Here is a 144179-nt window from a genome sequence, read left to right on the forward strand (position 1 = left end):
TCTAGGCGTATGCCAAAATGGCTTGTGCAGACATTGAGGGATAGTAAGTTGGTAGCTCCTTTACCTAGCAGAACTCGTGCAGGTTCTCATCATGTAGATTATTCTCATGTGGATCATGTTCTCATTTCTACTTTATGTAATGAGGAGGAACCTGTTTCCTTTGAGGAAGCACATGATGATGATCATTGGATGCATGCTATGCAGGATGAGTATAACTCTATACTCAAGAATGACACCTGGTATTTGATAGATCTACCTCATGGTAAGAGAAGGCCATTGGTACTAAGTGGGTTTACAAGTTAAAACGCAAAGCGTATGGTAGCATTGATCGCTACAAGGCCAGACTTGTTGCAAAGGGATATGCCCAACAAAAGGGCATTGATTATGATGAGACCTTTGCACCCACATCTCGTATGACTACCATTAGGTGTCTCATTGCTTTGGCAGCACATCATGGGTGGAATGTACATCAATTGGACATTAATACTGCATTCTTGAAAGGTAATTTACATGAGGAGGTGTATGTATCGCAACCTCTTGGTTTTGTTGTGAAAGGAGAAGAGTCTAAAGTATGTAGGTTGAAAAAGGCTCTTTATGGCCTTAAGCAGGCTCCTAGAGCATGGTATGAGAAGATTCATACATACTTGGTTGCAAATGATTTTTGCAGCAATCCAACAGAGAGTACCCTCTATGTGAAGGAGTAAGGACACATTTTTGGTCATCATTCTATACGTTGATGACATGCTCCCCATGGGACCCGATATAGATCAGATTTCAGTCTTTAAGGCTGATTTGTAGTCATCATTTGAGATGTCAGATTTGGGGCCGTTGCATTACTATTTGGGGATTCAGTTTATGTAGCGCAATGATGACATCATTATGCTGCAGTCTAAATATATACAGAAGCTATTGAAGAAGTTTAATCTTGAAGACTATAAACTTGTGGCTACACTTATGGAGATAGGTACTTGACTTAGTCTTCAAGATGCAAGAGACTCTTTTGATGTTAGTTTGTATTAGCAGTAGGCTGTTGGATCCCTTCTTTATATATGCAACACGAGGCCAGATATACAGTATATGCGGTCTCATAGTTGAGCAGATTTATGCATAGCCCAGGTACGAAACATTGGCAGGCTGTTAAGCGGGTCTTTTGATATTTATAAGGCACTCAGTATTTTTGGATTGTTTTATCCAAAAGGGGGTGAGTCACAAGTTTTATTATTCAATTCCAGAATGGGTCTACATGTGGGTAAGCTTAAGTTGAGGTGGGTCGGACCTTACAGATATCCGTAAAATTTGGTACGTGCACATTTGAGCTAATATCACTAGATAGTGTAAAACTACCAAAGCCAATTAATGGCTTCATATATAAAACCCTATTTTAGTAAATTTCCATATTCGATGCACCATTTATGTCACACACTTAAATAACATGTGTTTGGATCCACGTAGTGTGCATGCACTGGGTAATGTGCAAGGCCGTTGGGTCATTGATATTGCATCATAGGACAACATGTACCTTATTTCTTTTAGCCACCCTATCGCCTTGTTTTGTGTGCTCCTTGAATCCATGATTTGGTGTGCCTAGAATTTTCACGCATTGTCGTGACCTTTCTCAGGGACAAGTATACTTACACAAACACATTTTACATTCTCGGTAAGTGCTTCCACAAAGTTCATTGCCTTCTCGCTCTCTGTTTTTCTCCTCACATAGCTTAAAGCTCTCTGCGAAGGTATGATGGAATTTTAGAAGTTGAGAATAATAGTTTCAGTCACACCTGATTAGAGAAGGTAGGGTTGCTATAGTTTGCTTCCCTTTCATGGAACCCTCAAACCATCAGCCTAAATGTACAAAAACAGTTGCAAGAAGTGTAATGGTAAAGATGGCCACACGGGGATCTCACCTATTCAGTGTTGAATACATGGCTAAGGTGTTTCATTTTCTATTAAAGGGAGCCATGAATGTTTCATCGTTCACAAAAGAGGACACAAAGTTCTACTTTAGCTCTAAAGGGTCTTGCAAGGAGTACAAACTCAACAATCACAAAGAAGCTTAAGACTGGTTGCACATTTGATTTCTTATCTATATGCATCTACTAGTAAGCTCACTTACATGTCAAAAAGGGCACTGGAATTATATCTATATGCATCTACTAGTAAGCCTATTACATGGACACATGTTTTGTTTAATCAGCTACTACAAGTAGAGCTTATGAGTATAGGCCCTCACTCAAAGACAAAGATTGGTCAGTATCTACACTTCGTCCCTATTAGGTAATCTGAACTATTGTATAGATCCCTCACTACAAGAAAAGCGAGAAAAAGTAGTGTTTTATGTTACATTGTTATAAGCGCCGCTTAGCAGCACTACGGTAAAACTACGAGTATAACCACCGCTAAGTGGTGCTATATAAATGTCGGTATAATCACCAGTATAAACGTCGCTTAGCACTGCTGTTAAAAAATAGATTGTGAAACTTGTGTGAAAATTAAAACATAAAACAAATCAAAGTCCAATAAACTTATCAAACATCCAAATATTTTTGAAATACAATAATAAAATCACCAAATCATTACAAACCGATCAATATGTACATAGATTATGATGATATATATATTTAATTAGTACTATCATCAATTCTATCTTGCAATAAATCCATGCATGCCAATTGGTTTATCTCTAAGTCCATCATTTTGATGGCTCCTATATCAATACAAAGTTCTATTCCACTACTTGAAGAAGATGTAAAGGTATTATCATCATGGTTATGACACATAGGCTCATTGATTTCATTTGATGAAACCAAAGGTAGTAGATCTTCATTTGTATTGTGTTCCTCAAATTCTGAATGGATTTGTTCCATTTCTTGGTCCTCATGGTGCTCATATTGATTGTTAGTTGCATCTTCCATTGATGGTCTATCACGCATGTCTTCTTCAACATCTTGATCTTGAAATAGATCGAGGAGTGACTTGTATTACATACCACTAATTAGGATATCTTTGGTTCGGATGAAAGTTGAGATCATGAAACACAACCTAAAAAGAACAACCACAAAATATTTATAAGAAAATATATTCAATGCCTTCCTTTTATCTATTGATTCATCAAAATTGAAAATCAAGTACAAACTTGTTCATAATGTTGTGGTAGAACGTGTGTGCCTTTTGAATCTTGCCATAATTAAGTTGAGTCAATTGCAAAAAATCCGCTTAGATGCTTGTTGACGATTGGTTGAGTACCTCTATATACCACTTCGAACCACTTAACATCAAAGATGAACGCTTTGAAAGTCTAAATCTAATCTCCAAGATGTCTTAAATTGTTCCACAATATTTAAGTTTCTCCACTAGAATGTTATTCTCTCTTCTACTACCTTAATTATTTTGGTCAAAGCTTGCCATTACACCACAATCATATGTGATTCTCTCGGATGGATTCCACATGTTGAGAGTGCAAAAATGTCGACCTTCTGACCACATGCATTATACACCTTATACTGCAACCAAATTAAAAATCTTAAATATACCTTATATGTAAGCAATTTAGTATTCAACATTATATATCTTAGCAAAACACAATACATGTTAGTTAAATATTAAAACATCTTTACTTACATGGTACTCGCATCCCCTTGCATACTCTCCCCGTCTTCTCTTATAATCTCCTCCCCCGTCCTTTCGGCTTGCTTTAGGGAATCTCTAAGCCATTCAATATTGTAATACTTTGGAAGAGCCTTTAGGTTGGGTGGGTATGACATGTGCCTTTTTGTTGATCTCTTAAATGCTCTTCTCTCCTCTATCCTCTTTCTTGCATCTTCATATTTCTCAATCCACTTTTCCATCACAAAAGTGTTAAGAAGATAAAATGTAATGACCTTTTTGTGCATGGACTCGTCCATCTTTAGAATGCATCCTTTTCCATGTGACACATGTGACACCATTCATTCATCCTCATTGTTATGCATGAATCTTGGCATAGACGGATCTATTTGTTTCAACTATTTTGAGATGTATACAAGGGATTCTTGCATCAACCAACCCTTTTCCATGCTTCCTTCTGGCCTTGCTCTCTGTCTCACAAATCCCTTCAAGGTTTTCATGAAGCATTCAAGAAATGAACATTCACTGGCTATGAACAACACCACATATAGCCACCTCATCTGCCAAATGTACTAGAAGGTGCAATTGAGTTGTGTGTATGATTCTTGGAAAGCTTTCTTCAATCATACACAATACCTCAATTGACTTAACTTGATTCTTCTCATCGATGGAATTTTGATGAATCTCCTTTGACACTATCCACCTATTCAATAAAGGAAGAAATGATAAATCAAATAAATTTAAATAAATTTAAAAGCTATATGTTATCCTAAAAGCACAAATCTATAGTTTTGACTAGATCTCACCTTGCCAATCCACTTAATCTATAGATGTCATTCCGAGCTTTCTCTTCTATACACCCACCAATTGATATTGGAAGTATGAACTAGTGTAATCAATTTTTGAAAACAATAAAAGATTAGCATAGAGTCCACACATCATAAACATGAAAGTGTCCAAAAATAGATATCGTTATGTACATACCTACTTCATCTCATGCCAATCATGTGATTTGAGACCATACAATTAATGCTCACCCTTCTTCTTTGTTATCCTGCTTCATCTTGTGACAATCACGTGATTTGAGACCATAGAATCGATGCTCACCCTTCTTCTTTGTTATTGTAAATGCACCCTTCTTCTTTGTTATTGTAAATGCACCCTTTAATGAGTGAATTACATCGGTTGGTGTACGAAAAGATGAAATTTGATTGTTGACATTCTTTTCCTCTTGCCTTGTCAACCTCAATGGCATCTTTGGTAAAACCACCTTGTCATTGACTACCCTTGTCCATGCCCTTTCCATGCGTCTGATATTCTTTAGGTTATCCCTTATTGCATTAGTTTCTTTTTTACCAATTAGATGGTCCCAAATCATTGATGCCACATTTTAAAAATGTGCATTGGATCTAAAAGATGATTTATTCTTAACTCTATCCAATATGGTAGACGATAGAAGATTGAGTACCTTTTCATGCCCGCATGGTGGGTGTTGTGATGGGAGTCACCCTCCATCTCTTGTCCCACTCTCCATCTCTCCATCTTTCCTCCAATGGCATTGTAGGAGGCGAATGCCACATGGCTTCCCAATCTGCACCTCTCATCACAATCGGAGAAGCCTCTGATGGAGCATAATTAAGGTGGTTTGGAGGAAGAAATCTATGATATTCATCATGCACCACTTTCTTTAGTGTATGAGCTTGTTTGGATAAAAGTGATGGTCCACAAATTAGACATGTATTATATCCTAAAGTTGTGAGACCTACCAAAATGGCATGTAAAAGTGATGGTCCACAAATTAGACATGTATTATATCCTAAAGTTGTGAGACCTACCAAAGTTGTGAGACCTACCAAAATGGCATGTAAGAATTGAAAGTTATTAGACATTACAATACATCAATCATAAATGGAAGTTATTTATGCGTAGATAACAATCGATTTATTTAGTGACATACATGAGTACTCCGTATAGCCTAGAAAAGCATGCATAGTCCACATAAAGATACCCTTGACCATCACATTACGACATGAAATTGGACGAGAAACATCATGCACCCTTATGCCTCTCCATAATTGCTCGAGCTCATCAATAAGGGCTCAAGGTATACATCCATATTCTTTACCTTGTGCTTCCCGGGCATAAGAAGTGCAAGTATCACATGACCCTTCTTGATGGAAATCCACGGAGGAATATTGTAATTCACAACAACAATGGGCCATGTGGACCATGATTTAGACAATCTCCAAATGGGTTCACCCCATCCCTACCCAATCCAAGTCGTAAATTACGGGACTCATCTTTGAACTTTGGCCACTCATCCTCAATGTGATCCCAAGCTGGGGAGTCGGCGAGAATCCTCATCATGCCATTGGTTGAACGATGATTCACATGCTATGACATTAACTCACTAATGGATTGACAAACATATGTTGAATGCGAGGTGTAATAGGAAAGTGCCTCAATACCTTTTGGAGAATTTTTGCTGCACGCTATAAATCCTTCCTGTAATAATCCTCTCCATAAATTGGACATTGTATGACATTGGCAAAGGCACTCCTAAATAGTACACAATTATTACGGCATATATAAATTCGAGTGTAATCAATACCAAGCTTGGAAAGTATTTTTTGAGCATCACTTCTTGTTGGGGGAATCAAATTGTTTGTTGGGAGCATCTTCTTTAATAATTGGAGTAGACTATTCACACTATTATCGCTCAATCCATATGTTATTTGCAAGTTTAGGATTTTCAAGCATGCCTATAAAGTTGAGTACTTTCAACATCATACAATGGTGTATTAGCTTCCTTGTGTAACACATCCTCTCTGTTATATTTTTAAAGTTAGTTGTCTCTTCCTCACCCTCGCTTTGAAAAAAGTGAGTGATCATCTCCTCCATGACATCCTCTTCCTCTATCTCATGTGGAGGCAATCTTGGCTCTTTCAAATATAATGAATATGCTCCACTTTTGAAGTGCTCCTTATGATGCTTGTACTCCTTCCTTAAGTTTTTCCCAATGGCAGAATAATGAGGTATATTGTGTGTTAAAATATACAAGTGAATAGGGTGTGTACGGAAACAAGCCCTTAGCAAGAGGCTGTAAAAGAGAATCTGTAAATGTGAGAGAACCTGTGAAAAGGTGAGAAGAATCTATTGGGAGAGAATAAAGGGTAGCATGAGGAGATTTAGGAGGTGTGGAGATATTCTGGGAGAGGTGGAGAGAATCAAGCAAAAGAGGTGGAGTGAATCAAGGAGAAATCAGTGGGATTAGATGCTTGGATGTAAACTCTATAAATTGAGGCATTGGCCTAATGAGAATTTGTTGGTTTTTGATTATCCATGCTTACATTAAGCTATCAGTAATCACGTATTAATTATCATCTAATCTCTTATTAATGATGTTGATTCTAGCATATGATCCACCATAGCTCATCACATTGCTATAATTTTAACATGGTATCAGAGCTTAGCCTAGAATCCATCAAGTTTATAAGCCCATTATATCTAACTAATTAGGATTAGTAGATGATTAGGAAATAATCACTTTTTTAGTTATTTTCAAGTAGCCCACTACTGTACCCCTAGCCAGTGGAGGGGCTTAATCTCCCTCCAGGAGTAACATTAGCTCAAGCCCTTCTAGGCATGCATAGCTATCTCACTTGCGCTCTAGCCAAGCAAATCGGCGCAGCAAACCACCTTCTACAGCTCAGGAAAATCGCGATTCTGCAGGCGCATTCTTTTTGAAGAAAATTTGATATTTCTGCTGCTCCAGATCAAATTGCTCTAATTCCTCTTGGCCCTAGGGGTTTTCAAGGGTGCTCTACAAGCTGGTGAAGTCAGAATTTGATTTGATCAAGCCTACAGTGAGATCAAAGCTCTTCATCAAATCTGGGGTGACTTTGGTAAAACAGAGATTAAGCATTCAATGTTTGGTCAAATCTTATGTTTCTTGGCTTAATCATCTACTAGACTAATTGCTATTGATGGCCTTAAAAGCATTTGAGCTCATTTGAACTCTAAGGCCTCAGATCTGGGGTCCCCGCATACTCTGTTTTTTGCACACAAAACAGAGGATTAATTTGCTAATCAATGATTAATCAGTACTAATCACTATTTTTGGTACAATTGGAGGTTCAAATTATTTGATACAAATCCCTATAACTTTAGATTACAATTCGGAGATGGTTTGATACTCCAACCATTCCGTACAAATTGGTTACCCTTGATTTATTAATTCCTGGTAAAATTATGCTGATAAATTTGTGGTAATCATCATTTTACATTTACCCCTTGGTTAATGCCTGAAAATCATACTCAAATTCAAGATAGTGCATAGAGCTTTATGCACAAAGCTTAATGCATGCTTTAAGGTTATGAGGAGTGGAGCCTGCGGCTTAATTTGACTTATGCATAGATCTCTATGCATGCTTTAAGCTCTATGCATAAAGCTTTATACATAGAGCATAATAAATTTAGCTTTAAGCATATGTGTAAAGGCTTGCGCATAAAGATCTATGCATGCTTAAAGCTTATGCAGTAAGCCTTACGTATAGATCTTAAAGTATGCATAAAGCTTTAAGCATACAAGAGATAATTCTCTTTTTTTCTTGTAAATGTGTTACTAATCACTTTTTTTAATTTTATATTTTGTAGGTCTTGCACTAATCCTCTCCTTCGGCTTGATAAAATAAAGAGGCAAGCTCTCTTATTCATGTATTCTCATTAATGAAAGCTCTATGTTTATTACACCCTTGGGTGTCGGGTTTAGGTTTAGCTTAGTGCATAAAGCTTATGCCTAAGCTTCATGCATAATCATCTTATGCATAAAGCTCTATGCTTAAGGCTTTATGCATAGAGCTTATATATGCATGCTTTAAGCTCTATTTATAAGTCTTATGCATTAAGCTCTATGCATAAAGCATAGATCTCTATGCATGCAAAAGGCTTTATGCATAGAGCTTAATGCACGCCCGCATAAGGCTTTATACACAGAGTTTTATGCATAGAGATTATATGCATGCTTTAAGCTCTATGTATAAGCCTTATGCATAGAGCTCTATGCATAAAGCATAGAGCTTAATGCACGCATAAGGCTTTATGCACATAGCTTTATGCATAGAGCTTATGCATAGAGCTCTATGCATAGAGCTTATGCACAAAGCCTTAATGTATAAGGCTTTATGCATAGAGCTTAATGCATGTATAAAGCCTTATGCATCAAATCCAATGCTTTTATTCTTCTAATTTATATTTATTGCACCCTTGGGTACCGGGGTTTTAATTTTTATATGCATTAAGCTTATGCCTAAGCTTAGTGCATAAAGCTTATGCCTAAGCTTCATATAAAAGCATGCATAAGGCTTTAAGCATATGCATAAACCTTTATGCATGCCTAAGCTTATGTATAAAGCATAGAGCTAATGCATGCACAAAGCTTTATGCATACCTAAGCTTATACATAAAGCATAGAGCTTATGCATGCATAGAGCTTTAAGCTTAAAACTTATGCATACCTAAGCTTATGCATAAAGCTTATACATAAAGCATAGAGCTTATGCATGCATAGAGCTTTAAGCTTAAAACTTATGCATAGAGCTTAATGCAAGCTTTAAGCTTATGCATTAAAGCTCAATGCATAAATGTGCAAATGGTTTTTAATGTCGCTTTTTGATGGATTATAATACGGTGGTCCTTTTTGTTATTAGCCTCAAATTAGGTGCACTTCGATCGTCACGCTAGAATATAGCATCTTTCACATTCCCTTGTTTTTTGTGGTGGGTAGTGTCATTTATTGGATTAAATGCTATTATTTTTAACTAGAATTGAATTTTGTGTTGGCATGTGCATGTTTGGAAAGTGATGCTATTCTATTCTATTTGGAGGTTGTTTGGTAAGTTTTGCTCAACTTTTCCCTACGCTCAGAAACACTCGCTCAGGAAATATATTCCTCCCCACCTCCAATCTAGACAGATTGTTCTTGTTGGCAACCATAAAAATACCTTATGCAAGATTTGGTAAAAAGTGGATAACAGTTACCTTTATTTTGTTTAAACTGTTCTGCAGGAGTTCTAGTCGCAAACGAGTTGCATGTGTAACCATGAAGTGGTCTTCATTCGCCCCTTCTTTTTCAGTTCCTTTCTCCACCTCTCCTGCTTCCTTTGTTTCTTTCATGGATTTTGAGAAGCACCTTTATTTGAAGACTTAGAAGAGCGACTTGGATTTCTTCAAGGAGGAGCCCAATCATCATCTTCTTCTTCTTGCACTATTTTCCTCCTCTTCTTTGTACTTGTTATGTCTTGGCTTACTTGTTTGGCAGGTGTGCTCTTTATGCGTTGTGCATGCTTTAGGTATGGGGTTTCCTTTGATGTGTTTGGATCAATCTAAACACATCGACATATACAAGACAAATTACTCTCAATAGTAAAACCTCAAAAAAGAGATTATATGTAATGTGAGGATATCACCATCTTTGAGGGGATAAGGAAGAAGTACTTCTCCCACTTCGACATCTTCAATTGACACGCCAACATGTGCAAGCGAAAAACGAATTCCATGGACGGTATCCACAGTGGGGTTTACATACAACACGGTCCCAGTAGATACTTTCGTACCGTTGAACATTAAGAACACCCATGTCCCTCTTTTGAGTTGGGGAGACGCCATGTAGAAAAGTGGACAAGCGAGAGAGAGAGAGAGAGAGAGAGAGAGAGAGAGAGAGAGAGAGAGAGAGAGAGAGAGAGAGAGAGAGAGAGAGAGAGAGAGAGAGAGAGAGAGAGAGAGAGAAGTAAGAGATTTAGCACAAGAAAGAAAGAGACCAAGAAGAAATAAATCAAGGAAGAGAAGATATAAATAAAGAAAAAGATATGAATAGAGAAAAAGATATAAATAGAGAGAAAGATAAAAATAGAAAAAAGAGGTTTAAAAAAATATTTAGGGTTTTGGATAAAAAGAGACAAGAAAGAGAACTGAACTAAGAAGAAAAAAAGAAGAGAGAAAGAGAAAAAGAGAGCAAGGGAGACGTTAGAGAGATAAGGGAGACATAAAGAGAGAGAGAGGGAAGAGGCGTTATGGAACAGAGAGGAGGGGAGGCATTTGAGAAGAGAGAGAGAGAGAGAGAGAGAGAGAGAGAGAGAGAGAGAGAGAGAAGCGGTGGTCCTAAGTGTGCGGGGAGGGACCCCTCACTAAGGGCGACAGCTCTTAGTGGGGGGACAACTCTATAAGGACGACATTGCCCTTAGTCGGGAGATGCCTCACTAAGAGAGACGTTACCCTCACTAAGGGTGATGGTGTCCCCCCACTAAGGGCAACGTCGCCCTTAGTGAGGGGACCCTCCCCTGCACACTTAGAGCGATCGCATCTCTCTCTCTCTCTCTCCACGTCGCCCTTAGTGAGGGGGACCCTCCACTAAGGGCTACCTTGTTGAAAAAGTAGAATTAGTTTTTTGGTTTTATTTAAAATTTAAAAAGTTTTTTTATTTAAAAAGTAGAAATAAAATTTTAAAGGTTTATTTATTTATTTTTGCCCTTATAAAAATAACAATTTGAGGTGAGAGAGAAAGATATTGACTGGTGAGAGAGGACAAGGAAAAATGAGAGGAGAAAGAGGAGGGGGAGGGGGGGAGAGAGAGAGAAGACACCTCACCTAGAGAGGGAAGAGGAGGCTTACAGTAGCAAGTGTGATTTTTATAGTAAGTTGATGTATTTAGAAGATAGTAAGTTGATGTATTTAGAAGATAGTTGCATCTAAACAAAAAGAGGAGGCTTCACATAACATCCATTAAAAGTGATCGTAAATAAAAAAGGAGATGCCGTTAAAATTTCATATATAAAATGGAATAATCATCCAAAAATTATGATTTTAATTACAACAGTATGACACCACGTACAAATTACATGTAGTAGCTAAACAAATAATTATTTATTTATTTATGAGAGTTAGTTATGTAAGTATTTATTATTAAAAATAAATTCTAGATTTTGTATATTAATGACACTATTTATAATGATTGAAGAATGTTATTATGTTTGTCAGAAATATATTTTTTTAAATGAATATATATTTTTTAAAATTTATTCTAATATGTATAGATTTAGTAGTTAAAATTCAAATTCGTTTTCATTAGTTTGTTGTGTGCTTGGTGAGTTCATTTTGTGAGATACAGTGCTTGGCAAATATAGATCTCTTTTTCTCCTATCTTCTTTTAGTATGTAATTTTCTTTATTGATATGGAGAACACAATTTTTCACATTTTTGTATAGGAGATTTGCAGAGTGATCCTATTGTTAGAACTGTGCAAGAGCATTTTTACATTACAAAACCTAATGATTTTGATAGACTGTTATGCCCTCATTTTAATTTAAAGGTTTTTGCAATCAAACCACAAGATGATGGTGTAGATCATCTTATATCTATCCAGTTAGCTAGACCCAATGGAAAGGAACCATGTTACATCTTTGATAAAGATATAACAACAGAATACCTTGTTGTTCAAATAATAGGAGAGTTAAGCAACACTATAGTAAGCACACCAAAGCAAGTCATTATTGATCTTACAATAGAAGATTCTCCTACAGGTACACCACTTCAGAAGAGTGTGGTCAAATACTTATTGTCTGAGGAATCTCATGCAGGTGTTATTCGTAGAACAACGTTATTAGCAAGCACACATATTGAGAAGGTAGAAGACATTCCTCAAATCTATAATGGCAATGTGGCTTTTGAGTCACCGAATGTACATGATCCTTCAGCCTCTCCAATGCAAGGAATGGAGCAAGCACATGATGGCCATTATTGGGGGTGAAACCCAGAGAGTCACATGAAGTTCCCGAAGTAGTATGAAAGAGATCATGTGGAGGCTTATTTGAGTACACTTATGCCTTGTGTGGAAGCAGAACTATACAACATCATAGATTGGTAAGCTTATTATCTTGGCTCAATTTTAGTATTTTTTTAATTATTCTTGTTAACTTAAGTTTACATAGTTTGTTAAGTCGTCCAATTCTCTTGGTAGATTCAGGAGGATGGTACGTGCTTCTAGGATCAATGGTTCAGTACAAGGTGTAGAGTTCAGTATCATAGAATTGAAGAGACAATGCGCTTTTGAGTTCTTCCATTTATGGTAGTCATTTTCCTAGTCAAGCTTTGGATGAGTCAAAGCGATGTTACATGTTTAAAATGTCAACCATAGGGCCCGCATTGGGTTTAGATCTAGTGAACCGTATGCGCCAAATAGAAGATGATGATTTGAGGAGGGCTTATGTTTGTTTTGATCACGTCAAGCGTATGCAGGGACGGATAACAATGGCTGCACATGTATATGATCCAAGGTACAGTTTGGTCTTGTAAAATTCTTCAAAATTTTGAACTTGTTTTCAGCTTTCCAACTGTCATATGATTGCATGTAGCTTTCAAGAGCTCATGAAAATTGCGACTTGTGAAATGAAAGAGGAGGACATAGTGGCACAAGTTCTTTTTTGGGAAATGATTAACAATGTTGTCGTGCGAAAAGGCTTTTCCAAACCAGATTTTTTTTGGCTTCATTGGCTGATGAGGTTGAAGCCAACTAGAGGGCAATTAGGATAGTCTATAATAATGGACCAGATAATATATTGGAAGGTCGTAGTATTCGTGTCTTTCTCATTAGGAACAAAGCTTGAACATCCATACAATACAATATGTAGTCAAGAATTTCTAGGAAGAGCACAAGTGACTATGTCGTCTCAGTGGCATTGAGCATTGAGTGAAGAAGAGGCACTCTTGAAATAAGAACACATTAGATCATGGTGGATGAATGGTAAAGTCGTAGTGATGCAAACTTACCAGCTAGGATTGTTGACTTAGTTGGTGGCATGCGAGATATCCCCATTGGAGGAAGCACCTTGTAGGGGTAAGTATTACTTTCTTGGATTTGAAAACAACTCGCTTGCATTTGGAATCTAAATTTTTAAATTAGATTTTTTTATAGAATGTGGTTGGAGCTTACAACTTTGATTCTCATCAATTAATCTTTTGTTATAGGAGGTGGATGATGTCACTTTATTACACATGCTAACCACCAATGAAACATGCAAGTTGGTTAGCAGGAGAGGGTTTCAAGGGAACCATCTCTTTATATGATACTGTTGTTTTAGATCTCGCTAATGCCCTCTTATAATCCACAAAGAAGCATGCATTCATGTAAGGTAAATATCACGGAGCAAGCCTTACAATAACAAAGTTGATGTGGAGAAGGCCAGAACATCAAAAGCTCCAAGTTGATCAACCACCAGTAGATTGGTGGTGGAAGCAGTGAGTGGCACTCCAATGCATGTACAAACCAAACTATATTCATGATAACATTACAGGTAGCTAGCATCGAAAACACACAATTATAAATCTTGAGGAAGATAATTCATCACATCATCTAGAGAATGTCACAAAAAACCAACCACACAAGAAATAAGGTAGGAGATTAAATTTTCCACCCATTATTCCTTCAGCTCTATAGAAGGTGGTCACAATGAAGAGGGATTAGCAACTAAATCAGAGGTGTAGGAAATTTTGGAGAATGACATACATGACTCAATGTAGGCTATACATCAAACACCTCTGCATAGCAAGGTCACTTGCCCAAGGATGGTTAGGGGGCCAAGATGGCAAGTGTAAGAAGAGCATCAAGAACTGTGGGGAAGGTGTTTCGGCTCCATCTTTCTATGGTATGATAGAGTGGTGAAGGGGACAAAGGCATCAGTTCATGTGGTTTTGCAATAGCCACGTGGATCATACTTGGAGAGTATGTAATACCCTCTGTCAATCACCTACTAGACCCCCAGTTGTATGGCCAATTGGACGAGGTGGTACAAACCTTACTGTGGATGAGATTCGAGCATTGGAAGCTGGTGGATTTGTGTTTCAAAAGGGACTACGCCAAGAAGCAAATGATGTAGCCCACCATCAGTCAACAAAGTACGTAGGTGGCATATCGGATGGTAGCCAAGAGTTGAGCATTTTTTTTTCATGACATACTCGCTCTTCCCCAAAAAAGTAAGAAAAGATACCTTCATTATTGGGGTGTAGGATTTTGAGAGAAGATGCCTTTATTATTGACATTAAAAAAGAAGAAAGATACATTTCTTGTAGTGCAAAAGTAGAGTATACCTCTCCCACTACTATAAATATATAGACAACCTCCATATAGCTTTGTTAACCACCATTTAGCTTAGTCTTCTTAGTAGAGCACATCACCCACAACCCTCGTTCATATTATTTGTAATGGCCTCATCAAATATTAGCATTGCAGTTGTTGCTACACATATCTCTTGGGAGGCCACCAATGCGGAGGTCAAGCAAAAGACCGTAGATGGTGCACATGCATGGAAAGCTCTCACATCCTTACCACTTCTCCTGGTACTGATGATGATATTTCTCTAGTGCATTTGCTTACTTTTTTGTGCCTTCACCCCGGAGGATAAGCGACGCCCATAGAAGTAAAGATGGTAGTGAGAATAATAGTTATAATAGAAGAGTTAATATGTGAATGAACTTGGTTTTATTTCCAATTGAAAGTAGTAACCTCGATCCTCCTGAGGATGTAATGTTGTCATGTTGTTCTCTCTCTCACTCCCTCTCCCTCTCCCTCTCCCTGTCAAATAATTATGGCATTACTCTCTTTCCCTCTCTCTCTAAAATAATTATGTCATTACTCTCTTTCCCTCTCTCTCCCACTCTCTATGCTCCTCTCTCTCTTGATGGTGAGGGAGAGAGAAAGAGAGTTTATGCATAGGAAGAGTGAGGGAGAGGGCAAGGAAGGAGAGACGGAAGAGGGTGGGATAAGGGGAGAGAGAGAGGGAGAAAGAAAGAACAAGGTTGGGAGAAGGAGAGAGGGAAGAGGGTGGGAGAGGGAGGAGTAGATTGAGAGGGAGAGAGGAAGGGACAAGGTTGGGAGAGATAGAGATTGAGAGGGAGGGTGGGAGAGAGATTGAGAGGGAGGGTGTAAGAGAGATAGAGGGAGAAAGAGTGAGAGGGAGAGAGAGATAAAGGGAAGGAGAGATTATACACAAAGGGAAGAGCAGAGGAGAGATTATGCTTAGGGAGGGAGAGGGAGAGGGAGAGGGGGATGGAGAGATTATGCAAAAGAGGGAGAGATAGAGAGAAGAGGAGAGGAGAGATGGTGCATAGGGAGGGAGAGGGAGAGAAACACCGGGTTCTTGGTCACAACTTCCACTTGGATGCATATGGCACGGCTCCCTAGGTTATGATGGACACCATACCCCTAACCTTGTAAAGATCTCCTTAACAAGACAAGCCCTCTCTATATAGAACTCATGAAGCCTTCAGGGTTCATAGAGAGGATGGAATTCCAGTCCTTGCAGACACACTTGAGAGAGGCATGGCCCTAGGTTATGATGGACACCATAACCCTAACCTTGTAAAGATCTCCTCATAACGATACTGTATGAGTTCAAATATAAGGCATAAATCTATGCTTGACAAGATTAGAATCCACCCCTTTAGATTAAAAGGCTGGCACGAGCTACCACTAGTTCATAATAATGATACTGTATGAGTTCAAATATAAGGCATAAATCTATGCTTGACAAGATTAGAATCCACCCCTTTAGATTAAAAGGCTGGCACGACCTACCACTAGTGTAGGTCCCATTTCATGAGAAGTAACCTAAAGCTATGTTATATATATATATATATATATATATATATTTGTGTGAACAAGCAAATGAATACCCCCTTGAGAGAGGTCACAACTTCCACTTGGATGCATATGGCACGGCCCCCTAGGTTATGATGGACACCATACCCCTAACCTTGTAAAGATCTCCTTAACAAGACAAGCCCTCTCTATATAGAACTCATGAAGCCTTCAGGGTTCATAGAGAGGATGGAATTACAGTCGTTGCAGACACACTTGAGAGAGGCATGGCCCTAGGTTATGATGGACACCATAACCCTAACCTTGTAAAGATCTCCTCAGCAAGATAAGCCTTCTCTATATAGAACTCATGAAGCCTTCAGGGTTCATAGAGAGGATGGAATTCCAGTCCTTGCAAACACACTTACATAAGAGCTTGCACGTGATGATGGAGAGGGTTCATAGAGAGGATGGAATTCCAGTCCTTGCAAACACACTTACATAAGAGCTTGCACGTGATGAGGGCAAGAGAGTCATATTCTCTCTATCAACTCATATGGAGTAAAGAACTCAAAGAGTGTCCTACACTAAGGTCTTCTGCTATAACCATATCTTTGTGGGCGTTGTCAAAACAAGAACATGCTACACCTTTGAGGGAAAAAAACATAGGGCTATTGAGAGAGATTTAGAAACTCGTCAAATTGTATAAGAGAGGGATCATGAGAACTTGGTATTGGTACTATGTACAACCTAGTTTCACATGTGGAGGAAAGCAAAACCTATGTAAAAATTTAGGCTTACTTATCCTAAAATTTAGAAAGGTAAAGAAACATACATGGAGGATGGTGTGTACATATAACCTAAAAGCAAAACGAGGATTGAAGGTGGTAGTCTCATGAGATGAGCCTTTGCACTGTCTCTGATGTTTCGCATGTGAATTCTTTGCCTTTCTCTTCAATAGAGATAGAAAGCTAGTAGTAGTCGAGGTGCACAAGTTTGGAGAGGGGGATGGGGGTCTAGAGATGGCTAGGGGAGTCATTGGGCATTACTAATTTTATATAGTTTATAAATAGTTTTTACTAGTTGGAACTTAGAATATATCTAGATTCTAAATAGTAAAAATAATTTTAATTAATACATCAAACAATATATAAGTTAAATAATAAAAAATTATTAAGGATATTGATTACCCTTAATCTTTAAATTATGTTTGTATATATTTTGAGAACTTTTTCACAAGGTCATATTTTTGTCTATCCTTATTTTCAAAAATTCTAACAAAAATACTCTTTACACCCTCTAATAAATTGATTGGTCCCTATTTATGCCTTGAAAAATACACCAAAGGATGGTTTTTTTCTTACAATATGCTTGAATACATGATGGCGAAGACAACAACATAACCATTCTTTTATTAGCCTAAGTAGGGACATATTTATTTTTTAATGCAAGCTCTAACCAGTGTCAAAAATAAATTTTTCTCCTAACTAGTGAGAAAAAGGATGACCTTCAAGCTCAACCTGTTTTTATTGAAAAAAGCACTGGATTTATGGCTTAAATTTTTTAAAGATTTGAAGATTTAAATTCAAGGTTGGCAAAATTACATACAATTTCCTCAATTACACTAAAGGACCTTCAATGCTTAAACCCTAGAAGCAAGTCGCCAATTTTTAGTTATCCATGTCTAAGACTTAAGTAGCCCAAGGCCCACCAATCAACATCGATAATTACCACACAAAAATTAATTAGCATGCTATTCATATGCCTTGATTTATAGGATGCAGCCATCAACTACACTTACAATATGTGGCAAAGTAAAGAATGGTATGTAAGGACATATGAATAAAACATCAAGCAATAATATATTCTTTGTAAGCATAATTGGCTTTTTATCAGCTCAAATTTATGCGTTCCTGTTTGTTTCTATGTGTGTTGGGGCATTTTATGTGCATTCTCTAACAGCATATGTGATATAAAACCTTGGGTATAGAAAGGAAACTAGATCCAACACTCTTACCTTCTTATGATAGCTCTATGATCACCAATGAATCCAAAGATCTTCTGGAGGACATGGTGTCTAGAGATAGATGGTACTACCTAGCCATTAACTTCTTATTTTTCCTTGAGCCAAGTACAATATAATTAAAGTATGAACTTTGCAATTAACTAATTGTAATTATGCAATACCTTGACTTTTTTCAAAGTTAATAGTGTCAATGTGGACTATGCTGGTACTTAGCACAAGGGTCTAAAGCTCGTGCAATAAAACGGGTACAAATACTAGTACACTTGCATGAGCAACGCATTTCAGATGAAGTATGTAAGCTACAAGGTGCCATTTGACATGATGTAGTAGTCACTATAATGGGTAGCATGACAAGATTCACCTCAAAGAACAAGGAAATGTGACTTACAAAACTTGTGTCTTCACCTATTGTATTTAAAGAAATATGCAAAAGAAAGATGTGACCACACTCAAGGTCTTAGCTGCTTTGTAAAAACAAGGATACATAATGACTTAAATAAGAACAATATAATAAGCAAAAGGCGTTTAATTAACACTGTCTTAGAATATAATTTACATATTGCCTTGCCTATGTTGCATGAATTTAACCTAAATTCTATTGATTCACCACCAAAGATAATCATGGATTAAATGAATATCTAGAATTTGATTTGCAAATATAGCTGCATTCTTAAGCAAAATCTCAAGCAACTTTATCAGTACCTTATAATCAAATTTCAAGAAAATTATCTTTACACCAAAAAATCATTTCACACTGCTTAACACATTAAACAATTTTTTTATTTTTGCTTAATACTAGTCTTGTACCTTGTACCTGAGCCACGAAAGTAGCTTCAATCATAAAAACAACTTCAAGAATTTTGAAGAAATAAAAAGGCAAATCAACTTGAACCTCCATGGAACTACTTGAGAATGCTTGGTTAGCATGGATATACCTACGGTAGATGCTTTGAGGAAAAAACATGTACCTAGTAAATTTGTAATTTTTAAAATTACTAAAAATAACATAAAAATGCTATAATAGCCTTATCTTTTAGCACATGTATATAAAAAAGTGTCTTCATTTGATGGAAGGTACTTGTCAATTGCTTAAATATATTATACTTTTTGTATTGCATGTGTAGTGCGCTTGAAAATTTTCATAACATTTTCAAAGTACATTTTAAAAATTAAAACTTTTTAAAACAAAAATCCCTAAATGATAACCTTCCAAATATTATATGTTTTTGACTTTATTTCAACTAACATCTTGTGTTGAGAGCATTTCTAGTAGAAATTTCTTTGAAACAACATACTCAAAGAGAAATGAACAAAAGTCTCTAAAAGCCTCAAAAGTGGATTTCTTTCTATAATACTTGTGTTAATATTCATGGACGATATGTTGAGAAAACGTATTAGAACTACAAAGATGATTTACCTATGCAAAAGGGGAGGAGCAAGAACATGCTAAACACACACATTGTTTTGGGTTGCTCAAAATGTTAACTTTGACCCTAATGTCTCCATTTCTCATGGCTGTCACAAGAAAAGTGGCATATAAAATAAGAGGAGTGTCACCCCATTTGGCTTTACACCTACCTTTAGAAAAGAACTAGCCTTTCTTTGTTAAATGCAAAATATTTCTATGCATTATTATTAAGCATATATAAAGACAACTTAGAATAGTCATTGTTGATGGAATACCTTTAGTGGAATAAAGAATCTTTGACTTCACTGATTACACAATCACTTTGGAGGGCTTGATGTCATCACCTACTATGGATATTTTTACCAAGCTATATCTAAACTTGGCAAATGGATTTTCTATATGATAAACAAATGCATTCAATTCCATAATGGAGAAAATGTTTTAAGCTTACATAGCCAATGAGATAGATAATATCAAATTCATCAAGGTTCAGGCTTGGAGAACTCACAAGAATAAACATAAAATAAACTACAATTACACATCTTCTTACATGTTAGGCATGCCATATTTCCATTATTGCAATCAAGACAAAGACAAACATAATCAAAAGAAATAAATTGACATCTAGGAAATATTTCAAATTGAAGGCAATAGAAATAAAAAAACAAAACTTGTCTAAAAAACTTACAGCCACAAAAAGAAAACAAGTGGATGGCATGAACATTACAATTGAAAGTAGGAATGCTAGTTGAGCTCTATGTTGGTAACATAGATATACTACACTGTGTGGTGAACTGTGCAAATGGAATATTCAAATTAGTAACAAATTTTAACCATGAACAAATTGTATGGGTATATCGTATAACCAAGTATGCAGATAAAACAAAAGGTACAAAAACAAAGCCTTGGACAACAATTAAAGAAATCATTAAAACTAGTTATAACAAGAACACAATGTCCAATTCAACCAAAGAAAGGATTCGCATGAATCACTTGGCACTTACTCAAAATTATAGATAAACTCTGTATCAACAATCAAGGAGTCTAATAACTTGTACATTATAAGGTAGCTATAAAAAACACATCAATATAAAAACATAGGGACAATGGACAGGCCTTCAGAATCAATTAGAATACCGGGGGATCATTGAAAAAAAAAATGCATGATATCATTTGAGCTCACAAGAGAGAATTCTTAAATTAGGTCCATTTACAATTTTACATTTACGAAGGTGTCTTATTTATGTTTTTGACTTACAGTAGTAGTAAAATTTCTATTTAAAAAAATCTATACTTACAAGTAATGATATGTAATTCCTAAAAAACCGTGTATACATACCTATTCTTTAGAACCTTCACGCAAGTGATATGAAGATTTTCTCAATATGTAATTCCTAAAAAACCATGTATACATACCTATTCTTTAGAACCTTCATGCAAGTGATATGAAGATTTTCTCAAGAGTGAGGTGCCAAGGACCTTTACGTTCTTTTACAAGAAGGAATCAAATGCTTTTGATACCAGCACATGGAAATTCGAATTTGAAGCTCTAGATGCCCACAAGAAGATATACCCTTATGTATTTGAAAAATCCCCAAGTGTTTTCATTCATGCCTTCTTGTAGGCGGTGCATGTGAAACTCTCTCTCTCTCTCTCTCTCTCTCTCTCTCTCAAGACATGTGGACATTGATGCCCTTCACACAATTCTTGAGAATGATGACCCTAGCTTGATGTTCCTTGGACCTTGGGCCATCCTGCCTGATGATGTATTCCTGAGGATGCTATTTGTATTCGTAGCTAGTAGCCTTTTCCCAGTGTTTTACTTTTCTGTTTTACTAGGATCAATGTAACACTTGGATACTTTGTAACACTTTTTTGTCTCATAGACCCTAATGGTCTTTTGAAGACGTTCATAAAAGTTTCTCACACACACACATTGGTTTCTGGAAAAGCTTTGAAGACCCTCAAACGAAATGTTTTCCCTTTTTTTAATTCCACACCGTGAATCCTTGTAGCTAGAAGAAAGGAATACTAACTAACTAATGCTCATCCAAGAGCAAAACCAAGATCATTTTCTTAAATGTGAATATGATATACTAGGTCAACACACACACACACACACACCTGCCACCTTTACAGTATATCCTTGATACTTCCAACCTAGCTTATATACTACCACCTTTCCAATACTTCCTTTATACTACCACCTTTCATTTTGAGGCCCCAATTGATACATTTACTTGGGAGACATTCTTAGAAGCTTAAAGGTTTGCTAAGGCCTGCGTTTTAGTCACAAACCCCATACTCAACAAGTGGTCTTCAAAAAGGACACTCAAATGGCTGACTTTTGGTAGGTTAAGCAACCCGCATTCCACTGCTAGCCTTTCGTGTTCCTCCTCTTCTCCATCAGTCAAAAAAAGCACCTAAATATTGTGGATAAAAATCAAAAGTTTACTCCATTTAATGATAAAAAAAGCATCTGGCTTAAACTACAAGTGCCACTTCTCAACATGTAGGCTTGTGCTGTTTAAGGGTTTTCACAGGGAACTTGCCAACTTCCCATTGAAAGATCAAAAGACGAGCAGAGAGTGCAAAAGATGAAATGCTAGAAGATGATAATATGTTTCAACATGCTCGTATGACCCCAGAGATGATCAACGTGCACGATTGAAGGCCAACATTTCTCTTACAAGTTGGAAAACTAAGAAAACAAGAATCACTGCACAAAACTTCATATTTTTCCTTGATAGCTTCTAAATTCCAAATAGCTTACCTCATACAATGGATAATGGAAAAGCCCCCCATTTTGAATGGCTAGTCCAGCTTCTCACCCCGTGGGTTTGAGTTTTTGTAAGGGGGTTCACAAGGGCCCCACCAAAGACCCAACAAAAGGGTCAAATGGCATATCAAGAGTACGAAAGATGAGATGCTATTAGATGGATATATGTTCCAACATGCTTCGATGACCCCAAAGATGATTAACCTGCACAATAATGGAAGGCCAACAATTCTCTCTTAGGAGCTGGAAAACTCAGAAAACAAGTACGTTTGCACAAAAGCTCCTAATGTTTTCAACATTAATGCCTGAGAATGCTGCATAACCAAGCACTGCCTATTGCCATGAAAGCAAGCTTGTGATCTTAAGATTCTTGAAACGTGAGAACACCCTTAATCTCAAATTTCAATCATGGTTATTCCCTCCACTTCCTTTTTGTGGTATCAGGTCACATGCATCACTCCACGTGCATCCGGACATATTGGGGCTATGCGCTAGACTATATTGAGATCACAAGGCCCAATTTGTGAGCCCTGATACGAGGAGGAAAGATGAGACGTGACTAAGAGAATCACTTTGTGGTTTCTACAGCCAAGGATGGGTATACATCACCCTGAAGCGCCAACCAACTTAAGATGTGGTTGTCCTTCTATGGCCCACTAGTCCTGCAAATGCAATGTCTCAAAACACCTGCAACTTCTGACAGAGCAAAATGCCAAGCTAGTTTTCTGTTTTTTAAGTAACCTCTCCAAATTTGATGGACTTTGACTTCACCCATTTTCGAAAGCTTTCTCAGAATTGATTGGCGTGTTCTCGAAAATCACCCATGTTTCACCGTGACAGCTTGGAGTACAGTTCACTGCTGGATTACATATTCAATTATTGATGCCTGAAGTTTGAACATGGCTGTCGGACGACTGCCTTTGGCAGGTCCATTGCTTTCATCGTGGCAAGGAACTTGCAAACCTAACCCATCTCAAAACAATACTCAAGCATACTTGATCGGCCATCTTTATGATAGGCATACACATTCTCATTGCTAGTGTTATAGATGCCATTACAAGCGAGCACACACAAAAAAGCCCATATGACATCATGTGAATGAGTTGTTAGAATGCACAGAGGAAATGAAGACAACTGCTGTAGAGAGCAAAATGCAGATGAGAGAGGGAGACAGAAGCTGTATGAACTCGCTAGCGGCTATATGCATTGGAAAATCCTGGAAATGATACAATGGAAGTGTGGGGGGCTAGAGCCAATTTATATGGCTCCAGGCTGCTCACGACCAGCAAAAATACCAGTCGGCCAGGTAAAAATCAGTCGGCCAGCACTGAGGCTCAAGTCGAGTAGCATCAGATCAGTCAGCTAGCAGAAGATACAGCCGACAGCCCTCCCACAGCTGGGAAAAATGGGAAAAAACTATGGAAAGTGAGGAAAAATGGTGGAACACCTAAATGGGTAGGCACACCCACAACAGTGGCCCTGGTGTACACTAAACAAACAGGAGATGACTGCTAACAACCCCTCTCAGCTCCTGGATGTGGAACCAACCCCAGTGAGTTGGAGTACTACCGGAGCATAGCCTGAGGTAGAGACTTCGTGAAGAGGTCCGCCGCATTGTCCTCCGTCGAACAATAAACAAGCAAGATGTCACCAGCCAAAATCTTCTCACGAACAAAGTGATATTGTATCTCAATGTGCTTGGTCCAGGCATGGAAGACTGGGTTCCGAGCAATAGCAATGCAGCTCTGGTTATCGCACTAGATGACCGTGGGCTCCTCCTATGGAAACCCAATCTCGCCAAGCAACCTCCGCAACCACACAAACTCGCAAGCAGCACCACAAGCAACTCGGTACTCTGCCTCTGTAGATGACAAGGCAATAGTTGGTTGCCTCTTGTTGCTCCATGAAACAGCTCCTCAGCCGAGGGTAAATCCATAGCCTGATGTAGATCTCCTCGTGTCTAGATCTCCTCCCCAATCTAAGTCACTCCAACCTTGGAGTTAGACTCAGTCCTTCGTTTCCCCTCCAGTGGCGTAGAAGAGTCCAAGATCCTTTCTACCTTGCAGATACCACAAGATCCGCAATCATGCGTCCCAATGAGTCTTCAAAGGCGTCTGCATGAACGAGCTCAACATCCCCACGGGAAAGCTCAAGTCCAATCTAGTGTTTAGCAACCAAATCAATGAACCAACAAGCTTCCGATACAGAGAGGCATCAACCGGCTCACAAGGATCATTCACTATGAGCTTCGTGTTCGGGTCCATCGGTGACGTGATAGACTTGCAGTTCTCCATCCCAAAGGCCTCAAGTAGCTCATGAATATACTGCTGCTGAGAGACAAAGAACGCCCTCTAGGTTTGCCAAATCTAAGAAGAAGTGGAGTAAGCTTAAGTCAATTATCTCAGACTCCTTTGATAAGACAGCCTTCGTCAATGCTATGTGCTCCACATGACCGCCAGTGAGAATGAGATCATTCACATAAAGAATAATCAACGTGACCAAACCGCGTTCCCGAAAGAGATACAAGTTAGGATCTGCAACCCATCTCTGAAATCCAATCCGTAGAAAAAAGGAATCAATCTTTTGATTCCAAGCCCTGGGAGCCTGCTTAAGACCATCCAAGGCCTTCCGCAACCTATAAACCATCCCCTTCGATCCTGGAACCTCTAAGCCTGGAAGCTGCTCAACGTACACCTCCTCCTGCAAGTCACCATTAAGGAACGCGGATTTTACATACATCTGATATATGGACCACCGCTGAGAAGAGGCAAGGGCAAGAACAGTCCGAATCGTGGTCATCCTCGCTGTCGGTACAAAGGTATCCTCATAGTCGATGCCTAGCCGCTGAGCATAAACCTTGGCCACAAGTCTAGCTTTGTGCTTGTCCACCGACCCATCAGACGTATACTTGGTCTTAAATACCCACTTGACACCAATGACTGACCGTTTTGATGGCCTCGGAACTAACTTCTAAGTTTTATTCTTCTCTATGGCATCCAATTCTACTTGCATGGCCTTCCTCCAAGTCTCCTAAGAAAGAGCTTTCTTCACGGAAGTGGCCTCTTTGTCCCGCATGATACGAGACATCAAAGGATAGTTTACCTGTATGAGCTCCGCTGAATGGCTTTTGTCGCGAACTCTATGCGATCTTTGAGGTCCGTCCTCTGTGGTCCACTCGAAGGGAAGCCCCGCAACACCTGACTCTCGAAGGGTGTCTAACAACCACCTGGGTACTCGAACAGAACGCGGAGCCTCCTGCTGCTGTTGGGGCTCATCTCTAGCCGTGGGCTCAACCTCTACAACTGACTGAGGCTATCCAACGGAACAATAGACTGGGAATCATCATCAAACTCATCTAGCTCTCCAAGAAGTGGGTGGCTCATCAACAGTGGAAGCTAGAACATGCTCATCAAAGACGACATCTCTGCTGACAACAACCTCATTCTCCTCCGGGTCATACAACCTGTATCCTTTGGAAAGAGAGTTATCTCCCACAAATACAAGCTTCTGGGACTTTGAGTCAAGCTTTCCCCTCTGCTTCTTTGGAATGTGAGCGTAGGCATCACTCCCAAAGACACGGAAATGGGAGACATCTGGTTTCCTGCCAAAATAAGCCTCAAATGGAGTCATCTTTGGTACTGAAGTCGTTGGAGATCACTTGAGGATATGGACAGCCATAGCCACAACCTCTCCCCAAAGTGAACGAGGAAGATCACGATGCTCCAACATCATCCTCGCCATCTCCACCACAATCTGGTTCTTTCGCTCAATCACTCCGTTCTCTGAAGGCAAACCTGTATTGGCCAGCTCCCGCTTGATGCCATGTTTCACACAAAACCGCACAAACACATTAGAAGAGAACTCTCCTTCTTTGTTAGCCTGAAGAGTCTTTATCTGCAATCCAGACTCTTTCTCCACCATAACATGCCACTCCTTGAAAACCAAGCAAAAGCTTGGTCCTTATCGAAAAGGAAATAAACCCATGTGAATCTGCTACAATCATCAACAAGCAGCATAAAGTACAAAGAACCTCCCAAGGATGGGATTTGCATAGGTCCACACAAGTCAATGTGCACCAACTCCAAAGTTTTTGAAGCCCACCTAAAAGCCTGCTTCGAGAAATATTCCCTGTGCTGCTTACCACGAATGCAAGAACTACAACGTCCCTGCCTGCTGCCAGGATCTGGCAAGCCATCCACCATCTGGTCCCAAAAAGCCCGCCGCAACGCATCCACATTCAAGTGGCCAAAACAGAAGTGCCACAAGTCACTGATCTGAGTGCTTGTCAAGAGTGCTGAGAGTTTGTAGATTCCGTTCTCCACTCCCCCTTCCCATACAACTTGGCCTGTTTCTCTATCCCGCAAAGCAACATAATGCTCCTCAAACTCCACAAGGAAGCCAATCTTGCAAACCTCATGCACTGAAAATAGATGAAAACCAAGTGCAAGAATGTAAAGAACACAAGAGGAATGCTTTCCCCCTTTGCCATCAGGAATAATCTCCATCTTGCTCTCACTATGAATTGGTATAATGGAATTGTCGCCAATGAAAATGCTACCTGACTACTCTTTAAGATCCTGTAAGAACTCACAGGAAGGAGTCATGTACCTGGAAGCACCACTATCAAGAATCCACTCCCGAGTATCCCTGGCGATGAAGCCAACTGCCTCCTCCCTCGAAGAAGATGAAGCATCTGTGTCCAAAATCTCCAAGTGCACAAAGGCGGGAGTCTTTGCAGCTGAAGCTAAAGAATCGCCTCTCTTCCCGGTATTCCGCTTAGGACATTTTCTCCAATAGTGGCCTTTCTCGCCACAATAGTTACGGATCCGCTCGGCCTTCAGTTTCTCACGGTCTGAATTGGACTTCTTCTCAGAAGACTTCTCCGATGAAGACTTCCCTTTGCCCTTATTGTTGTTGTTGTTACGGCCTTTCGACCGCCGCTGGCCAGTCAAGGCCTCAGAACCTCCGCTCTGTGGAGGATTCGTAAAACGCTCTTCCAAGTCCAAGACCATAGGCACAAGCTCCTCCCATGTGATGATGCTGAGCCTGCCACTGGTGATCAAAGAGGAGTAAAATGCTGAGTACTAAGAGGACAAATGAGACAACAATGTGATGGCCATGTCCTCTGAAGATATCTCCTTCCCAGCTTGAAGAATCTCCTGCTGAAGAGCCTGCAACTTGTTGATGTGCTCCCGCATCGTCAAAGACTTTGCAGTATTCATCACCCGCATCTGCACTTCCAAAGAGATCCGCTTCATGGGTGATACCCTGTTATACAAAGAAGCCAAATGCTGCCAAATCCCTGTGGCCAAGCGTCATATGTTCTATATGATTAATCACCTGTGGTTTGCAATTAAGGAAGATGAAGGAACGCACACGGACATTGACACGATCCCACAACTATGCTTGAGCCTCCCGTTCTTTCCGAGTAGAGAGTAACAACTCCCCGTCCTCCAACTCCGGCCGTGGAACACCAACCACAATGAAATCAGCCAGGTCATAAGATTCCAAGAAAAACTCCATCATTATCTTCCATATGCTGTCGTTGTTCCCGTCCAACTGTCGATCCATGTGGGGAGAGTAGGGATCTTCACGTGCTTCTCAGCCATCTCAAGCAAGTCTGCCATCTCAAGGGTTCACAAGGTCTTGTGAAGGGAGGGTGCGTGGGGAAAAAATTGAAGAAGAGGCTGCAAATAGTATGCAAGGTGGCTGTCCAATGGTGATGGCCGCCTTCTACCCGATCTCAAAGTCCCGAACAACCCAAGCAATCTCCAATTAGCACCACAAATCAGCAAACCTTCGAGGTACCACTATCTCCAAGCTTCAAGCCACCTGGGGCTCTGATACCATGTTAGAATGCATAGCGGAAATGAAGACAACTGCTGTAGAGAGAAAAACGAGAGAAAAACGCAGATGAGAGGAAGAGAGAAGCTGTATGAACTCGCTATATACACTAGAAAAACCCGGAAATGATACAATGGAAGTGTGGGGGGCCAAGGCCAATTTATATGGCCCCAGGCTGTTGGTTGGCCAGCCTATAAACAGCCGACAGCAGCATGAATGCTCATGACCAGCAAAAAGACAAGTCGGCCAGGTAAAAATCAGTCGGCCAGCACTGAGGCTCAAGTCGGGTAGCATCAGATCAGTCGGCTAGCAAAAGATACAGCCAACAGCCCTCCCACAGCTAGAAAAAATGGGAAAAAACTATGCAAAGTGAGGAAAACTGGGGGAACACCTAAAATGGGCGGGCGCACCCACAACAGAGGCCCTGGTGTGTACTATACAGACAGGAGATGACTGCTAACATGAGTTACTATATAAGCCAACAAAGAATGGGACTCTATTTCACATCAGCTTCACGAGACTCACCTTAAGTATATTGGAAGAGATGATCTCCAAAGAAGATAGGGCAAAGAGTAAAAATACCTGAAATTCAACCAGTGGGCTTCTTAGTAAGACACTTTAGGCTTGAAATGAGAACCAACTTGCAAGAGCGTGGCTTATATACTTACCAACAGTAGAATTGATAATGAAGAGAACGTGCACATAGAATACCAATGAAATTCCCCGTGAAAAGCACAGTGATAACATCTAAAACAAGATTTACAGATAACAATTAGCAATAGCCCATGTCAAAAACACGGTGGTCAATGTTCTCCGCTTACTTCATCTATACATGTAGGAAAATACAATTACGTTGGGGTTCCAAAAGCACTCGAGTGTGATCAGCTTCTTGGAAGATTTTGTTGGAAGTAGAGCTCAATAAACTGCCCAATTGCTGCAGTTTGAACCTCAATTTCAAGGCTGGAACAATTCCGTGTTCATGTCTGAAAAATAGCATCGAAAAACAGACAACATGATCACAAAACATTATTGTAAGACTATTTGGTTACTTCACCATAAAATTTCATGGATTTACATCTTAATCCCAACCTGGATCCTCTTTTTTGACACAGTAGCATGGACCCACAGACCACTTCTTAGCTGTTCCACCTTCTGATTAAAAGTGTGGCTACTATCTATGACCGCTACCCAGTACTGGAAGCTACTATCTGTTGTGAGATCAGCAGTGACAAGATCATTCTTCTTCAATTCTGTTATGTAATTTGTGTGTTCCATCTTCTGTAGAAAGATCCTCTTATATTCGGTGCTATACCACATACCGTGTTCTCTTACAAAGTAAGCACATATACTGTACACCCATGCACCAACCTAGCCTTTTCATATTTCATATATGCATACAACAGACATGTATGAGTGCATATCCACACGAGTAATCACTATGCATAACAAAGTGACTTTATTTTTGTTGATTGCTAACTCATGAAGACTCTTTCCCTTTTTTTTTCCTTGTCATGTTGCGTTTCTGTTTTTTGCAGTCTTTTAACATGTTCTAAACTTGAGTACATACTTGGTACATTTTGCACTTTACGCAGGTATATACACACATGTGCACTCCTGTGCACCTGGCATGCACATACGTGAGTATTAATAAAAGATAAAGTCTAAAAATGTGCAGGGAAGCATCACTTCCTATCAATACAGCTTGTAGATGCTCACGTATCATGATAAAAAGCCCTTGGCTCTTCTGCCTTTGTTAAACACAAACATCACAAAAAACATAGTGTTAAGGATGTGGCATACAAAATGCATACTTGCACCATTTAAACTGCGCAAAGAGGAACAGCAAGCTCAAATGGATGGCCAGCAATGTCAGAGCAAATCTCTTGGAAACAAACAATTCCTCTGGTACAAACTTGAAATTCACAGACCTGCAAGACACCGAGTCAATGACTACTTCAGAAGCAGATCTTCACACTTTAAGGGGATGTGTGATGATACATTATGTGTTTGTTGACTTGAAAAATTGTGCATGTGCGTGCGTGCGTGCGTGTGTGTGTGTGTGTGAAGTGTGGTCCAAGATTGGCAACTTACTGGTCATCAGTGTCATTATACATTACATGACATTGCAGCCAAACAGGTCTATAAATGTTTGCTTCCAGCACCCTGGATCAAGACTCATGCTGATTTGCTTTGGGGCATAACTCAGAGCTTGTAGTGGTGGAAACTAAGACTTCAAACAATATGGCGAAGTAAGTTACCTCTCAAGAAACGTCTATTTGTGGAGATGCCATGTGGGTGTGCTTCCTGTTTCCATGATACTTGCTAAACGCAATATTTCCAGTGATAGATGTTGTAGATGTGGAAGACATGCCGAAACAGTTCCACATCTTCTTTGGTTTTGTAGAATTTCTAGACAGTTCCTGCAGATACTCAATCACAACATTCAAAGGGAAACTTTTCTGGATATTTGGAGTTATTCCTCCTTGCCTGAATGGTTATGATTGCTTTGTTCATTGGATGCGATACTGGGCATTACGGACCATGTGGAAGGCTCAAACCTCTTATCATGTTCAATCAGCCCTCCCTTGATGAGTATGGGTTTTTCCGATCTAATCTCCAACAGTCTCTCTATGATTGTTGGCATCTGCAGGACATTGATGACCGACAGTTCAAGGTCTTTTTCCACTGTTTCTAGCATTCTCTATATGGATGACTTCACCTTGAAGGCCATCCATCTCATGTACATTGCTTTTTGATAATAGAGCAGTGGGTTTTTTTACTTCAAAAAAAAGTGTGTGAAGTGTGGTGTCAGTGCTCACGAACGCCTCTGCAAAGCTGCCTTCTGCCTACTGCCGCTTTTGCAGCGCCCGTCTTCGCCAGCATCTTCTCAGCTTGTGTGTGCCTGCTGTACATGCCTTTGCGCACGCGCGTGTGTACAGGCGTACTCACTCGTGTGGGTGCTCGACCTGACCTGCAGCCCCTCTGATGCGACCTCAAGCTTCTCCGTGTTCTGATGCAGCCCTTGCTTGCGACCTGCTCTCTCCTTTGCTCTGTTTTTCCTCTCTGTTTGGCACCTTCTCCTCGCCTCTTTTCTTCTCTGTACAACCCTGTGTGTGTGTGTGTGTGTGTGTGTACAGTGAACAACAGAAACACTCTTCACTGCGTGCTTCAGTATGGACTCTTCTCCGGATCAGTTGGTTTCAGACCAGAATGTAAATATCAAGTTTTATCATCATGCTGAAAAGAATGATGAGCACAGAAACAAGGTTCTCTGTATGGACTCTTCACCAGATCGGTTGGTTTCAGAACATAATGTAAATATCAAGGTTTATCATCATCCTCACAAGAATGAGCACACGAACAAGGTTCTCTGTACTGAACTTCGCAAATCTCTCCAGGAGTTATCTCCCAAGGAATGTTTTGTTCATGCTGCTTGATGACTTTGTGGACAGTAAAAAGGATTGGCGATTACCGGATCCTGATTTTTGGTTTGATATCCCTCTCGCTTCGGTGGTCTCACCACTGAAGAAGTTCTGCAGTCCTAGGCAAAATGCCTCTTGCGAATCAGGTGGCACAATGGATAAAATCAGAATTGCAAGGAAATGTAGTTGATGGTGTGTACTGGGTTGCTAGAGGATTTTATGAGGTTTTTTTTAAAGAGCCTAATCATAGAGTAGCCTTGTTGGAGAAATCGCCCCTCATGTTTGGCATTGGCTTGGTTCATGTATTGCCGTGGTTGGCGAATAAAGACTACAAAAGTGTCATTAAGCATAAATGCTCGGTGTGGGTCATAGTGAAGCATTTCCTAGAGCATGTCCGTGAACACTTGCCTATGGTGGCTGCTTCATTGGGTAAAGTAATTTGTCCTCCTCGACCTATTGAAGATGGAAATCGTTTGATTGTACATATTCATTCATTCAGTTAATATACACATGGTAGATTAGGTTGCAGCAGAAGTTAAGGAATTCGGAGTGCAAGACGATCGTGCGCTCCCTAAGCTCCCCCGCCCCCCCCCCCCCCTCTACCTTCGCTCTGCCTCCTCCCCTCTCTTCCATCGCTGCTCCTTCACCCCCCTCTTTCATCGCTGCACTCCCCTCCCCTTCTCGCTTCTGCGCCCCCTCCTTACTGCGCATTTCTGCGCCCCTTCTATCAGCTTCACTGGGCCTTTTTCACTCTCCAACCCCCCTGCCTGCCTTCCATCTTCGCTCCCCCCTCCCTTAGCGTTTTTCTGAGCCGTTTTTGTTTTTTTTTCCCTATTTTTCTTTCTTTATTTTCTTTTATTTTTTTAAAAATTTTCTTTTTTCTTTTTTCTCCAACGCCTACCCCGCCCCCCACCCTAGCCTTTGCTGCTGCAACCTTCCCTCTTCTCCACCTTCCGCCCCCCCTCCCCCCCATTTTTTTCCCGATTCCTCGTTTCCACTTCCTCGCAGGTTATTTTCACTCTTCGGGATTCTCTAATCTTGGCAAGCCGCGGCATTTTCTGGTCTTCACCCTCAAGAGGACTCCATGGCAGCCGCTCTGTCATCCCCAACCGAGGCCGCCGTTGCTTGCATATCCTTCTCCGAAGCGGATTTTCAGGTTTTCACCACGACTATTGCTACTTTAGAGGCCTCCACTCTGGTTTGCAAAATTGTTGGTAGCTGCCCCGCGGGCAGGCAACTCAAGGATCTTTTACAGGCAAGCCTCATTGGTGAGTCTGCAAAGTCACCGACATTCACCCATTGGGGCACAGATACTACCAGGTGGAGTTCGATTCGCCAGCGGCATCATACCAAGTCATGCAGCTAAGCCCCCTTGCATTGCGTACGGCACAGGCCTTCTTTGCGTGGTGACAGCATGGCTTCAATCTTGTGTCTGACCCTCGGGCTAGCGTGTTAGGCTTCCCAATGATAGTTTGCTTCCCAGGCCTCCAGAAGGAATACCTTCCTCTTCTCCCGGTAGTTGGTGGTGCCATCGAGGAGTGATGGACTCCCACCCCCCCCCCGCTACCTCTGCCCTCGCACAGGCAGCCGGGATTCCCTCCCTTCGCATCTGTGTGGCCTCACCCGATTCAGTAGCTCACTACATATCTATTGGGGCGACCCCATCCAAGAGCGCGGGAGTATTCAGGCCTTTCACGTCAATGCTTCATTTGCAGTCAGATGGGTCATTTAGCTAGAGCTTGCCGTCGACAGCAATCCAGGAGACCGCCTCTGGTGGTTCCTCCCCCCGTTTCTCGTGCTGATCCCCACGAGGGGGCAAGGAGAGAGGCAGGCCCTCTAAGCAGCGGAGCACCAGGCCCCGACTAAAGACAGCCCAGCTGCCCGCGAATGGCGGAGGGTTGGCCAGGGCCGCCAACAGACAAGCACTAGAGCCGAGCACCACCGCCGCGCACTCCAGGCTAGCAGAGCTCAAGAGGATTCAGTTTTGTTAGAGAACCGTTACGAGCATCTCTCTCAGCATTTTCTCGTTGGTGACGCGCCCTCTCCAGTCCCGGAGTGGGCCCCACCAGTAGGACGGCTGATCCCTCGTCGCGTGTTCCCGCCCCGACCCCCAGTGTTCTGAGTGGTCGGCCGGCCTCTCTAAGCCACGATGGCCCCTCCCCTCAGATTTCCTCTCCAGTGGATCCCTCACAGTAGCACCCCTCCCTAGCCTCTCCGTCCCTTTGCCCTCTCTCGCCGCCTCCCCCACCTCCCCCTCCTCCTCCCCCAGTCTCGACACCGACTTAACCCGTTGCAGTGCACTCCGCCCTACATTTACCCCCCCCCCCCCCCCCCCCCCCCCCCCCCCCCCCCCCCCCCCCCGGGGCGCCTCTCCAGAGCACTCTCGATGCCCCCCAACAGCCCCTGACCTAGAGCGGAGACGGCCGGCGGGATCAGTCCGTCGCTTGATTCACCAATTTTCCGAGCCGATAGAGATGACCATTGCTGCCTCCTCGATGAGGGCTCTCCCGCCAGAGTCCCCAGGTGGGGCCCCAAGGATCCTTACCTCTTCCTATTCGTCGCCAAGGCCATGGGTAGTTTTCTCTCCGCCCAGGAGGCTGGGCTTCAGGGATTGCGTCTTCCCATCCGCACGCAGGAGAAGCTGCTGGACTCAGAGTTTGCAGATGACATAGCAGCTTTCCTTGCAGGAGATGTGGGGAATTTATAGAGATTTGGAGAGGCGATCGAGGTTTTTTGCCGCGCATCACGAGCACAGATCAAATCGCACAAGTCGTGTGGTTTTTGGGTAGGCTCAACACTCGCCCCGACTTGGCGACTAGTTGAGGATTTCCAGTGGATCTCGAGGGGCACTCCAGTTTGATCTCTCTCCCAAGTAGCAGGTCACCCCGCTTCTTTTGAGTACTCAGAAGAAGCTTCTATATTGGAGCTCTGGGAGGCTCTCCCTCGCAGGCAAGGTGGTGGTACTTCTTGCCACCATGTGATACATCACTTTGTGCTGGACCTTTTCTTGAGCATGTGTTGGCCAGGTACAACGATTGATCCGGAACTTCTTACGGGCCGGAAGTGATGGGAGGCCAGCCAGGGCCAAGGTGGCATGGAGAGTGATTATTCAGCCACGTCGCAAAAGGGGGCTAGGCCTCATCGACCCAGCTATTCAGAGCTGCACCTTGCTAGGCAAGCTGATTGTTAGAGGCCTCCTTCCCGGTGGTGAGCCCTGGAAGGATTTCCTATTGTTGGCCCGGATTTCAGCCCACACTCCGAGTCTTGGAGGCCCTTGGCTACAAAGTACTAGATGGATCTTCACAAAGATGCGAGCCCGTGGTTTTAGCTTGGCTTTTGAGGATAGATTTGCAGCCAATTTACTTCATGCCCTCAGACAAATAGCTCCAATTGCCTCAGAGGAGCGGCTTCAACAGCCTTTGGTCTGGAACCCCCTGACCCGTTTACCCAGTGGCCACATGCTATGGGCCCGACGACATGTTTCTTGGGGCGCCTTGAGCATGGGACCAGCCAGGTCTCTTGGAGATTGATCGTCCACAGGCAATCACCCCCTCAGGTGCAGGAGAGAGGCCTGACAGGGATCTGGGGTAGAGATAGGCTCGACATCGACATCGACTCAGCTATCCCTTAGGAGTGGCTTACTCCCCCAGACCCGACCCCCACGTGTGGCTAGGAGTGTTTACCAGACATGATATCCTCGTGGCGGTCCACAGAACAGATGAGGACAATGGTTCGCTCACTTTCTCTATTGGATCCCAAGGCACACTAGAGAGATCTGAGCAACCCTTGGAGGATTTTAGTGGCTACACCTTGCAGAGGGTGAGGGTGATTGGCTTTTGGGCATGGGAATGGCATATTGATCCAGCATCGGCCAAGGTGGCCAGGGAGAGATTATGGCGGCTATGGATACGGGAGTGCTGACCTCTCACGCCCCTTCAATGGGATCCGCGAGAGTGGACTTGGCATGATCCAACGTATCGGGAGGAGACTCTGGATGCCCCCTTCTTTGCATATACTACGTGGCTAGGCCACAGGATCCAGATGCTTGAGATAGATGGCACACCAGAAGTAGCACATTAGCAGTCTCAAGGCCTCTCACAGTGTTTCCTTTCATATTTATGGAAGAGACTGTGGGACAACCTTCAGCGAAGAAAGATCACAGTCTTTCTTTGGTTGATGGCACATAGGAGTTTGGTGGTCGGTACTTGGCTAGCAGTTGGTGGTTGACCAGCGGCTTGTCCGTAGTGCGGCCACCCCCCAGGAGACTCAGACACATTGCCTTTGGGATTGTCCAAAGGCTCAGCAAATTTGGCAATGGATTCTCAACATCTTTGCTATGGACAAGGTATCGACCCAGATCATCACATGGGGCACTGTCACTTGGGCCACAGAAGCTGGATTGGTCAAGGCTGGATTGGTCAAGGCTTACGAGGAGGATGGGGGAGGGCTAGACCTTCAGATCTCTCACCATCGTATTGCAACAGTACCAGTCACAATCATACCTACAGGTGACTGGTGGCCAGGCTCATGCCAGCGATGGGAGATTTGCAATAGCGCCTGTTCATGAGTTGCTTGAGGCCTTTGGGATGGAGAACTGCAAGCCTATTACTTCGCCGATGGACCCGAACACAAAGTTAACCGTTACAGATCCTTGTGAGCCAGTTGATGCCTTGCAGTACCGGAAGTTGGTTGGTTCATTGATCTGGTTGCTGAACACCAGATTGGACTTGAGCTTCTCCGTGGGGCTGTTGAGCTCTTTTATGCAGACGCCATTGAAGTCTCATTGGGACGCAGGATTGCGGATCTTGCGGTATCTGCAGAGTACGAAGGATCTGGGACTCTTTTACACAGGAGGGAATGGAGTCAAGCTCCAAGGTTGGAGTGACTCAGATTGGGGAGGAGATCCAGACACGAGGAGATCTACTTCAGGATACTGTTTTACCCTCGGCTCAGGAGCAGTTTCTTGGAGCGGCAAGAGGCAGCCAACTATTGCCCTTTCTTCGACAGAGGCAGAGTATCGGGCTGCTTGTGGTGCTGCTTGTGAGGTTGTATGGCTGCGGAGGCTGCTAGGCGAGATTGGGTTTCCACAAAGGGAGCCCACAGTCATCCAGTGCGATAACCAGAGTTGTATAGCTATTGCTCGGAACCCGGTTTTCCATGCCCGGACAAAGCATATAGAGATACAGTATCACTTTGTACGTGAGAAGATCTTGGCTGGTGACATCTTGCTACTTTATTGTTCGACGGAGGACAATGCGGCAGACCTCTTCACGAAGTCTCTACCTCAGGCTACGCTCAGGCGGCACTCCAGCTCCCTTGGGTTGGTTTCACAGCTAGGAGCTGAGAGGGGGTGTTAGAAGTCATTTCCTGTCTATTTGTATACACCAGGGCCCTTGTTGTGGGTGTGCCCGCCCTTATGAGGTGTTTTATCATTTTTCCACACTCCCCGCATTTTTTTCCTATTTTTTCCTAGTTTTCCTAGTGGTGGGAGGGCTGCCAGATGATGCCAGGAGCACCCCAGTGCTGGCCGACTGGATGTTCATCAGTCGTGGGCTTCAGGGCTGCTGGCGGACTGGATTTCATTAGTCGTGGGCATCTGTATGCTGGCCGACTGCATTTATGTAGTCGTGGGACTTTTTCTTCAGTCGTGGGCACTCTTTCTGCTGGCCGACTGCCCTCTATGAGATGTATAGCCCCTCAGCCCCCACCACTTTCTCATTCAGTTTTTCCGGGATCTTGTGTATAGAGAAGAGTTTACACACCTATCTCTCTGTGTTTCTTGTGCTGTTTATTTTCTGTAGTCTACTTGCTCTTGTCTACCCAAGTTTGCACAAGAAAAACCCCCTCTGGGTCTGCCAGATCTCCAATCCCAAGAAGAAGTGGAGTAAGCCTAAGTCGGTCATCTCAAACTCCTTTGACAAGGCAGCCTTCGTCACTCCAATGTGCTCCACATGACCGCCGGTGAGAATGAGATCATCCACATAAAGGATGATAAGTGTGACCATGCCGCGTTCCCGAAAGAGATACAGGTTCGGATCTGCAACCGATCTCTGAAATCCAGTCCGAATAAAGAAGGAATCAATCTTCTGATTCCAAGCCCTAGGAGCCTGCTTAAGACCATACAAGGCCTTACGTAACCTGTAAACCATCCCTTCCGATCTTGGAACAATAAAGCCTGAAGGCTGCTCAACGTACACCTCCTCCTGCAGGTCACCATTAAGGAACGTAGATTTTACATCCATATGGTACACGGGCCACCTCTAAGAAGACGCAAGGGCAAGAACGGTCCAAATCGTGGTCATCCGCGCTGTCGGTGCAAAGGTATCCTCGTAGTCGATGCCTGGCCGCCGCTGAGCAAAACCTTTAGCCACAAGCCTGGCTTTGTGTTTGTCCACCGACCCATCAGACGCGTACTTGGTCTTAAAGACCCATTTGACACCAATGACTGACCGCTTCGACGGCCTCGGTACCAACTCCCAAGTGTTGTTCTTCTCGATGGCATCAAGTTCCACCTGCATGGCTTTCCTCCAAGTATCCTGTGAAAGGGCTTCCTTTACGGAAGTGGGCTCTTTGTCCCGCATGATACGAGACATCAAAGCATAGTTCACCTGAAGAAGCTCCGCCGTGTTGCTTTTATCTCGGACTCGATGTGATCTTCGAGGGCCGTCCTCTGTGGTCCACTCGGAGGGTAGCTCCGTGACACCTGACTCCCGAAGGGTGTCTAACAACCACCTAGGTACTCGAACAGATCGTGGAGCCTCCTGTGGTCGCGGGGGCTCAACTCCAGCTGCTGCGGGCTCAACCTCCTGTGATGACTGAGGTGGATCAACTGGAGTAGTAGACTGGGAATCATCATCAGACTCCTCTGGATCTCCAAGAAGTGGCGGCTCCTCGACAGTGGATGCTGGAACATGCTCGTCAAAGACCACATTAAGGCTGACAACAATCTCGTTCCTCTCTGGATCATACAACCTGTATCCCTTGGAAAGAGAGTTATACCCCACAAATACCAGCTTGCGGGACTTGCAGTCAAGCTTCCCCCTCTGCTTCTTCGGAATATGTACATACGCGTCACTCCCAAAGACACGGAAGTGCGAGACATCGGGTTTCCTGCCAAAATATGCCTCAAATGGAGTCATATGGGGTACAGAAGTCGTCGGAGAGCGGTTAATGGTATGGACAGCCGTTGCCACAGCCTCACCCCAAAGTGGACGAGGAAGATTTAACCTGAAATCCAGACTCTTTCTCCACCATCACGTGCCAATCCTTGAACCGAGCAAAAGCCTGGTCCTTCTGGGAAAGAAAGTAGACCCACGTGAATCTGGTACAAATATCAACAAGCAGCATGAAGTAGAGAGATCCTCCCAAGGATGGTATCTGCTGTGGTCCACACAAGTCAGTGTAAATCAACTCCAATGGTTTCGAAGCCCGCCTGGAAGCCTGCTTCGGAAAGGATTCCCTGTGCTGCTTACCACGCATGCAAGAACTGCAACGTCCTTGTCTATTACCAACATCTGGCAAGCCAACCACCATCTGGTCCCGGAAGGCGCGCCGCAAAGCATCCACATTTAAGTGGCCAAAACGAAAGTGCCACAAATCTCCGACCTGAGAGCCTGTCAATGAGGAGAGTGCAGAGAGCTTGTAGATGCCACTCTCCACACCGCCTTCCCCAACAACTTTGCCTGTCTCACGGTCCCTTAGAGCAACTGAATGCTCCTCAAATTTCACCCGAAAGCCAGTCTTGCATACCTCATGCACTGACAGAAGATGAAAACCCAGAGCAGGGACAAAGAACACGGGAAGCATGCTTGCCCCCCTTGCCGTCGGGAATAATCTCCATCTGGCCCTCACTATGTATCGGAATAGTGGAGTTATCGCCAATAAAGATACGACCTGACGGCCGTTTCAGATCCAGAAAGAAGTCACGGGATGGAGTCATGTGCCTGGAAGCACCACTGTCGAGAATCCATTCCCGGGTATCCTTCGCGGTGAAGCCAACTGCCTCCTCGCTCAAAGATGATGAAGCATCGGAGTCCACCATCTCTAAGTGCACAAATGCCGGAGTCTTCGCAGCTGAGGCTGAGGAATCAGCACTCTTCCCTGTCCGCTTAGGGCACTTCCTCCAGTAGTGGCCTTTCTCGCCACAATCATTACAAGATCTTTCGGCCTTCAGCTTCTCTCGTTCTGGATCAGGCTTCTTCTCAGAAGACTTCTCCGGTGAAGCCTTCCCTTTGCCCTTGTTGGTATTACGGCCTTTCGACCGTTGGCCAGTTAAGGCCTCCGAACCTCCGCCGTGAGAAGGGTTCGTGAAACGTTCCTCCTAGTCCAAGACCATTGGCACAAGCTCCTCCCAAGTAATGGTGCTGAGCCTGCCACTCGTGATCAACGAGGAATAGAAAGCAGAATACTGACCAGGCAAGTGGGAAAGTAAAGTGATGGCCATATCTTCGGATGATATCTCTTTCCCAGCTTGAAGGACTTCCTGCTGAAGGGCTTGCAGCTTGTTGATGTGTTCCCGCATCGTCGAAGACTTTGCAGGGTTCATAACCCGCATCTGCACTTCCAAGGATATCCGTTTCATGGGTGACACCCTGTTATACAAAGAAGCCAAGTGCTCCCATATGCCTCTTGCCAATGTCATGTGCTTCACATGGTTGATCACTTGTGGTGTGCAATTGAGGAAAATAAACGACCGGACCCTGGCGTTGACACGATCCCACATGTGTGCCTGTGCCTCTCGGTCCTTCCTCGTCGATAATAACTCCCCTTCCTCAGCTTCCGGCCGTGGCACCCCTATGATAATAAAATCAGCAAGGTCATATGACTCCAGAACCGACTCCATCATGACCTTCCAGATGCCGTAATTGGACCCGTCCAACTGACGATCCACTGGGAACGTGGGGAGAGTCGGAATCTTCACGTGCTTCTCGGCCATCTCTAGTAAATTTGCCATCGCGGAGAGTAACCTGAAACGGTGGGTGGGTGGGAAAAAAAAATCTGAAAATCTGCAAGTGGCTGTCCAGCACCTTTGCCCGCCTTCCTCTTGCACCTTCTCTTCCCGTTCAGCCCGAAACAGTCCACCAATCAGCAACCTGTTGCTCCCCCTCTTGCTCAGAAAACGCCCAAGATCTCCTAGAGCCTAGGGCTCTGATACCATGTCAGAATATGCAGCGGAAATGATAACCAAACTTGGGTAGACAAGAGCAAGTAGACTGCAGAAAATAAACAGCACCAGAAACACAGAGAGATAGGTGTGTAAACTCTTCTCTATACACAAGATCTCGGAAAAACTGAATGAGAAAGTGGTGGGGGCTGAGGGGCTATATATACATCTCATAGAGAGCAGTCGGCCAGCAGAAAGAGTGCCCACGACTGAAGAAAAAGTCCCACGACTGCAGTCGGCCAGCATACAGATGCCCACGACTGATGAAAACCAGTCGGCCAGCAGCCCTGAAGCCCATGACTGATGAACATCTAGTCGGCCAGCACTGTGGTGCTCCTGGCATTATCTGGCAGCCCTCCCACCACTAGGAAAACTGGGAAAAAATAGGGAAAAAATACGGGGAGTGTGGAAAAATGATAAAAACACCTCATAAGGGCGGGCACACCCACAACAAGGGCCCTGGTGTATACAAATAGACAGGAGATGACTTCTAACAGTATCTAGCCCTTTGTGGCTGTTTTTTCTTTAACTAATTGAAGGATCTTTTTCCCGGGAAAAAAAAGAAAGAACGATGGAAATTGTTTTATGATTCTCTGGGATACAACTAGGCCTCTTGTCGGTCTCTATTGGAATAAAATGTATTGATAATAGACACCTTGTGATTGGCCATCGGAACTATGAGCTTATTTGGGGCACCTTTACTAATGCATGCTTTAAACGTAAACAGTTTGGGCACATCTCCAATAAATGTCCCACTGTCATTCAAAAACCACCAACTATGGCCCAGCCTCCAGTGGCAATAGTTTCGTCTTCTACTTCTACTTCTACTGCAAATGCAAATGTCATTCCTATGCCCTATGCTATTGTGGCTAAGCAGCAAGAAAAACCAAAAGGTTCATTGCCTGTAGTTAATCACCAAGCCTCCACCAATAAGACTGTGCCATCTGGCGAGAGACTGGATACAAATCTGTCCTCAAATGCTGGGCTAAAGCCTCATGCCCGTATCTCTGTGAAAATCCATCTCATACTCAAAGGCCAACAGCCTCCTAGGATTGGGATGCGGGCTTAGATCCTAGCCAGGAGGAAGTCCTTCCCGCCAGAAGAAGACCTCAAACAATCAACTTGCCCAACGGGGCACGGCTTTGAATGGAGGGGTCAATGATGCCCAGGCTCCCTCTGCGTCTCAGCTGAATGATCACTCTCTAGGCCACTTGGCCCGGGCAGGTCTCTTGTCACTGCCATCCCACAAAAAGTTCTCCATCAAATGCAAGACCTGACCAATATAGGCTTAGGAGAAGGACTAGCAGGAGGTGATGTACCACATGGTGGCAAGAAGAACCTAGTTCGCCACCACAACCCGGCCAGCTAAGGAAAGCTTGGTGGAACTCCAGTAAAGCAGCTTCTTCCGAATGCTCAGAATAAGAGGGGCTAGTTACTGCTCCGGGGAGATGTCAATGCCAACCTGGCATCCAAGATAACGAGCTAGAGTGCCCCTTCGGACCCACTGATAAGCCTCAATTGGATGCCGAGTCGAGGCAGGCGACGAGCCAACCCAAAATCCACACGACTTGTGCCAGTTGATATGTCGTCCTACTGCACGACAGAAAATCTCAATCATCTTGGCGAATCTCTGAGGTTCCCCTCATCCCCTCCAAGGTGAACTCAGAATCGAGCAACTCTTCCTGTGCTCAGATGGGAAGACGCAGTCCCTGAAGTCCGATCTCCTAGGCAGAAAGAAAACTGCTCATGGTCTCGACAACAAATAGAAGAGATAAGGCACTATAGGGCACCCTTGCTGGACTAATTGAGAGAGCGGAAATCTATCACCTCCATCCTCCACATCGTCCCCTCCAAAAAGCCTCAATCTACTGTCATAGGCTTTCTCAAAATCAAGAAGGAGAACTATCAAATCTTGTTGTCGCATCCTAGCCGACGCGGTCGCCTCCCAGAAGGTGAAGATGTTGTCCAGAATACTCTAATCCTGAATGAAGCCCTTCTCTATACCATGAATCAAGTCGGGAAGAAAGGGCTGCAATCTCCAGCTGATGGCCTTGGCCAAGATTTTGTAGGCCGTCTCTAGGAGAGTGATGGGTCTCCATTGCCAAATCTCCAACCTCACTACCCTCGTTGGGAATCAAGTGTATCAAACCCTCAGACAACCTCTCCGGCATGGCTTCCGTGACCATCATCTCATTGAAGGCAGTCCTGAGGCCGTCTCCAAGTGTGACGAAGAAATAAGAAGACTCAAAGCCCGTCCTCTCCCAGGCATTTTCCCCAAGGTAATGCCATCATTGCCTTTGCCAGCTCCTCAGAAGTGAAGGGGGTCAGGAGGAAAATCCAAAGAGCGTGTGGGACCACCTCTCTTGTATGCTACAAACCCGCTTGTGCATCCAGCACCTGTGAGGAAATGGGGGCACCTGTGAGAAGGGTGCTGAAGAAATCTGTGGCGATGGCTCTCACATGCGTGTCGTCTATAACAATCCTGGCCTCGTAACCTACGGATACCGGCTGTGGGCCCGCAATCTCAAAGAACTCTCCAGTGACCCTATTTGCCTGCGTCCAAAAAGAGGCTTTGGCATGATATCTTTACTCCACCCGCCGCTCCTTGATGGATTTGAGCTCGTATGGGCAGCAGCCAGCTGGCTCTCAATCCATAGGCTACTTGGTTTACTCTCCTGACGCCGCTGCAGAGAAGCAAGACCCTTGCCAATGCTCCTCTGCTGCTCTCGAAAGCCACCCAACCTGCTCTGCACTGCCTCCTATAACAGATTGTCGATCTCTTCAAGACCTGCATCCAAGGCGCCTGTGGTTGCTCCTGAGTGAAAATCTAGCCTTTCCCAAATTCCCTCTATCCTGCTACAAATCTTAGGGTCATGGATGAGGCTATATGGGATCCAGGTGCTCAAATGTTTGTTTTGCCTCCAGGGGTCATCTGGGGAGTCAGGACCTGCAGGCAGGGGGTGACGACCCCGCATTGAGGAAGCGGGGGGGGGGGGGGGGGGGGGTTTCACGGGGACGAAGCTACGGAAGCAGGAGTGGGCGAGGTGGCTGGAGATGACAGGGATGGCTCTATATGAGGTGCTTGTTTTTTCCCCTTTTTTTTTTTGGGGGGGGGGGGGGGGGGGGTGCGGCCGTCCAGCCACCTGGGGAGTAGGCGTCAAACCTGCTGCTAGAGCAGCCTAGGCTACTCTACTGCCCAATCCCCAAGGGAATCTGGCGAAAAATGCTCATTATGGCTTGACGTGGGAGCCATTACCTCAAGTGTCTTATCCATAGGAGGGCTCTACACGAGGTGCTTATTTGGGTGGTTGGGGGGGGGGGGGGGGGTAGGGGCTAGTCCAGCTGCCTGGGGAACAGATGCCAAACTTGCCGCATCAGCAGCCTAGGCCTACTCCAGAAGGTCTACTGCCAAATCCCCAAGGGAATCTAGGGATTAATGCTCATAACGGCTCGATGTCGGAACTGTTACCTCAAGTGACGTATCCAAAGGGTGTGGTCCCCACAACAATCGCAACAACGGCAGTGACAGCACCTGCAAGGGATTCACCACTGTTGCGTTCATTAGACTCCTGTGGGGCTTGATGAGGGCTCCCCGCCAGTCGGTGGTGGCACTGATGGAGAGGCTCTGTGGGGGCAAGGTGGCAGTCGCAGATGACGCTGTCGGGCAGCGCCATGAGAAGGCTCCTCCAACTGGACAGATTCCACTTCCTACAGCTGTTACATTTCTCTGGACTGCCTGGGAGTGTTTTGTTTTTCGCCAGATGGGCCACCTCACATGGGCTTGCCCATGTCAATGATTGGGCACGGAGCAGACACTGCAATATTTAGACAGTGGAGGCCTGGACGTTCACAGCCTGGAGGAGATCGCTATCTAGCAAAGGAGGTTCTGCGGGGAGGTTACGAGAACTTGTATGGACAGGACCCTAGCAGCCCTAGCAACAATAGCTGCCGTTGCTTTTTTTGTGGTGGTGGTGGTTTGGGGGGGGGGGGGGGGGGGCCAGGGGGGCACGCCCCCCAGGGAAGCAAGGGAAGCAAGCCAAGACCGCCAAACCTGTGACATCAGCAAATGGGTCAGAGTCCAAGGAAAAGCCGTGCCTCCACAAGGCAAGCTACACCTAAGGAGTTCCGCACTGCTAGCGGGCTCATCGCCAGGGCCTTCGCAGCCAAGGAGGGCGAGTCAAAATCGAGCTGAATGCAGCCGTTGCCAAGGAAGAGGATGCCCACGATACACCTTTGCTCACCAACAAGAGCAGCTTGCAAGAGGTCCCAGATTGTCTTCAGGACTGGTCTACTGCCAACGAGCTTGCAAAATCACCTCAAGGGAGGCCACTAAAGAGGTGAGGAGCTGGAGGTCCGCTTTGGGACAGAGCAGTTCCCTTGGAGTCTAAGAGGGGAGAAGCCAAGGGAGCCACCTGCTGCCACGTGAGCACGACAAATGTGAATCAGCACAAGGCGAGGAGAGAAAGGGCACAACGAAGAGGCTGGGCAGAGACCCACAATGGAGCTGGTTCTTGTTGTAGCTTCTATGGAGAGGATTTAGGCAGGTGCAAAACTGTTGTAATAGACCTGGCAGCCACACTACCTTTCAATCAATCCTAACGTCTAGGGCTGCTTTAAAAAAATATATAATCAAGAAAATTCCCTCCAACAGTAACTTGCATAAAGCATTCTATGTCTAAAGAAAAAATGCAGAGAACCAAACTAAACTAAAGGTAGCATAATTATGAAGAAAGACAAGCTAGCTTCTTTGTCTTCATCCTAAAACCTGGCCTTCAGGGAGGCAGCAATTATGCTTCTCTGGACTAAAGATGAGAGGAAGAATAGAGGGAATGTGTGAAAATTCAACAGAAGACACGAAAGAAGATAGATGGCAGAGGGGAGGCAACATCTTCCTGTGATTTTCACTTTCAAAAGCTTTTTTATCGTTTGCTCCATCTACAAATGAGCAGGTATGTCTGCTTCAGCAACTCCAATTTATGTTCATTTCAATTCTCATCAACCTCACCCGAACAGCGCAATGATAGCAGCTCAAAATGCATCAGTTTTCTTGCTGAGCCCAACCATTGGCACAAGTAAAGAATAAAAGCGATAGGGTGGACTTACCAAGTATGTAAGAAAACACGGCCAAGATCAAAAGCTTTCGACATGTAATCCAAGGGATAAGACCACAAAAATGGTATTCCCAAAAGAACCTGCATGAAACCAACTTTAGCTTTCATAGCCAGGTTGTGATGGCACAACTTTTTCAAGCTTAAACAAATTTGAAATTTCTTTATCAAGAAAAATGAGAGAGTTTGAATGCAGAGAACTCAGCATATTTGAAACCTAAGAACAGAAAATCCCCTGGGAGAGCTACACATTCACCAGATGAACATGATTCTATCCATAGTTCCAGTGAGTATAGCAAGGTATTCAGTTCAGCCAGCACAGCAGGCATTTCCTCTTTCTTATGCTGAGGGGCCATTGGGACTCGATGAGGGTGTCTAGTGCTCTCTCTATCTCAACCCTACACTTGTTTTTGTTATGCTGTGTCTTATCATTCTCTTCCAGATGGAGTTTGCAAATATATGCCTTGTTTCCACTCCAACCTACCTGATATTGGTATTAGGACACAGATATCGTGTCATTGGAGGCACAGACTCACAACTAGCTCATTCTTGGCAAGGGGAAAACTGATGAAGTTCTATAGCTAGCATTCTAAGCAAACTTAAATTCTAGCAGAGGAAAAACTTATCAATGGAGCAGCATTCTTATCACTAGGTTCTGCAGTCTTCTGTGGTAAAGGTTGACACATTAATTGCCAGACTACAATCACCAAAATCAGAATAGTAAATCAAACATGGATGAACTATATTGCGTTGTAGATAACATGCACACGCTACTCAGTAACTGTAGCTTTGGCTATATAAATGAAAACACAAGAAAAGAGACCAAGGGGAAATTCTCTTCTTATAACCTTCCAAAGATCCTAGGGAGGCCAGGGCCATCACTAAGTCTATCCATCAGTTCCTGTTTAATGACAAAGTTTCATATTGGACTTTGACATAATACTCCAACATGTACTTGCGATATCAAGTGCCTAACAGTTTCATTAGACCAGTTAATGGCAGCAAAGACATACCTGAACAAGGGCAGCAAGTGAGAGTGTTACCACTACGTCCAATAGGCTCAATCCCTGCATCAGGTTGGACAATTTCAGAGCACCAGTCCTTTAGTACTGCCTATTGCCTAAAGCTTCATTGAAGTAATCACAAAACTGATTACACTAAAACTCAATCATCCTTTGGTGTAGTTACTAATGACCATGAATGCATTATTATACTGTGTGATGCAGTCTGGAAAAGATCATACCTTCAACATCAACAGCAGTAAGGGTGGTGCATACAGCAACACATTCATCTTCACTGATACTGCAACACTGCATGAAATGTACAACTGACATTCTGGAAGTGAACAAGGAAGAAAGCAAGTATCCAAATGAACGCATGGATTTTATGGTATATATGTGACTATAGAGAAAAAGGATACTTGGTAACACGGCAAGTTGCTTCTCCATTTTCTAAAGAATAATTATATATCCCTATACCAAGTATGCTTGAGATCACCTGAAAATGACCATTCCAGACTTCCATCTATTATTTTGGAAAAGAAAAATGGCTAGATGTGCCAAAGTTGTTGCAATGCAGTCATTGAACAGCCTTAGGACAAAAATAGAATGCACTCTCTTTGACAGGCAGAGCAAACAAAACGCCCACCATGGGAACTGCAAGAAAACCCAAATTAGAGATTAGACATGCAAATCCTTATTTAATTTTTAAAAAAAAACATGAACATGAGCACAAACATGAACATTAATTACACTTACTGCTAACACACATGTAATAATGAGACCATTAATAAAATATATGAGAACGTTAATAAGCTCGTGTACAAATTTGTGAACAGATTGTTCGTAATTCTCTATGTTCTTTGGGGTATGTAAAGATTAATTAAGAGTGCTTGCTGGTGTGCCTTCTTTTCTTCTTCTTTTTTAACTGGCCTTTGGCCCAAGATCTTCCCATAGTTACCACATCAGTAGGTGGCCGCTCGTAGGCGCTTATTAAACCACCGTAGGCGATGCCGCGAGGAAGCACCAAGGGGGGTTTTGAACCCAGAACCTTTTTGTCCAAACAACTTTTCGCCATCTACTCTCTATTAGTGGATTAAATAGGATCAAGCTGGAGTTCCCCGCGTCCTTGTGATCCCCCACATACACACACACTCCCCACCTCCTTTGTAATATGTAAAGATTAATTAAGAGTGTTTTCTGCTGTGCCTTCTTTTCATCATCTACTCTTGATTAGTGGGTTAAAGAGGATCAAGCTGGAGCTCCCCACTCCCCCGTGATCCCCCATCCTACCCCCAAGGTTGCAACCGTGTGCCCCCCCGTGCGCCCCCCCACACACCCCCCCACCCCCCGGTACATGCCCCACCTCCTTTGCCCTAGCGTCAGCTTCCCCCCCACCTTTGACCCTTTTCTGCGCCACCCTCCTATTCCCCTCCCCCCTGGTCATTCATGCCGCCCCTGCTGTTTGCCTGTTTTCCACTTCTCTGCGTGGCTTCTTCCCCATACCCTCCAAGGCCTTTTCTCACATTCATTCTCTACTGCTTGTTGGGCCAAAGCTATACTTTACATGGCGATTGTGAGCAATTTTTGGTTCCCCTTGTTCCAGAGGACTCCATAGTAGCCGTTACACCTTCCCTGACCAAGGCTGCCCTCATCTGTCTTTTTTTGGAAGAGGACCTCCAGCTCCTATCTACCTCAATCGCCTCATTGCAGGCCACTGCATTGGTTTGCAAATTTTTCAGCAGCAGACCTGCACAGGGACATATTCACTACCTCCTGCAAGTTGCTCTTGTTGGTGAGCACGGATGCATGACCAACATCCAGATCCAGGGGAACAGTTACACTAGGGTTGAGTTCCACATGGCTGCCCTAGCGGAGAGATTCCTGCAGCAGAACCCCATCGCAGTACACTATGCCCATGTGTACTTTGCTTGATGGCTGCACGCCTTCTCACCCAACTCTGACCCACTAGCAACCACAATTGGCTTCTCAGTTACAGTCTGCTTCCTGGGGTCTGCCCAAGGAAACCCCATAGATGGCAGCAATGATTAGGTGCCGTCTTGATCAGGTGCTCGAGGCCCCGCCCATGGACAGCAGCGATGATTATGTGCCGTCTTTATCACATAGTTACCCCCCCACTTTCACCGCCGCCGGGATGCCAGCAGTGTCCATAAACTCTGCTGCTAGTCTCCCAACCGTTTGAGTGCTCATCTTCTCCCCAGAAAAACTTCCTCAACATCTCTGGACTCCCCAAGTGGATGGCTTGCACTTTTACTATGGATCAAGTTTTATGGCCTACCTAGGCGATGGGATCTTGCTACCAGCACCACTTTGATGGTGTACGGCCTGCGTCATCCTGCCTCACCCCGTCACTATGGACCTCTTCATCCCATCTCGTTCCCTCTGCCCCTAGCCCCCCGCCTCCCCCTTCATCTGCCTCCTTCATTCCCTCTTTGCCACCAAAAACATCCTTGGACTCTGCACTCCTCACCCGCCGGTCGCTCTTAGCCTAGCAAAACCCTCTAGGTGTCAATCAATCCAGCCCTTCTCAAATCCCATGGAGACGATGCCCTTGAGTAGGCTGACTATGTCAATATGGCATCCCTCTATGTGATGCACGTGACAGTATGGCTGCACCCCGAGAAAAGCTTGTCACAACTTTTGGGGCGGCCCACTATGAGATGGTCCACAACAAAGAGCTCACTGAGGTCACCACCTAAGCTGCAAAACAATCTACATGACTAGGGAAAAAGTGGGATCTTGCTCCCAGCACCACTTTGATGGTGTACGGCGTGCGTCATTGCCTCACCCCGTCACTATGGACCTCTTCATCCCATCTCGTTCCCTCTGCCCCTAGCACACCCCCCACCCCCCCCCCCCTTTCTTTTCCTTCGTCTGCCTCCTTCATTCCCTCTTTGCCACCAAAAACATCCTTGGACTCCGCACTCCTCACCTGCCGGTTGCTCTTAGCCTAGCAAAACCCTCTAAATGTCGATCAATCCAGCCCTTCTCAAATCCCATGGAGACAATGCCCTTGAGTAGGCTGACTGTGTCAATATGGCATCCCTCTATGTGATGCACGTGACGGTATGGCTGCACCCCAAGAAAAGCTTCTCACAACATTTGGGGCAGCCCACTATGAGATGGTCCACCTAAACAAAGAGCACATTGCGGTCACCACCTAAGCTGCGAAACAATATGAATGACTCGGGAAAAAGGTTATGGGTCCTTCTTGAGCCTCCCTCAGCTGGTGAAAATTTCGGTGCTTTAGTGGCTATTGGTGCAAACAAAGAGGCACTCCAGGTGGGAGCAGATGTGTGCTGCCAAGTATGACTAACTTGGTGCTAGCCCTACTCCGTCCTGCATAGGATGGTCATCCTCATAATGCGAGTACATGTAGATCCCCTTGTTTGCTACAAAGGTGATGTGGAAGAAGACGAAGAGGTGGGTTTCTCTCACTTATGTAGGAACCATTTGTCTCTTTGTAGCTAGAGCAATCCAGCTCCAACCTCACCATGGGGAAAGCCTGGCTGATGATGATGACATATGTGATCTGAAAGTCTCTAACAAACTGAAAGAAGCCAACAGCTTGGTCCCAGATAGTGCCAGCAACTGAAATGTTGTCCGGCTCCCTGTCGAGGGCAACACTTAGTTGAAAGGAGAAGATTGTGGCTCCTACATTATATGAGTGGGACCGGAGCGTGCAGGATCACACATACTCAAAGGGGGGCCACAACATGGATGAAGGAGCTCGTCTCAAGCAGCGTGACTTAAAATGCGCGTAGTCCAGTGGGTGCCCCATTAGGCACTCCATGGCAAGCACTGAGACCAGTGAGCAGGATTGGATCAGATTGGAGCAGATTTGAGGGCCCGATAGGTGCCTGGAAGTGCCTAGGGCATGCTTACAGAGGTGGGATATTTATTGGGCATAATATGAACACATTTAATGACATCTATGATAATAGTTTTGGGGCTCAAAGTGATGGACGACCAGAAAATGACCAACCATCAAGAAGGCAGCCAAAGATATATGAGAGCATCCATACGCCCAAGTCAAGAGCAGTCAACCACTGAAGATAACACTCGATAGGGAGAGAGAGAGAGAGAGAGAGAGAGAGAGAGCTCCCTGTGCCTGCTGCCCAGGCCCCCTCACCCTCTGCACTTGCTGCCCAGCACCCCTCCTCCCTCTGCGCCTTCTCCCCCTTGACACCCCAGCCTTGTGCGCAAGCTGCTCCAGCCCCCCCTCGTCGCGACCAGTCCTCCTCTTGACCCGCTCCCCCCCCCCCCCTCCCCCTTCTCTCTTGGAGGACTCTATGGCAGCCACTCTGTCTACCCCGACCCCCACAGCTCACAGATGTACTTTTTCTATCAAGGAATTTCATCTTTTGGCCTCTTCTATCACCGTCGGGAGGACACCAATCTAGTAGGCAAGCTTGTCGACAGCCGCCCGGCATGCAGGCAGTTTAGAGACCTGCTTCATGCAGCCTGGCTTGGCAACCAGGGCCAGATCACCGATATTCAGTTCATGGGCAAGAGCTGCCTGAGGATAGAGTTCGACTCCTACCTCGTAGCAGCGTTCTTGACCGGAGCCCACTCCTAGTATGGGAGGCCCAACTCTTCTTGGCATGCTGGTACCATTGATTCTCACCTGAGTCAGACCCGCTGGCACAGGTAGCAGTCTTTTCGGTCACAGCCAGGACTCCCCAAGGAATACCTGCCAGTTCTTCCAATGATTGGCAGGATCCTTGGTTAGGTAGTCATCACCCAAGCAACGAGTATTCCAACACTCCGCATTATCATGACATCACCGTAGTCCCTCCCCCACGAGATCGACATTCCCTGCATGGACCAATCTCATCACACTCAACGAGTGGAGTAATTTGGCCTCCCTGGTCAGTGTTACATCTGCCGCAAGACGGGATATATGTGCCCCTGTCAACGAAGCGCAGCAGGCCAGACTTCTCACCCTCACGCATCTGCAGTTCCCGGAGATGGAGAGGAGGGGGACCCCACTCTAGGAGCCTCATCACACACTCATCATGATTCCTCCTCAAAAGGGGGAACAATTCTCAAGATACCGGTTCCCATGACAAACCATTATGAGCCCTTACTTTCGAAGGAGGCGGCCCCTTGCCTCACCTCTGACTACAAGAAGACCCCAGAGGGACTCCCCCTCACCCCCTGGTCAACCCCATCTTGCCCCATCCTCACGCTAACCCCCCGGACCCTATGGAGACCCCATCAAAGCCATGACCCTCGTCAACAAATGCTCCTCCTCCCCCCCTCCCCCGCTAGCCTTGCCACCCTCTCAAGGGCCGCCTCCTCCCCCAAAGCCAAAGAAAGAAAGAAAGATATATTAAGCATCTACTAAAGACCCAATGGGCCTATGAGACCAAAGTGATACAATAATGTCCATGGCATATCTCATCATGGAATGGAAAATAAAACAAAATGAAAACATAAATATAGCTATCTCACTGGGGTGATACAAAACTGTCCATGGAAACTCGTCATGGAATACTGAGAACATAAAACATGGGAGCAACCTCAGCTCCGAGTAGATGGTATACCACTCTCCAAAATGTCAAGCATGGGGCTGACGAGTATGGCCGAGAGGTCTCCCTCAGCTATGTCACGTGGAAAGGTAGCTCGATGGCGGTGGAGCATGTCCTGGATCTGGAGCTGATGAGGTGATCGTGGCTGACGCAGGGGGGGGTGTCGAGGGCGTCGGGCACGCTGGAGTGCAGAGGCTCGATCCAAGGTAACTCCTCTCGGGCGAGGTAGGTCCAGAGCAGCTCGTTGAGGGTCCACAAGATCCACTGTGTCGGTGTCCTCCACCTCCTGGGTCCGGAAGAAACTAGTGATGGTTGGCTGTCGAGGGAGGAGGCGGGGTGGCTGGGGCCTGTCAAAGGAATACCACCTACTGGCAGTCTTTCCAGAATCCAGAGCTTCTCAGACCCACTGGAGGCCCAGATTTACTGTTCACATTGACAAAGTACCCAGCCTCACCTCCTCCAAGAGGCCCCTCATTCCTATTGGGATACCCGGTCGACTACGTTTTCTTCAAGCATTCAGCAAAGTTTGAGGAGACTTGGACACCACTGCTGTGAGTTTCTGTGGTGCTCTCTACCACTCTCCCCCACCTCTGAGTGTGAGAGTCAGATTCAGTTGGACTGATGTGGGGTTGGAGGCCACGCTGCGCGCAAGGGGCATACCACTCTCACATGCTGCGAGATGCTCGTGTTACCAACACCATGGAGGTAGCTTGGCCTATGCTAGGATGGAGATTCTGCGCCTTCTCTGGAAGCGAAAGCGGCTTCTCTATTCATCTACTTCCACTTCGTCTTTCCTCGCTAAAGAGGGCACACACAAGCACCTTCCCCGCCCTGAGATCTCGCCTCCAAAGACACGAGCAGAGGCCCTTGGGCAGTGGAGCCACCTAGCCACCACCATTCGAGGTTACTTGGAGCAGCTTCCCCCACGGGAGGACAGCCACTAATGATACATCCCAAGGCTAACTAGGGTTAATACCTTCACGTTAGGTTAACCATAGCCTAGGGGTTAGGCATCTTAAGTGGATGATAGTAGCTTTTCTGAGATGTGCTATATTTAGTTCCTGGTTTATAGGAGGCCTATATAAGTGACTTTATGGTCAGTTTGGGGGAGAGCTCCTTAGACCTGGACTACTTCGTGCTTATATCCGATGGGTGTGTACTAGTGGTATGGGACACCAAGGACTTTGCACATGGAGCCATGTCTCGGATGCTACTATCCCCCTGTGTTTGGGATTGAGCCTAAGCGGCTGGCTCTATGGTTGGGCGATGAGCTAGATGCATGTGTCTATGCGTGTTTCCTTTTTGTTTATGCTTAATTGCATGGTCTATTAGCCTGGGGGACTTACAACTACCCCCCCTCGAAGCCAACCGCGAAGGTGCAGCGGTTGATGGAGTCTCTAGCCGTTCCATGCCACCCAACCTTCCTACCATGAGGATTACCTCATGGAACATCTTAGGCCTAGGCGGTGCCTAGTTTCGACAAGGCATGCAGAGGATCTAAGAGGAGCGTTGTGTGAAGTTTTTTGGGAACCTCAACCTCAACTTGTACATGTGTACATGAGTGTTGTTCGTGTTGTGATAAAGTCATGGGAGCACCCATTGACTCAGTGTGGGCGTCGTGGATGCGGCAATCATGCATGGGGCTTTGATGGAAGTGTATTTGCAGGAAAATGTTGAGATTCTGGAAGCACAGCTTGTCCGGAGCGTAGTCTGCTGAAGGTAGTATCAGCTGTTCGATGGCTCGTATGTGTGCGCGACCGTTTGATATGTGTGGGCACGTCAAAATACAAAGGGCACTAAGCTGCATTTGAAGTTGGTGGAGGGCATGGGCAGAAAAAGGTAATGAGGGGCCAAAGTTGCCTTGGGCATTTGGTGTGAAAAGGAATAATAGGTGGCTTTAATAAAATAAAATGAGAATAATGTGGCGAGCCACATGGAGGCGTGAGTGGCTGCCAGCGCATATTCCAGAAGGAAACGAAATCCAGAAGCTGGCAAGCACGTGAAGGTGACGGCTTGGAGGAAGACTGCCGTGCTGGTGATTCTGCGGGGTGCGCTGAATACAAGAGGGGAGGGCGGCCTTGTAGAAGGGGGACTCCCTGGTGCAGCGGCAAGACGAAGCCAAGGGGGAGGTACTGGAGCGCAGCCGCAGGTCCGCAACAGGGAGAGGAGCAGTTGGTAGAGCGAGCTGCTGGATGCGCACGAGGGGTGTTGGGCGTTGCTGCAGCTGCCGACTGGTAAGCAATGTAGCTGAAAAAACGGAGAAGGTGTGGGCGCCTTGAAAAGAATAGGGTCGCCCGGTAAGTGAGCGAAGGTCCAGAAGGGGTGAATCGCCTGGAAGGCGCTGCAGCAGACAGCATACAGGCCAGCAGGTAGCTGCCGTGTGCGAAAGGTCAGTGGTCAGAAAGAGAAGAGTACAAGACGACTGGGGAGCGTGGCTAGCAGCACATAGCGCTGGGAAGAGGCGCTGGGGCGTGTGCAGCCATAGGCGCAGAAGGGCAAGAAGCGTGGAGTTGCTGGCGTCGACTGAGAAGGTCAATAGCCTGGGTTTAGTGGAAGCAGTGACTTGGGCGCAGCTGTGGCTAGAGAAGAGGCAACGGGCTGGTGACTGGCGCAAGTGGCTGGACGTAGAGGTGAACAATGATCGCTGGTTGGTGATAAGCGGAGACCACCTTCCAGAAGCACTAAGCGGGCTGATTATGGGCTGGTGATACACTGGGGACCAGAGAAGCGCAGCTGAAGAGAGAGACCTGAGAGGGTGGTCGCCTTAGGAGCTGGGTGTTTCTCGGATGAAGGGATGAAGGCGCTGCTGTAAGTGAGCAAGGGGTCCGCCTGGGTTTCATGGTAGCTGCCTTGATCAAGGGTGACGGGCTGGTGATAGTGGAGAGCAAAGGCCGCCTTTGAGGTGTTGGCTGCACAGAGACGGGCTGCAAGCGTGGAGGGCACGCATAAGAAACGAAGCAGAGAAGAGGCAACAGAGAGGCTGGCGACTGGCAGTGAAGCAGGTTGCTGCGGCTGGTAGCTGAAGCAAAGAGAGGGGGAATAAACCTGATAGTGCAAAGGGATCGCTCAAGTGAGCTGGTTTTTTGTGTGTGTGGTTGGTAGCGAGGGGAGAGAGCAGAGTGAAGGAGAAGAAGGTGATTGCTGGTGGTGTAGGAGAGAGTGGACTTCAGCTGAGGTGCAGTGCAAAGAACGAAGAGGTCGGCTGCAGAGAAGCAAGAGAGAACGGACAAGGAGCGACCAGGAGCTGGAGAGGGCTGATTGCGAGCGGGTGCTTGATGAAGCTGGTGTCTGGGATATCTAACTCTGTAAAGAAAGGTCTTTTCTGAAATATAAGTCCTGTTCATGCTCTTTGGTCTGGTGTTCTGGTGTGTTTGCATGCGTGTGTGGAAGTGTGGCATTCTATAAAGGCGTAGACAGCTTTACCGCTTCCGTGCCATCAGCGTCACAGAGCACTGGTTGGTGTGGTGATCTTGATATTCTCATAGTTCACAGGTAAGACCCGGCAACTGCGGGGGGAGATCTTCCTGGCAAGAGCCATAGAGTCTGGTCCCCAGCTTTTGGGCCCCAAGGGAATGAGGGAGGAGTATGAACCTTTGTGAGCCAGACTCTTGTATCCTTGGTGGAAGAATTAGGCACGATCTTTTTCTCGAAAAAAAAAGGGTGGTGTCGGATCTGAGTTTAGGTCCAGATCAGCATTGTCCTTTTTTTTTTTGCAATATATACAATTGATTAGGTCTATCTTGCCTCTTCATTGTGTATTTATAGTTAAGTGATTAGGTAATGAGATAAGCATTAATTAGCATATTAACAAGTGTCAATTGGCATTAATCCAAGAACCCTACTACCAAGGTACCTAGGGCACCAGGATCAACAGCTAGCTTTTGGCCCACATGATTAACTCCAACACCATAGTCCTCAATTGAGTGCAGTGAAAGACTCTTGTCCTTCAAGAGGACTGTGTTGGCCTCCTCAAGTTTTACGCCCTCATTGGGGTACAATCTCGCAATGACTTCTGGATACATGTGAGGCAGTACCTCCACACAAATGCTTGGTGCATGGATGGTAGCTCTAGCTTCACTACAGCAAGAGTGGAGTGTGCTACCTCGGAGTAGTTGATTTTTAACCACCAGGGGCAAGCCAAATGCCTAACACGCCATATGTTCCACAACCTCCTTTTCTGCAAAGGGCCAACCCCACCAATCTTGCCTAGCTGGACCACTTTTTAAACTTGATGAGTAGGCTTGCAACTTGCAACGGAGGTGGTTCTGTTGACATCCTGATTGGCACCACCTTCTTTGATAATGCCCCAATTCTCTTGCACCTTGGTGACCCAAGGTGTAAACGGAAGAGCAACTGAACACGAAAAATCTAATCAATCATGAAATCTGAAAATACACATAAGTATGCCAAATAAAACAAGATGGCAAATCTGCACAGTACACCACACTAGGGGCCAAAAGATGGGCTGACACCCCCCCCCCCCCCCCCCTTTATGGTTAGATTACCAAAAAGGAGTCTGCTTTCAATACAACTTTGCGGGTGCCCAGGGTTCACCACCCATAGGCTGCACTTGTTTCTTCCAATACAATATGAAAACAAGAAAACATCACATAAACTGAATTTGCTCACAATTCTCAGCACAAGTGAGCATTCCCGGCATCAAGCACATGCAGGACAACTATGGACAGCCCATAGTACTCCCACATCAACCCGGGACAACTCAACATCATCATCTTCTTCCTGTCTAGCTCATAGAGCAAGTCGACCAGCCCTCAAAAGCTGTTTTCAGCAGTCAACCAGTCCTCAGTAGCCTCAGAAGAAAGCGACCAAAAGTTGTACATAAGCCTGCAAACCCCCGGTCGGAAGGAAAACTCTCTAGATGCCCCCGACCAGCTCTTCCTCTTTGTTTTTAACCTCTGTCCAGCCTCTGTTCATGCTGTAATTCAGCCGGCCAGCAGTGGAGAACATGCACTCACTTATAAATTGTCCGGTCACTTATAAGTGAGCATGAACCTGCACCAATAATTATTAGCATGTGAACTCGTAAAGCTGTAAATTGAGTTTTTGGGAATACTTACCACCTGCAAAACACATGTAGACCACCTGTCAGTCCCAAACAGGGGTGCACATACACGTCCACAAGGTGCCCAGGAGTCCCCGGCCCCATGGACAACACAAGCAGAAATCTCAAGCATTGTCCAGGCAAACAAGACAAGTCATCCAAAGATAAAATCGAAGTCATGCACACACATGAGTGCAATTATATTGGAAAGAAACACCCAACTGCTCAGTTGTATCCGATAAAATGTCCAAGGCTCATGATCCTTCCAGAACCTTCCCATAACATAAATACGAAAGATCTCCAAGATAGCTAGTCCAAGAGAATTTCATCATGTCAGGCTCCATGGGCCATAAATGTACACCATGTCAGACCCCACAAGCCACACATGTACTATCATGTCAGGCTACACCAGCCATACATGTATTGTCATGTCAGGCTCCATATGCCACACAGACACACCATGTCAGGCTACACCAGCCATACTTGTATGTCATGTCGGGCTCCACATGCCACACATGAACAGTAGAAAAAAAATAGAAGCTGTAAGGCATTTTGTGACATTCCCCCCGGCTTCTAAGCAGTTGACCGCACTAAAAAGCTTCCAAGTCGGCCTTCAGAAGTTCCGGATAATCCGCAAAATAATCCTAGTCCATCCATTTTGCATCCATAGCCGAATAGTTTTTAAACTTCACAAGATACCTACGCACTAGCTTGCCACCTGCATGCTTGCGCTCTTTATGAAAAACTATCTGCTCAGGTTGTAATACCTCCTCAAGTTCATCCACTTCTGGTGGATCTTCCAAAACTGGTTCCGTAGGAGGTGGTCCCACATAAGGCGTTAGCAAACTGACATGAAAGGTATTGTGTATTTTCCAGTGATCGGGCAATACCAATCTATATGCCACTTCATTTATTTTCTGCAAAATTTGGAATGGTCCATAATACCTGTTTGAAAGCTTAGGAAACCGGCCTTTCTTACCTGGCCGCTTCCAAAGATGTGCTTTCTCAAACTTTAGTAATACCTAATCACCTTCCTTAAAAAACCACCTCTCCCCTATGTTTGTGAGCTGTCTTTTTTTGCTTAGCTTGCGATCTTTCTATGGCTGTCCGAACCTGTGTAAACGCAGTATCCAAATCACGAACATACTCATCTGCTACAAAGATTTCATCTTTTGTTCGTAAGATAGGTGGAAGCACCACCTTGTGTAACTTGGTTGAACACAATGCTAATCAATACACTTAAATACACTAAGATTTGATGGACACTTGCTAAAAAATACAAGAAGTAAATTGCTGAATTGACAAGAGACACACAATGAGCCGGAACGGCTGACCTCTCCCTCAAATAAAGTATATTGATCTTGGGACAATCAAGTACATAGTGTCATGGGCATTTCTGACCAGATTTCCATACCAATGCATATGAATACAGTATTGCAAAACAAGTGGTTGTCGATGTAGACTTGCAACCCACACTACCCTCTCAAGTGCCCATGTTCCCTACCATCTGCTCTCTATTGTTCCACCAACACATGGTAGCAACAATCTGCAAGAGAGCACGTAGGACAAGAGAACACTACACAGGGTATGTGATCTTGTAATCCGGTTCGTCCCTCCTGCTACTTGCTCCCATATTTAAGCATAAAAGCTTACCAATAGCAAGTAGAGTCGATGATAGCGGAAGTCTTCGCGATGGAAGTCCTTGGAGTGTTGAGATCTTTGATTTGTCGCCTTTCTTTGCGACAAAAGTCTTCAAGAGGATGAAGGGAACCTTGGGAAAGCTTCCCCTATGGTTCAACTTGAGAAAGGAAGACTGAAATTAGGGTTTTCAATAAAAAGACCAGAAATTACAGCAAAAATGAGAGCTGTTTTGTTGAATTTCAGTCATTGGGAGTGAGTAGGAGAGTGATTAGTACTTGGAAACACTCTTGGAAGCTTGGAAAACACCCTAGCAAGTTGGGTATGGCTATGGAGAGCTTGGAAATGGAGAGAAATGGTGAAAAAAATAGAGTTTTCAGCCTCCAAAAATCTTCATGAAGAGAAAACACGAATTTTCTCTTAATAAGTAAGTGAATTGGGGTCCAATCAGGTGAAGGGACATAGGGAGATGCCCATTTATGAGTAAAAAGGGAGGATCACGTCCTGGACATTGAGTCTTGTCCGCCTCGGGACTTCAGTGAGTGTGAACTTGGAAGCGGTCATAATTTATAAGTGACTTTTGGGCGCCCAAACTTTAATGAAGTGGGAACGCACTCACTTATAAATATTGGCTAAGTCCTAAGGGCTATTTGAGCCTAGATTGGGTGATACTTACCACCTATTCACATGCCACACAACCATGTCAGCAGACAGTTTCACACGCACAGTTCACGGGCGGGGGCGTCCCCTAGCCCGGAACTACACATAGGTCATGCAGGCATGACAACAGCATGCAATTTCATTTGCAGGCAAGCACATAAAGATGCTATGCAATGCAACATTGGTATGGACAATCCCCGTTCATGAGACTATACCAAAATAGACGTGCTCCAGGCAAGTACATGAGGTACCAGACCCAATGGAACACCAATCCACCAAGCATTTCCGGGCATGTACATGGAGGCACAAGTCCCAACTGAAAGCCAAGTCTACAGTATCACATGAGTGGCATCAATCCCCGGCATAAACAACTGCCATGGACACCAGTCCAATGTACATACATGATAAGAAAGCACGGGTGGACCAATTGGGTGGCCAAATGGTGACATCCCCCCCCCCCCCCCCCCCCCCGCTTCTAAACAGTTGTCCACAACTGAAAAGCATCCAAATATGTCTGGAGCACATGCGGGCAATCTTTGAAGAACTCTTCATCTACCCATTTAGCATCAATGGGAAGATAGTTCTTAAACTTCACAAGGTAACGCCTCACAACTTTGCCTGCAGCAAGCTTGCATTCCTTGTGATACACAATTTGCTCTGGCTGGAAGATCTCCTCAAGCTCATCCACTTCTGGTGGATCCTCAATGACCATTTCACTAGGCTCCGGCCCTACATACTTGCGAAGGAGACTCACATGAAAAGCATTGTGTATGTGCCAATGACTAGGTAATGCCAATCTGAAAGCCACTTTGTCACGATTGTGACTTAGTTCATTATACACAGTCTCCTCATGGTTACAGATACTGAAGTGACATGATTACAGAGGACCCCTACACTCGGATGGTCACAACTATTCGCTCTAGAGACATGCCTCTTCATCAAGAGCCACACTCCTTAGACGACTGGTCACACCCCTTCGCTCTAGGGTTGCAACTCTTCATCCAATGGTTGCAGCTATTCGTCCAAAGGATGTGTCTCTTCACCTAGAGTCGTGACTATTGGTCATGGGATGTGTCTTTTCATTCGTGTCTCTTGAACTCCTATATAAGGAGCCTGTTGTATCACAAATTCAATCAATCAATCAAACATCTGTATTCAAGTCTACTTTCAGTTTCAGTCTTAAATACACAGATAGTGGATGAAATACTAAGTAATAATAGTAATCCTCACAGTGGTATCAGAGCAAATTTTTTTCCCGGGCCTACGGTTGTGAGCCTCTCACCCTCTCCGCTCTACTCTCCTCTCGGTGTTGTATGGAAGAAGCAGAGCGATGGTGGACTTGGCGTGAATCCTTGCTTAAAGTAATGTAAACAAGAACAAAAGGTTTCACACAAATACACACGCATGGTGTGTATTGCAGAGAGGGAACCCTTGCTGCATACCTGGACTACCCGCCCTCCTCGCTGACCAGTGAGTTAGGCGTTCGCAGCATGGCATCTCCCTGCCAAATATGGAACACTCCCTCGCTTCGTGTGCTGCAGGCTGTGAGCCTCGTTAATCCTTGCAGCTGCCGACCCTGAATTCCTCACCGCCAACTAGCGCCTGCTGCCCGCCTCTTCGCTTTGCTGGCAGCACCCCTTCGAAGCGGCGCATCCATTCAGTCAGCACGCGACGCGTCCAGGCCTTGAAGCGGCGCATCCTTTTTTCATTCGGTGACGTGTTCCAGGCCGTCACCTTTACATCAAAGAAAACAACAAACAAAAAAAAATATTTTTTACACGTACTATTGCCACGTGGGTATCTCAAAAAAAAAAACCAAAAACACCCAACAGGCGTGAGTAACCCACCGGGCTTGCGCTGGGCTTCCGTTGGGATTCGCTGGTGTGAACTGCCGCCTTGGGCGATTCGGAAAAACCACCACCCCGGCTGCCAGGATGCCGCCTTCTTCTTGCTCGCCTCCCTCAGCAAGGAAACCAGCCCCCGACCAGCGTATTTAAAAAAAAACCCAACGGGCGTACGCTAATGTGAACCGGCACCCCCAACCCCCCGGATGCAGCCCTCTTCATGTACGCCCCTCTTGTCTTGGCAATGACTTTCTTGGCATGTAAGGCTTCCACCAATCCCTGCAGTGCAGAATTTTGTTGCTGTCCAGAAATTACAAGCAGCATAAAGTGTTGAAAGCGGCCTCAAATCCTCATTTTCTTCACCGATTTTCCTTCTCGAGCATGAAATGAAGGCATTTCAACTACTCTTGAAGCCTTCTCTGGCTACTTTTTCGTCACACTTGATCCATGGTGAGCCAAAGCCTCCTCAAGCTCCCGACAAGCAACTTCTTGGCGTACAACACCCACAACAGGTTTCTTGTCCTCAGCACAGTTCTGTGGAGACCACCAGACATGAAATAACTTCGTTCGAGCCTCTGCATGCTCATCGCAAACATTCTCAGCATTACAACAGTTATGAGAAAGCTGAAGATTCAGAAGATTCTTGTACATGTGTGACAAATACAATGTCCACAACTGCTTTTCTTGCCGTGACCCAGGCAGAAGTGATACCCTCGTCACCGCCCGTGCAAAACGGAGTCTTTGTCTCTGACCAGCTACCTGACGCCATGGTGAATGATGATTCTTCTTCAAAAATGAAGACTCCAGTCCTTACCTTCAGTGGTGCAAAGGATAAATCAGACGCAGACTCTTGCAGCATGACTTCAGTCGTTACAAATAAATCTTTGGACATAACTTGTCCCGCGAACAACTTTCTGAGCAAAGAAAAGCATATGGAAGATATTTCTTCTCAACCTACGACAACACTTGAAGACTTTTGTGTTCCAGACAAGCCAATGGAATCCTTTTCAGATTTCCAAATGATGGTCACTACCCAAATGCAAAGCGTGGTGACACAATCACATAATTTACCAATAGTTTCACTTGAAGCAGATAAAGATTCAATCTTTTCTTGGACAAAGCTCGAAGTTACCAATGATGTTAACAAAAGTTCTACTCAAGTTACAGATATGACTCTCATGCTTTTGGTAAAGATGAGACAAGTTGCAGATACAGTTAATATTCAGTTTGGTATATACAAGATTGTTATGGTCAACAATAATGCCATGACATGGGATCTAGCAGCTAGAGCTTTGGATGCAGAAGCAATACAATCATTTCCCTTCTTCTAGAGTCACAACAACTACCCCTGGGTTTTATTTTAAATGGGAGGGAATGTCACGATTGTGACTTAGTTCATTATACACAGTCTCCTCATGGTTACAGATACTAAAGTGACATGATTACAGAGGACCCCTACACTCGGATGGTCACAACTATTCGCTCTAGAGACATGCCTCTTCATCAAGAGCCACACTCCTTCGACGACTGGTCACACCCCTTCGCTCTAGGGTTGCAACTCTTCATCCAATGGTTGCAGCTATTCGTCCAAAGGATGTGTCTCTTCACCTAGAGTCATGACTATTGGTCATGGGATGTGTCTTTTCATTCATGTCTCTTGAACTCCTATATAAGGAGCCTGTTGTATCACAAATTCAATCAATCAATCAAACATCCGTGTTCAAGTCTACTTTCAGTTTCAGTCTTAAATACACAGATAGTGGATGAAATACTAAGTAATAATAGTAATCCTCACACACTTCATTGATCTTCTCGATCACTCGAAAAGGCCCATAGTACCTGGTTGTAAGCTTAGGATATGCACCCTCTTTGCCAGGCCTCTTTGCAAGTCTTGCTTTCTCAAATTTCAGCAATACCCAATCATTCTCTTTAACATCCAATTGCCTTCTATGCTTGTTGGCAGCCTTTTTCTGCTTGTCTTGTGACCTTGCAATGGCTGTCCGCACCTGAGTAAAAGCAATATCCAAGTCTCTTACATACTCATTAGCTGCAAATATCTCATCCTTTGTGCGAAGGATGGGTGGCAAAACCACCTTACCATAAACAATCTCAAATGGGGCCTTTCCCGTGGATGCATGTATCGTGTTGTTGTAAGCAAATTCCACAAGCGGTAAGTACTTCTCCCAAGAAGACTTCTGATCCGCCACAACACATTTCAAGAGATCCAACATAGCTGAATTTGCAGCCTCACTTTGCCCATCCGTTTGAGGGTGATAAGCTGATGATGAGAAGTCCAATTTGGTGCCCATATTATCAAATAAGGCCCGCCAAAAGAGACTTGTAGTCCTGGGATCTCTATCCCCCACAATGGACTTCGACATTCCATGATGTTTGAACACTTGTGCAAGATATATTTTAACCATATGCTCAGCTTTGATGGTCTTTTTGACCGGTAAGAAATGAGCTTGCTTGCTAAACCTGTCCACAATTGTCCAAATTGCATCATTACCCTATTGGATACGTGGCAAGTCCATAATGAAATCCATTGTAATACTTTCCCATGGCTGCGTGGGAATAGGCAATGGCTGAAGCAAACCTGGTGCCTTTTGCCTATCAAATATGACTTTTTGACAAGTGATACATACACGTACATGTGCCTCTATGTCCTTCTGCATACCTGGCCAAAAGAAATACCGCTCAATCAAGTGCGTAGTAGGCATTACGTCTCTATGACCAGCATATGGAGAAGCATGGCACTCATCCAAAACCTTTTGCCTCATGTCAGACACCACACATAGGCAATTATCTTTCATGAGATAACCCTCTTTGATCACATATGAGGCATGTGCATGACTAGCCATCAAATCAGCCCAAATAGTGGCAAAATCAGCATCCGTATGATACAAATCACGCATAGTAGACAAGTTCCCATGAGAGGCAACCGAGATAGCTGCTGCAAACGGCTTTCGTGATAGTGCATCGGCCACTACATTCTTCTTTCCCGGGGTGTGCAAGATCTGAAAATGAAACATAGAGAGAAAATTGGCCATCCTCATATGCTTCTCTGACAACTTAGTTTGAGTAAGAAAATACCTCAAACTCTGGTGATCTGTCTTCACAGTGAAATCAATCCCAAGAAGGTAATGTTTCCATATAGTAAGTGCATGAATTACAGCCAAGAGCTCTTTCTCATAAATGCCAAGAGATAGCTCTGCATCATGCAATCTACGACTCTCATAAGCCACGGCATGTCCCTCTTGATTAAGGACAGCTCCTCTGCAAATTCCAGATGCATCACATTCCACACAAAAAGGCTTTTGCAAATCCGAAAATGATCAACACTGGACCATGAGTAGTTGTATCTTTCAATTTGAGGAATGCATCTCTCTCTACATTAGTCCATTTGAACATGGCCTTCTTCTTTGTCAAATCATGTAAAGGAGAAGCAATCCATGCAAAGTGCCGAATGAACCTGCGGTAGTAACAGCATAATCCAAGAAAACTACAGATCTCATGCACCGAACTCAATTCGGGCCAATTCCGAATTGCATCAATCTTTGCATGATCCATCCGCACTCCATCTTTGGACACAATATGCCCAAGATAATGTATCTCTGACAAGAAGAACTCACTCTTCTTTGCATTCATGAAGAGTTTATGCTTATGGAGCTCTTCAAAAACAATAGCCAAATGAGCTTTATGCTCTTCTTGGGTCTTCGAGTCTCGAGAAGACTAGGATGTCATTGAAGAAGACACCTGTAAATTTCCTGTACCCATGGAATATGCGATCCATCATTCTATTGAATGTAGCCAGGGCATTTGTAAGACCAAAAGGCATAACAAGATACTCATATAGCCCAAATGCTGTCCTGAAAGCAGTTTTGTGTACATCCTGAAGCACTACACGCACTTAATGATACCCACTCTTAAGATCAATTCGGCTAAAGCATGTCGATCCATCCAACTTGTCAAGGATGTCGTCTATGCGTGGAATCGGAAACCGATTCTTGATGGTGAGCTTATTCAAAGCTCTATAATCCACACACATACGAAAGAATCCATCCTTCTTTTGAACCAAGAGGACGGGTGAACAATATGGGGAAGAGCTTGGCTAAACCAAACCCTTCTCAAGAAGCTCATCCACTTGCTTCATGATCTCCTCTTTTTGGGATGCGCTTACACGATAGGCTGGCCTATTAGGTGGTGAGCTACCCGGCACAAGATCAATGCGATGATCTTCCGGTCGTACAGGTGGTAGCTCATTTGGTAACTCATCAGTAAAACAATCATTGTGCTCTTGCAAAAATTTCAGCCTATCATTACTAAGAGTGTTTACATGTACATTATTTTCCTCAACATGATCTCGTACAAAAGTCAAGTACGCAAAAACACTCTTTTTCATTACTTTCTTAATTTGTACATGAGATACAAGGGGAATGGTATCGTCCTCTTCACCAGCATCAATTACATGTTCTCGGCCTTTATGCATGAAGGCGATCCTATTAGTCTTGTAAGCCTTGCACGGATCAATACGTGTATGCCAAGGCTTTCCAAGCAATACATCACAACCATTCAAAGGTGCCACAAGAAAATCCTCATGATCCACATAGCCTTGAATGTGTATGCGCAACTTGCCAAAAATAGGCATGACCTGCACCTCTCTACCAACAAAGGTAGCCCTTGCTTCAATTTGAGGACCCATGTCCTCCACTTCAATACCGAAAGCAGCTGCCATCTGAGTGGATATGAAATTTTCAGATGCACAATCATCAAACATGAACAAAGCGGGCTGATCTTTGAGCTGTCCCCAAGCTTTACATACAACCCTATCTTTGCTATCATGTGAAGTGTTGCCATGTACATCCGGAACCATATGCACATTAGGCTTTGATACATTTGCATTATCACGCTTCTTCTTGTTTGGGCATGCCTTTGCAATACGCTCGGTGCTACCACAAGTAAAGTATTTCCCATATATTGCTTTTTCTGTTCCGGAGTGAGACCATAGTCTCTCAGTTTGAAGGGACGCTTCTTGGGTTTTATTTTGAGCCTTTGGACCATTTTTATCTTGGTTTTGGTCCTTTTTAGGTAGCTGTCCATCATTTTGCAGGTTTTGGACAGCCCTCTCTTTGCCTTGAAATGAGGGTTTAGCCTTATTGGATCGACTCAATTTGAGTTCCAATTGTTCGGTGGCGGTGGCGGCTGCGATTAATTGGTGTAAGGTATGACCAAGATACATTTCTAGTCCCGCTCTGTACACGGGTTGCAATCCCGATTGAAACCTTCTCTTCCTTTCCGCCTCGGTGACATGCATAAATGGAGACACCTCCAAGAGCACTTTCCAAAACTTTTGTACATATGCATTTATCGATTCCCCCTCATTTTGCTTTACCCAATCCCACTTCATTGTTATCTCATTCAATGCATTGGGAGGCAAGAATTGAGCATAGAACCTCTCCTTGAACTCTTCCCATGATCTAACAGGATTCGGTGAGAGCTTCTCTGTGAGCCACCAATGGGCAGCAGTGCCTTTCATGAACATGCCTACATGCCGGATCATGGATTTCTGAGTGAAATCCTCATCACTGAAAGTAATATCAAACTGGGCAATAAAAGCAAGTGCCTTTGATGCATCATATTTCCCATGATATGTGTCAAACTTCACAGATTTGTCTCCGGCTTTGAAGTCAAAAGACTTTGATGCATGTGTGTGCTGGATTTTTGAGTGAAACCCTCATCATCATTGAAAGCAATATCAAACTGAGCAATAAAAGCAAGTGCCTTTGATGCATCATATTCCCCATGATATGTGTCAAACTTCATAGATTTGTCTCCGGCTTTGAAGTCACGAGACTTTGATCCATGTGTGTGCATCTCAACATGTTTTCCCCCATGTTTGTCCATTGGGACAGCCCCTGTGACTGGCATCATTTTTGGACCAAAAGGTGATGCATAAGGCATAGGTACATGTGCCCTGTAAGCATGAGGCATGGCTGGCCCCTCAACATGCATTGATACATTTTCAGCCATAACTTCTCCCTCACGAGCACACTCGAAGGCATGAGTGGCATGAGAGATACGCGGAATACCTGCACCAACAGAAAATTGTAGCCCATGTTGCATGTGTTGTGCATGCACATTTTCAGCCAGCAATGGCATTTGACATACATTTTGACCACTGCCATAAACATTGTATCCTTCACAGGCTACATAAGGTATTCCTGCATGGCGTGAAGTTACTGATTGTTCCTCTCCCATAGCATGGAGATTCATCCTCTTAGACATAAGTTCTTGTTCGAGCACTTGTGGGGATTCCAAGACATGTGGGATGGTTGCCTTTTTTGCATAGGCATCCTCGGTACGAGCCAAGTATGCACGTGCTGCATCCCTCGGTTGCATGTGCAACTCTTGAGCAATCATTGCCATTGCATGATCCATATAAGATTAAGCTTTCTTGGCCTTCAAACGGTCATGTACCAATGGATCCTCGCAGCGGTAGAGATTCAATTCTTCTTGTTGTGCATGAAGAAGAGCCTGCATACGAGTAAGTTCAACCCTAAAGACTATGGACTCTTCTTCCTGTATCTTCTCTTTGCCACGGGACGGCTGTCCCACATATTCATGTTCCCTATTGTGCACCACATGAGTTTGCTCATCCTGTAAAGCATTGGAAGTATGCATTTCATTGTCCTTGCCTCTTGTATTAGCATCTCCAACATTCATTGTATGGCTGTCCATAATGTTCTAAGTGTAGAGATAGCTAGTGTTCACAGTGATCGTCTCTCACGATAGAAGTGAAAGAGAACCGTATGCTCTAATACCAATGTAACTTGGTTGAATACAATGCTAATCAATACACTTAAATACACTAAGATTTGATAGACATTTGCTCAAAAATACAAGAAGTAAATTGCTGAATTGGACACATAATGAGCCGGAACGGCCGACCTCTCCCTCAAATAAAGTATCTTGATCTTGGGAGAATCAAGTACATAGTGTCATGGGCATTTCTGACCAGATTTCCATACCAATGCATATGAATACAGTATTGCAAAACAAGTGGTTGTCGATGTAGACTTGCAACCCACACTACCCTCTCAAGTACCCATGTTCCCTACCATCTGCTCTCTATTGTTCCACCAACACATGGTAGCAACAATCTGCAAGAGAGCACGTAGGACAAGAGAACACTACACAGGGTATGTGCTCTTGTAATCCGGTTCGTCCCTCCTGCTACTTGCTCCCATATTTAAGCATAAAAGCTTACCAATAGCAAGTAGAGTCGATGATAGCGGAAGTCTTCGCGATGGAAGTCCTTGGAGTGTTGAGATCTTTGATTTGTCGCCTTTCTTTGCGACAAAAGTCTTCAAGAGGATGAAGGGAACCTTGGGAAAGCTTCCCCTATGGTTCAACTTGAGAAAGGAAGACTGAAATTAGGGTTTTCAATAAAAAGACCAGAAATTACAGCAAAAAATGAGAGCTGTTTTGTTGAATTTCAGTCATTGGGAGTGAGTAGGAGAGTGATTAGTACTTGGAAACACTCTTGGAAGCTTGGAAAACACCCTAGCAAGTTGGGTATGGCTATGGAGAGCTTGGAAATGGAGAGAAATGGTGAAAAAAATAGAGTTTTCAGCCTCCAAAAATCTTCATGAAGAGAAAACACGAATTTTCTCTTAATAAGTAAGTGAATTGGGGTCCAATCAGGTGAAGGGACATAGGGAGATGCCCATTTATGAGTAAAAAGGGAGGATCACGTCCTGGACATTGAGTCTTGTCTGCCTCGGGACTTCAGTGAGTGTGAACTTGGAAGCGGTCATAATTTATAAGTGACTTTTGGGCGCCCAAACTTTAATGAAGTGGGAACGCACTCACTTATAAATATTGGCTAAGTCCTAAGGGCTATTTGAGCCTAGATTGGGTGATACTTACCACCTATTCACATGCCACACAACCATGTCAGCAGACAGTTTCACACGCACAGTTCACGGGCGGGGGCGTCCCCTAGCCCGGAACTACACATAGGTCATGCAGGCATGACAACAGCATGCAATTTCATTTGCAGGCAAGCACATAAAGATGCTATGCAATGCAACATTGGTATGGACAATCCCCGTTCATGAGACTATACCAAAATAGACGTGCTCCAGGCAAGTACATGAGGTACCAGACCCAATGGAACACCAATCCACCAAGCATTTCCGGGCATGTACATGGAGGCACAAGTCCCAACTGAAAGCCAAGTTTACAGTATCACATGAGTGGCATCAATCCCCGGCATAAACAACTGCCATGGACACCAGTCCAATGTACATACATGATAAGAAAGCACGGGTGGACCAATTGGGTGGCCAAACATCTTGCCACAGACTATCTCAAATGGAGCCTTATTAGTTGAAGAATGCACTGTGTTATTGTATGCAAACTCAACCAATGGCAAATACTTTTCCCAATCTGACTTCTGCTCAGATACATAACACTTGAGCAAGTCAAGCACAGTTGAATTTGCTATTTCACTCTCACCATCCGTCTGAGGATGATAGACTGATGAAAAACTCAACTTTGTGCTCATATTATCAAACAATGCCCGCCAAAATAAACTGGTAGTCCGAGAATCTCTATCCCCCACAATAGACTTGGGTATGCCATGATGTTTGAAAATCTGAGCTAAGAACAACTTTGCCATGTGCTCTGGCTTGATTGTTTTCCTCACAGGAATAAAGCTAAAATGATCTATAATAGTCCATATAGCATCATTTCCATGTGCCGATTTCGGCAAATCCATAATGAAATCCATAGCACTGCTTTCCCATGGTTCCTGTGGAATGGGTAAGGGCTGAAGCAAACCAGGTGTCTTGTGTCTATCAAACTTGACTTTCTGACACACTATGCACTTTCGCACATAAGCTTCAATATCCCTGCGTAGAGCTGGCCAAAAGAAATATCTTTCCAAAGCCCGTGTAGTAGCCAGAATACCACGATGACCAGCATATGGCGGAGCATGAAACTCTTCCATAACCTTTTGGCGTAATTCACACACTACACAAATACAATTTTGCATCATCAGAAACCCATCTCTAATCGAATAAGATGGGACAACAGTACCATGATTCAAATCAGTCCAAATAAGCTGAAAATCTGTGTCCAAAGCATACATATCTGGCATCCTTGATAAGTCCTGATGGTAGGCGGTAGCTACGGCATGCACTTGTGGCCTACGTGACAAAGCATCCACCACCAAGTTCTTCTTGCCTGGGATATGCAAAATCTGAAAATGGAACATGGACAAGAAGTTTGCCCACCTTAGATGCTTTTCCGAGAGTTTAGGCTCTGTAAGAAAGTGTCGTAAACTCTGGTAGCCTGTTTTTACCATAAATTCAGCCCCCAAAAGATAATGCTTCCATGTTTGAAGGGCATGAATAACGGCTAACAACTCTTTCTCATAAACCTACAAATACAATTCCACATGTTGCAGGTGGCCGCTTTCAAAAGCCATTGCATGTCCCTCTTGGTTCAAAACAGCCCCCAAACAATCTCCACATGCATCACACTCGACCACAAAAGGCCTATGCAAATCTGGAATAATAAGAACTGGCCTTGATATGATGGCATCCTTCAACTTCTGAAAAGCTATCTTTTCGGGTTCCGACCAACGCAATGCTACTTTCTTCTTCGTTAGATCATGTAAAGATGAAGCTAAGAAAGCAAAGTGTCAAATAAATCGACGATAGTACGAGCATAAACCAATAAAGCTCCTAACTTGATGCACATTCTACAATTCTAGCCAATCCTTGATTGCTTGAATCTTTGCGAGATCCATGCGTACTCCATCCTTGGAAACAATATGCCCTAAATAGTGAATTTCTGACAAGAAGAATTCACTCTTCTTCCCATTGATGAAAAGCTTATGTTTCCTTAGCTCTTCAAAAACAATGGCAAGATGCTCTTTATGTTCAGCCTCACTCTTTGAGAAAATGATAATATCATCAAAGAAAGTTCCTATGAACTTGCGGTGAGGTCTAAAAATTATGTCCATCATTCTATTGAAAGTGGCGGGAGCATTCGTAAGTCCAAATGGCACAACCAAATACTCGTATAATCCAAATGATGTTCGAAAAGCCGTTTTGTGCACATCTTCAGGTACCACTCGAATATGATGGTAACCACTCTTAAGATCAATGCGACTGAAACAAGGAGCTCCCTCAAGTTTATCAAGAATATCATCGATTCGAGGAATCGAAAACCTGTTCTTGATAGTAATCTTGTTAAGGGCCCTATAATCAACACACATCCTATATCTCCCATCCTTTTTTTTGCACAAGTAAAACTGGAGAACAATAAGGCGAAGAACTTGGCCTTATCAACCCCTTCTCAAGTAAATCATTTACTTGAGTCATGATTTCCTCCTGTTGGGCAGCACTCACCCTATAAGGAGGTCGGTTAGGAGGAGAGCTCCCAGGGATTATGTCAATACAATGATCCTCTGGCCTCTCTGGGGGTAACTGTCCTGGTAGTGAATCGGCAAAACAATCAGCATATTCACTTAAGAAATCAATCTTATCTTGATCTACAAGAGTTACAGTATCATGCTCATGTCAGAATTGGTGCAGCGGAATACACACACATACACACGTAGAGAGAAAGAGAGAGATGGTGCAGAGAGTTGACGAACGCAGGTAGGGAGCGAAAGAGAGAGAAAACACAAGGAGATAGAGAGTTGACGAACGCTTGACTTGATATAGCAATGAATAAGATGGTTTTTACAATGGGGGCATAGGGTTGTTTATATATCCCATAGGTAGAGATGGCCGACCCATTAATAATTAAATAGGGGCCTATCCCACATGAGATACATTTCTTAACACCCTCTCTGTAGCTCATAGTGGGCATAAGTAGGAATACCAAGTCGATGAAGAAGCTACCATGGACACCCCAACAGTGGCCAACCACTAGGTACACCTCGGATTTGCAACCACCAGCTTGTCACCACCAAAAATGCCATCCTGAGCACCAATTGCCTCAAAGAACATTGAACTGTAGACCACACTACGTCCAAGAATCCCCATTCATGAACAGTGAACACATCATGTCCAAAAACTCCACAAGATAATGAACTTTGGTACACACCCTGTCCATAATCCCGAAAACAACAATGAATGACTGCAGCATATCCATAGTGTTTTATACGCCATGTTGGTTCCTTGCCAGATGCCTAGTGCTTTGAATTCTGACACACGAATCCAAACACCCAGAAATTGAACTCCGACACACGGGTCCAAGTCATCAAAACGGGAGCACAGACTGCCCCTCTATGCCACTCACATGCCTCTCTCTGGCTGAAGCACGTGGTAGCATCCATCTACCAAGCTAGAATGCTGGAGCATTTGCCAGTGTAGTCCTCGCCACACCGGCAGACGCCGTAGCATCTCTGGTAGAATCACTCTCACTGTCATTCTCGTCAGCTTTGCCTTTGCCTTTGTCATTCGTCGAGCCTTGAGCTTTAGCTTTGGATTTGCACTCCCGAGCCAAATGCCCTCGCTTTCCGCACTTATAACAACGGCTCCTAGACTTCTTATTGGATTCCGATGCAGCATGTGCCCATTCTACATCCTTCGGAACTCGAATCTTGCCTTGGGAAATGAGCACTGCTTCCTCCTCAATGAGAAAAGAGCTGAGATCATCAAATTCCAGCTTTTCCTTCGTGACTTGTAAGCGTAATGCCCTCGAGACCATCTCGTATTCCTCAGGCAACTTCGTAAGAACCAAGGCAGCTAACTGGGTACTAGTTAACGCACTATTCATAGCCGATAACTGATCATGGATAACCTTTGCCTTCATTAGAAATGACTGCATAGAGGTCCCGGCTTCAAACTTGATGGAAAACAACTGGCCGAGAAGCGTTACTGCTCGCATTGTTGAGTCTCGATCAAACATTCCTGCAAGCTTTGACCACATTTCCTTGGCAGTCTTCAAAGTCTGTATGGCAGGGGAAATTTCCTTGGTGAGAGATTCTGCAATCGCCGACATCGCCTTCGCATTGTGAGCATCCCAATCCACAAGAGATTTGAGAAACTCCTCCTCCTGAAGACGTGTGAACCGATTGCTATCCCTTCGGGGACGTTCCTCCGAGCTATCAACAATGTCCCATAAGCCTTTTCTGCTAAACCATAGCCTCATGATCAAGTTCCAATGTGCATAATTGTCGCCATTCAGTTTGTCGTCCTTGCTCGAACACGGGAGTCCCATCTCGAAAACTCCGTCCACCTCTTCTCAGTCGACCCGGTCTGCCCGCTCCAAGGTTTGCCAAGCACAGAGAGCAGTAGCGTTTTTATGAAACGCTGCCCAAGCCACGTGTGTCGCTTCTTCTCCTCCGCGCTCTCTGCCGCCTTGTAGTGGCCACCTTCAACACCTTGCGCTGCCTGCACCTTGCTGTAGTGCTTGACTTCTGCCTTGTTACAGCCGCCAAGACACTCGCATTGCTGCTTGCTCTGTCTGCAAGAAAACGCAGCTGCCAATACTTGGCTGCCCTGCTTTGCCACCTGCAAAAAAAAAACGCGTGCTGCTTTAGGTGTGCAAGCTTGTGCCACCCAGAAACGCAGCCTGGTGCTCACTTGCTGTCTGCAATAAAACCGGCTATCTGCTCACGGCTGCTCACAGCACCTTCTCTGCAGTACTGCCCACCTTCGTGCTTTGTGTCCGAGGGTCGAGAGCCTGCTGCTCTGATACCATGTCAGAATTGGTGCAGCGGAATACACACACATACACACGTAGAGAGAAAGAGAGAGATGGCGCAGAGAGTTGACGAACGCAGGTAGGGAGCGAAAGAGAGAGAAAACACAAGGAGATAGAGAGTTGACGAACGCTTGACTTGATATAGCAATGAATAAGATGGTTTTTACAATGGGGGCATAGGGTTGTTTATATATCCCATAGGTAGAGATGGCCGACCCATTAATAATTAAATAGGGGCCTATCCCACATGAGATACATTTCTTAACAGCTCAACGTTATCACGTACAAAGACCACGTAAGAACAAGCTGATTTCTTTATTGCCTTTGAAATGGATATATGGCTTACAACGGGTATGGTACTCCCACATCAAAACAAACTTAAGAAATCAATCTTAACTTGATCTACAAGAGAATACAATCAGCATATTCACTTAAGAAATCAATCTTATCTTGATCTACAAGAGTTACAGTATCATGCTCAACGTTATCACGTACAAAGACCAAGTAAGAACAAGCTGATTTCTTTATTGCCTTTGAAATGGATATACAGCTTACAACGGGTATGGTACTCCCAATAGTACCGCATCAATACAAACTTCCCTACCCCTGTGAGTAAACATAACTTTCTTTTCTTTGTGCAAAATCTTCGGATCCAAACAATAATGCCAAGGCATCCCAAGTATCACATCACATCCTGTAAGTGGTGCCACGAGGAAGTCTTCATGATCCAAATATCCCTGTATTTGTATGCAAAGCTTCCCAATGATGGGAGTGACCTTAACTTCCTTGCCCTCAAAGACAGCATCTGCATGAAAGTCCATGCCCAATTCCTCAGGCTTTAACCCAAAAGCAGCACCCATCTGTATGGATATGAAGTTATCTGTTGAGGCATTATCAAAAAGGAATAAAGCTGTTTAATCCTTTAACTTGTCCCAAGCTTTGCATAAAATTCTGCTCTTTGGTTCATGTGCAGCGTTACCCTGAACATCGGGTATAACATTTACACTCGGTTTGGCATCCTGCACATTATTCTTTTTGAGATTCTGGGAGCATTGAGCTTTCATGTGATCTTTGCTCCCACATGTGAAGCACTTCCCCTCTCTCATGCAATCAAAGATATGCTATCTCGACAACTTAGGATCATCCTTTTTACCCCCCGGCTTCTTTTCTGAGCCCCCTTTTGCATCCTTGGACTCCTGAGGCATAAATTTAGGTGGCTGTCCACCCTTTTCCTGTTCATTTCTAGCTCTGAATTTTCCCTCGCATGAGCTAAATTCTTGTCTTTTTGATGCTCCCTTGCCATGCAACTCCTCAGAAATAGTTGCTGAGTATATGAGTTCCTGTAAGGTGTTGTGGGGGTACACTGCAAGGCTCTTTTGAATGATTCGTTGCAGCCCTGACTCAAACTTTCTTTTCTTCTCGTCGTCACTAATCGTCATGAAAGGTGTGACTTTGAGAAGAATCCGCCAAAACTTTGAAACAAAAGAGGAGACAGATTCGCCTTCATCTTGTGTTAGCCAATCCCATTCCTTTCGTACATCCTTCTCAAAGTGAGGAGGAAGGAATTGATCATAAAATTGCACTTTGAAAGCACTCCATGTTCGGACAGCTGTCCTATCCAAAAGCTTTGCCATCCACCAATCACTTGCAGTCTCTTTAAGATGCATACCCACATGCCTGAGCATAGATTTCTCGGTAAATTCCTCAGTGCAAAAGGCTATTTCAAATTGCCTTATGAAATCATATACCTTGGTAGTATCCAACTTTCCATTATAGCTCTCGAATTTAATGTCCTTGTCCCCTGACTTGAACTCTTTGGCCTTCTTGCTATGACAGGCATCCCGACGCTCTAATACATCATCTTCCTCGTCATGCCTACGCTGGCGGCGATGCCCAGATCTAGGGCTGATTTCCCACATAACACCTTCCACTTTGGATGGAAGTTTAGGAGCAGGAACATACCTAGAAGGTGGAGACACCACCGACAATGCATGAAGATCTTCTGCAACTCTCAAATGGGCTGAAAACCCCTCATCATCTCCACGAGCTGCATGTCGATGTACATCATCTCCTCGGGCTGTATGCCCCCTCATATTTGTTGCATGGGCTGCAAGTCCCCTCAAAACACTTGCTCGGGCTGCATGCCCACTTACATCACTTGCTCAGGCTGCATGCCCTCTCACATCACTCGTGCGGTTTGCATGCCCTCTCACATCACTGGTGCGGGCTGCATGCCCTCTCACAACATCATCGGAGTTCCCTTCACGGGATAGCCTGCGAGGCTGCCGTGTGAATACCCACTTGTTGATTCCCATCTGTTGGGCAATTGCATCAAAAGTGACCACATCAGCCTTGACATGAGACTTTGATTCTATAACCCTCTGTACATCAGGATCTCTTTGCAAAGCACGGAGCTCTTCAAGCTCATTCATCAAGGCATCAATATCCTGCTCAGCCCAACTGATTGGTTGATGATTGAGCCTGAAGGGAGAGAGTTAGGGTTTCATGTGGGAGACACACACAGAGAAGAAGGGAGAGAGAGAGAGAGAGAGACATGTGGGGATAAGTCAACTCACAGTATGAGTGTGTGACTCCCCTATCACACATGTATATTTGCTCTAGTACACATAGTGCACTTAGTACATTAAAAGTACTAAGTGTACTATGTACTATAAAACTTATGGGCTAGTACACACTATAAGGGTGGGCATAATGCCTTTACCCCAACAACCTCCCACTTAAAGGCAAAGTGCCCTTAAATGAAGGAAAAGAAAAAATCAGCATGTACATGATAATATACAAGGCCATATCAAGGCTAAAACTGGCCTCATCCAATGCCCATCAAGTGTCTGCAATGAGCAAACCGCTCTGGAGGCAAACTCTTTGTCAACAGATCAGTCAAGTTGTCATCCGTATGAATCTTGACAAGCTGAATCAGCTTGTTCTCTATCACCTCTCTGATGAAGTGATACTTCACATCCACATGCTTCGTCTTTGCATGAAAGACAGGGTTCTTTGCCAACTGGATGGCACTCTGACTGTCACAATGCAACAATGGAATATCCCTTGTATAACCCAAATCAACCACTAACCGAGATAGCCATAATGCCTCCTTGCAAGCCTCTATGGCTGCAATATACTCGGCCTCTGTAGTAGATAAGGCAGTGCACTTCTGCATCCTGGATATCCATGACACAGCACCTCCTGCGAATGTAAACACATAACCGGTAGTAGACTTCCGGTTATCTGGATGACCGGCATAATCCGAATCCGTGTAACCATGCACTAATGCATCCTGTTTGCCAAAGCAGATGCACATATCCTGTGTGCCCTTCAAATATCTCATGACACCTTTCACTGCTTCCCAATGCTTCTTGCCAGGGTTGGCCATGTATCTAGTAACCACTCCCACTGCAAATGCAATGTCCGGCCTTGTAGCAACCATGGCATACATGAGACTGCCACAAGCTGAAGCATACGGAATCTTGGCCATATCAGCCCTGTCACTATCCAACTGTGGGCTGTCCATAGCACTGAGTTTCACATATGGAGGCAAAGGAGTACTCGTCTTCTTCCCCCCTTCCATATTGAATCTCTGCAAAACTTTGCCAATGTATTCCTTCTGAGACAAATACAACACATGCTGATTTCTGTCCCGAAGTATCCGCATACCCAAAATGTGATTTGCATCACCCAAATCCTTCATATCAAAGGTCTTATGCAGCCTCTTCTTCAAGGCATTCATCTCTTTACGAGATTTCCAGGCAATCAACATATCATCAACATACAAGATGAGGATCAATAGACTGCCATCCAAAGCTTTCTTGGTGTATAAGCAGTGATCTATGTCACTCCTCCTGAAATCCTGGGATTTCATGAATGTATCAAATTTATGATACCATTCCCTTGGTGCCTGTTTGAGCCCATAAAGACTCTTTTTCAGCTTGCATACAAGCTTCTCCTTTCCATTCACTGCATAACCCTCTGGCTGTTGCATATATATCTCCTCATGGAGATCACCGTGAAGAAAAGCAGTCTTCACATTCATCTGAATCAAATCCAGATCATCATGAGCAACCAAAGCTAATACAGCTCTAAGTGTGGTCATTTTGACCACTGGAGAGAAGATCTCATCAAAGTCCACACCATATTCCTGCTTGAAGCCCTTAGCCACTAACCTGGCTTTGTATCTTGGCTTTGCATCAGGTGCAACTTTGAGCCTGTAAACCCACTTGCATGGCAAAACCTTCTTGCCAGTAGGCAAATGCACCAACTTCCATGTTCCATTTTTGTGCAGAGAATCCATCTCTGACTTCATAGCACGCTCCCAAAGAGCCTTGTCTGCCCTCTGTAAAGCCTCCTTATAACAAGAGGGCTCCCCACAGTCAGTGAGCATCAAGTAGTCAACCCCTGGAACAAACCTGTCAGGGGGTCTGGAGGGTCTTGTGGACCTCCGTACCCAATGATCATCATTTGCAGGTTGCTGTCCAGCCTGCATATCACCTATTGGTGGCTCCTGTTCCATGCCATAAGGTTGAAAGATCATGCCCGGTATCTCCTCTAACTGTGGGATATCCATAGGGATATCTTCTGCCATCTCTGGCTGTCCATTTGGACCATTTTCAGCACCATTTAAGGGCTGGTTTTGTTGCTGTAATGGCTGATTTACAGCCCTTGGTTGTTGTCCATGATGTCCATCATCATCAAAGATGACTCTGCCAGGCTCCTGTTGCCTTGCACGCTCCTTATACATGCATGTTTCATCAAAAATGACATCATTGCTGCGTATAATCTTTCTATTCACTGGATCCCAAAGTCTATACCCCATTTCACCTCTGTCACCATATCCTAGGAATATGCATTTGTGAGACTTAGGATCAAGTTTGGTGCGTATTTCCCTGCGTATGTGCACGTACGCAACGCAACCAAACACTCTCAAGTGCTTGTAGGACGGAGGCTTCCCTGTCCATACTTCCTCTCGCACTTTCCCACCAAGCCTCGTGTTAGGTGACCTGTTTATAAGATGAACGGCTGTCATAACAGCTTCAGCCCAAAAACCATGAGGTAACGCAGCATGTGACAACATAGAACGGACCTTCTCCTGAATGGTCCTGTTCATCCTCTCTGCTGTCCTGTTTTGTGGAGGATCATAAGGAGCAGAGAGCTCCCTCTTGATGCCTTTAGCATCACAAAAGTCGTGAAACTGTTTGGACATATACTCTCCACCATTGTCGGAACGCAAAGCCTTCAGTGTTTAGCCAGTTTGATTCTCAACATGAGCAACAAACTTCTCAAACACTGAGAATGTATCACTCTTCAAACGAAGAGGATAAGCCCACACCTTGCGTGTGGCATCATCAATAAAAGACACAAAATATTTTGCCCCTCCCAAAGAAAGCTGAGGCATCTCACATACATCTGTATGCACAAGCTCTAACTGAGCATCTTTCTGTCCAAGAGCTTTCTTGTGGGGGCACTGGAGTTGCCTGCCATATATACAATGCTCACAAAACTGAAAACTTGAGAACTTTAGAGAAGGCAAGTAACCAAAACGAGACAATTGCTCCATTCCTTTGACACTCATGTGTCATGTTTGGTAAGCCCATAGCGTGGCTGTAAGCTTATGTTCCCAATCCATTCTATTGGTTTGAACGGTTTTTGTTAATATGCCACATAAGATTTTATTCTTCCTCCTTGCCAGGCCATTGGCTTGGGGATAGTAAGGTGACAACTTTCTGTGAACTATCATGAAAGCCTTTCATGAGACAATCAATTACCTCTTTGACAAAGTGTGACTACTCACTATCTCGAAAGGGCATCCAAATCTAGAAATGACCTGCTCATATAGGAATTTAGCAGTGGTATGAGCATCAATGCATGCTGTGTAACTTTCTGCACTTGGCCTCCTTTTCATCATCCAAGCTAGTTGCTTCTCTATTATGCGTTCATTAAAACATTAGCATGCATCAAGTAAAGAGTGTCCACCTTAGAGCCTCTGGCAACAACCAGTGAGCCCTTACTAATCTTCCACTTTCCACCACCAAATGTGGTAACATAACCAGCATCATCAAGCTGTCCAGTAGAAAACAAGTTCTTCTTGATCTCAGGCACATGCCTGACATCATGGAGCATAAGCTGTGAGCCATCTGAAAACACAAGCCTCACATCACCTCTGCCAAGAATCTGGCATGCATGGTTGTCACCCAAATAAACTACTCCTTCATTGCCAGCAGTATACCTGACAAACAAGTCTCTGCAACCTGTGACATGCAAGGAGGCACCTGAATCAATGATCCATGAGTGCATACCATGACCATCTCCTGCATGAAGTGAATGGGCATCAAGTGAAGACATGAATAGGACTTCATCCTCACTGTCATCTGCATGTGACACATTGACTTCTTCAATCTTGACTCCACTTTTGCCCTTTGGCTTCGCATCTTTGGCTTCATCTTTGTCTTTTCCTTTGCCCTTTTCCTTTGGCTTCATCTTTGTCTTTGTCTTTTCCTTTGCCCTTTTCCTTTTGATCATTCTTCCATTTGTAGCATTGCTTTTTGAAATGTCCCTTCTTGCCACAATAATGGCATTCCAAGTCCTTTTTGGAGCGGGACTTGCTCCTTCCCCGTTCTTGGCTTTTACCCCTTTGCTGGGATCTCCCACGTGCATTCATTGCATTGGACTTTATAACAGAGTTGTTCTTCCTGTTCATCTCCTCTTGAAGGAGAGCACCCTCTACATCTACATATGACAGCATAGCATTTGAATTGCTAGTGGCTGTCTTGAATGTGTCCCAACTCTCTGGCAAATTGCATAAGAGAAAGGTGGCTTTGAACTCATCGTCCATTGCCAACTTTTGATTGATGACCTGGCTGACAACACCATTAAACTCATTTAGATGGGCTGCCATAGACGCCACTTCCTTCATTTGAAGACCTATGAGTTTCTTCAACCAATACACTTTGCTTGAGGCACTTTGCTGGGCATACAAGTCCTGCAATCTTTGCCACATTCCCCAAGCTGTCCTCTCTTCACGTATGCTGAAAAGTAAAGTGTCTGACACAGACAACATGATGGTGGATCTTGCCAGCTCATCCATATCTTCCCATTCTTCAGCAGTAAGAGAAGCGGGCATTACACCCCTTTCTTTGATGGGCTTGTGCTGCTTCTTCTGGAGCAACACATTATAGCACTGGGTTTGCCAAATGTCATAATTATGTGAGCCTTCAAGCTTCTAGATGTGAAGCAATGAAGAGCTCTCACCTGTGGTTGCCATAGCAATATGCAACCTTTGACACACTCAATGCCTTACTCCCTGCAAGATGTGCAAACACTGCACCAAAGCACACAAAGTGCTCACAGTTGTTCTCCCAAAGTTTATCTCCCACTGTGGAAGCACGAATGCAACTCTCCTCCCACTGAATGTGATAAAATCACCAAAATCTGGTTGCTGCAGATTTATGACAGCACCTTAGATGTGCTCTGTTCCCCTTCCAAAATACTGTACAACAGTACTACGTGCTCACCAATGATGTACCAAATCTGTACCGGCAAGTATAGCAGCTGAAAATAAGCCTTTTCCTCACTCAAATCAATGTACAGCCATGCCAAAACTTGTACAAAGTTGTACCAAATCTGTACCAGCAAGTACAGTAGCAATAAATGCTCTCCTGGCTGTCCAAATGAGTGAAAATCAGACCTTGACAGTCCCCACCACTGCATACAACAGTCCCGGACAGAAATTGGGCAAAAGCCCCTTGACTGCAAGTGGATTACTGAGGGTTCAAGGCATAAAAGTCTTCCCTGCTGCTTTGCCAAGCTCAACAAGCACAAAATCTTGAAAAGCCCCTTGATTCAAGATCAATTTCTGATCATGAATGGTACATTAATGCACATGAAGGCATCCAGAGTCTTCACAATGCTTCCCCCTGGCCACATATACATCCAATACATAAAAGCCCCTTGATTTACTGGCACATTGAGTGCTTGATAGGCATCAACACATTGCCCAAAGCATCAAATGCCAGTGCCTGCATGCAAATCAACCCAATTGGCACAAAAGCCCTTTGATTTGCACTCCAATTTCCTGCAATTTAGCCCCGAATGTGAGATTGCTCACATCACACAGCATGTATGAACGCCCAATGGCACAATTACATCAAAAGCCCCAAATGTTAACACCCAATTTCCTGCCAATTGACCCGGAATGTGACCAATGTCACCCAATGTTGCCAATTGTGCTCAAAATCTGAGCCATTAGGACCTGTACCTGCTCAATTGATGATAATGGACATGTAAATCCCAAAATTGAAGCAAATACCTCTGAGAATTTTTTATTTCTGTTGCAGAAAAGGAGGGGGCGTCGTATTTGCTGCTGCTGCTGCTGCTGCTGCTGCTGCTGTGCAGGTACGGATGCTGCTGATTGTCAGGCATGTGAAGTTGGCGTAGATAGGTAGGCAGCAACTGGTGCAGGTTGGCGTAGACAGGCAGCGCTGATTAGGGGGGGTTGGCTATGAGCTGGCAGGTAGTGGCGACAGCAGAGTTATGGCGGGTGCAACAAGGCGGCTCACATGTAGTAGTCGAGAGGCTGACCAGACCCGTGTAGTCAGGCTGCGCAGTTTGTGCAGTGGCTAAAGGCAGGTAGCGTAAGCTGTGCCCTGCACGCGGCGCTGGAGCTCGAGAACCATGCGAGGGTCGAGCTCGACGGCGATGACCTTCTTGGAGACCTCAAGCAGCTTGAGGGTAAGGTTACCCGTGCCGGGACCGACCTCAAGAACCATGTCCGTGCTCTTGAGGCCGGCCTTCTGGACGATGCTCTGCACGACAAGGGGGTTCTTCAAAATGTGCTGGCCCTTCGCTTTCAGGAACTGGATGCCGCCCACTCCACCTGCGTGTCTTTGCGCTACGGCCGCCCTCGACTTCCTGCTCTTTCCGCCCTCGCCTTCCTGCTCTCTCCGCCCTCGACTTCCTGCTCTCTCCGAAGAGTGCCCAAGTGAAACACATGTAGAAAAAAAAAAGAGTACCCTAGCCTTGGGACCAAAGCTCTGATACCAGTTGAAGGGAGAGAGTTAGGGTTTCATGTGGGAGACACACACAGAGAAGAAGGGAGAGAGAGAGAGAGAGAGAGAGAGACATGTGGGGATAAGTCAACTCACAGTATGAGTGTGTGACTCCCCTATCACACATGTATATTTGCTCTAGTACACATAGTGCACTTAGTACATTAAAAGTACTAAGTGTACTATGTACTATAAAACTTATGGGCTAGTACACACTATAAGGGTGGGCATAATGCCTTTACCCCAACAGCGCCCAAGTGTTGAGAACTCTATTTATAGGCAAACAGTTGTCGTGGGCAGGTCGCTAGGTTTCATTTCCCACAATCAACTGTATAATCACTTCATAAGTAAGATTACCTTCTTCACACTTGTGGGCGCCCAGCTGAACGATAATATTTTGATCTGCCTACCCAATCCTAACCGGCTTAATCCACCAATAGCTGTGTGGGGTGCCCACCGTTCTGCACACAGCTATCCAGCACTCATCTTGCAGGTATGTTACACTCTTCCCTGCTAAAAGGGTAGCTATCCTACGCTGTACGCAATCCACATGAGCACCATGCACAAAAAAAACTCCAATCCAATCTCACCCATGGAACTGCATAGCCTAAAATATAGGAGACCACTTTGCATCCACTTCGGAGGACAACAGTCCATCCTCACCTTTTCAACACCAAAACCCACGAAAAAAAATTAAGCATCCTTCTATTGAAAACATTCAAGATAGACTCCCATCCAAAAGTAATGCACAAATTTCCATACACAAGTATCGCCTCAAATAAATCACCAAATCCCACTCTGCCAAATTTTCAAGCAGTCCTGTGGATGAAGAAGTCAAAAGAATAGAGGATATTCCTTTGAACTGTTGACTCAAACCTGTATCCACAAGTACTTCTCTCCAAGACCTATATGCTCCAGCCAAACTCCACCAACTCCCTATCGGACTATGATGCTAGGTCCTTCCTCTGGATACCTCTTTGTGGAGCATGTTCCACGAAATAGACTCAAAGCAAATACTCTGTCTCTTGTTAAATCAGCATCCAAGACATCTGTTTTTGCCTCTAGTGAAGAAACACCAACAACCATGTCCTGCAGTGACATAAGTCAAATCCACTGGCACACCCTGCATAGATGAAGACACATCCAATGACATGTCCTCCTATAATGGCACAAAAACTCAAGAAACTGCCACTTGAGCCAAAGATTAATCACTCCTATGATGGGAGAAAACACTTTCTTAGTCTCCTGGCTTCAGGCACACAACACATGGGATGCTGGAAAAGAAATTTTTGGCTGAACCCTAAGCCAAACTGTCAAAACCCCAGCTTTCCCCAAACGTGGTGTGCTCTCCTAACAGATGGGCTGCTTCCCTAGCCAAACAGCCCACACACACATGGAATGCTTGGATAGGAAAAAAATCCTAAACCTTATCTCTCATAACAACTATATGGGTCATAGTTGTCAAAACATCCAAACAAATGGTAACAGCAACCCCCAAAACATTTTGAAAACGGGAACAAATCCCAACGCCATGTGGCATGTCATCATGCCATGTCCTAGGGTTACTTGTATTCCATAGATAGGCTTCCATGCACTCGTAGGATTTTGTTCAAGATTACAACACGAGAAAAAGTTAGTTGAAGGTACACCACAATGGCAATGCCACAGTGGGACTTGGTACGGCACTCACGATCTTTTCATTGACAACTAGGTAGGACATTATTTTCACAAGTGTAAGCTTAATAATGTAGCCTTTCCCAACTTGCCAACCAACACTTCCAACGTTGTTGCCAACTGGGTTGGCAAAGGTTGGCTGGCAAGTTGGGATGCAAACCTCTCAGTGGGTTTGGCAATAGCTTCTCCTAGACAAAAACATGAGAACGAGGTTGGGGCCTTGCAAACGCCAAGTGTTGCCAACTACTATTCAAGTGCAAGTGTTAGCAAAGATGATTAACGCAACGGAAGACTTAACACAGCATAAGCACGTACTAATAACCTACAGCTAATCTATATTACAAATTTAAAAACTTACAAGAGAAATGTCTATATATCTAATGCAAAATTATCCCCAAAGTGTGACCAATTTTTGAATAACCCAAGTTGGTACAAAGCCTGGCTTTTCCCCAAACGCTGGCAACTCCTGGCTGTCTTCTACTTCCAATAGCACACTGTATGGCAGCTCAATTGTTGAGGATAAAGCTCAACTCATTAATTGATGAATCGGGGGCTGAGGGCTCTATTTAGGGGCACCCGCTGCTGGTCGAGGTCTCATCAGTTGGCCTTCAGAGTCCTCGTTGGCTGCCCTTCAAAGTCATGGGCTGGTCAACTGACTTTTTATTTCTTGAAATCAACTTTATAATGACTTAATAAAAAAAGGTCACTTTCTTCATGCATGTGAGCACCAAGTTGCCCCTTACTATTTTGGTCCGCTCACCCAATCCTTATCAGCCTGGTCACCCGGTGCATGGGCTGCCAATCATTCTGAATTTTGCTGTCCACAGCTCATCTTGCAGGTATGTCACAATTTGCGACAGTTTTCAGCCAAGGAAGATCACACTCTTTCTTTGCCTGGCCGTCCACAGTAGGCACTTGATTTGTGATCACCGATCGTCCTGCCTCCTAGGCGCCCCCCCAAAGACCGAGCAACATTGCCTTTGAGATCACCTGACGATGCTGGTTTGGAAGCAGATCTTGCACCTATTCACTTTGGACCCAAAGGACCTTCTGGATTGTGACTTGGGGGACCATCACATGGGCCATGGAGGGTCTATCACTCCTCTCTGAGAACGGAAAGGGTCTCACACTTCAGCTCACCGTCACTGCCGTCAAGGCCCTAGTGGCCCCCTGGACCCCCCTCACCTCCCCCCCCCCAACAAAAAAACCCACACTACCACGCGGTGGGAGCTCATCCACATAATTGCTGCATTGCACATCCGGTGAATGTGGTTCAACGAGGCCATCGAGGGCATAGTCACCCTGCCAGCAAAGACCATCCACTCTATCTAGGACCTCATTGTTACCCTCCAAGGGTGACTAGATAACCTGACAGGTGATTCACAGAGCATGCAACAGCACCTGGCAGCTCTCTTCCTCACTAGGATCCTGGGTCACTTCTTCACCAAGGGTACCTCGACATCACTTCACATTACAGTGTCTTTCCCCCCTCCCCCCACCTCTGCTGGTTGCAGTCCGCCAACATTCTGATGGAACTTTCTTGGAAAATAAAAAATTCACATGGTATAGATTGTCCATTATACAACAAAGTGCTGCTTGAAATGATTGCTTGCATGTTTACTTTAGAGATAATAACTATCTATAGGTAGCAAGGTTGCAGCCGTACGTACGTACGGATCGATCCGTACGTTTATTTTTTTAAAAAACCCCTTTTTGACCTTCAATGTACGAATTTGGGCTTATTTCGGAATTTCGCCTGCAGTGCTCTGTTTCGCTCTGTCTCTGCACACTGTGCACATTGCAACCAGGTAATTCTCACGCTCTCTCTCGCTCATGGCCTTGGTCCCTCATGATGCATCTCTGTCTCGTACTGTACTCTCTCTCTCTCTCTCTCTCTCTCTCTTTGGAGTGTACGCACAGGAGATCCGCCAGTGTCCGATGCGGCACATATTATGAGATGGAGGCACCTCCATAGTGTACCCCTCCGTCCCACATGATATTGTATCCCCTCACTATATTCCACTCACCTCCATAGCGTACCCTCCCCTCACTATATTCCAGTTCCACTTTCATTTTCTAGGTGCCAGTAGTATCATCTTTATTTTTCATTTTCTGGGTTTTTTTATCCAGACATTGTATCAGATCCACCATGATTTAACTTTTGGTCTCATAGGTCATTATGGCCTTTTGAAGACATTAATATAACATTTCATTTCATTTCATTTCATTTCTCCCTCTCTCTCTCTCTCTCTCTCTCTCTCTCTCTCTCTCTCTCTCAACTGCGAGTGGCCAATGTACTACATGATTAATCTCGTCTCTCTCTCGCTCCCTCCCGAGTCCCTCTCCCTCTCTCTCTCTCTCTCTCTTTCTTCCTTTGGAGTATGCTCTAAGCTCTCTCTCTCTCTTTCTTTGTGTCACACAGCTTCCAGGATCCAATATGCCGAAGCCATGCAACCCCTATTGGCAGGAGCACACCAATGTCATCCGTGTTATTAATACGCCAACCCAAGCTGGTTCTGGCACGCGTAGATGGCAGTGCAAGTATTGCAACTTCGAGCTCACGAGCACAATTTCTCATGTCGTGATACACTTGACAGGTATTGGCACCACCGGCAATTGTAGTGGGTGCAAGCAAGTGCCGCAGGATATCAGAGACAAGCTCATTGCTGAGAATTCATCAACAGCAAAGGGTTCAAAGAAGGTAAGGGGCAGCCAGCACACTCAAGATGCACTTCATGATGCGCTTGTGGGGGAGATGGGTGATGCTTGTGGGGGAGACGGAGGAGCATTCGTCGGGGGAAGCTGCCTGTTCGTACGCAGCGGACTCGGGCGAATGAGACTGTCACTCTCATTCATACTCAGAGTGAGCCAGGAGATGATGATGTAGCACATGGATCTCATGATACATCTTTCACATCATCACATGTGCCTGTGATGGCAGAGCCTGAGTATGACGACGAGGGCAATGTCCTGCCAGATGGGGACTTGCTCTCTTCTGGTGCATCGTCATCATCATCATCTGATGAGGAGTTTTGACTCTTAGATCACATTTCATTGTGGAGTCTAGACTCTGGACTAGCCCTTATGGGCCTTTTGAGGACATTTCTATGATGTAGTGTTGCAGCTTGCTATGTAGTATGTGCATTGTATTCAGTTTGTTTTGATGCATTTGCAGCCTTTTAACATGGATGAGAGTCGAGACTTTTGTTGTGTAAACACTGATTCATCAGTTTATATAGAGCTAAGAGTGGTGATTGGTGATTGAAGATTGATCTCTGATTGAAAACTGGTTTTGGTATCTGATGTTTGATTTCTGAAGTAACAAGTTTTACAACGTGCGGCAAGGGTTTTGTGATTACTAATCAAATGTGTATTAGCAAAGACCTTATTAGATTGTCTTGTAGGTCTCTCTCACAATTTAAAATGTATTTGGATCTTTTTATGTTTATTTTGATATGAGATGCCATATAGATTGATATTTTTTACAATGGTACGTATTTTACGTACACAAAAATTTTATCTGTACGGAACAATGTACAAATACGTACCGTACATTACGTATAGTACGTACACATCAACTATGATAGGTAGAAACTACTTAGGATCATGGAACTTTCCTTGGAAAATAAAATATTCATACAGTACCGATTGTCCACTACAACTATAAGGGACTCCTCCCAAGGATCACCTAATACATAAGCATAAACAAGATTAGAGAAACCAAATAAAAGGGGTGCAAGCTCACCACCCAACCGTAGTTTTGCGTCCACAAACCTCCCCTAAGCCAAGGGCTAAGGTTCCACTCCCATGAGTCCATGCCAGTCAGCCCTGCCCATAGGGATCCTTGGCAAGAGTACTCGTGATCCGCAATGTCCATGGCAGGAATGAGCCTCTTGGTCTAGGTCCGGACCACAATGAATCAATAATAACCCAAGACTCACTTGCTATAAATAACAGTACAATCATAAATAGCCAATCACCTTGCATTTATTAAATCTGAACCTTAGCCACCTAAATCTGTTGCTTTCCCTAATCCCAAGGCTCCCCTAACCTTGCCGGCTTAGTCCCTAACCCCAAGGATTAGTGCTAGGTACATAACAACAACCAAGGGGAGGATGAAAAGGCTTTTCCATCATATTTTTCTGAATCAAACTGTGCCTTGGAGGGGCAGCTATAAGCAATTGCAAGCTTGCCAAATGTGTCAGCAAGTGATAGGGATTAGCAGCCAGCTTGCCCCATGTATAAGCTTTTCCCGCAACTATGGTCATAACTATTGTGAAAAATCCAGCATATCCCACGTTATGATATCAACAAAATGTGGTCAACACAAAAATACACATAGAAAGGGTATCAAGATACATAAAGCAGCTTAGATGCAGAATCCAACCCAAAGGGTTTAAAAATCAAGTGACAGCCCTAGGGAGAAGAGGAGGTGTAGGTATGTACATAATTTCCTTGCATGATGGTAGTGAACAAGTTTTCGCCACGCTTATCTTTCATCCATACCAATAAAATGCATGTAGGAAATAACAGGCTAAAAAGCATCTCTAGCGATGGCAATTAACAAAAAAATTGGTTTCTTCAGATAACAATAAAATCGTTACTGTTCCCAGTCATTAAGACAATTGCCATTCTTTTCTTGGAAAATAATGCACCATCATGAAGGATGCTTAACATTACACAAACAGTTAGGAACACAAGGATAATCAAATCCAATGCTTAATGCCAAACCAAATCTTAGGAGACATCCCTTGGAAGTCAAATAATAATTTCAAAACAAAGAAAAACTCACCACTTTAGTTTGATAATAGATAGCCAAGACAATGCCCGTGTTTAGAATGTAGAGAAGACCAAACAGAATCTGAAAGATAGCAAAAGAAGCAAGTCATAGAAACATCTGGCCAGGTACATCGCTTTAACAATCTGTAAGACTTTAGCACATGCTTGTTAGTATCATTCCATTCAAAAGCTCCTCTATCTTAAACAAGAAAACAATATTCCAACTTTGTACCCCTGATTGCAAAAATCTTTCAGATCTTGCATTAGTCATGAAAGAAAGAACATCTCAAAACGCAGACTACAAACCAGCTCTCGAATGGAGCGATATGTACAACCCTTTTAACGAGATGTAATGGAAAAAAATAAAAGAGGGGACTCGCTCTCGGCTGGCCACTCTCCAAGAAAGTCTACATTGAGGTTTGGGGGGGGCACATTGGGGCCTGTAATGCCATGATCGGTGTGGATCAGAGTCGCCAATAAGGCGCTCGCACCTCCCTAAAATAATATCCGTCCAAATGTATCGGGCAGTCTCCTCGGGGGGAGGGGGGGGGGCGCGGGTTTGCCAAATATGCCAAGCCGAGATGTGAATGATGAGCTCCCAACACTGGCATACCCGGGTCTTCGGCGTCCACTGGGACGCTCATACGACTGAGGCTAATGAAATCCTCCTCATAGTGCATCTCCCCTACTCAGTACCCAAGCCACTGTCCCCCATATGACGAAGCGGAGGGGTGCTTGCCTCATAAGTGAATAGACGGAGGATCCGCCACCCATAGGTGAACTACCTCTTCGTTCCCACACTGAGTCGATGAAGATGGTGCTCCAACAAATCTAGTCACAAAATCCAATCGAGGAATTGCCCGATGTATAAGTGATGCCATACCCAATGATACCTTTGATATACTTTAGCACTCGCATCCCTTACTTCCAGTGGTTCTCTCGAGGCTGATTTGAGAACCTACTAAGAACACCAATTGCAAAGCTAGATGCAGGCCATGTATTGCATGGAAAGATCGAACTCCCCTCTACTCCTTCATATCCACAAGTGGAGTAAGCTTCGCATCAACCTCCATGGATGTAACCACTGACTTGCACTCAACCATGCCAAATTTCTCCCGCATGATTTTGTTGAGAAATCTGCTATGCTTGTATAATCCCAAAGATAGTCTCGGAAGTCTCCAATAGGCTCCGCACTTGCTACAATGTGCAGACCACCATGCGATAGCCAGGCAAGTACCAGTTGTGAAGCTACGGTGGCCTAGCAGCCACAGGAAGAGGGTCATCTTCAATAGCCGGAAGCTCTCCCATAACCGTCGCGAGGAGTCCAAGAGAAAACCTTGAGAGATACTTGTGAGTGCCACCAATAGGAGGCCGCAAGATTAAGGTCACACTCCTGGAGTAGAATGCAACGGCCTGACCTGGCTGTGTACTGGAAAAAAGAGGTACTATGTGAATCCAGTCTGCTGTGGAGGTCTCACCGTGACCACTCATCGAGATCTAACATGGACAAGAGCTACCTTGAACGACTTCATGACACAAAGGTGGCCTTTATAGAAAAGCCAACCATCTCGTGTCAAAAAGTGGCATGGTCCTCTGGCATCCAATGCATGTTCCCAGTGTGTACCGAATTCCTCGGAATCAGCATACATGTACTTATGTTATCTAGTCCCGTACCAACAAGGTCTAGTCTAGTGTTCTTAATCAAAGTCATTGTTCCCTTCCTGCTCAAAGCATCGACCATTGGATTGGCCTATCCTGGAAGGTACTCTATCATGCTACATAATTGTTGGAAAATCAATGCTAACAATCACTCCACTATACACTTGGCATTGTTTGAATCTAGTGCAATGCCTGATGGTCAGTGCGAACCTCAAATTCTTACCCATAAAGGAAAATGCTTCCAATGTTTCAAGCCTTGAATTACGGATAGGAGTTCCCATTCATACTTTTCTATGGAAAGTAACTTACAAGACATGTAAGCTACCGGATGGCCATTCTATTGTAAAACAACTCCAATTGCAATGTTGTCGCATCGGTGATTACTTGGAACGGCTCGTCCCATGAGGCAAGTGCTAGACAAGGAGCTTCTAACAAAGCCACCTTGAGGTTCTTGAATGCCTCCAAAGTCCATGAAGTTATTCGAATCCGCTACCTTCTGGTCTCGACACCCTTAAGCAGATCTGTAAGATCCGCCGAGAGGTCAGAGAACTTGTCAATGTGGGTGGAATATGCCTAGCATATGTCCCCAAATGTCCGACTAGCATGTGCTATCTATGATATCTCCCAAAAATGCCAGATAAATGCTAATAAATATTCTAAAAATACTAGATGCTATTTCAAGGCTTCTGCAATGAACTATATGCAATGGATGAATGATATGCAATATGCATAGTGCATTCTAATGCAAACCCTAAGGTTTCTACTAACTCTACATGCATGAATGAATCTCTTCAAGTGGGTTAAGGGACTTGACTGGCTGACTGACTCACTATGGTTGAGGAATGACCTACATAGCTCGTGCCTCACTTATCCTGGACTGAAGATTACAATGGGGTCACGACGTACGACAAATATCATCCTACAGGGTACTAATACTGTACAATGTTGCACTGATGATGATGAGCCATCTTGTCACCATGCACTACAGTGCAGAGTGCATGTGACACTCGGCCACTTTGGCCGGGTTAAGTCGGATGCTCTCAGCACTGATTATGTATCCAAGGTAGTGAACCTCAAACAAATAAAACTCTGACTTCTTCGCATTGACATAGAGCTCGTTGCTTTCCAACAACTTCAAAACTTTCTCCACATCAATGCATGCTACTCAACCATAGCCAAAAATACTAGTATGTCGTCCAAAAATATGAACACACACTTTCCATTTTAAGTCCCATAATATCCCCATCGTCAAGCCAAGGCACATATGCGCCATTTGGCCTAAGTAATGCCATGCAATTTTTTTAGAGACTAATGTGCATAGATTACAGTATCTTGAAAATTCCTTGAGGTCTTCATGGATGACCTTTGTGCCAGTTCTAAATGGAAGGAACATTAGTGGTGTTTACAAAAGGTATTGAAGAGATGTAGGTTATACCGAATCTCTCTCAACCCTTTTAAAAAATGCCAATTCGGGGTGTGATACAGAGTGACCTTGGAACACATTGCCTCATAACACAAAATTCTAATGATGATAGTAAGAGGCGTGGATCATTCTTGAGCCTAATAAATAGACATGACCACAAATTCATAGTGGGCCCGTTCCGTACGGAAGGCTGTCTTGGGAATGTCCCCCTCAACAATCCTAATTTAGTGGTACCCACTCTTCAAATCTAATTTCGAGAACAACTTGGCTCCATTCAGCCTCTCAAGAAAGCAATCTATTCGAGGCATCCAGAACTTGCTCTTGATAGTCAGCTTATTGAGTGCACGATAATCAACACACAATCGAAAAGAACCATCCTTTTTCCTAACGAACAGGATCGGGGCTACAAATGGCGACACATCCTTTTTCCTAACGAACAGGATCAGGGCTACAAATGGCGACACACTAGCGCATATGAAGCCAAATTGCAACATCGCTTAGAGTTGGCGGTCCAACTCCAATTCCATTGCCTTGAACAGGCAGTATGGAAACTTGCTCAGGGGATCCGAGCCTAGGAGGTCTATCTTGTGGTCCTCCGATCTAGATGGGGGAAGCTCGAGAGGGAGATTGTCCCGAAGAAAAATCTTCTAGAACTTGTCATGGAGAGCCTGCCACCTGGTACTTTTGGAAGCACTGGCCACCATCTTGGTAGTCTGGATATAAATCATTGCACATTGTGCGCCTTTTTGTATTTCGCGTTTAGCCTAGAAGTGGCTTGTGAGAGGAAAGTTTGGAATCCCTGGCTCACACTTTATGGTTACTGGGGCTTTGGACACATTCCGAGGTAATCCAGAAAGTGTGCCTGTCCCAATCAATGTCTAGCTGGAACTTGTGAAACCATTGAATTCTTCTCTGTGCAAGCAAGAGTGCGTCTCCGAAGGTGAAAGGTGGCTGGCCGAAACACACACTTCCCACTTGATTTGCATGTCAAGGCCATAAAGGAACTACCCTTTCTTATCCTTGTCAGAAATGCCTAATTGCAAACATAGGTTCGAAATTTTATTGACAAACTGCAAGACTGGTTGCACGTATTAACGTGCCCCCTGAACTCGTCTTCGAGTCGCTCATGGTAATGGAGCGATAGAAACCGTCGCTTAAGAACTAAGACGAACTTGTCCCAGACATAAGCTGCCGTACCTAATCTAGTGTGGACATGTGCCCACTAGGTCCACCATGGAATGGCCTCACCTTCTAAATACTAACTAGCCAAGATCACTTTGTAAGTATCATTTTTTCTTATAGCAGCAAAATAAGCTTCAAATTGATGCAACCAAGAATAAAAGGTCGTGGGGTCGAGTTTACCATTATACTTACTAAAGTTCATCCTCTCGAGAGAATGACTCGAGGAAGAAGCTGGTGTTGCTCGTGTCTAAAGCCGCAAGAAATATTTTGTGCTCCACGCGTCGCCTGGCATCTTCTTGTGAAGTAGCACAACATGATGTCCCCACGGTCTTCCATCAATTGAATCTCCACTGCTCGCATCTGCAACTCGAGTGTTGAACTCAGCTGTGGTGGTAACCCTCCAGAAGGGTTACCGAGAGAGGATCTGCTATCGAGACGTGGGACAGAGAAGGAAAGAGGAGTGGGGAGAAGGTCGGGAACATTTCGTTCTCATAATGGATCATGATTACCTAGCTCTATCTCAAACGAATGCGCCCTGAGTCCAAATCTCATCATTCACTTGTTATTTTTGCTATAGTGCTCCCGACGGAAAATGGATAATGAACACTAAAATCAAATCAAGTGAAGTGACCAGAATGGCACGTATGATAAGGTGTTCATAATAGTTGGTTTCACACCTATCATCCTTTATGACTTTGATGCCCGCTAATCACTTTTTTACTTATCCTCGACCACATAGCCACACAAATATGCCACCTAGGAGCTCCTAGGCCACCCGATATTGGCCTAGCTAGATCTAGCCTTAGACCAACATGAGCAAAGTGCCACTCACCAACAGCCAATCAAGGGACCCCTTTCAACACACCCCCCGTGAAATGGACCATTGTCACGTGCACAGCCGTGGACATGACTTGTCACATGCACAGCCGTGCCATGGCTTAATCTTCAGCATGAATAGCATAATCCCTGACTAATCCAGCAGTTAGGACAGCATGTAGGTGTAATCATCAACATCATCTTCATCAGTAGCATCAAAAGCATCATCAGTAGCATCAGCCATAGCAGTACATCATCATCATCAGCAGCAGCAGCAGCAACAGCAGCATTATCATCAGCATCCATACCATCGGAGGGCATGAGGACCCAGTCGGCAGCCCCCAAACCTCAGTCAGCAGCCAGACTAGCCAGAAGGGGCCCCAGAAAGCAGGCGGCCATGTGCCAAAGAGTAGGCCAAATGATTGGGCAATTAATAAAGGCGGCACAACATGAATTCAGAATTTTAAGGTTTATTTTGTCCATGAAGCTGGCCGACAGCGGGCCACTGGCCGATCAGCATCTCCAGACTGCATGAGGTCATCATTCATTAAAGTATTCAGCAGTTTATTCATTCATTTAGTAGAAGTAAATAGTAGCATGTAGAAAGGGGCCAGAAGGTCACCCCTATGGGGCTGACCAAGGGCCCAACCATGTATAGATAGTCATGTCACCTTCTTGTACCATATAAAAATACAAGAAAACCCTAACACCAGTCTCTCTCTTCTTCTCTCTCCTCTATCTTAATCATGTTTAAATTAGCATCTTGTTCTTAATCAAGCTTAGGGCTGTGGATCAATACAGCAAAGGCTTCCACGCATGCAACATTGGTATTAGAGCATTCAGGCTCAGCCATCTAAGAAAGGTGCCCAAATCCATGGAACAATGTAGCCAAGGTAGCATATGTGAGGTGGTCGGCAGCAAGCAAAGCCAATACATGGGAATTGTGTGCTCAAAGGAGCATATTGCAGGCACGGGGATATAGTGGAACAGATGCACAATTCTCAAACCAGACTTGGAATGGAATCACAGGAGTGACAGGTTTTCAGTCAAAGTGTCAAAATTAGTAGTCTAGGAAGAAGGATGATAGGTTTCCAACCCATCATCAAGTTTAGTAGGAAGGAATGTCACGTGCACAACCATGGACATGACTAAACCTCACATCTAACCCCATCTAATCCCTGATTTAGGCAGCAGTTTAAGAGTAATCCTAGGGCACTAGCAGTGCTCACTGCTCACACAAGTACAGAAGAAGCCCTACATGGTCACAGGAGCTGTCGGCCAGGTGGACAAAAGCAACCAGATAAGGTCAGCAGCATTCAATGCTTATTTAGTTGTCCTCTGCTGGTCGACAGCAGTCGGCCAGTTTACAGGGCATTATTGGAGCCTATATAAGGCTAGGCCAGCATAACACATAGGCATCTGATCCCCACCTCAGGGGCAGGTTGTAGTCTTTTGTTTTACCATTTTGTGAAGGCCAAAGGCCACACAGTTATTGTACAGTCATGTACAACTATTTGTACCGTATCAATATACTGAAAATACAGTTCACCTCTCTCTCCGCTCTGCTGTCTTATCATTGCTATTGCAGTAGTGTTCCTAATCACTAGGCTTAGGGCTGGATCAAGTGCAGCAAGGCTTCAAGGCTTCCGTGCATGCAACAGCCATACCCGGCTGTGAATTAATGACTCTGCATATTTGCAAAAGGAAAGGGTAGCTAGTGGAACACTCTCACTTGGGTCCCTAACCCGTCCATCAAAGTATGAGAAAGGGCTGCCTATCAAAGCAAGGAGTCAAGAATTCAAATTTTGGCTTAGCCTTAATGCTGCAGCTGGTTTAAAAATAGTGGAATGCAAAAAAATAGCCCTTCATGCACATAACGCTGAACCCCTACGAACGTGGCTGTCAGCTGACAAATCCACATGAGATGGCCACCCACAGCAACACTGCACCCATGCTGCATCACTGGCAGTAGAAATCCAATCCAGCAAAGCCCACACTTGGGCCATGCAGTGATAGATGCTCCCTGCTCAATCTTATGCCAACCACATGAGGTCAAAAGCATCCTCATGTTGCTTCTCCTTGAACTGTGGTCAGGGCTTTAGAGCAACAAGCAGCACAAGTAACATCGTGTCAAATCCAAGATACCGGCAAAAGCACCTCTCTAGAATCAGTAGATCAATTACAAGTCAGAAGTAAAGCACCGTGACCTTCTCCCCTTTACCATTGTGAACTAGTTCACAATTCAACAACCAAAGGAGAAGATCTGATGCACAAGAGCTCTTTCTTTGGTTACCTCCCACCGTCTCCATCTCCCAGAATGAAACTGTAGGCTAATGAAGCGCCCACTTCTACCAACCCCACCACACGTCTCAGAATGATGTGTACAGAGCACCGTGTTGGTTGATGTAACTCTCAAGGTCTTAACACGAGCCCAAACACAACTGCTACAAAGGGACCAAACCGAGAATCCTGCTTCGAACTCAGCACTCAAGGCCAGAAGAAGGAGAAGGGTGAGGAAGGTTGCATCATCATCACGAGAAAAAACATGCTTTCCTTTCTTTTCTCCACTTTTTTTATGCAAGACTTACTCTGATACCAACTATTACAACCTTGTAGATCACACAGGACCAAAACAAACCTGCACATACACATACACAATGCACATAAACAGACAAGGAAAGGAGTTGACCCCAACCATAGATAGACATGGAAAGGAGTTGACGCCAACCATAGTTCCAACACCTCTGGACCACCCCCAAGCATAAAAAAATCAAGACGGATGTAACGTGACCTCAGGCCTAAGACAACATTGCCTGTAAATGACTATCAGGTGAGTCCCATATCTCACCCGGAGTTTATCCAAGGGATTCAATAGCTCACTATCCACCTTTTGAGCTAGGCTCGACAGTCAGTTATGTGCAACCCCACTCAATTTTATAGGCCCCGAGCACTATTTCAAACCCACTTTTATGTGATTATTTACAAACTCCGTGAATGGCCAAATGCTGATCCATGCTACGCATAGGACAACAACCATGCCTCCCACCTCCAATCCATGCCTACGATGCGGAGCTAAACCTCCATACGTGCAGGTAAGAAGAATCAGAGGTCCTCTCAAAAGGCACACCATCATTAAATCACAATGCAATCCCAAACAGGTAGAAGTAGATGGACTCTCCCAATGGTCACTCAATTCACTTAAGAATGCAAAGAGGCATTAAGACAGTCTGATCCTCATTTGCACCGAGGTCAAGCCCGATCTCATTGTCCCCTCTCTCTTATCACTGCCGGGAGATTACGGCCTTATTGAACCATTGGGTTCTTCTATCTTTTCCAAGAATCATTGCTTCAATTTATTTGATGCAACTTTTACTGAAGAGGTCAGATCAGCTTTGATTAGAGAAGATTCTAGAAAAATGTAATGGCTAAAAAATAATGATTATGAGATAGATAGCGGAAGGGCATGAGTGTTCGAATGAGGAAACAAAAAGGACTTTACCTGTGCTTGAAACACGGCACCACCAGTGAGGTACTGGATGGCAGTATAGAAGTAGAGAAATCCTGCAGGATACACTAGGGGGCCAGTGTCTCCTCTGAGGTTTGTATAATTTCTCTCTCCTCCCAGAAAACCTTCCACCTATTTCTCAAATGGGCAAGGTTAGAAGGTGTCATTAGCTTTGATTAAGATTCCAGAGATGCTAAACACTTCAAGAAGCTTTAACCACATGATGTAGAGTCACCTGGGACATGTAGGCATCCCAATCAATCTTGGTATCTGCACAAACGTACATATATTTATGCTAGAAAATTTGGCATTGAAAACTGTGGAGAACTGGGTGTGAAAGTGTGTACTCGTACATGGCACTGCGTTTATGATGAGAGCGGTGAGCAAAGTATCGCCCAACAGCAACATGGCTATGGTGATGAGGGCGTTTCTGTCCCATGCTGACAAGCCATCGTCATCCGACGCTGGCCGTACGTGTTCGGGAGCTGGTCGTGCATGCGACGCCGGCCGTACAGAGGCTGCTCGTACCATTTTGACCGAGTGACGAGAGTGATTAAATCGTCCTCGTTTCCCCCAAATTTTCATGGGCGTGGGCGTCGCTTTTTTTCCCATCTTTTTGTTCAAATATATGTATATATTTATGTTTATTTTTTTATTTTTGTCCATTAGATCTCTTTTTTTGGACCAATAGATATAAATATTTATTCACCAAAAAGAAATTTTACATCAGCTTTATTATCATTCAGACCTGTAGTTTACTCTCTCTTTTTTGGGTCCAATAGATATATTTATTTATTTACCAAAAAGCAACTTGCGGCTGTGCTTGCTATTTGAAACGAGCAGGACTGTGGGGGCGAGTAGGATGAGGGTGAGGGGGGCCAAGGACGATGAGGAGGAGGGGATGGAGGGGGCGATGGCGAGGACAAGGGAGGGTGAAGGGAGAAAGTAGCCTTAGACAAAAATAAATTAATTAAGTGATCACTTAATTAATACAACCCAAACAAATGTAAGTAGTACATCAGCTTTATCATCATTTAGACCCTGTTTAGTAAACTACAGATCAAAGACCATCTATTATCCTCCAATACAAAAGAAGACTTTTCCCATGAGTTTGGGATTGCCCTACCATTAGGAGTGCCTGCTCCAAGATTGGGAAATGGATCCATAGTAACTTAGGGGTACAAGGAACAAAGGTGATCCTGATGTCAATAATTTTGGCCATAATTTTATATATAACAGTCCGCAAGAAGGTAATGGGTCTCCAATGGTTAAACCTTTCACAGGCTTCTCATTTAGGGATGAGTTTCACCAACCCCTCCTGCACATCCTTATCCAAGTTACCTGAGATAAAGGCCTCTCTGCAAATTTTCCATATTAGTTTCTTTAGTGATGGCCAAAAAGCAATGAAGAACTCTATAGACAATCCATCCCAACCAGGTGATTTCTCTCTTTCCAACTTTTGAAGGGCATCCCAGCATTCGTCAACCACAATATCTCTCTCCAACCACTTAGCCTTGTCAAGATCCACTCTATTGTTAACTAGTTCTAAGCAGTTTACTCTCAGCTTGGAATCTTTTGCCTGAGCAATCCTCTTTAAGACTGAGAGTTGAGCCCAAAAATTCTACCCATTTTTTGGCAATCAAACTAATTCCCTCTATCCCTTGCCCATTTTCATCCAGAGCCCTACCCATCACTTCCTTGCAAATCTTTAAAAATATATCTATCAGGCTTCCTCTTATTATTAAAGGTTTTCCATTTATATGAGTTATCTTCCCTCCTAATGCATTTCGCATCTTCACTTTTCAAAACAGCTTGACACTTGAAATACCAGGTTGTCTCCTCATCTGTTAACTTCCCTATTTGCCTCTTTTTCTACAGACTCTCTAACAATCCACTCAACCTCCTTCTTTCTTGTCTTTTTTCCTCAACTCTCAATTTCCCAACCCCTCTGATTATGCCTTGCATCTCATTGGCAAAAAGCCTCCCAGGAGCCCTGGAATGTTCCTCTCCTTTTGAGTCTCTCTATTGCCTCTTTAGTTTGTCTTATAAAAAGTTCATCCTTAAGCAACAGGTTGTTTGCTCTTAATTTTCTGGTAGGAAAACTTGTTTAAATCAACCTCTTCCCATCCCATTATATGCCATCCCCATTTTAGAGGCATATGATCAGACAAAGCAGTGCTAGAGTCAACTGCCATCTTGAGAGTATGAGGAACCCATACCACCTATTGATTGAAGAAAACCCTGACTATTTTGGAAGATGATCCAATATATTGTAGACTAAAATAAGTGTGTCCAAGATCTGAACCCCAGTCCCCCATCTCCCACCCATCCCTTAAGCTCGTCCTCCTTCTCAGACCCTCCCACTTCACCTTTCTTGACCCATCAAGACAATACTCCCCCCACACATATCCCTCTGCTTCTCTACCATGTTAAATCCCCCATAAAGATGCATTGGCCCTAAAGATTCAAGCTAGCTATCCATTCCCACATCCCACTTCTAATTTTATGATTATGGGCACCATACACATTCACCAACCACACTCTTTCCTCTTCTAATACTATTTCAACAACCAAAATCCTGCCATTAGGATGGTTAGCTCTATAATGTTAGGCTTCAGGTTGCTTTTTACAATAGTCATAACTCCACTAAAACCCCCATACAACACAACCCAATCTCTAATTCTATCTTTCCTCAAGGTTCTAAGCCCAAATAAGTTATGTTCTTGTATAGCCAAAATGGAGAATCCCCACTCCTTAACTAAACCCCAAAAAGCATAATTCTTTTTTTGTCTTTAATTCCCTTAACATTCCATGTACAACCATTAGTCTTCAATGACTTACTCATGTTAGGTCAGTTTCAGGCACCATGTCTACTTCCTCGTCATTCCCTCTATGATCCCCTTCCTTTTGTATCTCCTTCTAGGCTTCATTTAAACAGAAGAGGTCCCACTATCCTCCTCTCCTAAGGGACTAATGGGATTCGAGTACAATAGAGAACTTAGCCTACCTAAAGGTTCATTTCCTTGTTTATCCTCAACCACCTCTTTGTTAGAGGTTTTTCTAGCCTTTAGATGCCTCTTTGTTAGAGGTTTTTCTAGCCTCGTCTTTAGCCAGTCTCAGGCTAGTTTTCCCTTTAACCTTTCTCCACAATTGAATAGGATCCCTTTTCCTCTATTTTCTTCAACAGTATCCATGCATGTCTCCTTTCCCTTAGTCATATTAACACCACCTGTTTCTCCTTTCTCCTTGACTTCACTCTTTGATTTAGCTTGTGCCCCCCCCCCGAATGCAGTTTCTTGCTAGATCTCTCCCAAAGGCAATAAGAAACTTTCACACACACATTGTGCAAGCTTAACTCTCATCCATCGAAATTTTTGTCATAATTTTTCAAAAAACACCTATGGTTGTGCTTTACGTTTCCATGTAGTAAAGTGGACTATAACAAATTATTAGTGGTAGTAGAGCCATTAGTAAAGACACTTGTAGTCTAACCCTATTGCCATAAAATTTTAAAAAAAGGTGCATTATGTCATGTGGTCACATTAAAATGAATCTACTTATTTTGGAGAAAGATCTTTACTCTCCACTATATGCTATGAAATTAGAGCCGATGCCCAAGATGGGTATGGCAATTCCTTTACTCTCCACTATATGCTATGAAATTAGAGCCGATGCCCAAGATGGGTATGGCAATTCCTTTAAACCGCCAAGTATCAGAAGTTTTCGTGGGTGAGCTAATGTGCCGGTAAGTCCCAGAGTACTTAAGACTCCTTAATAGGAGTACTTGGTCATTGTCATGCCTAGAGCAATTTACAATGATGGGTCTTCCAAGGTTTTATCCTAAGGAACTAGATAAGTCTCTCTGTGTGAGCACAAGGATGAAACTAGTGACAAAAGCATTCTCCTTAGGAATTTAGAGCAAATTTACAAGGTACATTTTGTGCCATGTAGTCCCCGGCTCATAAAATAAGTCCCATAAAACAACCAAATGGTGCAATGTGTTCTGTGGTCACACTAAAATATACCTACTTGTTTTGGAGAAGGTTACCTTTGTTTGAAGGGAAAGGTGACTATATAGGTAGACCTAGGCCTTGTAAAGCCTGTGAGGGCTTTTATGAAGGCATAATCTTTTTTGCAACGCAAAAGCTTTGCAATGGACAAGAAGAACTCACATAAAGGAGAGGGGGAGGAAAGCCTTTTAAAATTTTAAAAATTTGGGATAGGTAGGATGCTTATGTAAACCTTAGGCCCCAGAAATTGTGGAGGTTTTTTTTGCTTTTTTCATCCATAATATTATTTAAATGTTGTGGCATTTGCAAATCAATGGATGATGATTTGCAACTAGTTTTGGACATTCAAAGCATTGCTCAACTTTCTTCACATCTGTTAGTGTAGGATATTTAACTTTTGTTCTGAAAAAATGAAATGTGTAAGTACTTAATTCAGAATGGCCACTTCCGTGATTATCAGTTATATTTGTTCATCCATGTGTTCAATTTCACTTAAACTACAAATTGATTCTTGCTTGAATTATCTAACAAATTTCTTGATTTATAAAATATTTCATTGTCATAATGAGTGCATGATAAATCAAAGTTCACCGCATTAAGACCTGATCATCTCAATAGACATTTCTTTTTGGTATCTATATTAAGTTGTTTTCTACTTCTAAGCGTTCAATTTCTAATTTTATAATTTGCTATTTACAATAACAATAGTAACAAAGAGTTATATTTATGCCACCCGAATTAAGAATGAATAAGACATTTAATTTTAAGGCGAGACACCTATTTATTTAAAATAAAAAACCAATTATCAAGTGATCCAAGGATGGAGATTTGTTTTTGTAATCTCATTTTTGAAAATTTTGAATTTGGATTAGATATTTTTTAATTGTGCATTTATTATATATGTAAGTATAGTTATTACTTATATGGGAGCATTGTGGCAAAAATAATCTCTTGATTTTTTGTCAAAATCAACCACCATGGACCCCTTCTCGCCATCACTCACCCCTTTGAGGGGTCCTCGCTCTCAGAAAAAAGTGTCCTTTAATGTATTTTTCATGGCTCAAATTGAGAAAAATCGGTTGTAATTTTTTATAACCTTGAATTTAAAGATTCAAAATTTAGAATTTTAGTTATAAAACCGATTAACCTATGCATTTTTTCCTTTTTCTCACTAGTTAGAAAAAAAGTTTATTTGTAATTGGCTTCCCTTTGTGGCCTCCACTACTCTCAACAAAAAACATGATGGAGAAGTTTGCCCTCCACACCCTCCTCCTAGGCTCCTACGCCGCCTTGAATAAGCAAGTAGCCCAATTGCATCATGATGTCTATTGATTTGTTGATGTTATTCACAATTCGTGGACCTTTTACCACTCACACTTGGTCATCTTTAGACGAGACATTTTAACGAGATGCTTGTGAATGCCTCTCACCACCCTCTGCAATCAAGCCATGGTAAAGGCCAATAGTGATATGGCTTAGACCGACATCTACGCTATATACTGCAATTCCAACAAAAAGTACAAATCAGAAATTATCACAAGGTTTTTGAATGGTGCATTCACAAAGACATAACTCATGGCATTGGGTGTGTAGAAAGTGATGTATCACTTTATGGCACACTTAACAGTAGCTTACAACCTTTGTGTGGACTCTGTGACTTTGGGGCCATGCTAGTGTTATTGCTATTCAGGTGATCCCATTGTATATATTGAGCTAGTGTTATGGTGCGTTTAGGTTTGTACCTATTATTAAATACTAACATGCTAATGTTATTGGTGTATACACATTTGTGGCCATGCTAGTGTTATTGGTATTGCAGGTGATTATGTGTTATATATTAAGCTAGTGGTATTGGTATTGCAAGTGATTCCATGTTATATGATGAGCTAGTGTGATTGGTATTACAAGTGATTCCGTGTTATATATTAAGCTAATATTATTGGTGTATACACATTTGGGGGCATGTTTGTGTTACTGGTATTGCGAGTGATTCCATGTTACATACTTAGCTAGTGTTATTGGTGTGTTTATATTTACGTCTTTTATATATTATCATGTTGGATTAGATTATGATGATTCCAATTGATTGTATGTAACTAACATGATTGGGATTGTTGAGGTGATGAGCACTACGATGGAACACGATCGAGATGTGATATGGGTGTAGAGTTGTGTATAAGACATTTTTAATAATAAAAACAAATCACATAGCATAACGTAAAACAAGAGAGAAAGAATAACATCACCATCAAGACAAGATTGCGGTATCATATGAAGTTACTTCATTTATTTGGCCACATGTCGACATTTTGTTATTATGTCCGCCACCCATTTTGTGTAGTTGGGCCACGTTATATTTTGTGCACATGTGAGTGTAACTACTTATGGTTTCAACCTTAGTTGCAAGACTTATGGTTATTGCCCAATTTTGTAAAGAAAGATATTTATGGCTCCTTGGGATATTTTACAAGAAATATCAAATATACCACTTGTAGGAAGTGAAGCCACTTACGTCAAGGGTGGGGGGTGGAGATTGCACCCAATGCTTTACCTTGTGTTAAATTTTATGCTTTCACATGTTTTTGCCATGGTTAATCTATTTACACATGTCGTTCAATTCTAGTTTGAAAGGTAAGTGAGTGGTGAGCAATTTTTCCTTGTTAATGTTATTAGAGCTAGGGCAGTAATCAAAGAGAAAATTCAAAAGCTTGCAAACGTGATACTAAAGTTAAAAGAAAGGCTTACAAAGGACCCTTGGGTAAAGAAGGAAGCAAAAACAAGAACCTTTAGGTAAAGTAGGTGCTTGAAACCTTAATACAAGGGCTTTGTGTAGTTGGAATTCCGGCTTGAAGAAAAGAAGAAAACCTCACATATAAAGGCACCTATTATTCATCATAACGGAATTTGCTACTAGGCATCTCTTTGAGATCTAAATAGACAAGGAATTTAGCAACATTTTGAAGGTTCCAAATATGTAAAAACATGGCTACCTTGTGTGCAAAGAACAAGATTCAATCCCTTAAGCATGAGGCACCATATCATGAGCTTCTTCCAGCTAGTTTATGTTTTTCTTAATCCTAATATGGTGACTAAGCTAATTTATTAGCTCTTGTACACATAAGGCTTTAAAAAATAGCCTTTCTATATTGCTTTTTGGGCCCAAAGCTTGTGTCCTTTCACAATTGGGAGCTAGCTAAAAGAGACTATTTTTGCACAATTTCTGCATAGTCTCAGTGTTGCCTAGCAAATAAGGAAAAACATCTCCGAAAAGCTACCAAATCATCTTGGCTTCCAATAAAATTGTACTTGGATACATTGACATCTGTCTTACCTTATGAATGAAGGGCGAGCCTTGACTTTTTTGCAAGTAAATCAACTCAAGGCCGAGCGACAACTCTTTCTTCTATCATTCGAATGAAAGATGAGCCATGTATTTTCTTTATTTCTCTTTTCATAAAATAATAAAGTTTCTCTATAATGGCAAAAAATCCACAACTTCCATCTATTCAAGTAACACTCTACACAATCAAATAGCTACTAAGAGGGAGTTAAGGAGGAAGCTAGAAGATAGATTGTCCCAAAGAAAGAGGTGTAGAGGCACATATTCATCAGATTATGAAGACTCTAGAATATCCGTAGTACTGTTGAAACCACATTGCATGCTCTAAATTCTAGGAAGAGTAGTAAGATAAGTCATAAAGCTTTAACTTTTCAAAACTATAATGGCAAGAAAGATGCCCCTTGTGTACTTTCTTGGCCTAGCCATTTGTATGATGGCGAGAAAGATGCCCCTTGTGTACTTTCTTGGCTTAGCCATCCTGACGATTACTATTCAAGGGATAAATTCCACGAACGAGATAAAATCCGCAAATGGGATGAAATCAACTGTGCTACTCATCTAGTGGAGAGTGCTACTTTATGGTGGAATGTCACCAAGAATAACTGTCGCTCGCAAACCCCAAAATTGGAGATCTTACAAGAAGTTGATGAAAAAGAATTTTCTTTCACCACAGTACGAGGCTAGGGCTAGGCAACACTGGGACATCTTACACTAGCTGGAGAAAGAGTTTATGTCCACCTATATTGATAGATTTTGGCAGACCCTTCTTCAATTACAAGCCATATAAGACAAGGTCTATGAGAAGGAGCAAAAGAGGAAGTTTAGAGCAAAAGTTAGGCCAACTATTCAAGCTGAAGTAAATATGTTTCATCCATATTCTCTTAGCTCTACCATTTCCATGAATTATGAGAGGAAAAAATGGATTTCCAAACAAGGCAAAGAATTCTAAACATCAAGTGACAAGATCCTATAAATGGAGATTCTTTTTCAAGAAATTTGATGAAGCCAAGGGCAACAACAACAACAACATCAAGTGAAAAGACCCTGAAATTTGGGATTTCTTTTTTACATTTGACAAAATCAAGGGCAACAACAACAACAATAATGCCAAGACCTTGGAAATTAGGATTCTTCTTAAAGAATTTTGACAAACCTAAATGCAACAACAATGACAACAATGCAAAGAGGGTTGACATTTCTAGAAAAGGGGACTTTAAGCCTCATGTCATTTGTGTTGAAATATGCACCAAACACATCCCTAGAAGGATGGGGCCAAATGGACCATGTACGTGTGAAAGGGACCAAATCACTTAGCTTGTGGGTGAAGCTTCTCTATCACCTAGTTTTGTGCTAAACCACTTGTTTTGGTGTGAAACCCCTAGGTGGTATTGAGCTGTATGGGATCTAGTAAAGGGCACTTACCTATGAAGTAGTTCAATCAACTTATTTTGCCTAACATTTACTATCTCTCTAGTGTGCACAACACTTTCTACTATTTTTACTCATCATGTGTTTTAATCTTGAATTAATCTTTGAGCCACCATAGCTCACTTACACATGCTATTCAATATTTTAACATGGTATCACAGCCTTGTCATCATACTAGGTTTTTTTTGGTGGTTATCCCATTTTCAACTATTTTTTTTGGGTGGTTATCCCATTTTCAACTATTTTTAGTTGTTTCATTATCTTCCAAAAAGCTGCCAGCCAGACCTTGCCTTGGTGGAGGATTTAATGCTCCCAAGTGGCTCAACCATTTCCCACAAAATTTTGTGAGGATCTTTCCTAGCTCTGGGTTCCCGAGTCTCGCACATCAGTTAGGCCAATTTGGTCGTATGCACCGCGCTATCCTCGTTCCCCCTACTAAAACAAGTTGATTTTTTGCTCACATGTGGTCATACAGCTTGCATCGCCTCTATAGTTTGTCATTGTCTAATTCCTCTTAGTTGTGGATGCATCCATATGTGATCTTGCTTACCCTAAGAGGGCTTGGCCAAAGGTTTTCTCAACCAGGAGAACGAAGCTCTTTATCAGAGCTATGTTTTCCACAGCCCCACAGCCATAAGCTCTTGTAATCCTAATTTAGTGATTAATTATCACTAATCCTACCTTGTTTTTTTGGCTAATAAATATTTCCATCTAAGCCTTGGCACTTGTTCTACCTCAATGTTGTTCTTGGCGTCTCTTGCAAGGCCCAACAAATCTCTTGAAAGCAAATCCAAGTCTCTTCTAAGCCTTTCAGAAGCTTCTAGTTCAAATCTCTCATTCACCAAGAGCTTCAATCTTCAAGGTGACCCAAGGTTGAGTCAAAACCTCTTCAATATTTGCTCTCAAGTGTTTTTCTCAACACTCTCAACCCTAATGGCCTCACATGATACTACCTTCCGCTTCAATGGTAAAACTTCCACACTTGGCAAACCCCATAAAGAAAGGCCTATGGAGCATCACAAGTGGAAAGGAGAAGAAGCCAAGGGACCAAGCTACTATTCTGGCATGGGAGACTAGAGATGACAAATCAAGATCCATCATAACTCTTAAGTTGGATGAAACATAAATTGACCATGTGGATGAGTGTGCATCCTCTGAGGCTTTATATTGGATACCCTATTTGGGGCTCAGTCTAGGAGCTCTAAGTTTGGTTTTCTCATTGAGATTTGTAAACTTGATATGAAGTTTATAACTCCTCTTGCATCTCATATTAACCATAAGAAAAGTCTTATGACCCAACTTTCAGGCATCTCACTAAAGGTGGATGAAGACATTGCCATTGTGGTGCTACTCAAGTCATTGCCTCGATTTCGACAACACTGTAAGAACATTAACCAACATGCCTATCACAAAGCTTGTTGATGTTAAAGCGTCTCTTTTGGAGGAAGAGAATAAGCTGAAGGTCAAAGCAAAAGAGGACACCTTGTCCTACCCTTCATCAAAAGAAGCAGCTCTTTACACATCAAACAAAGGCTACAAGGAGAAGGCTAAGTACAACTCTTCAATCATTTGTGATTTTTGTCACGAACTTGGGCACATTGAGAAAGATTGTTTCTTTCGAAAGAAGGATCAAAAATCCTACATTATGCATGAAGAGTATGGATATCAAGTTGAAGAGCTTGAAGAACCAAAGGAGGACAACAAGGGGCATCATGAAGCCCTCACAATGCATAGTGATCACCTCCTCTAGATTATGTCTTGGGCCTGGCCCCAAACTCTTAATGCCCAAATTTACATAAGTGTTGTAAATATTTGTCATTGAAACTTTATCCCAACTACTTCTAACCAGCATCAAGCTTAAATTGCCAGCCTAAACTTGTATGGTCATGTAAGCAATCATAGTAAGAGGGAAATCATCTAGCATGGTTGTTAGGCGCAAGCATAAGTTTGTGGGGTGAGTCATCAAAGGTCATCAATACCATTTTAATGATTATGTGTTTGAGGGAGGGTGTTGAAATATGCACCAAACACATCCTTAGAAGGATGGGGCCAAATGGACCATGTACATGTGAAAGGGACCAAATCACTTAGCTTGTGTGGGTAAAGCTTCTCTAACACCTAGTTTTGTGCTAAACCACTTGTTTTAGTGAAACCACTAGGTGGTATTGAGTTGTATAGGATCTATAAAATGGAACTTTCCTATGAAGTAATTCAATCAACTTATTTTGCCAAACATTGTTATCTCTCTAGTGTGCACAACCCTTTCTACTATTTTTACTCCATCATGTGTTTTAATCTCTTGAATTAATCTTTGAGCCACCATAGCCCACTTGCACATGCTATTCAATATTTCAACAATTTGGTATTATAGGTGAAACAAAGAGGGCCATATTGTAATAGATTTTTTAGAGAAAAATAAGAGCAATGTGGCAAAATTACACATGATTGAGGACAACGGGGTTAATTCAAGCAAGAGGGTCATGAAGATCATAAGTGTTCCAACTGTTAATGTAAAGCAAATCTCATTATCTTTTGGGAATGAAAGAACTGTGAGATTGCTTACCTAGAGTCTTGTTCCCTCACATTATAAGGTTAACGCTACTTTCACTAGCACAATGTATAATTGCACTAAGGTAGTGAAAGATGTAGGTCTATGCATCAAACATTATGAGGAGAAAAGTAATTTCCTAGTAGCACCTTTGTGTGGGGTAGATATCATGGTAGGTATGCCTTGGAGATATCAATATAACCCTCAAACTATGATACATCTACTATTTGAATTGGTTAGGGTTTATGTCTAGGGAGTTAAAGGAAAGAAGATCTTAGCCCTTTACTTAGCCACACCTAAGCTAAGAGAGCTTTGTGTAAGAGGGAGAAATTTTTTATGGTGTTGATTAACAAGGTTATAGCCATAGAAACTACACTTACTAGTCCCTCATAAACAAGCATTGTCATTGTGCTCGATCGTGATTCTAAGTTTTGTAGTTATTTATGGACTACATTCTTTGATAACTTAGACACTAAGTTGGATTTCACGATTGTATTTCATCCAAATTACAATGGACAAAAAAAGTTACTAATAGTAGCTTTTGGACTGCGTAGAGCTAGCATTTCATCCCAAGCTAGACTTTGAGATAAATACATTCACCTTCTTCAGTTTGCTTATAACCAGCAACACACCATTTGAGATTATTTATAGAAAGGCTTTAGCCATTCCCACCTCTCGCCTTTCACATAAACTAAAGGCTACTGATGAGTTTACTTGAGATTTTAACCATTTAGGGTCACCAAAATGATTAATAACCTTGCATATTGATTAGATCTTCCATTACATTGGCACATTCATAATTCCTTCCATATTTTCTTGTTGAAACCATTTAAAGGACCACTTCCTTCACATCCTACTTATATGAAGAGACACCTCTAATTGTTAATCAAGAATAAATACTTGAACTCAAAATAATCATTGATCATCATCATTAACACACTGCCACATGCATGGGAAACACTTAAACTAAGTATATTTTGACTTTCAAGAATCATCCTATAGAAGAGTGGATGCATAAGCAATATTTGTGCACTTATCTAGACCTTATCCTAGTCATATAAGCAAACACGTAATTAAGGACAATTGTTGTAAAGTCTAATAGGATTTGGCTTGGTTCAGCTAGTTGGGGTGCCGGATCCACTAGGGATAGGGTATAGTTGGTTGGTGTAGTTTCTAGAGCAGACATAAGGCATGTCAATCGTTGCCACTCACTTTGTACTATGCTCATGAGGTAATTGGCAACCTCTGGCAAGTTCTTAGCACCTTTTTTGGGGACACCAATAAATAATAAGATTTCTTGCCAATTAATACTGTATAGCTATTGGGTAGTTAAATCCATAAGAACTTGTTTCTCAATGTTGTATTGTAAGTCTTAGGCCTTGAGCAATCCATTTGTCCAAGTGCTTAAGGGTCCTCTAGAAGTTGGCCTAGCATTGGAGGACATGGTTGAAGGGCTAGCCTCTGGTTGAGTTTGTGTTGGTGATGTGGGAGCTATGGGGTCGGCTTGGGAAGGTTGAACTGCTAGCCTTTATTGAGCACGAATCTCAATTTCTTCTTTCATTGCATTAATAGCTTGCCACATGGCTTATACTCTTTCAACTTCCTCTTTGGTTCGACCAACAGGCTTAAGTTTTTGGTTAGGGATGGTGTTCGAGCTAGCATCACTACTAGCTAGTGTGCTAGTAGCAATGCCTGGTCGACTTAGGTTTTGGGCTTCGTCTAAGGAACTACACAAAGATGTGGTGTCACTTAGTGCTAGCCTAAGGTTTTCTTGTATGCTCATGATCATCCCCTCTACGAATGTAGAATCCATGACCAACTAGCTTGTTCCAATTAGAAGTGTCACATAGGTGTTCCCAGCCATTTGCCACTTATGAGTGTGTCAATAAGCACCCTTGGGCGTGAGGGGAATTGAGCTATAGAAGAGGGAGAGAATACGAAGGCAACTCAGGTTTCAGGAGTCGGGGATGTGATGGCTAGCTAGCCTCTCCTACCTTAGTTAGCATGGGAAACTCTGCTAGTGAAGGCTTCACCTCCACATACGACGAAAGTGAGGCCACGTGGCTTGAAAAAGCCAACCCAGGTAGCGCACACTCCCTATCTGCTCACAAACCCTACAAATGCAATCTAGAAGAATCACCCACCAAGCTAGAGCAGCCCCAAGGCCGTGGCTATCTCAAGACAAGGAAAACATTTAGCCACCCACCATAGAGGATGCCATTAGGAAACCTTTGGACATCTTTTGGGCTCTTTGCTAATGACCTTCATTAGCAATGGACCAATAGGAAGAGAGGAGTGTGCACATTTGGTCTCCTTTGAAAGTAGGGGGCAACTAGGCTTGTCTCCCTCATAAATTAGTGGGGAGGAGTGCAAAAAGTAGGAGGGTGCCATAAAGCAAGGGGGTAGCTTCTAAAAAGTAGAGGGCTCCACCAATTTTAGCCCATCATTCTCGTGGGTCAAAAAACCCTAAAAATTTGGATTTTTCAAAAAAAATTCAAAAGTGCATTTTCCCTCTCAAAATCCAACCCAAACTATATTATATCAAAAAACTTATTTTTTCACCCTCAGATTTCTCTCCCTACACATTATTCTTCTCTCCAACATCATCCTCTTCACCCCAAACCTCAAATATCCATAGCTCATTCTATCTCTACTGTGCAACCTCTCTCTCTCTCTCTCTCTCTCTCTCTCTCTCTCTCTCTCTCTCTCTCTCTCTCTCTATACTGTAAGTAGATCTTCAACCTATCTCTCTACTGTGCAATCCTCTCTCTCTCTCTATACTGTAAGTAGATCTTCAACCTATCTCTCTACTGTGCAATCCTCTCTCTCTCTCTCTCTCTCTCTCTCTCTCTCTCTCTCTCTCTCTCTCTCTCTATTGTGCTCAGATTTGCAGCGTTCTCTATCTCTATCATGCACGCGTGCACACATTCGAATCTCCTCACACCCACATCTACCTCCCTTTCCCCAACAACCTCTAATCTATACTGTGCAACCTTCCTTCTTTCTCTCCCCCCCTTAAAACCTTTCTAGCAGAACACACTACGGAGGGTAGTGCATCTTTGTCGAGGAGAAGGCCAAGGGACGAGGTTGGGGCCCTGCTCATGCACAATACCAGGGATGAACATGGTGCTTGGGTTGAAAAATAATTTTAAAAGGAAGATTGGGTGTATTTGCAACCCAGTGCCACTGGATCGTATCGAGTTCAGTGTCAAGATATGGTTGAGCACCATTGGAAGGGGTGTCTACTAGGATTCAAGGAAACAAGGCATGATGGATTGGTGGCCCTAGTGCAGCATGTGTACTCGGCATCAAAAATTTCTTTGAGCCCACACTGTCATAATCCTCGTTTCCCTTTCAACTGTATGCTTTCACTTTGGTATGTTAGTGTACATGGTATTTGAACTGTTCTTTTCAACTTTATTTGATAGTTTCCTTATTTCCAGATATTTTCCCTTCCCATATCATTGAGGAGCATCCCATAAGGAGCCTAACAGGAACATTCTATGCCGTACACATGCACATTGGGGATGGTGTATTCTTTGACAATGCCCCTTATGACCTTGCTAGCCCTCGAAAGAGCCTCTTCTACACCCACAAATATGTAGTCCCGACACATGTTAATAAGTTTGGTAAACTTGAAGAGGTCCCCTCTCCTTCCCTCTCTAGTGCTGAATGGCCAATGCCTGATGTTTGGACTATTGTTGCTCTTAAAGCAAAGATGGCCAATGATATACATTCTTCTTTGAAGTACACAAAGGCCTCAAGATCAGTTGATGTTAGCTGGGCATGCCCTGTGCATGTGTTTGCCCACATGTTTTAGGCCATTACTTGCACATGAACGCCAACAATGTACATGTGCAAGGTGGTAGGCTCTGAAGAGATTGTCAATTTGCTTGGACAAGGGTGGGACATTGTGGAGGGGGAGCACAAAGGAGAGAACTTCAAGTGCAATGTACTGCATTCCACTGTCTCCTTCCAATTCTTGCGAGCTCATACCACTTTGTGTACTCGTTTCTATTACCAGCAGCAGGTGGTGGATGAGGAAGAAGGGTGCGTGGATACCCTTACAAACTCAAGAGGAGGTTATAGAGCCTATATATCTCTCTATAGGCCTACCTAATGTGAGGGTAGAGATTGTCCAAGCAAGTAAGCATTGGAGCCTTTTGAACGTCCATGATCACCTACGCATTTTGGGATTTGAGGGAATCAATAATGCTTGCTTCAATGTGCAAGGTAGGAAGGTAAGGATTGTTTGACATTTAAACCTCTGTATTTGCTCACTCCTTTCTGGAGTCACTTACTGTGTTCAGTGTTTGGATAGGTTGGAAGGAGGATGGAAGCAAACTCCAGGGTGATTAGGGGCCAAATGATGTCACCTTAGTTGAAAGAATCTAAGCTATGAGTATCCATTAGAACAATTTTATAATATTCCTCCACTGAAATTTTGTATAAAAAAATATTTTCTGAGATACTTCGGTATTTAAAATATGTTGTCTGGTTTCTTGAAGAGGTGGTTTTGTCTTTTAAAAAATCAACAAATTTTTTTTGGTCTAGTGTGAAATGGCCACTATCCTGTATAAATAGTACTTTGAAGGCCTTATGTGTCATTTTTCACTCATTCTCAACAGCACAAGCCACCTCCACTCTCGAGCTTCAAAGCACATGGCTGCCTATGAATGCTTCATGGACTTCCTCCATGAGAGTGAGTTTCCAGAGGCCACACACTTGCACGCAATGTTCACTCGTGAGATCGATTGGATCTCCACACTCCGCCTCCATGAAGAATTATTTGTGGGACATGTTATCTCTTACATGGACACCCACATCAAGCCGCACTCTCTCTCTTTGGCCACCGATGATGACAGATTGTGGGTGCCCTCCAACCTCCCGTCCCACTCTCCCTCGCAATTTCATGTTTCCTCACATTTCTCTTCCACCATTGGCCATCCCCCTTGAATTTCTTCTTGGTTTTTTGTTTCAACCCATGCATGCACCAAGGGCATGGGTGAGTGTATTTGCACCTTAAGTGCAACCGAGCAAACACTTTATTATCTTCAGATCCCCACCAAGATGCTAATCAACGTCAAAGCTCCCTAAACCATCAACATCCAGCTTCTCACCCCCTATTTGTGACTTTATCACATCACTAACCCAACCTCTCAAAGACCCATGATAGCACCTCATGTGTCTCCTTGGGAACCTCAAATGCTCCTAACCACCGTATATCTTTCTTTGATTGAACACTAAATGATGGTTTAGTGTGTGAAATATTGTCATGCCCTTGCTCTTGAAAATCAACTGTGCTCTCTCCCTCATCATCGGGCCCTTCTACAACAGTGGTAGAGCAGATGGAGACTTAAAGGGTTGTCGCCATAGCGTGGTTCATGAGTGTGACACTAATTCTCTCTAGCCTTCTTCCATTCACAATCTGGCACTAGTCCAACTTCACGAAGGAGACCTTGGAACATAAAAAACACGGAAATCAAACAAAAAGTTAAGTCATTCCCTGTAAATAAGCACAGACCTAATGCGTACAAGGTTACTTGTGATACTTACATCCAGAAGGCAACCCATAGAACAATATCATTGCCTTTTGTAGCTTTTGCATTTCAACAAAAATGTTGTTGAACTCATTGAATTCGAATGAAACATTACCTTCCGCAGTCTTCTTCTTTCCCCATGCTACAATGGTAAGTGTATCATTGATATGGTAGTAATCCCCAATCCTGCATTTTACATCTTAATTGCTCACTCCCTTTGCTAGACGAACCCTCTTTGGTGGGAGGGAAAAGGTTGTGTGTGATACCTTTCTTACGAAGTGTGTCTCCTAGCAATTGATGAAGAGCCTTGTAGCCCTTCGTGCTAATGCCTACCTCATTGCATGCATTTACAACATCGACATTGCTGATACTTTGGGAAATCTCTTGTGTATGATTTCATTGGAAACAGCCATACGTATCTTCTTGCAATGGGGATCTTGTGAAAGAGTGCAAGAACTCATTACAATCCCCAGTTTGATCAGAACTTGTGGCATCTTGAAGGAATACTCTAAAACCAGCAAAAGTACATTGACATTACACAATTACACACTTGATTTACATTGGCATTTTGAATTAGAAGTGCTAGAGAATAAGAATGACGAGCCATACCGCATTACTTGAACTCTCCGCTTATGAGGGCCCCCCTCTAACGGCAAGTGTTTCGATGTGGTTGAGTGGCCTCTTATTGGAGCTAGGGAGATAGTCTGCGTAAGCTTTTCCACACACGCTACTCTCTCTTGATTTATACCCTCAAGCTCCTTGATTTTTGCTTAAGCATGAAGTAGGCCTCTTATTGGAGCTAGGGAGATAGTCTGCGTAAGCTTTTCCACACACGCTACTCTCTCTTGATTTATACCCTCAAGCTCCTTGATTTTTGCTTAAGCATGAAGTAGGCCTTGGTGCACACCAGCAAGGTTAACTTGGAGCGTATGCAATTGTGATGACAAGTAGAAGACTCTACTAGCCTCAGTTGTTGCTAATCTCTTGCAGTAGCCGAGCATCCCATTCTCACCATCTCCCATGCACTAGCAAGGTTAACTTGGAGCGTATGCAATTGTGATGACAAGTAGAAGACTCTACTAGCCTCAATTGTTGCTAATCTCTTGCAGTAGCCGAGCATCCCATTCTTACCATCTCCCACATACTGAATAAATGATGGTAAGTCTTTGAAAGTGGGTGGGTAATGCGCTATTGGGTCAGCTAGGTATAGATGCCCATCAACCCATAGATCCACATTAGTGTGACCCCCTTATCTACGTACATTCCCCTTATGTTATGTGAGATGAACCTTGCCCGAAATTGCATACTCTTCCAACACCTGCACATGCAAATCCACCTTGTGTCGATTCAATGGCACATTAGTGTTAGTGATTTCATGCAATGCCATGCTTAGAAGGTGTTGATAGTGGAAAAGAAGAGGGAGGCCCTAAGATCACAGTAGAGAGAGAGAGAGAGAGAGAGAGAGAGAGAGAGAGAGAGAGAGAGGAGTTGAGATTAGAGGGAGTGAGTACATGCCATAACCTTCCAAGGAGTTGAGATTAGAGAGAGGGAGGATGCAGTCACAAGAGAGATAGAGAGAGAGAGAGAGAGAGAGAGGAGAGAGAGTGTGTTTGCAGGCCATTAGCTCACAGTAGAGAGAGAAAGGAAGAGTTGAGAGTAGGAGAGGATTGTAGAGAGAGGGATAGAGTGAGGCCACGCTCACAGTAGAGAGATGAGGAGAGAGAGAGAGAGAGAGAGAGAGAGAGAGAGAGAGAGAGAGAGAGAGAGAGAGAGAGAGAGAGTCGGTTCAATTTTGGGGAGAAAAAAGAGATTGAAATTTGATTTTTTGACATATATATGGGTTTGGGATAACTTTTAAAGCAAAAAAGTTCAAAAATGAGAGAATTTTTTTTCACTATTTTTGGCCCCCCTTAGTTGCGAGACTGATGATGTGGAAAGTGACAAGAGATCTCTGATTTGGTTGATTTGGTGGAGAAATGGAGGCATTAAATGAAGGAGAAAAAGGTGGAGGCATTCAATGATGAGATAGAGTGGGTTTTAGGGGGAAATCAAGGTTAAAAATTGAATGTTATACATATATATGGGTCTAGGGTCAGTTTCAAAGTATAAAACTTGCAAAATCAATGTTAAAAACACTTTGACCTTTATACTTGGCTCATAGTGTTCACACTTGGCCGGCCAATGTTAAAAATGAGGTCCTAGTGCATTCAAGACTGCCTACACTAGTGTAAACACCTTGTCCTAGCTAGTAACTCTAACCTTATTATCCCATGGCACGTCTTTTATATATAAGCAGTGATCTCACATGTAAAATAATCCATTACAAGAGAAATATGAATTCTCTAGTGCTTAGGCCAATGATTGCTAAATATGTGGTGGCCAATCGCGGTGTCATAGAAGTCTTTGACAGAGTCTTTGACGGTGCTTAACATTATTATTGCAATTTTGTTTTGTGCCTATTGATAAACTAGCCACCCATAAATTCAAACTTTTCACGAGTTTGTTTTTTTTGCAATTCTTCTATAATCTAAACCTTAACATTGGGGGCATCTTGGACATATTTTGGGCCTTTTACTAATGAAAGTAATTAGCAACGAACCAATAGGAATAGAGGATTGTGCACATTTAGTCTCCTTTGAATATAGGGAGGGAGACTAGGCTATAGGGAGGGGACTAGGCTTTCAGTACTAATAATTACACTTGTCCATTTCTGAGATCCCCCCAAAACTCACATTTCCCCCCAAAAACCCATCTCAAATTTCATTGTAATCAAAACTTTCATTGTAATCAAAAATTTCATTTTCAAGTCTGCTTTCCCTCTTGAACGTCCAAATTAAACTCTTCCTCCCTTTCTCTTCCATCTCTATCTCATTTGCCCAACCCTAATGAAACCATCAAAGCCCGAAACCCTAAACTTTCTTCTCCATCTTAATCTCCCTCCCTTCTCGGAGCTCCATCTCTTTCATCTTCAAGGTTCCCATAAAACCCTAGTCTGCACATCTCTTTCCTTTTTACTCTAAACATAACCTTTCTACTCTAGCTTCCAAGAAGATATGGCCGTACCAAGAAGACCAAAAGATGAGATTGAGGAGATATCCTTGCACAACAAGAAGGACGATGATGGTGCTTGGGTGGGAGAGGCATTTCGTAAGAGCGCTTGGGTTTATCTACAGCCTGCTGCAATCTGGTCTCACCGAGTTCGACGGCGAAATGTACTAGAGCACCATTGGAAAGGTCGTTTACAAGGCTTCAAGAAGGCAAGCAATGGAAAACTAGTGGCCATGGTACAACATGTTTACACAACACGAGATATGCATCTTCGCCAAAAAAACTCGATTTCCATACAATTGTAAGTATCACAGGTAGAAAGGGGCATGTGAGATTTTCTGACAGAGATGTTTCAATCTAAGTCAACTTATTTCTTGTTTGCAGATATTTTTCCTTCAAACATGGTAGAGGGACAGCCATTGGAAAGCCTTACACCGGAACATTTCAAGCATTGCATGCAGACATTGGTCAGGCAATGTTTTCTTGTAAAACAAGTGCAGAACTTCTTAAGGAAAAGGTCTTCTTTTATCGGCACTCCTATTTGGTGCCAAAGTAGGACGGTGGGTTTGGTAAGCTATAGATAATCACATCTCCACCCCTATCTTCTATAGAATGGCCAATTCCAGATGCTTGGACTGTAATGGTCATGAAATCAAAGATGCTTTGTGATATACAAGGGTCTTTGAAGTTTGCAAAGCCCTCTCGATCTGTGAGTCTTAGTTGGGTATGCCCAATGCATCTTTTTGCCAAGATGTTCAATCAATTTTGTTTCTCACAACACCTACCATGTTTGTGTGCAAGAAGGTATTAGGAGATGACATGGTAGCCTTGCTTGGAGACTAGTGGAGGACTGTAGAAGGGATACATAAGGATGACACATTCAAGTGCAATATAGCAGAATCTAGTCTCATTTTAGTATCTCAAAGCTTGTGCCACACTACACATATGCTTCTATTATGAGCGATGGATGAAAAAGAATAGTTGGGTCCCAATGCAGGCAGATGAACAAGTTGTTTTGCCTCTCGATATATGCGTTCGGTTGCCCAGTGGTGCAGTGGAAGTTGTAGGTGCAAGTAGACATTGGAGCCTCCTAAATATTAGAGAGCACCTCAATATCGTGGGAGGTGAGGATATTAGCATAGCACAATTCAAGGTGAACAATAGGAAGATTCGAAAACGACTAGAGCCAAAGACCTTGGTAGATCCCGATTGGGATGTTGATGGTATATCGCTTAATTAGGGATTTTGTATTTTGTGAATTTTGAAGCTACTTCAAGTATGTTAATTTTGTAAAGTCCTTGCCCTTAAAAAGCTATGAATTTTTATCTTATAAACAGCTATGGATTTAGATTTTTATACTAAAGTTATAACTCAACAAATTTACTCTAAAGCTGTCTTGTATGTGCACAATAATGGTCAGCTCAGTGTAGGTACTAGGGTTCCTATTCCAAAATGGTTTAGTGGCACACAGATTTACAACACATGGTTTTTTTATATCGATGGTTTTGGAGTCCATCCAAAACAGTATATAAAGACCAGTCCATATAAGGGAATTGAGAACATAATATCTTACAACTTATAAGCTCTTATACAAAAGCCGCCCATGGATGCAAATTCTTCTAATGAGAGGACTGTTCCTAGCAAGGTTGCTAGGCCAGCTATTTTAGCTGTTTCTTTTGATGATGACTCCTAATCCTCTGTTGAGGATACAGATGACCAACCTATCTAGATATCTGAAAGCTTCAAAAGAGACCTTGAAGATGTAGACAAACTGATAGATTAAGCCAAAGAGGTGCATCAAAGAATTCTTTAGATGAACAACCCAGAGAAGAAGACGGAGGAAAAATCTATCGTGCAGAATTAGAAAGGTCTTAAATCGATGGACTTAGGCCCAATAGAAGTCATTGTAAGACTTGTATTGAAGTGTTGTATCTTAGCAATGACTAGTGTGATGAAAAATTTCTACATAGACGTGTCTACTCTACAAAGTACTCATAACGATTTTGAAGCAAATGATTTTGAAGCTTCCTCTTTGCCTTGCCCTTGCTTCCCTTCTCAACAAGGACTCCTTGTTTAAAGCTGAAATGCTTAATAGGGGAATGAAACAGCATCTTTTTTCTCTTCTTTGATGCACTAGTGCGCCAGCAAGTGGAAGTGGCGAGTCAGGGTCATCAGGCGTAATTGCATTATTGAGGATAATGTTTATTGCCTTTGCCCGTACACTCCACACCTAGAACTCGTCTGAGAGAACAGACTACACAACAACATAAAAGTTAATTAGAATAATGTGGGATCTCTCATGAAATGAACATAGAGAAATTATATTACAATGACACAAGAAACTTACATAGCTGTCAAAATTAGTGTACTTGGAAAGGAGGAACTTCCAAAAATTTGCGACTACGTGCTAGCCACAAGAGTGTGAATCCTTTTGCATAGGAACGGGTTGGTTGAGAAATTTCCACTCTATATCCTTTTTCAATTTAGGACATAGAGTTTCAATCAATGAAATCACCCTCTTACATGCCCTATAGTCAACGATATAAAGAATGACTTACAATCAACAATTAGGAAGCAAGAAGGAAACGATATAAAGTATAATGACTTACAATTTAGACTGTCCGTATATTCCGAGAAGGCTATTCATAAAAATTGTTCGGCATTTCACCACATTTATTAAACAAGCAGACCAGTGCCCTCTGAAATTGAGAAAGTAAACAAAAAATATAAGAAACCTAACACATGCAACTAATAACTTAAATTCCATCAACAGCTTTAAATCCAAAGAAAATACATACTTCTCTATATATGGCAGCACAACAAAGCAGGTACCCGGACTAACTCCCTGGAAATAAGGAGCAAGGTCCTCGTTAGACCTCGACGGGTCAATCAGGATAGTTGATACAAAAGGATCACAAATATATACTTGCTTTGCCTGGTTTGGCAAAAGCTCTTTCAATAGTACCCTGCAGATTGAATTAAAAACATTAGGAAAGGGAAAAAGAAATCAAAATAAGAAAGTATTCAAAAAAAGGCGAAGAGTGCACAGCTTAAACAAGTAAGCACAATACTGTCATTGATCTCTCTATTCTTTTCAACGAGCATATAAACATTCGTTGGAGCGATATGGAGGTAATCCTCCCGTTCGGTGCTGTACGAGACATTGCATATAATCTGACCAGGCACCGCCTTAAGTCTGTCGTTATTCTCTCCCTCCAACTTTAGAAGGTTTTCTGCCAAATCATCCCTATTGACATTCTCTTCTAATGTCTCGTTTCCTTTCTGATCCGCCCCCTTTACAAGCCTCTTAAGCCCTTGTGGACCTATTGTTGTCACCTCTTCAATAACCACCTTGTCAGAAGCCATGTTTCGCTTCAAAGTAGGAGGAATGGAGAGGATTTCTGTTGCCTTCCTATCCCTGAATGAATGGTAGAGGTCGCATGAATTTATCATACCTATACCTAACTCTACTTACTAATGTCATGTCCTTGTCCATTAGTGTGACCCTCCTGGCATGGGTAGCACAAATGTTATTATCATTTAATAAGTCTATAAGGAAGTCCTCGCATGACTCTTGAACGATGGCGCTACTCTGCCATTTAAAGTAACCTTTCCACTTTATTCTGTCGCTTATGGATCTGACAATCTTCAAGAAAGGAGCTTTGGGGATGAGGAGATTGACAGCCTTTAGGCGTATATCTACTTCACAAAACCTTCACGACGCATATTGGATATCACAGGGGTCTCCTTCCACATGTCCAGAGCATGGGGTAGGGGAGATTTCCCTCGATTTTAGGGATTTCATGCACTTTTCCTCTAAAAACTTGATTCCACCACACATGTATAAAGGCCCATTAGTTTTTAAGTACAATTGAGCTTGAGAAGGCACATCCTTATTCCACACTTTAACTAATAAGCATGCAACACATCAAAAGTACAAAATGGAGGGTCAACATGCTTAAGGGCTTTACACCTCACAATGCCTACTATCCTTGCTTTAAGGGGAGCCATTGTATTAGCATGATGTGTGTGGTATGCTACAAAGCCTAAACTTTAGCTTTTCGTAGTTAGTTACATGCTGAATCCATCTTTTACTTCTTGATTTTGTAGAGAAATATTGATAAGGAGACACTTTCAAGGGAAATCACATGCTTATGTTGTTGGGCCCAACCTACGTTTATTGGCTGCTCATTTTTTCAATGTGAGAAAAAGGCCAAATAAGGGACCTTGATTACTTTGCACATTGTTTGGGCTTTGTGATGCGTAAGCGGGTGCCTTAACAATGCTTCCAACACCTCCCAAAAGAGTGTCTTTTCGCATGCTCGAAATTGGGGCCCTTGATAATGGGCATCTACGTATTGTGTAAAGCCCCTTATTTTGGTGGTCTCTGTATTATAGGGCCATAAGATACTGGTGAGTGCTAGGACATATAGTTTGGCTTCATCAGCACGCCCAACCCCGCTCCTTGTAAAAGCCACCAACAATTCTTAAGGAGAGTGTGCTATTCAAGGGGCCACCCCATTGTTTATGGGCCATATACATTACTCCTTTTTTTTAAATGTTTAACTTGCAAGTGTTGTGCATCACAGAAGAGGGTAGGGAAGGAAATGCCATATGGACAAGGATTGACCTCATGACCTTTTTGAATGCGGCGTTTTCCCTAAACCATCTATCATAACGTAGGGTTCGGGAAAAGACACGTTTGCTTTATCCTAGAGCCTACTCAACTTCTTAAAAATCTGTCTCATCTTGAAAGGAGAAGGACAAACGTATCTTCCGAATCGTTAATAAATCGTAATAATTGGATGAAACTATGAAGAAAATGCTTCTTCAAAATTACCTTTTCCCATGGTGGAAGATTCATGTTAGGTTCCCAACACCGGTATGTTCATCCGTTAGGTTCACTCAAAAATGTTTCCAGAATACTGCCACGTTAAAGTGCACACGTGTACCCTGCAATCCGAGTGCCCGGATTGGCGTCCGGCCGACCTAGGTGTGTAAAGACCTAAGTCTGTAGCTAGGTTAAACAGCACATTCTTTAAGACGTCTCCTGAATCTGCCTGTGCAGATATATCTTTTTGGCTCAAGCAGGGAGCGATGGGCACTTACCTTAAGCAGCTCGGCAGCAAGGCGAACGTGGCTTCCGAGTTCCTCAACAAACATGGATCCGCCTACTACAAGAACCTGCTCGAGACCAACAAGCAATACATTGCACAGGAGCCCACCGTCCAGAAGTGCCAGGAGCTCTCCAAGCAGCTTTTCTACACGCGCCTTGCCAGGTAACCCCACTTTACATGCTTTGGGAGGGACAAGCCGTTCTTGTTTTTGGTGACTGCGCTCTCAGAAGCCAGAATTGGGGTAAGATGGCATGTGTTAGGGCAACATTGTACGCATTAGGTTTAGGTTGAATTAGGGGATTTAGGATCGGATTGGATCCGTTCTGGCATTTATAATTGGTTGTGGTATTGAGGCTGTCATGGGCATGGGGTTAGGTCATCAGTCTAGGGTTGTGTGTTATGAAATTAGGGAAGGATTTTGTACAGCGTAGCAACGATTTGAGATGGCAAAAGGAAGAGCTTCTGTTTTGACATTCGTGCTAGATATTTGTGGGTTGTTGGGACAAAAGGGTGCGTAAAGTTGAAGTTTGTAAAAAAGGGTCTTTAATTAATTGCACGTGCCGCCTAAATTTAATCGAAGAACTAAATACAACTGATAAGCTTACTAGTGAAAATAGTGCCCCTTAAGACACAATGTAATCGGCAACTTGATCATAAGCTTTGTTGAGGAGTAGAATTTTGAGAAATGTGAGTCTTACGTTGAGAGCGTTGTAGAGATTGCTCATTGGGCAAGGTTAACGGCTTGTAAAGTCTGTTTTGATTTCGTAGTCTGTCAGTGCATGATATCAAACCTGCTGGCATTAAGTTTGACATTTGTCTTGACATTTATTGCATCATCTCGGACCAGCATCTAAGGGACTTCTAAAACAATCAGTTGAGCTTTCTTTAACATTTTGTGCTAGCACATTCCAGGTTTTGAGTTGGCACCCCAATGTGGGTGCAGATACAAGGTCTACAATTTCATTTTGTTAAATTTCACTGTTTTGTGCATCCTTTTGCAGCTGCAGAAGTTGCTTCATCTTTATTTTGCTTCTGTAGCATCACCTACAAAGTACAAATTGTTGTGACATCTCTTTCACATAGTTCTTTGTTTCGGCATATGGAGTTTTTTTTCTCAAACTGCCTAGAGCTGTCAAAATGAGTCAAATTTGTTCAATACAGGCATAATCGGAGCACAATGTTGTACAATCTTTCTGTCTGTTAGCTTTGAAGCTCTAGATTCTAAAAAATGCGATCTTGGCATGCCTTTTAGCTTTCCAAAATTTAAAGCTGCTGCTTCTCTTATTCTGATGGTATTGTTGCACATTATGCCATAGTTATGTCTCCTCACTTTCAGCCTTTGCAAGGAGTACTTCTCTTAACTTTCCTACATACCTTCTTCACCAAGCCTGGTCTCCCTCTGCTGCATTTGGAGTTAGTACCTCCCTTCATAATTTCTCCTTCTCCAATCCCTGCCCGGTCCCATCTTCTTCCACAAGCCTACCAGCAGCCGGGTCTTCCCTCCTTCCCTTCTCTGTGTCTTCTGTAATTACAAGTGGACTCTGAGGGTAGTCTTACCTTATGTAAGCCTTTCAAGATCTACTCAATGAGCTCTTCATGGGGTTTTGTCTGCTTCAGAAGACCTTACACCTCAGACTCCTTGTATCTGTTTGTTCCCTCAAATCCTCAGAGAACTTATGCTTTGTCCCAAGTGGTCATCTGGCTGAAGTGTAAAGATGTGGCAAAAAATTGTATGTGAAGGAATGCAGCAAACAATGCTAAGCAAGCAGTGAAGAATGAGGGAGGCAAGCTAGCTATATATATGCCATCATGAAGGCACCCGACTAGGGAAAGATCCTCCACGACTAGGAAAAAAGTGCCCTAAGACTCCATAAAATGGGGATAAAATATGGGTAAAATAAGTGAGGGGTGATCAGCCCCTCTAGCTAACATGGTCAGTCCTAAGGGCTAAAATAGGACACCAAACAAGAAGCCAACAAGAAGGAGATGATGTCTAACACCCCCTCTCAGTGCATGATGCTGAGTGAACTCCAAGAAGCTAGAGACGCTATCCTCGATCAAAGATGAAAGACTGTAGAAACAGGTACCAAGAAAGCTCCACAAGCAATCTCCTGAGCAACTCAGCTACAAAAGCAACAGAACAAGCTGCCAGGTGTATCGCTCCTTTGGAAGAAAACAACCATGTAGGTTGTGACGTGCTGTGTGACTGCTCCCTACAGGAGGCCTACAGAACGGAAGACAATATACACATATTTAGAACACTTAATCTAATTGATATTAATCAATGGAACAACATAAGCAACACAAATATTGGAAATACTGAAAAATACAAATGACACCAGTATTGGGACCGGAAAGCCCCCCCCCCCAACCCCCCCCTCAATACTTATTGTATTTCTTGGAGTATTTATATTTGTACAAGTGTCACGGGCCTGAAAGTCCAGATTTCTCCACTAGGGAGCGAAAACAATCGAACAGATCTGGTTCAAGTCGATGAAGAAAGTGTTGGTCGGAGTAGCCTCAAATCACAGGCTCATTCCCACCTTCACTGGGTGCACACTTGCCTTTCACTGGTCTTCTGGGACTGTGCACAAACGGGCACGTCTGTACTAACGCAGGCAACAATGTTACACTGTGGTGGGGACGTATCCCGGTTCTCCCAATTAAGCTTTGTACCTGGTTTTTTCTCATATCCTCTTGACCTTCATTGGCTCCTCTATAGGTGAGGGCGCGGTCAGGGCAATCATGGGAGAAACCACTTCCCAATGATCTTCTAAAGTGTATGCAACTGGAGAAGAAACTTGCCTACACAAAGCTTGAAATAACAGCATTTACCAAGTCAATAATCAGCACTCCATGGTACACTGGGGGCATCCCTGTCCAGTGTACTGGCATGACATAACAGGCAGACACGCAAACAAGTCATGCAAAAATAAATTTATGCATGCAGGCATAAATGCATGTGTACAAATAATGAACGAAATCTCCCTTTCATGAAACTTGTACAAGAGGTTCTTGTCGGGCACAAAACTGGCGTGACAGATATAAATAAATATGTCCTGGTCTTCTTATGGAGTGACAGTCCCATAAGTAAGACACCATCCTAGCCATACACGGGTGGCACCGACAGGCTCTCGTCCATACAACATGAAGCAAGTCACACACGGATGGCACGAAACTGGTTCTCGTCCATGTGATGCGGCACTGGTCACACATGGGTGGCACTGATCTGGCTCCCGTCCATGTGACACCATAAGACTGGCCCTTTCACATGGGACCATTGGCTTGGCCATATGTGAACATGGCACAAATTTGGCCGCTCTATGGAGTGACAGTCCCATAGAAGTGGCTCCAGAAATGGAGATGGACCAAATGGTGACATGTTGCTCCAAATAATGGTTTCAAACCGAAGTGTAAGAACGCTCCCCGAAGTCAAATGTCGTGTTTCCAGCCTAGAGAAGGTATGAGAAACGACATAACCAACCGAGATCAGATCCTGTAGATAATCAATCTTGGGAGGAGCAGGTTGATCCTCACTGGAAACCTCCGAAGAAAGAGTCAATCTGCTCCAACTCTGTACCAAGAGTAGCCAAATGCTATACAAAAGCATCCTCTAAAAAAGTCAGCATCGCAAGATGTAAAGACTCTGAATAAAAGATGGGTCCATTTGCTCAAACTCCGTACCATGAGTTGCCCAATGCTGAACATAAGCACACGCCACTGAGGTGGGCATCGCAAGATGAAAGGACTCCACATTCCCCTCTGAAAAAAAATGTCGTCGGATTGGTACAAGACCAACGTGATTCTGATCCAAATCCAAAAAACTCTGGAAGTACCACTGTGCCCCAAGCACGGTTAGCAACCACAGATCCAAAGCATCCCAATGGGTCCAAAAGCCCATCCTCCAAAACAACAAACTTGCACACCGCATCAAACTGGCAGGGGGAGGGGCATCCTCAGAAGCATCGTAAAGAGAGGCAGAGGTAAGACTCCTCACAATGAGGAAGGGAAGCAGGAATATAAACTGCAATGGTAACAAGATTCCAAGAATCAGCAACAAACAAGTGATCCATGGGAAAGGATCACACGTCACGAGCAAAACACCCTCCTTTCTTTGCAAACATTGCAAAGAACATAGGCTCGGACAAAATAAACTTTGCTCAAGATCTCTGAAAAGATCAATACTCTCCTCCAAAATCATAGAAGAAAGTCGCCACAGAAGAAAACGCTACAAAACTGATGAGGAAACACCTGTAGAAGAAAACGGAGCAAACTAGGTGCTGTTGCCCTGAAAACAGTGCAGCCGACAGGTGAAGGGCGTTCTCAGAAGGTCAAATCCTGATATGGATGACCACGGGCTGCAGAGAAAAAACGCTTGGAAGAAGCCAGTCGACTAGCGGCAACCCGAGAGAAAAAAACGCAGATCTGTCCATATGTAGAAAATGCAGCCAAGAGGGAGAGGAGGGAGCATCCAACACTGTAGATCACCGGCGCTCTGATACCATGATAGAATGTGCAGCGGAAGAAGGGAAAGTGGAAACACAGGAGAGAGAGTGATAGCCAGATGGAGAGGAAACACATGTGAGACCTTGCTCTCAATATCATCATCCAAAGGAATACATGTCCCGAGCAAGAGGGGAGGAAACCTCGTATGTGAGGGACTACAACAAACAATGCTAAGCAAGCAGTGAATGAGAGAGGCAAGCCAGCCATAGTCACAAGGGACGGGGGACGATGATGGGGGACGGGGACGGGGACGGGGACGGGGACGGAACGGGGGACGGCCATAAGTAGGGAACGGGGACGGGGGAGGGAACGACACTCAAAAAATACTTTTTTATTTTTATTTTTCTACTCTCCACTTATTCTACTTTGGAAGTACATCAAAATGAGCACAAATTTACACTAAAATGGTAAGCTTTTGAGTCATATTAATAATTAAGTAGATACAAAATGAGTCATGACTCAAGAGTCAGGACTCAGGAGTCAGGACTAAGCCTTAAGGAGGCAAAATACATGGACGGACTCAAATGAGTCAATGACAAAAAAGTGCTGAAGACCAGAGGCTAGAGGCTAGAGGCTAGAGCTAAGTAGTAAGGCCCATGAATCATGATCCATGAATGATCATCCACGTGAAGTGCTCGTCTCATGGTCATGGGTAGCTTGTGCCAAAGAAGCATCAAGCTCATCCTTAGTCTCATCCTCACTGGCATGTTGCTCCTGCACCTCATCCTCTTGTTGCTCTTCTTGTTGACTCATCTCCCACTCGGTGACGGAATCTGCCTTCTTGGTCACGCTCTTGCAAAGCATTCGCAAGTTCACGCTGACGAAGACAAGGTCATTGGCATGCTCTACCCAGTGTCGGTTCCTCTTCCTAGAGGCAATGTGGCTGTAGGTACTCCAAAGTTGCTCCAAGCAAGAGGAGCTGACGGCCTGGCTAAGTATGCGGATGGCAAGCTGCTGCAGCTCCGGTCCATCTGAACCAAAGTCCTCCCACCATAGAGCAGCACCAACTTTGGAGCGGTCAACTTGTGCATCATGAGAGCCATAGGAGCCATGAAATGACCTGTACATCGAAAGCTGGTCCTTGATCTTGCGCCCACCGATACATTAGGCACAAGACGATCCAAGATGATCCTCCATCCAGCGCTCACCTCCCGGTCGCTCTCATGCTTGTTGCCTTGGAATTCTGGGTCCACCACATAAGCTGCTGCATGCAATGGAGAGTAGTAGGAATTCCACCTTCCTAGACACAAGGCATGGATCTCCTCGTATCTGTCTTTGTCAGGCACGAAGTCTTTCAACTTCTCTATCATGCGATCCATGGCCTCGTAGACCTTGCCTATGCATGGTTGCATAGCGTCTACAATCCTCAATAGGTGGACTATGGGCCTCACCATAGCATCTGTGGTCTTCACACGCTCCCACCAAGAGGCGTCATCCGCCCGTAGCCTACACTCTTGGCCAGTGTTTGAATGGGACTCTTGCATGGCGACAAACTCGTCGCTAAGGAAAAGCCCCCTCAAAGCACCGTTACAATCCTCTAACCGGCCCAACATGAGAAAGTTGTAGGCAAACCGATCCCGATCCACCACATGACTCCATTGTAGAGGCTTGAGTTCCTCTCCCTATCGTCGCGGGATCCATGGCCACTCATGGTGTCCTTCTTGTCGCTTCGACCGCTTTGTAGACGCTAAGCCTCCGTCCCCTCCGTCCCCTGTGACTATGAAGCCAGCTATATATATGCCAACATGGCAGCCGACTAGGGAAAAGATCCTCCATGACTAGGAAAAAAGTGCCCTAAGACTCCATAAAATGGGGATAAAATATGGGTAAAACAAGTGAGGGGTGACCAGCCCCTCTAGCTAACATGGTCAACCCTAAGGGCTAAAATAGGACACCAAACAAGAAGCCAGCAACAAGGAGATGTCTAACAAGGTACAGTAGAGATGATATTATGCGATCTCAAAATGCTGTATTTTTTACTCGAATTGCTTGGTGGTAAGGTTTGAAGCAATAAACTCTTCCAAAGTATGGATTTTCTGCATATCTATACCATCATCTCCGATCTCAAAATGCTGTATTTTTTACTCGAATTGCTCGGTGGTAAGGTTTGAAGCGATAAGCTCTTCCAAAGTATGGATTTTCTGCATATCTACACTTGATTGGTAGAATGGTTGTAGTCCGGATTCAAATTTTCTCCTTTTTGGGCCCACTAATGTGCATTAATGGTGAGACCTCCAAGTAGATCTTCCAAAAATTTGAAACATAGGCATGCACTAATTCATTGTCCTTGAGGTTCTTACACTCCTTGAGGTTCTTGATCATCTTGGTCTTGACCATCAATTTCGCGAGGTTCTCGATCTTCTTGATCTTGGCCATTGGCTTCCCTCTCAGCTTCTCGTTCTTGTAGCCTGCGGCTGCAAGTCTTCCCTCAGGATTTGATCCTGGTGATGCACTATTGCCATTTCCAGCTGGGCTCGGCTGCCTGCGTCGATAGCGCTGTGATCTTGCCTCACCATCCATTTTCCATGCACCACAATTTCTCTAGCAGTCATGCATCACCACTTATCTTCTTGCAAAACTAATGCAAAACTCGAGTGTTTTACCTCTTATCTCACAATGGCCAAAAAGTATTGCTGCCTAGTCAGGCCTAATACTTCAGTGGTTCTGGACCACCTGGCTAGCTCCTTTGAGCTGCACCATATGACTGCGCGCAATGCGATAAGAAGACATTAAGTGCGCAGTACCTGATTGCGTGAGGTACAGATGCAAGAAGAGGCAGTGGAGGTCTGGATCTTTTATTCAATGAGCCGTCTAGACTGAGTCTGGTCCGGATGTGGTATGTCACAGAGCAAAACACACAGAAGGGACGATTCCCAGTATGAGAGTAACAGAGTTCATATTCATTTAGATGACATGGTAGAGCCTTGAACCATACAATAACTAGCATCTTGCGTCATGAACTTCACTATTCTGGACTGCAGACATACATACACCCACACACAAACAAGAGTCTTCCCTCCTCTCTATTCAAGTACTACCTGTCAGCCCTAGGGCTGTTACAAGAAATACTACTATTAATGATAGTTCTGTTGAAGCAAGGCACCAACTGGCAGGTAGCCGGTATAGTCCACAGAATGCATTAGAAGTTAATGCACATCAAAAATGTCCACATCAAGTCCTGATGCAAACAGTCATTGTAATTATTCATATATAACAGAGAAGCTGAAATGGAAGTCTTATATCTTCTCATGTGCATTTTCAGTTTTATGCATCTATTTAGCACTAGTCAGAGTTAATTGCATTGTTAATCAAGCAGACTTTTGCTCAGCATGTAACAAGTGTAAACAATAGTTTCATCAAACAAAGACAGCAATTTTTTATGTAATTAGCAGTAATTGCGGTGTTAATGTTACACGCTTCCGCTTAGCATGTTACAAGTGTAAACCATAGCTGCTTGAAACAAAAAGGGTTGATGTGTATGCGATGGAAATGGTTGATGGTAATGGCTAGGAATTGGCAAGTCTTTAGCATTATATAGTATACATGAAAGGTAAAATTGTGAAGTTTCGTCCAAGTTGCAGCCAGTTAATATTGTGTTAATTCTTTCTATCTTTAGTGGTGCATATGCCCTATCAACTACCTTTTTGTTGTAATAATTCTCTCTATTCGTTATGATCCTTAGTGCTAGGCTTCATTATGGCTAAGTCTACCCTGTATCTCCGGAGCTCTGACAGAAACTCAGGACACAGACCTTTGTATAAATGTATGCTCTTATGTGTATGTGTGTGGAGCATATATTAATACCAAGTTGTACACCCACTATTAGTGGGATGTTGTCGTACCTAGTCTATACTATCCATGATGGAGTCGATGGTTTATTTTCTTGTCGATGACTACCATGAGGTTATAAATTGCATTTTCATATTAGGTGAAAGGTAAAATTGTAAAATTAAATAGGATTGAATTTTAAAAAAAAGAGGGACATGAGAAATGTGGGGTGGATCACAATGTGGAGGAGATGTTGAGGAACCTCTGAAAAATAAATAAATTCAAACCTTTCAAGGAAAATTTGTGGGGGAATTTTGAGAGAGAAGATTTGGAAATAAAAACGGTGACTTGAGTGAAACAGTGTTTTTTTATTTTTGGCTAGAAAATGGAGCATTCCTGATACTATGCTTAAAGATGGTTCATTTCTTTTTCCAGTTTTTTCCACTCTTTTGCATTTTGACTTTTTGTGTTGCTTTTTGGGTCTACAGTCGTGGGAATCAAGTGACCGGACTCAAAACAATCCTTAATAGAGAGCTTCCATTTGACTCTGATGTTCTATGAGTTGACATTATTGGTGCACACACTGTTTCTCATAAGTTGCAATAGGCATGTCTTCTGATAGGGTGAAGCCTATTTTTAAAAATTATGGGGAAATCTGTGTATTTGTTATAATCCTTCCAATTAGAAAGCTTATGGATATTGCTGGAGGTTGCATCCTGAAGGGTGAGGGATGATTGGCTGTTGGATTGATGAAGCCGACTTTGGTGAGTTGATGAAATTGTCTAGGCATAGAAGTACCTTGAAAGGTGTCTCTGACTGGGGAGAGAGGAGTTGCAGCTTTGTTAAGGTGCCTAGCTTATAAGGGTGAAGGCCAACAGCTCCTTTTGAATGTTGGATTGCTGTGAAGGATCAAATTTGAGGACATGTACACAGGTCACTTGTTTCAGTGATGGACTGAATTGAAGATAAACCATGATTCTGTTGCTGAAGGAAAATGGATGGTGCATGCGATAGGTGCAATAGTATGCATTTTGTTAAAATTCTCCTTTTTAAAGTATAGTTCGTTCGCCCAATTTGTTCCTCCCATGCAGTTTGTGGTAAATAAATGTTTTGTAGATTTCATTCCATTCTTTTTGGAGTTTCACCAGCATTTCCTCATGTCTGCAGCATACCTGGTCGATATGAGACTTTCTGGAAGGAAGTGGATTGTGTGAAGAACATGATCAAGAAAAGACAGGATGTGACTGTTGAAGACATTGGTGTGGCATTCCTGTTCACAGCTGAGTGTTATGCATGGTTCTGTGTTGGTGAGATAGTCGGGCGCGGCTTCACTTTGACAGGATATTATCCTTGAAATCTAGTTGGGACTACTGCAGCTCAGAAAGCTCAGGTTTTCCGCTGATGGTACAAGGGCATTTTCAGCCATTCTTTTTTTGCCTGGAACTTGCCTGTTCTGGTCATTAACAAGACACAGAATTTTGGTGCTTGAGTCTGCACCATGAGGAATTTGAAAAAAAAATTAGATGTACTTTTCGAGGGCCGCTTTTCAAACTCTTCAAGTAACCCGGCATTTCTTTAGAGTTAATAAGTGACTGAAGTCTGTACTAAGTTTTGCTTGCCTCTCCCAAGGGCATGCAACCTGACAATTGAATCTTGTCCGTACAACCTTACAATTGAATCTTGTCTGTTCTGCAGCGTCTAGCTGTATGAAAACAGGCAGCAAAATATTCAGTGAACCTGAGTGTTTCCGTATTTATTGGGTGAAATTATTTCATAACACGGAGGTGCCAAAGACCAGGCATGCTTGGTTGGTTGAGTTGGTTTTTCCGAAAAATTTCTAAAATTACTTTTCCTCACCTGTGCAATATACAAGACTATATGCAATGCACGAGGTTGTTATCTTCGTTCAAATTTAAATCCTTTTGGAAAAGAAAATCTTTTTAAGGGCTTCTGCCCATGAGATTTGGCAAAATTTGATAACCTGCAGAAGACGTTTTGGGTTGGCTTCTTCTCAGGTGGAATCGTGATCACCAAAGTTCATATGGCAATGCTAACATGCAGGTCCAACATTGATCCCTTAATTTAGATCCATACACGAGTGACACCACAATGTGGACTTGGAACTCAGAAGGGTGCTGTCTTAACAAATGTCACAGGAACATTTGGATGTTCAAACAATGTGTGCTTTGAAACTGCAGTTGTTACTGTGTCTCGAGAATGAGGTTAAGTTAAAACGATTTCTTACAGCTATGTTGAGATGGTTGTCTACTGAAAAACAGGTCTGAGTGCTGTAAGAAGAAGTTGAATACTTGATATTCTGTGCTCGAATGTATAATGAGGTATGCAAATCCTTGAGTATGACTAAATGACATGGCCCAATATGTTGAATGTATGAATTTGAAATGCTGATTGATGAAGTAGGTTTTGTTTTTTATTTTGTCAATTTGCATGATGATTTATTAGTCATGTCTCTATCTATGAGTAACATTTTGAAATTCAGGTTTGGGAATTTTTAGTAACTTGGGTGTTCACTCGTGAACCTTGGCTGCCTGCATAGTGTCTTCGTTATCATGAGTTCCCTGATGGTTGTACACCATTGGGTGCTCTTGCTTGCTTGGTTTGACACCAGAACCTAGCCTTCTTTTTCCACTTGTCTCATTTTGGTTTTCACACTTACAACAATTTGCAACTTATGGCTTGCATTCTCATGCTGCCATGTCTACAACTTTCACTTTGCTTTATGTCTTGGTCCTTGACCATGATGCTTGCCAAGAGTATTAATCTACTGGCCTTGATTCACATATCTTTTTCAATTTGTTAGCAAACTTACTAGGATTGTGGAATTCTTGCCTTGTGCTTGATGACAACTTTGAACTAAGCTATTGATGCCTTGTTTTAGTTTCCTTAAGAAGTCTCATCCAACACAACTCTTGGTACTTTCATGACTTCAGCGGTCGGCCTCTAACTCATGGAAGGGTTTCCAAGATGGGTCTTCATAGTCAAAAATGTCAATATCAAAATGAAATTCAGTGATCAAAGGTGGATTGAAGGTTAACATTGAGCAAAGATGGGTTCTCAACGTGTAAAGCCTAGAATCTAGCAAGACGATGTAAAGCCATTATTTTGACTCAGAGCATGTACCATCAAAAGTTCATAATGGTATGAGGTGGATTGAAAAGTTTGCTAAAAATGGGACCTCAATGCCTAAGCCTGGAAGCTCAGAGTTTTGTCTAAACAAGTGAATGTATTATTGAATGCTTATGATGTGCTTAGAACTAAGCTATCAATCCCTAGGTTTAGCTTTCTAAGAAGTTTCATCTAACACAACTCTTGGTACTTCCATGACTTCTAGAGGGTAGTCTCTAACTCATGGACATGTGTCCAAGATGGGTCTATACAGGGAAAAATGTAAATATCAAGGCTTAAATACAGATGAAGGTCTACATTGACCCAAAACGGGTTCTCAACACACAAAGCCCCTAATCCAGTGGCATAATGAAAAACCACTTTTTGACTTGGAATTTTGTGTAAGCGGGCCATTAAACATTCTTGATGGTACAAGCTGGATTGAAAGGTCTACATCGACTAAACATGGTTTCTCAATTCCTAAAGCCGGCTAAAACCCAATGACATAAAGAAGTTTCATTTTTGGCTTGGAGTTTTGTGTAAACAAGTAAATGTACTATTAAATGTTAATGATAGCACTAGGGTACATCAACTAAGGACGGGTTCTCAAAACCGAAAGCTTGTATGACATAATGAAAAGTGGTTTTTGGAGACAAGTAAATCTACTATTAAATTCTTATGATGGCACTAGGGTATGCCCAAGAATGTGCCTAGGTCTTATTTGTTCAATTAGGAGCTTGGAGAATAAGGAGTCATAGACTAGAGTAGAGAATAAGTTATGGACAGTGGACAAGTGTGAACATCCATAGCTTTAGAGCTCTCATCTCCTCTTTTCCTCTTGTGGGTACTTCTCTATACTCTCTTTGTTTGGTGCTCTCTTGGAATTTCTAGCTTTCGTAGGACTTATGCGTTCTAGCTTTGATGTGAGCTTTTATCTTGTTGTGTACTTAAATTTGTGGATATGCTTAAAGATTTGAGGTGTGTGTGAGTAGGAGAAGCTGACTTCTTTTTAGTGAAGGAGAAAACCTTGGGTTGAAATCTCAAGATTAGGGAGATGAAAGAGAGATGTGCATAGAATAGAAGAGGAGATATCAAAAGGAGGTGTGGGACTAAGGAGTGGACCTGTGGAAGGGTTTGTGAAAGTCTAATGGTAGAATTGTTTGTTTCCTCATATCGTTTAGAGAAGGAGTAGACACAAGGTGGCGTAGCCCTTGAAGGAGAAGGAAGGAGGAGAGCGGAGTTGAGAAGAGGATAAGCAAACACAACCTTCACTACACCCACCATTTTACCTCACGCTTGCACTGGCAATAACCACCTCATATTAGACGCGCTTGCAACCACCTTGCACTTGCACTTGCACTTGCACTTGCACATGCACTTGCACACTTATACCTATTAAGGACTTCAGGTGGACGGATTAGCAGACGCGCACTTGTTCCTCTAAAAGACTCCAGGTGGACGGATTAGTTGTCAACAGTTAGGATCTAGAAGATGAAGGAATAGACAGATCCAACGGGTTCGGGCCTTGCCCAACCCGTCTCTCAATAGAGTAGCTGTTTCTGCGGCTAGTGACTACAAACCGATGGCTAGGTGGCTAATCGTCACAAAGCAAACCGACTTCATTGTAAAGTTCCACAGTCTCACAATGCTTAGAGAATGTTGGAAGGTGCAAAGGATGGAGAAAAACACTAGATGATTGCTTCCAAAGAGCTGTCTGAGTGGAGGCATCGAGTAGATAATAATGAAGCCTTTTCATCAACATCAAGGTCAAGCAATCAAAAGTAAGCTCAAGGGAAGAAGATTGAGCCGATGCATTGGCTAAGGTAGCAAAGGATATGATCATGATGCAAGATAAGTGGTTTTAACTCTTCTAAATTATAGCCATTTGGTGTACTGATTGTAGCGAGATTCATACGAAAATGTGTGTCTCCGTTCTTCATGATCTAGGAGTTAGGATCTAGGAGATATTATTGTTATCAGATGTGTGATAGAGTGGGCAGCCATGCTACCCAAAATATCCTATATGGGGCAAGGAGGCTATCCATAGCTCCATACCAAGGGTCGAAACGCCTCCAAGTTGAGTTCCAAGGACCCATGTAAAGAGCCAATAAAGCCGGTCATCCAAGGAGCATGTTGGCAAACCCTTAACTTGAGCACCCGTTTTGCGATTTTTTCTCAATAACCAAGGGCTACACTAGTAGCCAGCATAGCAAGGAATTTTGGTGGTGGTAGCTATGAAGATCAAGGGCAAGAAAAGATGTACTAATTTGGATTGTGGGAGAGACTACCATTGGAAAAGCTAGTTTTTGTCATTAAATTGGTAATAAAAAGTTGTACTAATTTAGATTGTGGGGGAGAATGACTCTTCCAATGCCACCTTGCTAATGGAGTATGCAAATTTCCAAGGGTCGCAACTCCTAGATGGAGGCTCAGGTGTGAATGTTATCAAAAAGGATTTGTACCATGACCACCATTGGAAGAGCTAGGTTTGGTCATTAAATTGGCAAATCAAGGAAGGATTTGGATTGTGGATATAAGATACATGGTCCCATAGGTAGTTTTGCCCTAAGATCAAGAGTCTTATATCATTTGGCACAATATTGGAAAGATCGTGGCGGCTCAAGACAACAATGGTAATTCATGATTTAACTATAGAATAGGAAATGGGGTAATCAAGGTTGATCCACATTATATATGGGATTCAAAACCATTGGCACTAAGGACCTTATGCTGCATCATCATCACATGCAACTAAAAGAACCAAGAAAAGCTCTTGCAGGACAAGGAAATATGGAATGGCAAGCATATCAATTGGATACATGAGCTAGAAAAGATTGATGCACTAAGCATATATTTCTATGGGGGGTACAAGATTTAGCAACACAAATATCACCCACTTGCGGATCCACTAAAGGGGTCAATTCAAGAGAGGGTTATAGTAGTTGAGTTGCAAAGGGGAAGGCAAATCAAGTAGAGGGTTGTGGCATTTGAGTTGCAAAGGATCAAGGGATCAAGATTACATGTGATCTTATTAGAATTGGATGAGAGTACCATAGCACTGCATGAGAAAAAGTGTGGATCTGGTCCATCGAGATCCAGTCATAGTGTCAATGTACGAAGTAAGATCAACTTCTGACATAAAGCATAAGGATTTACAACTGTTAAAATCACCAATGATAGAATCCACTTTGGTCTCACTGATGATAGAATCCACTTGGGAGTCTCACCAAGGATACCATAAAATTATCTAAGAGGTCCCCACAGATTAAGCTAGAGATTGAGTCAATTATGTATGAGCCGTATGCAAGAGTCTTGGGAGGAAGTCAATTGGAGTGCATGGGACCAATGAGAACCACGGAGGAGATGACAAGATCATTCATTGCAAAGGAGAGACGTCCTCAAAGCCAAGGACTATGAGAAGATGGGTGCCAAAAGTCGTACTAGAGGCTTAAAGTCTAGAAGATGGTGCCATATTTTTTCAATGTTGAGTGCCAAAGGAGAAATTGTGCCAAGGTACCCCACCAAGCCAGCCAATATTGTCTCAAGCCAAGGGGTGCCATGAAAACAATGTAGTGGAAGAGTCACAAAACAAGTACAAGGCAGTGCACCAAGGCCCATCAAATGTAAAGCAGGTTTGGGTGCCAAGGATATTAGTGCAAATGAGGTAAAAGATGGCAATTTATGAAGCAAAGGAATCTAAAGAGAAGCAAGTTGATAATGAAGGTTCCGTGTTATAAAGGAGCCCGCAAGCACAATAGCTTGAGATGTCATCTCCACAAACTTGCAGGGGTATCAAGGAAACATGGTCACAAATAGAGAATAATGAAGTTAAAGCCCAATTTATTGAGCTAGATCCAAACCCCATCGGGCTTAGTCATAGTTGCGTTGAAAAGGCAAGGGTAGAAGGCTAGAAGCTGGACTTCAATTGAAGATAGGAATGAAGGCAACATGCCCACAAGCATGGAGTTAAACAGTCATGACAACAAGAGCAATAAGGATTCAAAGAGGAAACCCGACCAAGGCTCGTAGTGAGTCATTAATTGGATACTCATCACAAGGTTAGAACTCACTACCAAGGTTAGTAGTGAGTCATTAAATGTACCCTCATTACAAGGTTGGAAGTGAGTCATTAATTATACCCTCGTCTCACAAGGGTGGATGTGAGTCGTTAATTAATGACTCACTACCAAGGTTGGTAGTGAGTCAATACATACTTTGTACCATCATCACAAAGTGCATGGTAAAAATGGAGTTCCTAGAAGATGGGAGGAATAAATTTCTCTGGATGCCTTGACATGCTACAATTTCTTTGAGTACTAGCGTGTGTGAATGGGAGAAGCGATGAAGCCTTGGATCTTCTTGGGGAGCCTAGACATAATAGTTCCACTCATGTCTTTCCCCTACGTACATTAATAATTCACATAGCCTCATCTTTGCCCTTTTTAATAAAATAATGCGAGTGATGTGGCATTATTTTAATAAAGGTATCTCTAAAGGTCCATTGTCTACCCCTTTCTCTCTCTCTATATAAATTCGTATAAACGGTGCAAAACAACCAGTTTTTTTTGGTTAAAACCGTCAAATTTGACGGGCACCCACCATGCTTGTCAAAAAATCAGCCTTGGTTAAAAGTAGAATCACGAACAAGCAAGAAGCTTTAGCCTAGCGGTAGAGTAATGAAATTCGAGCTCATAGTGGAAACAAGGCCATGAGCTCAAGGCCCCTAAGCCCACAGCATAAGAGTCATAAGCCTTTAGTCATAAACATTCTGCTAGTGCCTACAATGTTTTTATGAAACATGATGTAGTCTACAACGGGACTCATCTTTTAGGAATTTAACGCTATTTTCCTTTAATTTAAAGTGGTACATCTACATTTATCCTCGCTTGGCTTGGGAATATACGGGATGCTCACAATTTTGTAATCTTTTGTAATTTTGTGGGCCTAAGGCTAATTTAAACCAATGTATATACTAAGCGGAGCAAAAAGGCCTCTTTGCCCACCCCAATGTGGAAGAGCAACGCTAGGTATAAAAGGCAAATTTTTTGATGGGTTATAGAGCCAAGTTTTAGAACCTATTCATTAAGGGTAACAAAGATCTTTCTAATCTCAAGTTGTACACCTAGTACAACTTCTTGCAGCTAATTGATCTCACAATTCTCTTTTGTATCTTTCTTGTGTGCAAATAACTACACAACTTAGTTATATGCATGGCTTGATACTTCACAACATATTCTTCAAGTAGTGATATATGATTCCTAAACTCTAGCAATATGTGACATAATGCATTAATTGGAAGCTTTTGCAAGGTCTGTACAAAAGTATAGCTACCTTGCCCATCATCTTTAATGTGCGATTTTTTTTTGTTAAAATTTATAAGCTTAATGTCTTCTATTTGTACTGCCATATGTCTTATGTGCCTTGTGGAGAGAGAATTGCCCTTTTTCCCTCTAATAGCCAAATACATGCCCTTGTGCACTTAGTGGACAAAGTCTTGCTTGTTGGAGTGGCTAGTAGTAAATGGATGATTTTTTTTTGGCACGTTTTGAAAACCATAAAGCAATTTGTGCGTCAAAGAGAACAACAAGAGGGATCAATGGTGGTCCATCAATCTCTTGGTTTGATCACTATTTATTTGATTTCCATGGATGCCAATTCTTCAAGGATATGGACTTCATAGAAGCAAGGTATTTCAGGCTCAGGTAAGAATGTTTTCCCTCTTGTGGAGCTTTGCAAGACAAGAGTTACTTATAAAATATACAAGATGCAGTCTATGCAAGAGTGGGACAAAATTTAAACATACCTCATACATGGAGTGGGTCCAACAACATCTTAGAGAACTACAAAGAAACGGAACTACTATTCTAGGATTAATCTCATAGATGCATAAGTTTAATCACTATTTATTTGTGAAGCGCTCATGTTTTCTATATTGTAAAGTGTTAGTTGTGCTAGTCAATCACAATGTTAGTCTATTTTTTGAGAGAGAAAGAGAGAGAGAGAGAGAGAGAGATTAAATCCTAAAAAGTAAGGCTTGTTTCTACAAATTTCCAACTGTAGGCCACATAAAAAGAAAACGTGTGTGTTTTTGCACAAAACAATTTTTCTTGCACATTGTTTGCCCCAAATTTGAGTCCGACTTTAAAAAAAATATTTACATCTAATCAAGCACCTTTTCACCAAGAAGTAGAGAACCCTCAACTAGATTAGTTTAGAGATGAGGAACACTAGTGGAGGAAGAGAAGAAGCTCCATTAGATTATGAGTTTCTACTTGCTATGTATCCTTGTTTTCCATGTTGTTTAACTGGCCAACTAGTTGTCTCAAAGATTTACAAAACTTGGGCAAAACATTCACCACTTAAGCAATTTTTGAATGATGCTACATTGTAAACCTTGTGATTGCAATTGTGCGGTTTTTGTCACAGGGCGGCTTGCAACCTTGAGACAACTTCAAAGTAGGAAATACTAGGCATTAGTCTAGGGCTTGAGATAAGGTAGGTATTCTACTTAGCCTAAAACTTGTTCACGTTGTAAGGAACCCCCTTCAAAACTATGTGATAAGGAGAATGCGCCCTTCTAAAATTGTTGTATGTTTGAAGATTAAACACCATCTCATCTCAATGGCTTTACCCTAAAAAACCACTTCCGAAACATTAAGTGAGTGACCATGCTTTTGAAAATTAGAATTTACGTCTCAAGTGGCTCGCATTTGCCGAGGGGAACGTGAGAGGCTTGCAACCCCGAAACGGAATGGAGAAATTCTAACGTGTGGGCTCATTTATTGCCGTACGCGTACTTGTGATGTGCTTATGGTGACGAAGCAGAACCTTGTGCAAAGAGCATGCACCCAAGATGTTACATGTGCTGAGCTCACTCCCACCCTCACATAGCTACACAAAGAGAGCAGACTTGTCGCGCTATATAGGCCTTGCCTTAAGGAAAAGAATCAGCAAGCCGCACTATATATATAGACATAGACTTGAGAGAGAGAGAGACACACACGCCAAACAACATTCAGCGTCACCATCTATCTCTGTTTGCATAAGTGTTCAATATGGCTCCCTCTAGAATCACCCATTTTACAAGTAATAACAATTATCCCCTGATTGCTCTGCTCGTAGCCGTGTGTGTAGCTGCAGGTGTGATAGGCAATGGCGCACTTCAGCTTTCACTCATCTTCTTGGCCAATGTGACACCTCAGCCACTAACCTTGCATTTTGTGCGCACACACACCCAACAGATAGCCTACTAAGTACCCTTGCATTGTTCTTTATTTTTTCCCCAAAAAGAAATTTATGGGGTTGTAAAATGAAGTAGATCAACTTTTGACTCTTGACCACAATCTTTTAGCATCTTGGTGTATTCTTAGATGGGGCATGCAGAATTTATGCCCATCTTTTTTTTTCTTTTTTTTGTGAGAACATAATTTATTGGCCAAGAGCTCGTCACTGTGCATGACTCGAGCCCACATCTTTCGCCTAGACTTGATAGCACTAAACATTAGGCTAGGCCTTCATGGACTTATTATGCCCATCTTTTACAAGATAAATGCCCAAAAAACACAAACAACACTTTGCCAGAAAGCATCGAGGGGCACTAGGTGTGAGAGGAGACCAGCATATTAGAAGAAGGTTAATGTGAGCAGCATCTTGTATTGACTTTACCCAAGGCAACCTAGACTCTAGAGGGATATTGTATTGGCTTGGCCTCTGAAGGTGCTCTTCTACACCTTCCCTCTTGGTCTTCAACTTCCTGTCTCTCTCACTCTACCTTTCAAACTTCCCTTTTGCAAAACAATTTGCAATATCCTTTCAAGAAGGTCTAATCTTTCACAATGAGGGAGAAAACAATGATGCCCTTTAAAAGAAAGGTACTATTTTGGAAAAAATAGTTATATGCCCTTCAAATCTCTTATAGAGAAAAGCAATTTGAAAGAATGAAAATTTAGGGGTGCCCTTCAAGTTCGTTTTCCTCCTCGTCGCTCTCTCTCTCTTTCCATGCTCAAGAAAAAGATTTTTCTCCACATAGACCAGCAGTAGTGCACATAACTATACAACATCAGGGAAAGATTTGAAGGAGTTGGTGACACGTAGTAATAGGAGAGTTAGATTGCCAAAGTTTGGGCCTAAAACACAGAGGTGGTACTTGAAGGAGGAACAACCAGTACACACTTTCCTGGCATTGATAGAGAACCTAGTTGGATAGAGACCTGACGTGAGGGTACGGAGCAACAAGGAGGCTATGAAGGAGTACGCCCCCAAGGGCTTTACCACCGTTGGGCTTGTGTTGGTAGCCAATTTGTAGTTGGGATACCATATTAGATGGGATAAACCATCTTTTGTGTGGGAGGATGAGAGGTGGGACCAGATTTGTAGGGTGCTAAATAATAAAGAGCTCTACTAATGCTATGGGTTGGGGGAGAATATGGAGGCAATATCAGAAGAGTATGGGGGTGCTAGGTTCTCCCTTTTTTTTGGTTGAGAACTGAAATGTTCTGTATGTGTATAAGGATGACTATTGTACATTAGCATACTAATATAAATATATGTTTTTTTCCAAAAGAAAAGAAAAGAAAGAGGTTTTTCTTATTCAATAAAATCAAAGGAAACTCTTAAAGTTTTAACAGAAATGTATCAAAATGTATGGATATATAGTTTAAAAAAACCGTAATCCTCACCCGTAAATAGTAAAGGGCGCCCAAATTTTAAAAGGGACTTAACCTTGGAAAACGACCAAGTTTCCAAAACTCTCTCTCTCTCTCTCCCCCATATTAAATGGAGTATTACGTCACTAATTTAGTCTAGCTAGTACAAGAGTCTCTAACAAAGGTTGTGTGTTGTCTGCCTTGTCTATGTGTGCAGAGGGATCCTTGTGTTCACTGCAGAAGAGCTGTTATGGGCACGACATGTCAACCATGGGCATGTGGATCCATGACTTTCTCCACGCCTACAATGCAACAACGGGGTCAGTGCCCTTCATCCTAACAAGCGCCGACTGGTACAATTCATTTGTGGGCAAGCACGGTGACTTCAACAAGACATCACTTCTTTGGATTTCCTGCATTGGCTGCCCCTCCATCACCACCCTCCCTTACAACTGGACCACCTACATTGCTTGGCAATTCGCCCACGAGGGCCTTCCCCGGTAACCAGAACGTCCATGATGAGAGCCAGGAGGAGGAAGCGG

At 43.4% G+C, this 144179-nt stretch overlaps 2 protein-coding genes across 2 annotated transcripts; one reads left to right on the forward strand and one right to left on the reverse strand.

Annotated features, from left to right (window-relative positions):
* Positions 1-21897: 21897 nt before the first annotated feature.
* Positions 21898-99144, reverse strand: ALG3 (asparagine-linked glycosylation 3). Its single transcript, XM_086805693.1, has 14 exons — positions 98915-99144; positions 98797-98831; positions 98556-98693; positions 89990-90058; positions 47479-47636; positions 47225-47291; positions 46995-47048; positions 45977-46065; positions 30100-30216; positions 29141-29271; positions 28957-29035; positions 28814-28870; positions 22439-22648; positions 21898-22088 (listed from the first exon to the last, which is right to left on the reverse strand). The coding sequence occupies exons 1-13, from the start codon at positions 99090-99092 to the stop codon at positions 22480-22482; spliced, it is 1341 nt and encodes a 446-aa protein (XP_086661819.1). The 5' UTR covers positions 99093-99144; the 3' UTR covers positions 21898-22088; positions 22439-22479.
* A 24300-nt stretch (positions 99145-123444) lies between these two features.
* On the forward strand, positions 123445-133752 carry LOC147642368 (uncharacterized). Its single transcript, XM_086805701.1, has 3 exons — positions 123445-123468; positions 123544-123754; positions 133034-133752. The coding sequence occupies exons 2-3, from the start codon at positions 123573-123575 to the stop codon at positions 133218-133220; spliced, it is 369 nt and encodes a 122-aa protein (XP_086661827.1). The 5' UTR covers positions 123445-123468; positions 123544-123572; the 3' UTR covers positions 133221-133752.
* The last annotated feature ends 10427 nt before the right edge of the window (positions 133753-144179 follow it).

Source organism: Cibotium barometz, chromosome 1 (genome assembly GCF_041138505.1).
Source record: "Cibotium barometz isolate CiBa-2024 chromosome 1, ASM4113850v1, whole genome shotgun sequence".
In the NCBI taxonomy this organism is placed as follows: domain Eukaryota; kingdom Viridiplantae; phylum Streptophyta; class Polypodiopsida; order Cyatheales; family Cibotiaceae; genus Cibotium; species Cibotium barometz.

Excerpts from the sequence above, each read along its gene's own strand:
- ALG3 (XM_086805693.1), bottom strand. The coding sequence starts at position 99,092 with ATGGTACGAGCAGCCTCTGTACGGCCGGCGTCGCATGCACGACCAGCT. Across the intron at positions 98,832-98,914 it reads CATCATAAACGCAGTGCCAT|ATACCAAGATTGATTGGGAT; the intron begins GTACGAGTACAC and ends ACGTTTGTGCAG. Across the intron at positions 98,694-98,796 it reads GGGATGCCTACATGTCCCAG|GTGGAAGGTTTTCTGGGAGG; the intron begins GTGACTCTACAT and ends TTTGAGAAATAG.
- LOC147642368 (XM_086805701.1), top strand. The coding sequence starts at position 123,573 with ATGGGCACTTACCTTAAGCAGCTCGGCAGCAAGGCGAACGTGGCTTCC. Across the intron at positions 123,755-133,033 it reads TTCTACACGCGCCTTGCCAG|CATACCTGGTCGATATGAGA; the intron begins GTAACCCCACTT and ends TCATGTCTGCAG.